At 47.0% G+C, this 144,179-nt stretch overlaps 1 protein-coding gene across 1 annotated transcript; it reads right to left on the reverse strand.

Annotated features, from left to right (window-relative positions):
* Window positions 1-14,105: 14,105 nt before the first annotated feature.
* On the reverse strand, window positions 14,106-99,158 carry PAX2 (paired box 2). The gene is made up of 11 exons (XM_067299973.1): window positions 99,116-99,158; window positions 95,184-95,349; window positions 93,699-93,896; window positions 64,502-64,587; window positions 62,288-62,407; window positions 40,040-40,215; window positions 38,036-38,162; window positions 24,970-25,179; window positions 21,083-21,184; window positions 15,505-15,591; window positions 14,106-14,182 (listed from the first exon to the last, which is right to left on the reverse strand). The coding sequence occupies exons 1-11, from the start codon at window positions 99,156-99,158 to the stop codon at window positions 14,106-14,108; spliced, it is 1,392 nt and encodes a 463-aa protein (XP_067156074.1).
* Between the last annotated feature and the right edge of the window lie 45,021 nt (window positions 99,159-144,179).

Consider the following 144,179-nt stretch of genomic DNA (forward strand, 5'->3'; position numbering starts at 1 on the left):
TCGGTCTCGGTTTGTGAAGGCAAACAGGTCTCAAAGCAAATCAAAATGTTATTGATTTTTCGCTTTCACTGTATCAGCCAAGCAAAAAATACACATGAAGAGGTAAAACACATGAATAAATAAACAGTAACAGGTCAAAACAGGCAATCCATACTCAAAGATAAAAATAGAGAGAGACATGCAGGACAGGATTGGAGGCATCAGTAAAGACTGTGCCTGGTTTCCAGAATCAAAGACTGTTCCTAATTCCCTGTAGTGTTGTTTCCACCACCTACCCCTCCTTTCAGTGGGCATTTCTCCTGGGGAATCTTGACCCAGAGCATAATTTTCTGGGAAGTCAGAGTAATGACAGAGAAATTGTCTTCAAGGAAGAGAAATGTTTGGCATCACCAGGATTTTTGTGAGAGATGTTGCTTTGTGGCCTTTCCCAAGGAAAGATTTTGCTGTTTATAGTTTATTTTGTGGTAACTCCCAGGGGCTTCAGGTGTGGGCCATGAGCTCACTATACTACCTGCTGTACAAACACAAAATAATAAGAGAAGTCCTGCTACACACAGTAACAATAGCCTAAATCTAATAAGACTGATCAACTGATAGAAACAGAAGGGGGAGCACAATTAAGTAGCTGGAGCAGAGGGTAAAATTTAAGTGCCTTCTGATTTGTAATAAAACTTAAAAAGATGTTGGATGGTGAATATATATCCTGCGTATCCTAGCTGGTGGAAGAACAGGGGAAGATTTTCCAGGTGAACTTAGAGAAGAGAATTTTCAGAGAAGGGTAAGTTAAAAAATAAATCAATTAATTAAAGCCCAGGTCTGATTAGGCACAGAAAAAAAGATGCGTTTTCAGAGGTCCTTACCAACTGTTGCCACAAAGATTTTTAAAAAGGCTTAGCATCTAATGGCAAAGGTGAAAATGAGTAACAAAAAATTACACAGTTCGGAATACTGGCCAGTTTCTTAATTGTTACTGGCCAATACATTCTCAGAGTAAAATATTGACATGGGAAAAAATCATGAAGGGAAATCTTGTTTCACTCCTGCATGCATCTGCAGTAAGCACAAATGGCTCATGGACTGGTGAAAGAGCTGGACTGTCAGTGATTTTGGAAGTTGTGGCATTTGTTTAGATCCCTGAATACGGGCCACCTTTTAGAGAGGTGCTTTTGGAAATTTTGGCCAAGCTTCTCCCTGTATTAATAGCTTTATGAACATCCTCTCTTCAGACCATCAGTGTGCTGCTTTGAGCTAATTTCTTAGCACTTTCTTTCCACTGTGTAACTTCTTCAAGTCCCTCTTACATTTTGCAATGGTATTTTCTAACTAATTTGCTTAGACTTTCCTCACATTATTAGTATGTATTCCCCTGCCAGAAAATGATGTTGCAGGTAGAAAACCTGTGATGAAGATTCATTATCTTTTCTTTCATTTCCCTTCTCAAGAATCTGGCAGACCTTTCAAAGTACATCAGTGAGATGGGTCGGAAGAGCCACCTCTTGTCATCTCCTGGAACGTGATCGCTTCCCAGCATCCTTCCACTGAGGCTGAATGGTGGTGGACCCCTTTCCTTTTCTTCAGATCTGCATAAAGGGGCAGGCTGATCTAGTGGTCAGAGTGCTGGAATGGTGACTGGAGATGTCTGTGTCATCCCTTTTCTGTCAATGATCGGACGAGCACTGCTGAATGAGTCACTTTCTCTGTGTTGTCTAATTAAAAGCAGGCTGGTCAGGACAGGAAGGATTTCTTGCTTTGCACAGTACGGGGATCCTTCGTCTCAGTGACTCCAGGTGATACTATAATATGGTTTGTAATCACAATACACAGGGACTGTGTGTGGCTTTCCATGACTGTAGCCTGTGGCTCTACTACTTTGTGTGCTTATTCAGTATCCCTTGGGCTGCCTGCTATAAGCTGTGACTTTATTAAGAGTCTTTTCAAGACCCCAAACAGTGATGTACAGATTGTATTTTGACCTTACACTCGTAGCCCAGCAAACGTGTCTGTGAATGCTAACTAGCCTAATCTGGTCGATGTTTTACCAGATTCATCTCTCACATGAAAATCAGTACTTTGTATGCCCAGTCCAGCAGGCCTCAAACAGTCAGTAAGCAAGAACTGCTTTTCTCCACCTGAAAGAATAACAATGTTCGCATAAATGTCGTAAAGAAGTTTTTTGCTGTTTATTTTTAAGATGCAGCTCTTTGTCTTGTGCTTTTGAGCCTGTAACTGAAACTGATCTGTGGAACCACAAGAACTCAAAAGTGTTTTAGGAAGACTGAGATTTTCATGTTGTGTCATACATCTAGTAATTGGGGCGAAACCCCAAAACTTCCATGAGACTTGTGAGGCAACTATGAGAATTAGCAACATGCTACATTCTGGTTTTGAGAGGCTTGGCTGACTACTGCACTGCCAAGACAATTACATTGATACCTGCAAGCAGTATAAGTGACTTACATGATGGGGGAGCTGTTCTGAGCAAAATGAAGTAGAAGGAGAAAATAGAGGTGCATGAGATGAGGCTTGTGATGGGGTGCTTAAAGGCAACATAAATCTATTGTCAAACAGCAGCTCTGTGGAAGAACAAGTTTCTTGGATGGTTCACTGGCAACTTTATAAAAACATGCAAATGATTATACTTTGAAAAATGAAGTTAAATTCTTTTCTTGAATGCCAAGGTGTACAAAATAGAAGTGTAGTGGTCACTTTCACTGTGGACGGCAGAAACGGACAGTAAACATGTGGCAGCCTTGTTTGGTGCAGGCAGCGGAGTTCAGGCTTTTCCCGTCAAATGTGGGCAGGTTGAGATGCCTCTGAAGTCTGTTCTCTGTGGGGATCGTTCTCACCGTACCATCACCTCTGAAGCTCTCGAGTGCCTTGGTGTGAGCTGTTGGGATTTACTGCCATTTTCATCCCTTTCTTGCACCTTTGTAAAAAATGCATCCCTTGACATGCAAGGTCTTTTTCAATCACTCTGCCCCAATCTATGATCCCGTTACTTCTGAACAGAGAGGTAGAAATACCCTCTCTGCTTTTCCTCTTTAGCAGTAACCAGACAGGCAGGGTGCACACCGCAGCTCTGGGAATGGGTTATGTCCCCTCCTTCCTCTGGGGTGTCGGGGCTTAGTCCACAGTGGGGTAGTGTGTCACATTTAATGCTCTTGTTATGTCCTTTTAGCCACCAGAAAATCTGCACAGTTTAAGAAATCACAGCCTTCACTTAATATGTAAAAACCAGGTCCAGAACAAAAGGTGATGCCAATTCCTTGCCTTTCACCAGAGCCATGAGGAAAGAGCCAAGCTGCAGATTTTATTGAAACTGAAGAGGGTAAACTCCCCCTTCCTTTTTTCCCATCCCAGCCCCAACCCAGCCCCCAGTAAGGATTCATCGCTCCATGAATGGAGTCCCTCTGAGCACGGTGCTGAGCCAGAGGAGTGACAGGTGCCTCCTGATATGCCTAAATGAGAAGAACCAATCGGAGGAGCCTGCCCAGCTTTTGTTGTCATCTGGCTTTGCCCATGAAAGATGAGTTTGATTGACAGATGCATCAAGGTTCACAGTTTATTGGTTTTTGCAAAAGAGCCAGATCTGCCAATTTAGACAGGGGAGTGACACAAAACTTTCCATCTAAATGGACTAATTTTACCACAGGGAATTCCCAGGCAGAGAGCGCCAAGGCAGGCGCAGTCCTGTTTTATTTTTTAACAAGGACTGAATGACAAATATAAACGACAGTTCTAGGCTGACGGAACATCAGCATTTGACACTTCACAGGGGAGCGGTGAAATAAACAATAGGCAGCAAAATTGAATTAGAATCAGATGAGAGTCAGCTAGAGAGAGGGGAGGGCCTGATTCTCTACCAAATCATTTAGAAAAGAGCAAACTGAATACTAAGTAGGTACAACATGCTCCCATCCTGATTTATTAACAATTTTAACCTACTAGTAGACCACACTGGCATGATGTAAATGATTCACTGGACAAAGGTGTGCGGTAGAGGAGACCAAGACACAGGGAGTGGAAGCGTATGAGGGGTTTCTGTTCATGGGGTTGTGAACTAGTTGTGATAATCTTAACCCATGTTCCTTACAGACCCTACAAAATTAAGGAGGAAAAAGTATGACAAGTTCATTTAATTTCTCTCCTATTCCCTCCAGCACATTACATGTAGAGTTCTGTCTAGTCTTCCTGTATTCTGGCATTTGTTAACTTTGGGGTACCCAGCTTTGCAGCCTTAGCTGGATTCTTTTGCTACCATTTTTTATATAGAACTCCTTCAATTCCAAGAATGCAATCCATGGCTTTTAAGAGGAATGGTTCTGTGCACAGACAGTCAGTCTGGGACTTCTTGGTGTGGACCATTTCTGCTTTAAATAAAAGGTTGTCTCAGCTGATAGTGTAGCAAGCTATTATCCTATTTCTACAAAGCTTTAATAGGGGGATAGGTTATAGAAAGTGCCTTGGTGTGTTAGACAGGCACACTGGTGTTAGCTAGTCATTGCTTGGTAGAAATCTGGATTCCTGGATTTGAAGCGTATCTAGAAAAAGTGATTTTCAGTCTTTTTCAATTAGCAAATAGTAAGAACAAAAAAATAAGTAGATGAATAGCTGCCCACGTAGTGAATTTAGACCCATAAGCTCTCTTCCCTTAGTTATGTTAAAAGCAGTTTTCTTAAAAATAGACTAGAGATCTTCAAAATGTAAGTTAAAAAGTATTGGTCTTGGTGCTAGAGGGAGGGGCTTGCGAATAAGGGGCTTTGGGGTGATTTGCTTGTTAATGATGATTTGACTTTCATATATGAGTCCCCAAAGTACATATGTGGGAGCCACCCTGTTAGCTAGGTGCTATGACTAAGCACTTGGCAGAGTGAGCATGAGCCAAAGGCAGGTCTGTGGTTAAAGGTGCTTTCTGATGGAGATTTCCACAGAGGAAAAAGATCTCTTTCTTCTGTACGCAGAGGTTCTGGATCTGTGTGAAATTTCACACTGTTTAGTCCTGCACCCTTTGGGTTTTCTGGGTAGATTTTGTTTGTCTTCTTTTCATAAATGTTCAGCAGGGTGTGTGTGAAATTGGTCTCAGGCTGAAAGTCATTATGTTTGCAATATTTCATTGCCAGTGAGCCTTTTTAAAACAGCGCAATTCATCTCCTTTTGAGTGGGCAGAGAGGCCAAACCAGAGTAGTTCTGATGCAAAGAATAGGTTTTGAAAAGAGACAATTTAGAAGTGAAGCCTTTTTTGTTATGTTTTTCATAACTGAAAATTTATCCTTCAGCAAAGACTGGCATGTAGTTCTCTTTGAAACCAAGGCTATGCGCTTCATTGAGTTAAGACGGCCCCTTAAAGGTCTTCTTCCTGGGACTGAATTCATCAGCAGTGACAGTTTAAGCTGGTCAGCATTTACTTACAAAGTATGGCACCTGGAAGTTAAGCTGCCCATAGTAAAGTTCTTTACTGAAGCCTGGTTGCTATCAGAGTAGTAGAAGGGGACTGTGGAAAGCATCAGAAAACAGTAGGGTTAAGAATGGAAGGATGGAGAAATCCTCTATATGTGCGTGGGGAGGCTAATAGTGTCTGAACAAGGACTATGGGGGACAGGAAAGGAAAACAGCATGTCACGGAACATGGAAGGGTTTAGATAGGAGAGGATAGTAGGCAGAGAATGAATAAAAGGGGGATTAGGGAAAATCCACGTCTTCTGTAGGAAGGGGAATGCAGAGGGAGAACCTGTCTGGGCCATAAGACTTGGTAAGGCAGGAAAGGGCAGAAGAAGTGATGAGGAGGCCGGAGCTGCAGAAAGCGGCCAGGGTTGCCAGCAGGGGAGGACCTGCTCTGGGGGTAAGGAGAAGTGGAAGAAAGAGTCTTCTCTGAGCAGCTGGTATAGACAGAATTTGCACATTTCAGGTAGAGTTTTGAACCTGAAGCGATCAAACACTTTGGATCGGCAGCTTCCACCAAAACTTCCCACTGCAGAAGGCAGGAGAAAAATGAGTCTTTGCTGACAAGCTCTGGTATCAAATCAGCTCTCGTCAGCCTCACCAGCACTTACAGGGCCATTCCAGGTCTTGGGACATTTGAGCTTCTTCCTAAAGCCCTAAACCACAGGGTCCCTCTGATGAGATGAGAAGCTCACTTTTCACTAAAAGAAGAAGCAAATTTCTGACTCTGGGAGCGGAAGAGACATGACTGATAATGTGACTATGGTCATCTTGAAAACAGCAAAATTAGAAGTCAAATAAAAGTTGTTTTGTTTTTATTTTGTATACATATATATGTATAGAAGTATACATATATACAAAATGGTATCTGGTGTTATACAGATTACATGATTTCTAGTCTTGTGATTTTTCTGTGTGCTTCATTCATGATTTTCAAGTACTTGGGGCTGGCAGCACAGGCTCTAACAAACTTCCTTTGCTTCCTTGCAGACAGCTCTTGAATCATGGTAAATTAACTGTCCTGAGAATGTTCCCAGCTTCTTTTCTAAAGCAGTCAAGAATTTGTTATGTACAGGCTGTTTACTATGCTTATCTTCATTAACTGCTAGTTGTTCAGTGAGCTGATCCTTCCCTTAATATTTTAAAGCATTTTACTTTGCATACAATCATCAGTGTGTAAATTTACTAGACAGTGATTTTCATGATCACTTTAAACATTGGTGCTGTGTTTGCTGTCCTTCTGTCTTTGGCATTTCCCCAGGTCTTTACAATTTTTCAGAATTGATTGTGTGTGGTCTAGTAAATTCATCTGCTAGCTTGCTTAATGCCTTCAGATGTGTATCATCTGGATAGATTGGCTGGCACTGTGCATGCTTAAGTGTTCCAAGTGTTTCCTTGCCTATACCTTATTAGACAATTTATTTGTTTTTAAATTAGGTTGTCATCATCTCAGAATATTCAAACTTTTCTTTATTTTTCTTGTCAGAGTAATTATAAAGAGGATTTCTCTTAGTGTTGCGTAATCTCTTACAACATCCTTTTCCTCATTTGGAGACAGACTGCAGTGCTCATTTTAGTTTTATCACAAGCATTTTCACACTGAGAACTCCCATTGATTATGGCAGGATTATTAGAGGAACATAATAGTAGACAGAATGGTAGAAATTGCTCTTTCACACAAATATTTCTGTTTCCAAGATATATAGGTTCTTGGAAGTTGCAAAAGTTTTGCTATAGTTCAACTACCAGTTATGGAGACTTATGCAGGAACCTCAGCGTGCAGTTTTCTGGGCTGCGTTGCGTGGGCTATCGAATAAGATGATTAGCCTAAATTCTAGCTCTTTCTTCTAATATTATTTTATCAGAATGAATTTTGAAGATTCATTTTATTTTCTTTTGTTTCATCTGTTTGTTGATTCTTGATCTTTCACCAGAGGTGAAAACCTCTGGTAGTGAACGTATGTTAGTAATTTCCTTTAATTCCAGTCAAATTAACATCCAGGATCTCATGTAGTAGTCCAATGGTTGATTCTTATCACCTAAACTTTGGTGGAGAAAGGTAATTCTGATGCATAAAAGATTTCAGAATTTTGAAATCTAGTTTTGCTCTGATTTGTAGTACAGGTCTATCACTACATCAAAGTCTGGGCCTGTCTGTCTGGCAGCCTGCGGACCCTGGAAACCCAGGGTCTCTGACTTGAAGAGAGTTGCCAGGCAGTTTTACTGCAACATTGTGAAAATTGAATTGGTTTTACAGACTGTTTAGATTTCAACAAATTGACTTTCAGTTATGGAAAATGCCCTGTTGGAGGATTTTCAGCCAATTCTATTAATACTGGAAAGGAAAATATAAACTGAAACAAAAGGAACAGTTTTAACTGACTGATGAGAGAAAGCTTCATGAAAGCATTTGATTTCATGGAAGCGTTTCTGTGCAGACTTTCTTTAGGATACATACATACCAGCAGAAAATCTGGCCCACTGACTTTCGTGAGCTCTTGTGAAAACATTTTAAAATGACTAAAAATTGCAGAAGCAAAATGGATTTAGCCTAGCCTGACTCTGTGCTACATTTTTACTCAGCCTTTATGACATTAAACTGCTTCTGACTTCCTGGAGAATTAATGCTTGACTGAGGAAAAATTGAGTGAAACCTCTGGATTTGGTATGTTTATAGCATACCTTAATATCATGTCTAGCTCTTTGTTAGGCAGACGATGAATAGTTTGGAGAACGGGTTATTAATGACTTTGCATTTGGTTTTGCCCCCCAGCTGACCAAGACAGATAGAGATTAAGAGAGCGCAAGCTACAATAAAACATCAGGCTAATGGGATTCCTCTCATGAAACGAAAAATGGGGTAGCAGAGAAGTGGGGGTAAGATATGAGCTGTCAGTCATCCTCCCTCCTACTGAGACTTCACACAGCTCCCGGAGTGCTTTGATGGAGAATCAGGACTGATTCTGGAAGGTTAAAATCCTTTTAGAGGCATGCTGAGCACAGGTGTTACTAATCCTCAAGTGGGGTTATAAGGAAACAGGGGTAGAGTTGGAAAGGGACTCTGGGTTACTCCACATCTTTTTAATACTGTGGCTACCCAACAGCATTTTGATTTTCTGAACTACTTGGGGACACCAGATGTATTATGGATCATTGGGAGTCAATTGAGCAAGATCGATAGAGGAGGGAGTCCTGCTGGCAATAAACAGGAGCAGAGTGGTGGGTGGTGGAGGCTCAGAGACTGGATTGTGCTGTAAGGTGTTGCAGGCATGTGCAGTGCCTTCCATCATGCGGTGTGGCGGTTATTAGCAATCATAGTGTTTATTGTTTACATGGTGCCCGAAGGGTGCTAGATGCAACGAGTATAACTTCCTGGAGACCTCAAGGGGAATCTACTGGAGAAAGAAAAGTGGAGAGAGAGAGAGAAAGAGAGAAAGGGAAAGAGAAACAAGCCAGAAGCCACAAAAGTGACATACAAAAAAAAAAATTGTTTTTATTTCTCATGTGCACAAAAAGAAAAAAGAAGAGTCAAACAGAACTGAAGCGATGAGGAAAAGCCAAGAGTGGCTGCAGCAGCCCCAAATGGGTATGACCCTGCACCTGGCAATGGCCCCCCTCCCCAGTCTCAGGTCTAGCTTAGCCTAGTGAGCATTGGCAGAGCTGCTTATGGTTGGATTTGTTTTCAGTTCTGGTGTTGTTGTTGTCTGGTCCCTCCTTCCTGGCTTGCAAGTTTGCCGCCATCCTGGACCCAGCCAAGGAGCACAGTGTGGTATTTGTGGGGTCCTTTGGAAGTCCTCATTCTGTCACTCCCAAAGGGGGCAGCTATGATTCTGATTTCTTTTCGCAAGGGGCTGCTTTTTCTTAGGGAAAAAAAGAGGTGTGGTTTTTTTTCAACAGTACGGTAAACCAAAATTCCTTTGGGAAAATGTTTATATGCATATATGATTATACATTCAAGAGGAGAAATAGGTGCAGGTTTTTTATGTTTTCTTTTTCTGTTGTTTGTTCAACATCCTCACATTCATAATGTGATTAGTTCTGAAGTCTTGTTCTGAATTTGAATCATCACTATTGATGGGTCAGAAAGCATGCAGACTTGGCCCTGTTTCAACACAGCAGGGCTCATTGCGCTATCCCCCCCCAAACATTTACAGGTCACAAAGGTGTCTACTGTAATGGATCCACCCCAGGCTCCCCTCCCACCCTCTTGCCCCACATTCCTTTGGGCCAAAAGGACATGGGAGTGTCGGAGAATAGGCCTCCAAAGTGCCGCCCAATTTTAAATACCAGGTCCCCGTTCCTTCCAGCAAAGTGTATCTTTTGAGAACTCACAAGATTCCTCCCACTCCAAGAAAAACTGTGACAGAAGATGATATAGTCGCACAACATTTCTGCTAAGTCCATTAGATAAAACAAGCATAGCAGCAGAGCTAAGAGTGAAAAGAAAAGAAAGAAGCGAAGGGAGAGCTCAGGAAGAAAAATAAAGAAATGAAGAGTGATTTATGAGAAAAAGGAAAGGAGAGGGAAATGTAGTAAAAACATTCATTATTATTCATAATAATACTTAACACTCTAATAGAATTTTCTTTCCAGGATCTCAAAGCACTGAGCCAGTGCTAATTAATGCAGCTCCGCAATACTCCTATGAGCTAGGGTGTATTGCTATCCCCATTTTACAGAAGATTGGAACTGAGGCATGGGGAAGAAATCGGACTTGAAAAAGGTTCTCTGGAGCCAGGAGGAGAATTGGGGAGTTCTGTCTCCCAGATACTTGCTCTGATATCTGGATTCTCTGGATAGAAAAGTGCACTGGGAATACACAGAAATAGTGGGAACAATTAAATGAAAGAGAGAGATAGAAATGGAATGGAAAGAGGATGTGAGAAAGAAATGGGAGAAAAGGAAAAGACAGCAGAATGGCGGAGAGAGATGTGAGTGACAGACTTCACTGGATTTTGCATAGTGATTTTTTCCTCCAATCTTTTTTGTTTTCATTTTTTTGTGTAAAATTCTTTTAAGAAATATGAAAGAAAAATCCATCTGTAATAAAGCAACTGTTGGCCTTTTGGGGAAGGAGTCCTTCCAAGGTTTGGCTGTTCCCTCAGGTTCTGGATTTGTGCTGTGCTTTATTGAATACATTGTTTTGTTTTCAGTGAGCACAACGAGACTCGCACAGTACAGACAGCGTGTTCCTTATCTACAAGATGAGACGAGGCTGTTTTAATAACTACCATGATGAAGATGGAGATGAACTTATATACAAGAGGAATTGCCTTCACATTACACACATTATCTTCCTACAAAGCAGCAATTGTTTTTGCAAATAACATAATATTAAATAATTGGTAGAATTTTTGCGTTTCCTGCATAGTCCAGTCTAATGGAATCTATATGAATATTGATGGTTTTCTTCTGCATAATATCACCACATAAATCCCCGTGTCAGCTACTAGACTTTAGCTATAATACTGCTTTACAATGCATCCACCGACTGTAAATCAAAACAACCAACACAAGAAACTCTTTGGCAAATGTAATTCAGTACATTCGCATGGGGGTCTACAGATGGTGGTGGAAGAGGATTAGACTGCCCAGTCCTTTGCATAATTCTGCTTTCCTTTTATTTTTCCTGATCAAACTGCTTGCTATACTTATTAACTTTCCAGACCAATCCAATGCCTGGTGGAAGTCCCCATTTATCAGTGGAGTTACACCAACAATGTATTTGGCCATCCAAGGGCCAAATCAAGCCAGCCATGAGTGAGCCAACCAAATTCTGCTTTCACACCCTGTCTTGTGTCTCAAGTTTAGCAAAACACCATTCTAAAAATAAGCATTTCTCAACTACTAGCTTCTCTGGAGTGGCTTCCTGGACTGCAGGTTGCCTAGTGTGAGGTGTGTCAGTCTGCTGCTCTCTAGCCTCTTCAGGAGGTTCTGGCTGCCAGTACCCTGATTTACTGCCTCTGCCCTTGACCATGTGCTGCGTGAAACTGGGTTGTGCACAAGTAGAGCAAAGGCTGTACTGAGAGACTGAACGGGGGACTATTAACAGGGTCCAGCATCCATCTGGTGTCTATGGAGGAAAACAGAAGGGGTAAAAGTAAATTTTTAGAAATTACTCAGCATTTGCTTCTCATACAGAACAGAAGGAGATAACGGGCCAAATTCTGGTCTCAGTGACAGTGTAACAACTCTGCTATCCACAGCAGGTTATGCACAAGTAAGAGGTGCATAGTAACACTTAAAAGATCAGGAGTAACCTCTTTGATTTTGTTCTGTACAGGAACAGATTTTAGCTCTATATCTTCTATGTAAACACTCCCTGCCCCATACACTTATCATTTGGGCATCCCATTAAGAAGACACAGACCTATAATCAGCTAGAGCCATGCAAAGGCTAAAAGTGTTAGGTGAAGGGGGCCTTTGGGATCAACACAGCTGTTTACTGATGATGGATTTCATACACACAAGTTAAACTTGGAGACAGAATACTGAGTCCACAACCACATCTCCTCAGAGGCTGGGAACTTTGGGTTTTATACATAATGTTGGCTGTACAGATTGCTCCACTGTTCACTTTTATGCCCTTGGGGGTTTGATTCTCAATCCTGTCTTGGTTCATGGGCAGTAGCCCACTAGTTTTATATGATACCTCTCTAAAACAACAAAGATCTACTTTGGCAGACTTGATGCCCTGGGGATAGGCTATAGCTGCCTTCATGTTTTCTTTGAGTACGTTTTAGGAAGTGTCAGTGCAAGAAACAGTTTATGAGTTTGCTGACAATACAGGGGTAATAAGCATTTCTGTTGACAGTTAGCCTTTTGCAGAACAGTGTTTGCCAGTCACTTGAGAACCAACAAGAGCAGATAATCCCTAGAGAATCATCAGGTGAGCATTTGGGATAAGGGGTAAATATTAGGGTGCACAGTATAGGGTTGAAGATGAAAAGATGAGCCTGTATGCAGGGAATAGCTGGTAGGATGCAGGCATATGGTTTTGAATGTAAGCCTATAAATTATTAGGTGTAGAAGGAGACAGACTGGGAATAAAGGAGGCCCATACAGCAAGGCTGTAGTGGTTGGGAAATTAGGTGTTGGGCACAGATAATGAGGATATTGCCATCAGGCTATAGGAGTCTGGAGAACGGGTGTAGGGCATATCTAAAATCGTGAAAGTCAGGATGTAGGTGAACTGAAGCAGACATGGGTACAGGGATTAAGGTAAAGGGCCAGGAACCTAAGGGCTAGGGAACCAAGCAATAATCCCAGCCAATCCTGAATTTGTCCATCTCAGTCTTAGCTGTCCAGAGGGCAATCAAATGGGCCCACATGAAGCCCCACACTTTCCTTTCCACCACAAAGCGCAGTTAGAGCGCAGCTGGGCTTGTTTTCTTTGTTTGCCAACCAGTGACATGGAAAATGTTTGTTGACTCAGAGTGCTTTTTTGTCGACTGATGTGTTTGGTAACTTTGTCAAATGTGACTTGTCCACACTGTTCCCCAGAGACAGGATTTGGGAAAGGGGGAGGAGGAGGAGGCAATGGGGGCGGAGCTGGCATCCAATCCTCTCCAATACCACCATCCCATTGTAGTGCAAAACAGAAAGGAAACAAAACCCGAGAGTGAGAGAGGAGCATCAAACGTCAGAGGAACTTGTCTGCCATTCAGGTGGCAGGGAGGGATGGGACTTGGAGTTTTATTTTTGTAGGTTTTTTTAATTATTATTTTGTTTTTTTGTTGTTTTTGTTTGCTTGGGTTTTTTAGAAAATTGGGGATTTGTTCTTTTTTTTTTTCCTTTTTACAGACCTTCATGACAAAGCATAAAAACACAGTTATATTTATATATCTATTTATATATTTCTTCATTTCGTCGGCCGGTTTGTAAATGTTGCTCCATCCTCCTGTCTGAGCTGATTGTGTGTCACAGAAATTGTGGGTGTATGTGTGAGTTTCACCCCAACTCTGGCCTGCAAAGTCACCACACGTGGGGTGCAGCCAACCATGGAGGAAGCCAAGATGAAGAGTGGGGATGAGGTGCACAGAGAACCCCTCTTGGGGTGCAGATAATTACTTGGTCCTTTTCTTCATTGCCAGATGGGTCAGGTCTCTGTACTGCCTTCTCCACTCTAGCCAGGCTGTTCCCTCTGTCCCGGAAACAGTGTAATCATCAAGGATCTTACATTTTGAAGAGTCCACCATAGAAGAACATTTCTTTGGGGAACAGTGTTTTATGCGTGCCTTTCTCCCCTGCTTCCCCCTGCCCTTACCACTCCCAGAAGAATGGGGTCCTGTAAGGCAAAGGCTGCCAGCTGCATTGCTTCCCAGTTCCCCTTAAGTCTTGGAAATCGAGGAGACTTTGAATGGCTGGACTTTGCCGAGGTGCTTTGAAGGGTTCCTGCAGCAAGCAGCTCGGCCTCAGGCTCTTCCCCGTGTTGGTGAGAGCAGGCGGGGTGGAGTGCGGGGTGGAGCGCAGGGGAAGCGGGTTTCTCAGTCTCAAGGTGTGAGCGCTTGCTCCGGCGCCTTCGTGGCGAAGAGGAAGGAGCTGGACTGTGGGGAGGAACGGAGAAGTTCTCTTCACCCTTCCCAGGGATGGAGGGAGTTGATCAGACAGGTACAATATGGAGGCCTAAGCTGTCGCCCTGCAGTTTCATGTGGTTTCCATGGTAACTAGTGGCGGTCATAGGCAGCGGCAGCAGTGGGAGGTGCGGAGCCCCGGGATGTGGCACTATAATAATAAGGGGAACCTGAAAGTTAACACAGGAGAAGAATGGACTGGTTGAAAGGACAAACAGTAAAAAAAATAAAAAATAAAAAAAATAAAACAATCAAACGAAGAAAAGAAACAAAGGAGAACTAAAAACAAAGGAAAAGGAAAGGAAGGAAGAAAAGGAAAGGAATCAAAAGAAATAACTGGCAGACTCGGCTCTTGTTGGGAGTAGTGAAAGGCTACCAATTGAAACCACCTGAGGACCATATTTCAGTGAAGAGAGACTACCGGGGCCTCTGGGTCTGAAGCCCCTCTAGGGGAAGGGGATCATTTTGCTCCTTGAGACCATCAGTGAAGAGCTGAGAGGGAAGCATGTGAGCATTGCAGCAGAAGTATCTCACACCTGATCTGCGGTCACAAGGAAGCTGCCAGAGGGCTGGATGTTCTGAGTATATGTGATTGAGTACTGTGAGTCAGTTTTAAAAACAGGAGGGGAGAAATGAAACAAAATTCCATTGTTTCATTGCTTGGGATTTTGGTCACATTTGGCATGAAAGCTCTCTGGATGGTTATTGAATGTGTGTTAAATAGTGATTGATTATAAAGGTCATATTTACTGAGTTTTAACAACACTGGAATAAAATGTGCATCTATTATCCAGTTGTTAAACCTAAGTAAATATGTAGTTCATAATCACAGCCGATTTATTTTACATATAATAAATCTCCTCCTGTTCCCTTGCAAAGAAGTGTGTTAGAAGACAGAGTCTTAAGGGTTTTTTTTTCCTCCCTCTGAAAAAAACTGAGTTTTTCTAGACATATTAGGGTCACTGGAGCTGAATATTGCTGCAAGAAAACTCCACCAGCCATTTATAAACATAGTGATGCAGCCTGTCTCCCATACTGGACATTGTTCCTGCTGGTCCTATGAGAAGAACTTTTATGAGATTTCCAGATCCCCAGGTATTGACTCTCGGTTTAGATTGGGAGAGTAGTGAAACCTCACCTGGATTTTTGAACAGACCTTGAATGAATGCTGATTGCAGCCTGTGAGAGGAGCAGAACCTGAACTGAACTGATCTAGTCTGGAATAGGCTGTGGATGCAGCCAGGGAGAAGACAGTACTGAACTGGAATTCTGAACCATCTGATGAAAGAGGAGCTAGCTTCAGAATAGGTACAAAATGCATGTCAGATATAAACCCATCTAGGCACAGGACTGGAGAGTGAGGAAAAAGGTCTTTCATATGGCCAAATACTTGAAGGCCCCTTTCAAAAACAAACAAACAAAGAAAAGAAAACAAAGAGACAAACAGAAGGAGCGCGAAGCTGGGGGTGTGCTGTGGGAAAGAGGTACTCACTTAGTAATGCCGGGTTGCTGAATCGCCAGGCCTCGTTGTAAGTTGTGTACTGAGGGTGGCTGTACGGGTTCCCTGAGAACTCGCTCCCTGGAAGAAAGCAAGCAACGTGTGAAGTACAGGTAAGAATGAAGATCTACGTCTGCTACTCCATCAAGTGAATCTTCATGTTGAATCTGTGTGCCATCAGGAAAACTGTTATATATGGCTTCCTTGCCCAGCTGGGATTTTGCCCTTCAGGGCGGTGTTTGTTCAGTGCAATGTTACTTGCCTAAACAATTAAAAATCATAAGACTGACCTTTTCAAAATCAAGAAATTAGTTCAAAATAATGAAATTCAATAATACAAATAAACAAGCTGGTTTATTTTTCTTTGCCTTCTGATTTCTGATCTTCTGGTTGCATTAGGATTGCATTTGCATGTTTTTTCTACAGTTAGCCATCAGCTTTCTTCTTAATAAAACCTAAATCTAATCTAAAACCTAATCTAAGAAAGGCTCTCCGGTAATGTCAAGACAGCAGGCATGGGAGCTTTAAGGGGCAGACCTCCCAATAAGCTCATCAGAACTGGCAGTCCTGTTGATGGTGATTTGTATTGGTAAATTCTGTTTTTAGGTGCTGCAGATTATGAAGTATTTATGGAGAAGAATATGGTTCAAGTTCATTATTGGAAATATTCTCAGAGTATGGTAGTGTTAAATATGAAACAAAATGGAAAACGCATGAATCTTTCTGTCTTACTCTGTACAATGATTTCAGAAAAGTGATTCATATATGATGGGACCAACATTTATGTTTAGTCAATGAGTTGCAGAGAAAACACATTGTATTCCAGTTCCAGAAGAGAGTTTGCTAATGAGTCAGTACTTTAGGTGCTGCCTTGAATCTGAAAGGCAAGCTGGGCTACAGCTCCCCTTTTCACATTGGTAAAATAGGCTCAAACCAAAATGGTTATGAACTTTGTGATATAATAACACTCTGAAACAATATCTGAATGTTTTAGAGTCTTCTTAAATACTCATTTTTATTGTTTGTAAGGATCTGGGTCTCCTTGTTTTCTAGATGACTGTGCAAGGCTAAGGGAATTACATTTAGTAACTGAGGTATAGTGTGGCATTCAAAATAAATGACCACAACAAACTCTACAATCTTAAAAATCTATGATTCTGTTACGTAAGGACATGCTATTGTCTAATCACAACCTCAATTTAAAGCAGTACAGACAGGCTGGGAACAGTTAGTGCCATCTGAAAGGCATTATCATGCACTCCAAAGACGATGAAAGAACAGAGTGACTACTAGCTTCTGGTCTGCTCTGGGTGGGGAGTTCCTGCTACGACAAAAGTGTTTGGAAAGCGCCTAGGGTTACTGCTAGATAACCTGGAATGGGAAAGGAAGGCAGTGCAGTATACACTGAATGCCTGTGATACAATTACCAAAGAAATGTCAATTAATTATACTGTAATCGCTGCAAATCTTCCCTCACAGGAGAGTTAAAGCCAAAACCACAGATTCTCAGATGGGGGAAGTGATGTCTATTGAAGTCAATGGATTTGCACTGATTTATACTTGAGGAGGATCTGTCCAGACAGGTCTTTTAAAGACATTCAGAATAATAACCTAAGTAGTCACTATGAAAAGGTGTATGTATCAATAGCAATCATCATCCAACAGTCTTTTAGTCAGAGTAGTTTTTATTTTCAGCATAAAAATTCTTATTGTGTGACAGACACAATACTGCTAAATACTTGCTAAATACTGCTTTAGTGATAATGACTCAACATGTTTACATATCTAAAATCTAAAATCCTGCACTGAAAATCCTGACAGCTAGCTGGGAAAGAGAAGGTGAAATCTGCTAATGTGATCAGGTTGCTGTGGGAGATGATAGAAGGGCAAGAAGCAATGCATAGCCCTGGTTTAGCTCCACTCAAGTGACTTATCTGTGGGATATACTGGGGTAAATTTGGCCCCAAAGGAAGGACAAAACAATCCAGATGTGAATTCTTGCTTTGAATTGCCTCATAAAAAGATCACTTCTCTGCATCAAGAGAAGAAGTTCTGATATTTCAAGACTTCTTTCTAACCCTCTCCTGAGTTGTCAACTGTTTATAGTGATCCTGAACCATGGGTTAAGTAGAGGAGAAAGAGCCCCAGCTATGGAGAGCCAGGGAGGAGGGAGGGCAGCCACTGGAAACAGTGTTTATTGACGAGGAGTGAAAGCATGCATGCAGCAGGATAATGAGCTTTTGAGCTCAACTGTGACCAAGAGGAACTGAGCTATCGCCTTCCCCGATCACTAATGAAACAAGTGTAATTTCCTCATCAACATTGGATTCTGTTTAACGACTCCCTGCCGTTGCCATCACCAGCCCTCTGCAGGCTCTACGCTGCTCTGTGTGAACTGCAGTTCCTTTCTGAGGATGCTCACTTCACTAAACAGTTTGCAGAAACTTGATGGCCTTTCTGGGAAAGAGGAAGAAGTGAGTCAGGGATCAAAGGTGCTCTGTTACCTATGTAGGGAGCATTTCACAAATGCACAAATTAAGTGTAGCACAATACCTGATTCATCCTTCTTTGACTGACTAATTCATGCTTTTTCAAGAGTGCACTCAGGGACTTACTGGCTTTCATCCATGTCTACAGCCTGTGACCTGAAGCTACAGGCAAGTGCAAATGAGGAATACATATCTTACCACATCATCTGCATGAATCTCAGAGATATTTGCATGCATGACTGACCATGTTGCATGGATGCCGTGCTTGGCGACAAGCTCTTCTCTAGACTATACAAGTAGAAGTCTAGTGAAAGGTTGTCACAGACAGAATAGAGAAGCTTTGGTTAGCACTGGTCAAACAATCCTCTCAGAAACAGCTTTCTACTGGAAAATGCTGCCTCATCAAAATGGAAATGTTTTGCATGAGCCTGTCATTTTCAATGGAGTTTTAGAAAGAAAAGTTTTGAAATGATTGCAAATTGATACAAAGTATTATGTTTCAACTTTCTTGTTTTGTTTCATTTTGCCTTTCTCATCTCATTTAATTTCCTTTCAACTCTTTTATTATTTTAATATTTCTTGACATCTAGAACATGTTGTCATTATTGAAATGTTTCATCCTGATGCTTGCAAATTGAACTATTTCAAGATTCTGACTCCTCATCCCAATGCAAGATGAAAACAAATGTCAAAAAATCAGAGTTTTGCATGGGTTGGAAATTCTATTTTCTGACCAGTTCTATTTTTAGATCAGAACCTTTATTTAGAGAAGTTAGAGCCTCTTCCTCATATTCACTCACGTCTGGACAATGAAGTTTGTTTGCATGTCTGTATGTTCATTAAAGATACTCCCTGACTGGTCATCTTGCTGTCTTCTTGTTTCTAATATACTTAAAGCACTGGCCCTTGATCTTTCTTGGCCCAGGGACATGTAACAAACCATTAGCAACATCATATTTTGTTTTCCCTTTTCAGCCTGGACTCTTAACAGAGGTGGCAAGCAAGCACAGAGGATCTTATGAGGCCTATATTCTATGCAATCCATGCTCTGGGAACCTCTACTAACAGCAGTTCTTGGTATCTGTATTTAAATCTTGACACGTTTAGTCTTCTAATACAAAAACTATGAGGCATGAAGTGAGCCTAGCAGGTGGCAGGATCAGAAAAGATGAAGGGAGGTAGTTTTTACACAATATATGGTTAAGCTGCAGAACTCCTTGCCAGGTTGCTAGAGATGTTAAAAGCTTGTAGGGGTTCAAGAAAGACTGTTCCAGTTTGTGGAGGCGAATCTATCAAGGGTGATTAATATTAAATAGAAAGATATAAACTCTACCTTAGGAAGTTTCTGAGCTGCAACTTATTGGAGGCTGGGAGACCTTCTGAGGAAGTACCACTATGTGCTTTTCCGACTCTTATATCCTTCCCTGGGCATTTGCTTTTGGCCCCTGACAGAGAGTGGTAGCTAGAGAGACCTGCAACGTGACCCATTAAAGCCAGTCTTGTGTTCCTTCCCAGGAAGCCTCTTTATTGTTGTCTTAAGTAACATTACAGGGCTGCCAGGCTGGGTCTGACCAGTGGAATATGACTGAAACAGCCAGTACTTGATGCTTTGCAGAAAGATGCAACAAGTACTGCAGGATGCCCAAGTAGGCCACAGGAAAAACTTTCTCTAATTGAATGTTACTGAGCCCCCAAAGTTCAGTGAACTGGTCAATTATACCAAGGCACCAAAGTGGCAGTTGGGGAGGGGTATGATCCACTATATTTTCCTGATCTGGAGGTTGATCACATCACCTTCACAACAGATTTTGTTGCATATTTTAGGACTATAAGCAGTAGGTAGTTTGTTAACTCTAGAATGAGGTACGTATCAGTACCTCGTGGTATGAAAGCAGTGATTTGTCAGTTAAAGATATTAAGATTCTGACCTGCAAACATACCCTATCCATGATAATTTCACTGATTAGCTGTACTCTCTGTAGTGTATGTTTGTTTAGCTGTTCCAAGATTTGGACAGGGGTTAAGTTAGGGTTTTGACTCATGAGCCCAAACAAATCCTAGCAGGGTGATGTAAGAGCTTTCTGCTCTGAGCTTTCTGCTGTTTCACGTCACAGCTGTTGTCTGGGGCCATCCCTCCCATAGCAGAGGTTGCAGAATGGACAGTGTACCTGCTCCTTAACCATCACAACTCACAGCCCAGGGTGTTAACATAAGCAGAAATCAGTGGCAGTTGCAGTTCTGAGTTCTGAGCTACCATGGCTGAGAAATGAAAACCCTGCCTATTCATCTATCCACTGGGGCTAGCTTCCATCAGAGGGATAGGGAATACAGCCTGCGGCAGTGACCTCTTCAGTTGTCCCAGGGTAAATGGGCCTTTGCTCTCCCTGAACAATGGGCAGTGTAAGTGCATTTGCCAGGAGAAGGTATTTCTCCAAAAGCATTGGGTAGCAAAAAAATAGTTTGCTTTCAAATGTAGGATTAGGTAGGTAGTTTCTTGGGTTGTAGGCATTATCTTATTAAGAAGGTAGGAGCAAACTGGATGTGGGTAAGTAGTTGGTTGTTGAAAGGGAGCATCTAGTTTCTCCTGAAATACTGCTAATCACTGCTGAGTTCTTAGCCAGTTTAGGCTGTGGACAGTAGGTCTGCAAAAACTGCAGATATTAAATTACCATTGATGTTTTGCAGTTAGATGTCCTGGCTTTAGATAGAAGGTAAGTTGTTACCCTAAGTTAGTGGATAGCTGAATATCCTGAGCCATGAGCAGTACATAATAATCTGCATGGGTCATTGGAAGATAATTACAGTAGTTAATGAATAGTAAGGTTAATTAATTACCAATTAATTACCATAGGTTATAGATAGCTAGTTGCCCATAGCAGCAGTGAATCAGTTACTGAGGGGAAAGAGATATGTTACAGAATGAATTGTTAGTTACCTGGGTTATAGGCACCTGACATTTTCTTTCTGAAGAGGACAGGCCTTAATAGTAGGAAAGCCATAGCTATAACTGTGAAAGCTCTTACAGTAACAGTATACTGTTCAAACACCTGTGCACCATTACTGAAGTCTGGAGGCTGACTTACCAGGTACCATTCCTGCAAGAGTTGAGGTTGGGTAGCTGCCTTGTCCAGTTGGGGGCACGTGGGGAGGGTAGCCAGGCAGGGTGGTGCTTGCCATATCACGACCTGGAAAGGGAAAGAATCAGGATAGATGATCAAAAGTGATAAGATCATTCAATATTGATTTGATACCACCTTTTGTCCCACCATTGAGTGACTAGCAGCTTGATAGGCAAGTGCTGTGTGACATTCTCATGTATCTGCTGACCTTCCACTGAAAATTTTTGAGGGAAGACTGTGACACTTTTGATCTCAAACTGTAAAGATGGATGTTAAAACTTGTCTTTTTGAGGCTCAAAAGAATTGGTTGTGTTTCATTGTAGATATTTGAGCCTGTTAGAAATTTGGATCTATTTTAACTAAATCAAAATGGCCCCAAGCTGCACAGAGAATGGCAGCATATTCGTTGCCAGAGTAGTTGAGGTCCTACATGCAGTGGATACAGTTCCAAAACCATGGTGACGTTTCAGCTCATGATCAATGTGTAAAGCACTGCAAAGTGACTCAGGAGTTTTCTGTGCCCGTCTCTGTTCCCATCTCTGCCATTTACCTGCTGATGATTTTAGGCAAGTCACTTCACTGCTGTGTGCTTCTTTTTATGCTGCAAACTCTTTGGGGCAAGGACACACTCTTATTACTTTTGCACAGTGCCTAGCACAAGAGAGATCCAATACTGGTTGGAGTCCTTCCAGTTGCTGGTGTAATACACATAATAATAGGGTTGAGGGACTTAATTTGATTCCCACTGCATTTTTATCACAGATACAAGTTTTTGTTGATAATCCCCAAAGTCTTGGTATCTTTTCTCCACCAAAGGAATAGAGGGGTGTGGACTGGGTGGATGACTGCAGTTTATTTTTCATCTCTTAGGAAGTGCAGCTGGAGGCTTCTTGGTTGATGCCAGAGGCATTTCCTCATTTGGATTGGTTAGTCTGAAAATGGGCCAGCCAGAAGGGCATTTTGCTGTTAGTGCTTATTGCATTTAAATGAACTAAAATCATCTCAGAAGCTGCTGGGAGTTTCAAGCCAAAACCAAAAAAAAAAAAAAAAAAAAGGCTAAATAAATTAAGATAATCTTTCCCCCACAGCTGCTGGGAGATTTACAGCTCAACCTCCAACGCTGCCTACTGAGATCTCAGCCTGTTCCAATCATCCAAAGCCTTTCACATTCTCTAGGTGAGCTGTAGCTCACCAAGAAGTTTGTGCCATTTCTTGTTTCTCTGTTGAATTTTCTCTATTCTGTCTGTTCTAACGGGGAGGGGACTGGAGTCTGATTCTTCTTTAGAAAGGACAGTTTAAGTAAGGCCCATTAACACTACTGGAGCCACTGGAACTGTGCTGAGGTATGTGAATGAAAGAAGAATAAGAATTGTTTTAGCTCTACTAACAGTAGAACGATAATTGATAAAGTAGGCCCTGGAACAAGCATGAAACTTGGCAGAGGAATTAGGAATAAATAAAAGTTGCACAACAGAGCAAAAACTGAATCAACATGGAGAATTAATCCTAACTCCCAAAAGAGGGGGTTTCTCTAGGATGGGGTGGGCTAAGCCAGTGTCATTGCTTTCATACATTTTGACTAAAGATTGCTGAAGTGATTTGCTCAATAAAAAAGAAAAACAAGTTCTTTTTTTGTCCCTGAAGAGGTTCCTGAACCATGGCAGACATTCCTAACTCACCTCACCTTAGATAATGTGCACTGAACTACTAGACAGCGACTGAGCCATTTTCTAGCCACTCCCTGGTATTGATAGAATAAGTATACAATGCCCCAGGGAATTATATTCTACACTCTTCTATTCTTTTATCACCATCATTGCTTTAGTGATTTGTAGTTGTGTATTAAGCAGTATGACTAACACTTACTAGATGTGGTTCTTTTTTTTCCACGTTCTTTTGAGGGAAGAAAGTTTCATGTTTAAAAAACTTGTCCCCTTGGTTTCCTAGATTGACTAGTCTGAGACATAACAGTAGGTGATGAGTGAGAAAACAGTGTCACTGAAAAGTTAGAGAGAACATTATGTAGCAGCAGGCAAAATTAATTCATTCTGACACTTCCATTCAAGTGGGAACACATACACACACGCTCTCCTACTTGATTTAGGCACGTACGCCCCTATGTTTTTATTGAGACATGAGCGCGCAGAGGCTGATACTCGAAACTCAGTATGGATATTTCTTTGGGAAGTGGTCATCTGTCAAATCCAAAATCATGAAAAAGAAAATAACAAACCAGTAGAGTATCAGCAACACGAAAAAGAGTCCCACAGAGAGACTCTTAAAATGCTGCTACGCACAACCAGCCCCCTTCCATTATGTCCTCTCTCTGTCAATAGGTAAACAGGATTATTAAATTCTGGTACTCCAGGATTATGATAAAACTAGCATCTGTCCTGTTGATAACATGCTTCCAACTCCAGCCACTCTACCTTCTCCAAGAGCCTTTTGAGTGATAAACATAGTGCCTTTATCACTGTTCTTTGTGCTTTTGAACACTTTCTCCTGTGTCTAATTCTCCAAAAATGTACTAAGGCAACTGCATCTCCTGAAACACAGTGTCTTCTAGGTTAGAGGATGGTCCTATGTATCTGCATCCCTGTAGTACTGTATTGTTGGAGAAACTCTGTCAGGGAATCCTTGGCTTGGAAAATGCCAATGCCCAGAGCTTAGGGGTTCTTACTGGCTGTGCCAAGATTTGGACCAAGACAGTGTTATGAGCACAAAAGTCTTCTCTGCTGTTTGCTTGCTGCTTTCCTACAGGGAGGAGGTTTAGAAATGCAAGTCTCACCCGACAAGACAAAGGGAGAATGTTAGGTCAAAAGAGAAAAATAATGTAGGAACATGGAGGAGACAGAGGTAAGATTTGTTTCTTGTGCATCAGGAACTGTAATCTGCACTCTGAACAACTTGTCTGTTGAAAAAGCCCAAACGATGTTCTTTGACAATGGGGTAACAGCAGCCTCGGTGGTCGCCAAGTCTGGGTCTCTGAACACTAAGATGTTTCTCAGTATTTCATCCAAGCCACCCCTCAGCTTCTGCAACATGATGCTTCAGTCATCTTCCACAAGAGTTTCCCCTAGCACCTACCTTAAATTTCTTCCTCTCTGCCCCCTACTCCCCCCTGCTGCTGTCATCTTCTGCAAGCTACTTTCTTCACTTCTATTCTTTATTTGAAGGCCACCTGCCTTAGTCGTGTTCCTTTGGCTATAAAACTTTACGGTCTCTGACCTACCCTTCCTGGTCGTGGAACTCAGACATGATGCCTTGCTTCTTGGCTGCTCTGTCTGCTCTGCGAAGGCACCCGCTCACCCTCCCAAACTAGCTGACACAAGCACTGCTCACAGTGTAGCTGTGGCAATGCTCACTGACTGCTTATGTATTTATCCAACTTCTTAGTAGTTTTTACAATCCATGCTGAACTACCCTGCTGACAGTCCTAGAGCTGGCTAGGTTATTCAAGCTGCAATCATCTACCATAGACTAACACACAGTACTCTGGCTATGCATATAGTACATAGGGCATTATGAATCCTCTTTAGGTAACACAGGATTTTGCTATATAAATGGTTCCATACTGAGCCCCAAACCCATCCAATGGGGACACCAGCTACTTCTATGTAGTTACAGCTTCTTTTCCCATTTTATTCTACAAAAATGAAGGACAGGCATGAAATCTTTTTGTGACTCTCCATGGAGCTGAGAACACATGCTGCGTACACAGAATTGGAAAAACGTTGCTGTGATTCACACTTGCACTCAAAGAGCTTGCAGCATTTTCTGGTCTCCCCATCCGACGAAACTGAACCCCTTCCTGCAGCATCCCCACTGAGTTTGTGGCCAAGGCCGGTTACCTGCTATCAGAGGCTGGCTGCTGGACTGCCCAAAGTGGGCACCATGATGAAGGAAGGCACTGTAGCAAGGCGTGGACGCATCGTCTGAAAGGGTCATGTGGAAGGGCTGAAGGTCAGCCTGCCCAGAGCCGGCCGGCGTGGTGGGGGTGAAAGGGGTGAGAGAGGCTCCATGAGGCTCTTGCTTTATACTGAGGGGAGAGGAGAGGTTTTCTGTGGTAGGGTAAGGGATGGACACAGACAGACAAAGGGAACAGGGGGAGGAAGAGGAGGGTGGGGAAGGGAGGAGAGGAAGAACAAAATGGGTAAATGAAAATGGAGTGGTTAAAATCTACAGGGAAATTAATTTAAAAATGGAAATAAAACTAAAAAGGTTAGGGGTAGATCAGAGGAGCCAGTGCTGAGACAACAGCAGTAAACACACCCGGGGGCTAGGCTCAAACTGCAGTGATGCCTCTGCAGGGGCAGCAGGGTGTAAGAATGGAGTGCAGTGGCGGATGGGAGGAATGGGATGCAGGAACGGAGAAGTGAGGGAGGAAGCATGCAAGAGGGGAAGGACAGGAAGAAGCATAGGGTTGAGGAAAGGAGAAGAATGCTCTGAAGCTTCTGTGCTCCCTTTCCTGCTCCCTTCTCTTGCTGGCCTGGCGGGTATGGAGATGTGACACTGACACAGTTTGGCCCAGGAAATTCACCACTTTGTTTCTTCAAACCCAAGGTAACCATCCCTAGGAGAGCAGCATGGTTATGAGCATCTGTTAAATAGGATGCTCAGTGTAATGGCCAAAGCCTGCAAAGCCAAGTTCCATAAACGCTTTGACGAAAAAGGTGCAGGTTAAAATGAAAAACGGGACTGTGCCATTCATAGGTGGATAGATAGGTCAATCAATTGATCTTGTTTACACTGGCACAGTTAGGAGCTTTGATCATAAAAGCACTCAATACTGACTTTGGTAGTTCCTAAAGTACAGGGTTGCCAGACAGATACCTTGATGGAGAGATAGAAGGGGGAGGGATGTGAGGGACTTTACAGAAGGTCTTATTTTAATTGTTGTTTTCACTGGGCCTCCATTTCTGATGTGAAAATTTGCATAGGCACAGTAGATACAGCTTTTAAACTGCTCCTAGCTTGGCTCCCACTTAAGAGGTGTGGGAATTGTAGAACTCAGTGACCTAAAGCATGGATACACCAGCGCACCCACTGTTGTTGGGTCAGCAGTAATAGAGTCCTGTATTTGAACACCTGAAAGAGAAGTATGGATGATGTGATCAGATCCTATCCAAATCATCTAGCAAACCATCCACCCTCAGGTAAACAAAGTAAAGCCAATAAATGAAATCCATTTGTCTGCGATGATGGCAAGTGTTACCAATGGCATATGAGATAAGTTAGCTTTGGTGGTTTTGATTTATAAAGAGAAATATAAATGTGACATATAATTAGGTCGTAGATCTGGCTTCATTAACGTAGAACTGGCTTAATTAAGTCTGGGCACATTATTGTAAGGCGCAGTGTTCACCTAGACAATAAAGGGCTGGGCAGTTTCTGCCTGCAGATGCTGTTTGTCTTGAGGCATTTGTCTCTTAAAGGTTTGCTACCTGGCAAAAATGATAGTTTGCCATCTGTGTTCTCCTCCAAGTTTCTCTAACCTGGATGACCAGCAAAGGTCTCTGATCACTGAGACTCCTTTTCAGCAAAAATGTGTGTTTATCGTTCAGACCATTGGGAAAGATCAGTTCTGGCCAATAGATTACAGTTCCTCTTCCGTGAGGTTACTTATGTGAAGCCTGTAGTGTGCTAAGTAAGGACTGACATTTCTTCTCCTATTTTGCTATAGGAAGCTCTGTTTAGCAAGGACCTTTTGTGGGGGATATGGTGAATAGAAGCTGGAGTGTACAGTTCATTAGAGTCATCAGAGTAAGCAGCACACTAGCATCCAGATTCTACTTTACACTACTGTATACTATCCTGCAATCCTACAAGTGACTCTTTACATCTCATTGCCCAGTCTCTGTAGATGGAAAACCCCCAAAGCTCTTTTTCTCCTGGCTCCTCTGCCATCAGGTGGTAAGGGGTGCACAGATTTACCTTCAGGACATACAGGCAGTCACCAACTGTTTGGCAGTACTGAAACTTTTATCCAAACAGTGTAAATTCTAAATAATGCAGATACTTTGGATTAATGGTTTTACAGATCTATCTGCAGACAGAGGGCCAAAAGCTTCCATGTTTTTCAGGGCTAAAGGTGGAATGATATTATTCAAGGAAGCCATTTGACAGTCATACCTAAGCAAAGTGGGGAGACTTTGGTCCTGGGTATTTTCCAGGTTCCTTTTTCAGACCTGCCTACTACACAAGAGAGGAGTCCTAGGGCAGGTGTGGGGAGCCCCTGGGGAAGAAAGGGCAGAGAAGAAGATGGACTCAGGAAACGTGGGTGGGCAGAAGCAAGAGGTGCTATGGGCAGAGGTTAATCCTGTTTGCACAGCCCCCAGGCACATTCGGTTTCCTAGTCCCTCCCCTGCTTTATTTCTCTTTTAAAGCATGGAATTTTCAGCTATAATCCTTTCTAAACCGCAGCATTTTTCAGGCGCTCTGTGTAAGTGAAACCATAATCTCTGGTAAAACAGACTGCTTAAGCTGCTGTAGCATTAGGCCAATCTGATCCAGCCCCTGGATTTCCTCTCTGCCCAGCCACCACAGAGAGGATTGCAGCCTGAAAGACTGTCTAAAGCCCTTGCGATGGGAAGAACAGTGCCAGGCCTTGCCTTGCAAAGCTGAGAAGGGTTAAGGGACCAGAAGCTATTTGTCCCAGCCTTCTGAGGCTGTTAAAGCCCCTGTCAGACTCACAGCAGAGATGAGCCCAGCCCTTTCTTGAACACATCAAGGCTTATGAAGAAAAATTCCTCACACCTTCCAGAGGCAGCAGCACTTACTCAGTGCAGGGGGGATAAAGAAGTCAACAGTAACATAGCAAAGAGACAGGGATACAATAATGCTAAACACTGCACTCTCTAAGAATAGCGGAGAGGGGGAGAGGATAAGGTCAGAGAGCAAATGATTGCACAACCAAAATTCAGACTCTGATGTGTCTGTTTATTTATCTATCAGTCTGTCTATCAGTCTGCACTCTGCAACTGCATAGGCATAACTTATACCCCTTGCATCTTCACTGGTGGATGGCATTTACACGCTTTTACTCCTGTGTTATCTAGCTCTCCACTGACTAAAAGCACCTGAATTCTGTCTCCAATACAACTCCTGCCACTTCTGTGCTGGAATAATTGCCCCAGCAGTGAATTATAGCTCCAAAGTGTGCCAGTGTAGATGGGATCAATTGATTGATCTCTCTATCCACCTATGAATGGCGCAGGCCCATTTTTCATTTTAACCACTTCAAACTTTGGCTGCACCTTTTTTGTTTTCACTTCTCATTTTCTCCATTCTCTAATTCTTTTGTATTTGTGATGAAGGACAGCAAGAGGAGTCCCATACTTGCCCCTTTCTATCCCAGGTCCTGCTAGTGCCATCAAGTCAGCAAGCTATGGAGCATTGCCATGCTGGCGCATCTCAGTGGGAGGGGTGTCCCTCAGTAAGACAGCATTAGGGAAGCCCGGAGGTATCGATCAATGTCTATTGGCATGGAAATTGCCCCGTAATTGAGTCAGGAATGGAATGAGTTTGCAACCCCCTTCCAAAGAAGCAGAAAGCTCTTCCAAACCCAAGCTGCTTTCTTCTAAATGACACATGGTATCCTTGGTTATAAGCAACCCAAAATATCAGCCAATGTCATGGTGGGGGAAATTTGGAAGAATCAGCAGGGTGGGATAAAGCTGCAAATGTAGCAGAGGACTAAATATTTTCTGCACCTTCAGCTCCTCTCTTTCTGACTGTACTTGCTGAATTATGGCTGTTTTTCTTCTTTTCTAACTCTCTCCTCTGTTATTGTGGCGGAGAGCTAGAACTGGTGATCTCTGGCCTAAATTCCCCCCGCAAATGAAGGGATTTTGGCCAGACAGGGTGAGAGGAAGATTCACAGCTTTGGGTTCCTACAGAGACTCATCTCAGCTTTTATCGCGCTCTCTGCTGCTGTTGGGAAGGGAAGCAGGGGGGTTCGCAGGACTAGATAAGCTGCTTGTTTTTCGTCGCTGGTTTCCTGGAGGACAAGCTAGTTGCATTCACTGCTCCTTTTCAGTAAACAAACAATGTCAAGATGGCACATCCCTGCTTAAGGGTTGGCTTGTGCACAGCCACCTAATGCAACACTGCTTACAATTTTGACAACAGCTAGTGTCCTTCACCTTTTCCTGGGGTCTTTATAAAATACTTATATGATCTCAATGCCTCATAGTCTTTAGAGCACATATGCTTACAGCATCCCTGTAGGGATCGCTGTTTTATCTATAAGGAACTGAGAACAGAGAAGATAAGGGATGTACCCAAGTTCATGCAGGAAGTCTGTGTCAAAGCTGAATTTTATCCTAGGCGTCTTGAATTCTATGCTTATCCCCTAGCCACTGGAACATCTTTTTCTCTATTTATATTCTTCCCATGCTAATAATCTCATTCTTAGAAAGATTTCATTATGGAAAACAGAGTGGGACTGAGTCCTCAGCAATCATAAACTGATAGATTTACACTACAGCCAGCGGAGCCATCTCACTTTCTGCCATGTGAGAATTGTGCCTTAGAAATTCCAGAAGTCACGCAGAAGACCAGAGTGGCCTGACACATCATATCTTTCACTTTTCCTCTCTGTCATGTGAGAAGAACCAGTTTTTCTTTCTTTTTTTAATTTCCTAGCTTTTCTTCTGCCAGAACATTATGCAAGTTGCACTCAAGATATAAATCATCCTGAGGAGTTTTTTTTTTTAATACTCTGCATTAGTAACAGTCCTTTGATAGAGCAACTGAAAAGTATGTAAAGACTGATCTACTTCTGTTTATACCTTTCTTGCCTTCTCCTTGCATTTTCTGCTGACTTGAGAAGGAGCCCTGAATGTTCAGGTTTATTTTCTGTTTTGCACAGATCCATGTTCTTAGCTCAACACTGAACTTGTGGATTGTTGAAATACATGTTTAAAGAAACAGCCTCAAGTTGCTTTCCCCCTGGACATCAAAGTTGTTGGGACCTCATAGATATTTATGTCAAGTTCTGAAAACCATTCACCACATTATTTATAAAACTGAATCTTATAAATCTAGATTTTGTATAATCTAATTAACTGCTTCTCTCCAAGTAAACTGACCTGCTAAGTCTGTATGTTACTTTAGAGTAAAACTGAGGTTTTATATTCCTCATTCCCAGTAAGACATGGGGCTTCCAGTAGATCTGTGATCTGAACTTACTTTTTAAAGCCAGGTGAATATTCTTAATATTCCTAATGCAAGTGATTGTTAATCACTTGAGAACTCCACTGAAAGTCAACTTTACGTGGCTCTGAGCACATTTATTTGCAGATGGAGCTGATGAAGGAAAATATGCTTTAAAATGGGGGGGGAGGGGGACAAAATGATGTGCCAGTATATTTGGCAAACAGACAAGTTCAGTGGATTTCATTCTGCTGTCCCCTTTCTTGAGTCCCAGCCCCTGAGGGTGCTGCATTTACAGATGACTCCCTGCCTTAAAGTGAAGCATGAGATTAAATTCCTTGGTGGATTCGACTTGAATGTTACCACTTAAAGAAGATGCCTTTGAAATATATATTGGGAAATGGAATTAGAACAGAACACCTGCCAGTTCCACACAGTCCGCATTACTGATCTCTCCAAGGTTTTCGTCACAAAGATACTCCACTGAGCGTAAGACAGGGCAAACCCTCCTGGGTAGTGCACAACAATGCTACACCAACAGAGAAGGGCCAAAGATTGCCATAAGCTCTCCATTTCTCTGAAAGACAGTAGTGGGCAATGTCAATTGTACAAGCATCTGACCTGCTTAAATCCAATACAGTTGATGGAGATCAAAAGTTATTAACATCTGCTGACAGGTGTTGCTTAACTCAGCTGTAAAGCACAGTCTTTGCTGTCAGTGCATAAATACTACATCACAGATATTTTCATCATAGCCATCTTATTGGATCCTTCATTCAGCCTCGAAAGAAAAGCTAAAATCTGATTGTTAGGAAGACCACCTAATTCTAGTCACTAAAAAAAGTCCCTTTTGGCAGTGTAGAGTGTGGCAGCCTGCAATGCTGCCCCCTTGCTGAGGGAAATATGGCTGGGAATGTCAATTCGCTGCTATTGCCATGAGCCAGTTCACTTAAATGCTAATTTAAGGAAGGCATGAATTCTTTCAGAAATGGATTTCATCCGTTTCTGGGTTCCTTGCTGCAATATACCTTTCAAGCCTACGAACGTTCTTCTTCGCATCATAAAATTATTGTTAATGAATCTTCCTTTGGAAGCATGGAAATAGTTTGCGTGAGTCCTTCCTTCTCCCTGCTATTTCTGTCGGTTCCAGGGATCATTCGTCTGACCGTTTATCACCCCCGGCCATTTGTTCTTGGGGAAGAGTAGTAACGCCTTTTGCCTTTCCAGCTTCCCTGGCAAGATAAGAAGATATTATCTCTCCTTGGGGATGGGAAGCTCTTGATGAAATTTAGAGGTCCTGTGGAAATCTACTTTTGCTGTTCTTAAGTAGCAGAGAGCTTACAGCCCCTTTGCAAAAGTGAGCACTTATTTCAGACCAGAATTTGGAACTTTGAGTGCAGCTCTTCAGCCTTTTATTTGGAGCAGTTCTATGCACTTAATCTGACATATTTCAACATTGCTGACTGACTCCACAAAAGTTATCTCCTTCCTTCTGATGAGGCAGGATCCTAACAGACTTGTAGCAGCCGTGTGACTGTTTATCATATTCCACAGCCAGGGCATTTGGGCATCCAGAGACATGTGCAACAGGCTGCCTGATGGCTGACGTTTCCAGCCATGATGACTGTAGCAGACTGCTGCTTTGTATCTGCCTGTAGGACTTGCCATCACTAAAGCCAGTTCTTGGCTCCTCGCAGTTTGTTAAAGAAGTATTCTTAAGTCAGCTCACTCAAGCCCTGACCAGAATTTTTCACTGGTGTCAGAGGCTAAAGTAGACTGGAGCAAGAGAGGAAATTTTCACCAGTCTGAACAAGGAAAAGGGGAAGGAACTGCTCCCCCTCTCAGCGTAATGATATAAATACAACTGATTCTAATGGTCAGTTTTAATCATGATTTAAAACAGCAGGTTGGATGAAGCATCTTGTTTTACATTTGCACTGTGTAGATGTTTTCTAAAAGGTTGATTTTTATGGGCGGTAACAATGACATATTTTGACAAATACAACATTTACACTAAACATGGTATTTCTTTTTTTGCTAAGCAGATGAATTACATCTGTGCACATTTATTTAAGCAATTATATTGTTTAACATAATTTGTCTTTACATATTATTGGGGGAAAATGGTGAATGATGAGTCCGTATTATTGTTTTATTAGATTATTAACTTTTTACTTGTGATTTGTGTCAAGTTATATATGGATGGAAATTAAAATTCAATTAAAAACAGCAATTGTAATTTATTCATACTAATTAAATAAAATGACCACAAGTACCCTGACTTCCTGAATATACTGGAATCAAAAAAGCAAGCTTCTCCAAAAAGGATGTGCATTAAAAACAACTTATTAAATGAAGGAAAGGATATAAAGGATATATATATATATATATACACACAAAAGTAGGAAATTGAACTGATTTTAGAACCTGATTTTAGAACTAATAGATCTCATCCTTTCACACCAAGCTTAATTCACTCACTGACAGAGGAAAACAAATGTTCCTGCTTTTTCAAATCCTAGTTTGCTTCTTAGTTTTGAATGACCTAGTTATTGAACTAAACAAAATTCTTTTCAGTTCACTCACTAAGCTGAAACGAAGGAAATATTATCTTTTCACCTTGCAGGAGGCTGAAGTTTTCAAAAGGTTGTTTCATTTCAACAAACTTTTGATCCAGGTGTCCAGCCAGTGATTTTTCCATGCTTAGCATCACAGCTTTCTTTAAAACTTCAACAGAAATCGGATGCTGTTTAAATATTACTTTTATATAATTTAAGGGTCTTTCAGACATAGCAAATATTGGCCTTAATATCAGTAATTATGATTTAATTTTGCATAAGTTCATTTTGAAAAGGAAAATATTAGCTCAATTTTAAAAAATGTTTTAAACTGAAAAAAATCTGACCCTATGCCAGAGAGACAAGGTCTGGAGGAAACTGAGATCTGTGAAGTTCATACTTTTTTGGTGCCTTTGTTTGACACATCATGAACTGGCTGTCAGGATTTCTCACTCTGGATGATATTTGTTCCTGTAGGGAAGAATTGTTTTCTCAGACAAAAGGAAACATTTTCTATAAAGAACCTGGTAGCTGGTTGGTGGGTGGTGATGACTTAAAGAGTTGCCTGCTCCTGTTAACTAACCGGAGCACTGAAGAACTTAGAAACCTAAAAGAAAGAAAGGGCACGTATACTGCCATTTCAGTCAGTGTTGGAAGTTGGGAAAATGCTTGTTTGCTCCTTTTTCCTTGAGCTTGTTTTTTTTTTTTTTTAGATCTTTGTAGATCTTATTGTTTGTGGTGGGCTGGCAAACAAGGTCTATTTAGTTAAAACTGCTGGGATTGAATTTTTCTTTACCTTTCCTATAGTCTTAAGGACCATCAAGTAGGTAAATCCTCCTCTATAATAGTCTGTTAATAAGCAAGCCATATATGAAAGCCTATTGTGTTCTATTTCCCATTGTGCTGCCTTTCTGTTGGATAGCTGCCGGGCTGGCTATTTGAGTTGGAGGGGACTCCATCCCCAAACTATTAATATAAGTCCCCAGAACTCAAAACTTGGTTTGAAGCCACCTCACTTCTCTCACACATGCCTGTTCCAAAAGATGTGACTTCTACTGGCAGTTAAAGAGGGATCTTAGCTTTTGTTCTGGAAGGATTCAAGGTTTCTGTAAGCATCCTTGTGTTTTTAAAGTACTGCTGTTGCTAGTGCCAAAAACTTGAGGGCCTGCTCCACTCACCTTTGGGGTGTCAGCTATTGAGTACTTTCCGAAATCAAAGACCTATTGAAAATACTGAATAAAAAAAAGCTGTTGAGGTTTTCTGGATTTAATTTGCTGTTATACTCATCTGCCTGATCTGTTTGCCTTCAATAGAAGTGATGGAAGTAGAACATCTCTGAACAACCGGCTTCTTGTCTTGATGTTCAGCTATACATGCTTGCCTTATCCTGGCATGTTCAAGCTTGGTCTTTGCTTCTGAAAATCCTTATTGGTATCCAAAGATACTATCCAAGACTGTCAGGGATCTATGTCAAGCTAGATATCATGGGCATGCGACATCCAGGCAGGATGGAGCTGGCCCATTGCCCTGTGTGTGAAGGAAAGGATGAGGCGGTGTTGTCAGGCAGCTCTTACGAGTGTTCTCTCTCTGGTGCTTCACAAGAAAGTTGCAGGCAAACTTTTACATTTTCTGTTCTATGTGAAAGACAGCGGGAGCAAGTTTCCTAGCCCAGTGCCCTGCTAGCCTCTAAGTGTCAGCTCAGTTGTGGAAATGCCTTGCAGATGCTTAATGGGGATAAATAAGGGTGACCTGTCTGCTCCATGGTAAACAAATGTGGTGAGACATTGCTTCAGGAGATGAATGTAGTAAATGGATCATCTAAGATCCATTAGAAAGAGTAATTATCTGAAAGACAGTGTTTGATATTGGCAGTACCAGGCAAGGCTGTGCTGTATGTAACTGTGGTGCTAGAGAGTGTCATTGAATAGATGGTCAGGGAAGATGGCTCCCTGTTTGGCTGCCATAATGTCATCTCCAAAATGCCTCTTTGCTCTTGTCCCAGGACACTCTGTAGAGCCAGGTGATATCTCAAACAAATCTACCCATGCAGGGTACAAAGTCTGTGTATAGTTACTTCAGGATGTAAGATTTAGTTTCAGTTTACAAAAAAGTCTTCCCAACTCAGACTTCCCAGACAGAAAAAGATATCACTAGCTCTTCCCAAAACAAAGCCTTGGGATTCTTGTCCTTTATGAAGACTTTAGAGTCTTGCTGGCCTGCGACTAGCTGGATGCCTCAGCAAGCTTTCTCAGGTCACACAGTTCTGAGAAAACACCCCTCCAAAAGTGATCAAAACATCAACAATAGGTAATTATCTAAAATCTTGGCATGTAATGAGGTATTTAGGTATAGATGATGCAGAATTCCCTTCATCTATCTCTGAATTTCATAAAATTGAAGAGCTAGAAATGTTGCACTATTAGCATCATCCCATTTCAGACAGAGGTCACGTGACTTACCCAATGCTATGGTATGAAGCCTGAAACCCTAATTCCTTTAAAGTCAACAGCAGCTCCAGTCAGTGGACATGTGGCCCAGGACTAGAACCCAGGCTTTCTAAGATACTAGAAGGTACTAGCCTATGCACTGGGTCAGGCTGAGTACTTAAAACCAGCAATTCAATACTGACTCTTACTCCAATATCCCATCTTGGGAGAGGGAGCTGCATGGTACCACAGTACACTACATGCCCCCAGCCTCTTCCTTAGTTTCTGTCCAGTGGGACATCAGGAGGCAGCACTGAGCTCCTCACCGCTCTGGTCATTCCTGAAAACACTGCCCAGCCCCATAGCAAAAACATCATGAATCATTCATTTTTAATAGATTATGCAAATAAAGGACATCAGATCAATGAAGATCAATAACTGCGACCATTTAATTGCCAGCAAAACCATTTTAAGAATGAGCATTATCTGCAGTCCTTTCTTGGGTAATGGCACCATTAATCCAAACATTGGATCCTGGCCTAAGTGTAGAGGAAAAATCCTCCAGCCCTCTTCCCCTGATGCCTTTCAGGGTGTTGAGGTTTTTTTCCCTTTTCATTTCCAGTTTCTGAGTTTCCCCATCATTACCACCAATGAACAGCTCCTATCACTAATAGTTCTGCTTTTGTTACTCTGCGCTGATTGAAATGTTGCATACAGATTGAGATGTTAGTGCTAAGTTGCCACCTGGGAATGTCAAGCTGGGTCTGAAATGAACTTTTCTCACTCTTGGATCCAGATGGATCAGATGGGGATGTTCCCAAGCTGAGCTGGGAGTAATCCAGGGACTGGGATGGGGATGGTACAGGGTGGGGGAGACATGGAGAGGATTTTCTGCCTCCGACCACAGCCTCTTCTGTAAGACCGAATCTGTCTTCTCCTGTACCCTTGAGTAGTCATGTCCAAAACTTGTGCAGTATCTCCAGCCTTTGGGAATTCATCTCTGATGTTAACAGGCTGCAATGTACCATCTTCTCTTAGGCAGGACAAAACAGAATGATCTTAATGGTCCCTTTGAATTTAAACTCTAACTTTAGGCACCCCACCTTTAGATCCAGCTAAGGGAACCTGCCTTCTGTGAAGGAAAAACAGTACTGCTGTTCTGCTGACTTTGCCCTCCTTGGACAGGGAAGTATTTCCTGTAAGAGATGTAGGTCTGCTAAATGGTAGATGGATGCCAGCTGGATTTTGTCTTGCATATGAGAATATGCAGAAAAGTGACACAATTTTGCCACAGGTGACCCATTTTTCTGGTGGGCTAAGAAGCTGTCTGGCTACAAGGATCTGGGGTCAAGCTTGATAACAGTGAAAAACATGAAGAGTCTGGGGATATTACACCTTCTAGGCACTCTCTAAACATACAGTTTACCTCCTCATGGTTCTCCATGACATTCTGCAGATCCCGCACTGGATCTCCTTTGTATTTGGGGTAGCTGTTACTAATCCCACCTGGTCCCAAAGTTTCTGGTAGCTAAATGTTGCATGCAGCAAAATCCCTTTGCTCAGTGTTTGCTGAACAAGCAACAACTGCCTGCATCTTAGCAACCAGCTGCTTTGACCCCAGGGGCTACTGGCTGGGTTTTTTTCAATAAAAAGTAGAGATACGAACTTCAGTGGTCTTGATTCTGTGCCGTCAGAGGCCAGCTTTGTGGCCAAGAAGCAGCAGCTCCTTCCTTTGCTAACAAGATACACCTCTTTGTCATGAGTTATTTCTCAGCTTATACTGTGAGGTTTCTAGAGTGGGCTACAGCAACAGTAGGGTAAAGGGGTTATACCAAACTGGGGCAAATCACTTGAGCCTTGCCAGCTGCTTTAGCTACCTAGAAGGAGTTCTCAAATCTGTGGTAGCTGTGTGAGCAGGAAGCAGTAGTGACTAAAACAAGCCTTAGAAGAAGGGGCTGTGGCACCTGAATATCTCCTTATGGCTCTAGATATGCACAGACCAGGCAATCTCATACCAGTGTCAGGATGGCTTGCCCTGTGACCCCAGGGAAATCCTGTGCCATTCAGGTCATGCAAGTGCCACCAGCAGAGAGGAAGTTTCAATGGAGCAGCTGCTGCAGAAATTGCCTCTGACTTCTGCGCATCCTGGTTCCTCTGCTGTCAGGCACTTGGTCTCATTTCCTACTCTGGCTTCCCAGTCACACCTGAGTTTAATGTACCCACAGTAAGGGAAGGAGGGAGGCCGTGAACAAATTTCTTTTGCCAGCTGCTATTAGAGACTCATGGGCTTAAGGAAGAGGGAGTTTAGCAGTCACAGTTCAGCAAACTTCAGTATTTAACTTGCAAATGCCCCTTACAAATTCCAAGGGTGAATAAAACTGAAATTATTATTTCTCCTCTAGAACTCCAAGTGTGGATCATGGCTAAGCCATGAACCTCGTGTTCTCAGACACAAAGGAAGAAATCACAGTGTACATTCGGACACACCTGTCCTCTACCGACATCCATCCCTAAGCCACATCTGGGCACACAAATTCCTGGTTCATGCCTGGGTTTACCTGTCTTTGAGTGATACCCTGGCACCTCTAGGTGTACCCAAAACTGCCAGCACTCTGAATTTCAAGCTTCTCTTGATCCCTTACTTCCTTCACAGTCTTTCTGTCTCTTTCCATGTTTGCCACAGAGGGATATCTTGCATTAGCAGAAAAAGCAGAAGCTAATGGTGATGAGGGAAATAAATAAAAAGCTTGGTTCTGCTGTTTGGTCAGGCGGCTTACCGGTCACCACAGGGTATGTCTGGGGTCCTGACACGTTGGTCCCCAGGTCTGGGTTAGCAGAGGTGGATAGACTTGATTTGACTTCATCGAGACCAGGGGTCAGAGCTGGGAGGGAGTACTCATTACCCTGGGGAAGAGAGGAGAAAGACAGCTTGCTATTGATGCGCTGAGAGAAAGGGAACAGTGTACAGATGGGGGGGAGGAAGAGGAGAGATGCAAACCCCTGCACAGATGGAAGAGGAGGAGGAGGAGGAAATGGAGAAGATAAAGTGGTGAGAGGGTTGGGGTGGGGAGATTCCTAGGATGAGCTATTCCACCCTCCTGCATGTTGCTGTGCAGGGAAAGAGGGGTGAGACCAAGCACGGGACCTGGCCTGTTGTTGGCAGTATGACTGAGTCTTCATTCAGTGCTGTGAGAAAGGGGCTGTCTGCATGCACAAGCTCAGGGGAGAAGAAAGGGGAAATCCACGTTCCCCCCATTCTGGCTGAGCAGAGGGAGGAAATATTTGCCCTGGGCACAAGGACAGTTGGGGCAGAAGACCACAATGACGTGTTTGGGGCACTTGGGCTGTAGGCAGTCACCGCTGGTGCGTTGTAGCCAGGCTCTCAGCTTTGCGGAGTCGTCTCCCTCCTGCTGAGTGGTCTCCCTCCCCTCCCTGCTACCTCTGTCCTAGCTCTTTAAAAACAAACAAAGAAGCCTCATCCCCCGCCTCTGTCACTCTGTGCATTGGGGTATGAAATTGGGGAGGGGGGAGCCACATGGCTAACAGAAGGGTGGGAGGGGGAGAGCCATTGAATCTGAAAGGGTGTCCTGTCCGAAAGGCTCTGATAATTGCCTTTTTATTGTGGCAGCCTCCGGACCAGACGCGGGAGCTGGAGAAACCGGGAAGGCTACAAAACAGCAGGAAAAGTTGCTCTGATTAATATTACGTTAAATTAAAACTGATTTTCTGCTCTTTCTGCTCTGTTTTTTTCCATGCACTTCCCCAACCCCCTCCCCACATCTCCCCCTCCTCCAGCAGGCTCCCCACACACTGCCCCCTCCCCGCCCCTGTCCCTGCTTGGCTAGGACTGCCTAGTCATTTCCAATTCCTTCTCGTATTGATCTTCCTGTAGAAATCAGTTTTGTAATTAGCTGCAAATTAGGCCTTCTACTGGGGGTGAGCCTGCCCCCTGATTTATCACCAGAGTAATTCGCTGTGATCGGAGAGAAATTAAAATGAACTCAATTAGGCTTCGGATTTGCTTTATGGGCCCTGCTCAGAGTTTCAGGGGGAAAAATGACTGTGCTGGTGCTTAATAGTCTAATGAAAGTAAATAAAGGTTATTCATTGTAATAAACCCAGGGACTCTGGGATGAAGGGAGTCCACAGCCAGCCTCTCCTTCTCTTCCTTTGTTGGTTTATGACTTGGGGCGGTTTAAAAAGACTTTTGATTTTCATTTTATTAAGACAAACAGCTTTTGGGATAAAAGGCCGGGGAAGTGGGGGAGTAAAGGGAAGGGGGGCAGAGCTGCAGAAGTGCAGAAAACTAGGTTGAAGACCAGAGTCAGGTCTCAGCTTTGGGCCACAAGGGAAAATACTCGAAAGTCCTTTAAAGCCAGGCCCTGTGACTCCCTGGTCACTGGTGTGGCCTGCAAGTGCACGAGTTTCCCAGCAGTGGTGTGTGCCGGTGAACATGCATGGTAGTGTTTGTGCGAGTATGTCCACAGAAGGAACATGCACATGTACTTGTAGGTGTCTGTGCAGAGAGAAAAGCTGACCTGGGAATTTAGGAAGAGCACAGCGTACATGGCAAGTCATGAGGATAGACCGAGCTTCTGTATATACATGCATCAATGCAGTTACAATTAGAAAGTGCTGTAAAATGTGAATGCAATATAGGTATAACAGCAGGTCAGCGCAAGAACAAGGGATGAAGAGAGGAGGAGTGATTCCAGTGAGGGAATCTCCCTGCCATCACCCTGTGGGCTCCTGTGGGTCTGCATTGCCAGGCTGGCCCTCACCTGCTCAGATTTGATGTGCTCTGATGTTTGAAAGACGTCAGGGTAAGAAGGACGCTCAAAAACTCGATCTAAAGCTTCCAGCTGCTGCTGGGTAAAAGTGTCGGCACGAAGGTGCTTCCGCAAACTGTCCACGCTGCTCTGGGAATCTCCGTTGGGAACCGAGCCCTCGGATACATCTGCAGGGCACAGACAGAGAAAACGGAGTTAGCACCACCCTGGCTCAGAACAGCAACTGATGGGGGGCAAGAACAGAGCAGTCACGAAAGGAGCCCTCCACCTCTGCCCAGGGAGCTGTGCCCCTCCTGCAGGAAGGGGAGTCTGGGGAGACCTGAGGGAAGCCCCTTTCTGTCGGCTCTGGCAGCTGGCCTGCTGGAGATGCTCCCACTGGCTCTGGGGGACTCTTCTGCCCAGCATGATTGAGGCTGTGGAGAATGGTGCTCAGCTCAGAGATGAGTTTCGGTTCCACTGATTTTCAGGGTTAAAAATTGCCACATCTCCATTGCTGAGCATAAAATGGGAGCGAAGCACAGCAATTAGCATCGGTAGAAGGCTACTAGAGAGGTAGCTCACAGAATAACTAGAGTGCTGAGGATGGACCTGTACTGGAGAGGGCTGAAGAAGCCTGAAATGGAGAAAGTGCTCTGATACAGCTTGGGAGGGAGTCAGTCCTGTTTTAGCTTCCCAGTCACAGTGGAAGTTATATCTCCATTACAATTTCCTTCCCACCCGATCATGTCCTGTCATATCCCAGATGAATCTTTCTCCCCCTTGGATATCATGGGCGATCCTGTTTCTGACTCTGTTTCACCACAGACAAGTCTCTTTGGAGCCCTCTGTCCTATCCAACATATGTTGGTTTCTATTAGGATCTCTGTCTCATTCCACTACTTGTAGCTGTTAATTTATCCCAACCCATATCTCTCTGTTTTAAACCTCCCGCCAAAATGAGGTGAATCATTGTCTGTGACTATCCCCCTTCCTATCCAAAGTGAATTAGTGTATCACAAATCCTAGTCCTACTCAGTGGGAATCAGCCTCCCTTGTAATCCTTTGTTTTAACTAGGAAAAAAACCTTTTCTGGTGTAAGCATCATCAGAAGCGCATCTCTGTCCGTGCAGCAACCCTTTGACACAATCTGATCTCACTGCAGTGTGTCTCCTGTCACGTTCCAGGTGTCTCTATCTCTGTTATGCCACCCCGTGTCTGATGTGGTAAGTCCGTCTCTGTTAGAGCCCACTCATCCCCTTTGAGGTGAGGTGAATCCATTATAAATATCTTGCCCCATCCAAAGTGAATCTTCCTATGTGATAAACCATCTTTTCACCCATCTGTTTTTTTTTCCTGTTATCCCCCAACTCAAATGAGGTGCATTTATCTCTGTTATAACCTCTTTTTATCTGAAGTGAGTGAGTCTCCTGCTATTAGCATCTGTCACGTCCAAGGTCAGTCTGTCTGTTATAACCTCCTGTCCCAGCTGAAGTGAATCTTCCTTTGTCATAATCCCTCATCTCATCTGAGGCAAGTCTGCTCATTATAATCTTCTCCAACTGTGCTGAGTATCTTTCCACTGTCACCCCTCAGTCTAACTTTGGTGAGACCAGTTATAATACTCTCATGCATGCCGATGCATCTCCATGCCCTCCATGCTGAATCTCTACCTACTATTGTCATCAGACAAAGGTCTGACTGTCTTACAACCCTGTCTAACCTAAGATCAGGTTTTCCCTCTTACACTACAGTTGCCTTCCTGCTTTTTCACTATTATTCCTCAGACTTCAGCCTCTCCCAGCAGCTTCCTGTCTGTGAAGCTCAGAAACTTGCTGTCTGGCAAGGAGGTACCTGCATTGCCCTCTTCCCTCCTCCACATGACTGAGAGCGTGCCCACAGCAGGACGCTGCTCCCGTGAGACCATAGTGGCAGTCACTGTGGAAAGGCCAGAACCATGCCACTCAGCCACATTAGCTTTATAGCTCATGGATGGTGCCATGCCGGCTGTTTTTCTGGCACACTTAATGTCCAACTGGTGGCCCAGAGTAATAACTGAGCCTGCTGCCTCCTGGCTATGAGCTATATCCGTTTATAGGTGATTATACGATATGATATAATCAATAGTACATTATATACAGTAACGTAGTACAGTACCACTCACAAGACCATAGAAAATATTACATATTGATTTGTCCCAGCCAGCAGCCTTCCCTCGAGCAGCCCCTTCTCTTCCTCTCCCTTTCTCTTGCTCTTTCTTTTCCACCCCTAGCCAGAGTGGGGCTGTTTGCAGGCCCTGATCCTGGGCAGTTTTGCTCTCTCCAGGCTTATTCTCACAGGGGCAAATTCTGAAGTTCCTGAAGGCTGGAGCTCACGACAGATTTGACTAAGAAAAAATAAAGCAAGAACTTGGCTTGCTGGACTGCACACTGTGTTAGTTAGTGGAGACTCAGTGTTTTAGATAGACGGGGCTGTTACTCCAGGGGGTGGCTTTCAGAAGGACTAAAGTAGCTTGAGTCGCATGCTCCTAATTCCAGTAGTCACTTCTCTCTGGTCCCTGCCAGCTTTCTGCAGGGAACTGCTGGGTCCAGGCTCAGAAAAAAAAAAAAAGTGTATTTGTATTGAAGCTTGTCTTGATTTGTCTGCATCTTGTGAGGCTGTTTGCCTTTGAGGATTTTTTTCCACACGTGTCAGTCAGTGTGCATGAATGTGCACGCCGTTTTGTTAATATGCATCGGTATTTTTGCAATCAATCACTATTCTGGTATGCTTTAGATTCTGCATCACCATATATGCCTGAGCAGCCATTTGACTGAGGTGGCTGTTTTAGATTATATTTGCTCTTCAAGGATAGCAGCCCTACAGTGTGCACAGTGCTCAGTTTAAGTGGTTGGGTGTTCAAGTAAAAGGTAAAACTTCCATTGATTGTCATTAAAACAGATTTTACCCTTTGTAGGTTGTCCTGATTGTTTGTACAGGTTTGTGCACACGTGTATTTACAATTCCTATGTGCCTGTAGAGCCCTGAGCACACGTGTCTCCTATGTGTGCATGGCCCATGCCTTTGTGTGGAGGAGCTGAAACCACAGCTTCCCCAAGTCGCTGTAGGAGTCTCTTTTCCTTCATTTATTCAGGGGCCCTTCAGATCTTGACAAATCTGTCACTCTAAATTTGCGAGAGATTATGGTGCTCTCTCCCTAGCACGGAGAGAGGTGATATATGATATCTGCTGCCCCTATTGATTGCCTGATCTGGTGGCAGAGGGCTGGCGAAATGAACTTGAAATGAACATCATGCCTCAACTCATTGTGCGTATAATACACTACTTAATCCCACATTTTTCAGCCACTATGGAATTCAATTGATCAATCATGTCCCTCTGATAGTACTGTTTTAGGGGTTATTGCTGCTCTGCTCACTGACCTTTTTATTTATTTATTTATTTATTTATTTGTGTGAGAGTGTGTGTGTCTGTGCCTGTGTGTGTCTGTGCCTGTGTGTATTTGCCAAACTCAGGACCAGCTGATAAGAAAGGTCCTTGTATAACCGGTGGGAAATGAAAGAAAAGGATGATGGGAGGAGAAAGGGAAGCAGCAGGGTTAGATAAGGAAGCAAAATGATCAAAGCAAGAGAATAGGCAAGGACAGGTGGAAAACCTGTGAGGAGAAAGGAAGTGTTTAGCTCAGACAGGAGTTCTGGGTATGTGAGGGCATACTCTCTCACAGCCTGTGAAGGCCAGTCTTGACCTCCACCTTTAAAATCTACAGACAAAATTTTGACAGAGGACTGTAGGCTATCTAGAGGTGGACCTTGTCTAAACGTCTTGTAGTAGGATTGGACTTAATAATGGCCGGGCACAGCAATACCAAACTTCACACAGCTATAATATGAGTTGTGCATATGGCAGGTTACTGATGAAGCAGAGAAAATGAGAAGCAGAGATGATCCTGAAAGATAGAGATTTATAGATCTTGTGTTGCTAGCACTTAAGAGATTCACAGTCATGGATCAGTATATTTTCTTCAAAACCAAAGGAATGTAAATCCCCTGTATTTGTTTTCTGATGTCAGAACCTATAGAGGGTGTTTTTTTCATTTTTTTTCCCCTGAAACTATTAAGGGACAGAAACTTGTGTATGCTTTTAGATCAAAGTTGCAGTTCTTATCTAAGCATATGACTCTGTGAGCTGGTGTTTCAGGGAAAACCTCAAATGTTGTAATACACAATACACAAATAAAGTATGGAAGCTGGCAATTGTGTGGTTAGGAGCAAAGGTGGCAATAAAGAACAGCGAGGACATTGAGGAAGAGATGGCGTCTGTCAAAGGGCTCCGGGTGAGGGTGAAGGGAGGACTCGCAGGGAAGATCTGGGTTGGGAAGGGATAGCAGATCCTGTGAGGAGTAGCACTGTGGTGGTCAGCAGTAGGTTCAATTGATGAAGGACACTGCTAGGAGTAAAAGCTTCACAGAGGGGGGTTTGCAGAGAAAGAAACTCTTGGAAGGGGTGTTACTGAGGTGAAGCAAGGCTTCAGCTGCAGGATGAATTGGGGAATGCCACACAGGTAACTGCACTAGCTTTATCATTAGGAAGTATCATCACTTTTCCCAGTTCCCTTTCTAGAGGCACAGAAATCTCTGGGACTGACACAGGAGCACCTCTCTGTTAAATCAGGAGGAGCTTAACAAACAGCTTGAGAGGCGAACCATGGCCTCGGTCACTGTGTTCCTCACAAGAGCACACAGTTGCTGTCAGTGTGGTCAGGACTGCCTTGCGCATGTAACAGGAAACATCTTGCCTCCCCAGGGGCTGCTGAGAGAACATACAGAGCCAACATTTGGCAGAAGCCTTCGATACAAGGCACAGAAAGGCACTACAGGTGTCATAGAAATATCCTGACAGGTAACAAGGAAATGCTTTGCCAGAGGACACAGAAACAACTGTAGCTGCATCTGACATAGGGAGTATGCCCATTAAATAGCTCCAAAATAAAGAGACGTTCCCAGGTCTGGACACTACAAAGACACCATTGTGTACGAGTAACACAAAACACTGTAACAAATAATACAGTCACATCCCTAGCTACAGGTGACACAGAAAGCACCCTTGCTCAGGGTAGGACCGACTTGTCTCAACAAGTAATTTAAAAGCGCTCTTAATATTGCTGACATAGGAGCACCTTTGTGGCACAGAAATGCTTAGGAAGGTCATGAGACCACCTGTACAGCTGACACAGAAGCAAGCAGACGCTGTTCTCTCTTTGGGGCAGGGACTATTACTGCCCCAGTGACATGTCTGTCCGGTGCCTTGTGGGCCCTGATCTCAGTGGAGGCTTGTAGCACTACCAGTAAAAATCACAGTCATAATAAAAGCGAATGTGACTGGCATGAGAACTCCCAGCCAGGTGACACAGCAGAACCCATCTAATTGTCAAAGCCTCCGAGGGAAATGCATCTGTCTAACGGAGCAATACTGAGCCGGCTGCTGAAATACCTTCCCAGCGCTCCAGCAAGGCGGCTCTCCTCTCCTGCAGCCTGGCTTTGTCAGTGTCCCGCAGTTCCCCTCAGAGGTGCTTAACCCAAAGCAGCCCTGTCCCGCTCTCTGGTATCCACCTCACCGCTGCGAGTGCTCCCCCTTCCCGAGTCGTCCTTTGTGTTAATACTGCTCTTTCCCTTTATCTGATTTCCCTTCTCTTTTTTCCCTGTCTGATGTGTTCCCGTGTCCCAGCGCAGCCTGGCCTGTCAGGCATCGCTCCTGGACATCCCCCGGGGGCCTTTCACGGCACTGCCAGTTGTTGCAGTTTCAAACTCAATTGTTCTCCTCGGTGCTGAGGCAAATGGAGTCATTAATTACCTTCTATCGGCTGGGCCGAGTTCAGAACGCGATCAATAGCCAGCGCTTGTCATTCGCCGCGCGGCCCTCGCGCTGCACGCAGCGCCGGGCCAGGAAGGAGCCCAGCCACGTCAGATCTGCGCTTCAAAGCCGGATACCAAGCGTTCTGCTGGGAATAGCAAACCCACCGCATCTGGGGCTCAGCTAGGCCCTGACCAGGGGGGTCCAGGGGCAAAGACCTTGTCTGAGGGAGTAGATCACCCCATTTTCACATTGTCTGAAGTGTGTGATACTGGTGTCCTGGTCTAGACAAACTGATTAAGTTTCACTATTCTGAGGTTTCTAGAGGGTCTCACTTGCATCCTCAGTGATTAAACTAATATTGAACCCCCCACGGTAAGGACCAGGGCAGAGAGTGGCAGCCTAATCTGGTCATCTTTTCACCTGTGTAACATTTTTACCCTACTCCATAGGATTTGGAAAAGGAAGACTGTAAAATTTGGTTTACATTCCTTCCAGAAGGGTTTTTTCTATCTTTTGGGCAGTGTGAAAGGAGGCATCTTCTCTAGACAGGCCAGTTCTGTGTTTCAGCCCTTAGCAGTGCTGCAAGAATTGTCATGGCTTTGATTGCAGTGACTGAACTGGTGGGGAAAAAGGTGAACCTCAAATTCAGGTGGAAGAGAATCCCAAGTGAATGCAGGGCAGTGATAGCAGAGCATGGAAGGTGCTGGCAAGATCCAGCAATGTGTGGAGTAAGAATAAAATCAGGGATGTACACTGGGATAGTGAAAGAAGATGTGGTAAGAGTGCAGGTTATGTACAGTATCCTTCAGAAATAGGGATAGTGGAAGATGAGTGTTGGAGGAATAACACCTCAAGGAAGTACCTCAGCATTCATGAACTCTGCATTTGTTTAGATTCTTGTGTGCATTTGCATTAAATGAATCCACAAGCCTGAATCTGAGTTTGCAAACTGATGGTACTGTGCTGGTCTGTGTGTCTCTGTGTAATTTAAGTGTGTGGGCAACACATAAACTGTGTGCATTTGTTATTTGCATGTTCAGGTTCAGAGAAGAAGGCTCAGAGACGAAGGGGTTGTATGTTTGGAACGAGGGTATAGCTCAGCTGAGGAGTTGCTGGGCCAGGGAGGCTGCCCATGCCCGGAGCTGTGCATGCCTAACCAAGGAAGAGAGAGATGTGCGCCAGTTGTCCTCATGTGCGCCAGCTGGGGGGCTGCAGTGCTTTTAACACGGGCTGAATATGACAGAGTACATCAGATGGAGCTGAGATGGGCAGTGTAGCTTTAATGCAGGGTTTACATGAGCAAAATGGCAATGCTCAATGAGAATGTAAATGAAATGAAATGTGTGTGCAAATGTGTAATGAAGTGTGTACTCAGATCTGTCTTGGATTATCATGGGAGCATGCAACTGTGCACTTAAGGAAGTGGGTGTGTGTATGCGTATGAAAATCATATGTATTTACTACTGCATGTAAGTGTATGATAGCAAATTTGGCCCAGAGTATCTGGGAAACTAAATCTGTACAGACTAAGTCTGTAGTTTTGTGTGTTAGATTGTATAATGAGCACATCCAGCCTTACTGAATACACCAATAAAGGCCTTTCTAGATGTTAGCCTGCAAACAGCTGCCTCAGATGCGTGCACATCATGTACTGCAGCATTTGGAGGGATGCACTGGGGCACGTTGGCCTAAGCAGTCCAAGCTGGTGGTTTCTGTGCAAGCAGTCACTACAGCTCTGTGACCTTTGGGTATGCTGGAGGTGAGTGGACATACTCTGCTCTCAGTTAGGTTGTTGTAAATCCACAGCAATTCCCTTACCTCAGAGGAGTCACTGGGGATTTATACCATTGTAACAAAGGACGGAGTGTGGGTCCAATATCTCTTACTAACACTATTAGGCTTGACTGTTAGCCAGATAGAACTGCAGCTGCCTCCAGGAGCCAGTACGCTTGCTTTGTTTATGTTGGTGGAGTGCAAGCAACACTATCACACATGGGCCAGATCCCCAGCTTAGTGTAAATCTATAATTCTCTTTCCTTCAGTGGAGTTGCACTGATTTACACAACCTGAAAGTTACCCAAGGGTTATCCTGATTTACACTGTTTTGGTGCCCACAGCATTGCCTTTAGCACAGAGCCTTCAGGGAGAAGTGCTGCCTCAGTAAAGCAGGGCACCAGGGGCTGTGCTGTTCCCTCTGACAGAGCAGGAGACCTTCTTAGCATGGTTGGCATATGCTGGCTGACTTAGCTGCCTCCCCTCATCTTCCTAAGCCCAATTGTTGGGGAGCCAGTTCTTGGCAGGATCCCCCTTGGTGAGCACATAGAAAAGGGTGGCTTTTGTTAGCTCCAAAGGACAGAAGCAAGGCAAAAAATTACATCGCATGCAGCCCTAACTATGCTTGTTTAGAGAAACTGCTTGCATTTATGAAGTCTTTGGTGCGGAAAGCAGGGTTGCAAATGACTGCATCAGAGCGACAGTAAAGGCCATTAATTTCCTGTTATGTTTTCCTGTGTTGGGGGCTTTATTAATTTAATTTTACACTGTCGAACAACAGCGAGCGCTGACACCGCCACACTTGGAGGCTTTTTTTTTCCCAAGCAGTGCTTTGCCTGACATGCAAATCAACACTGCTATCAGACCGCTAGAGACAAGGGAGGGAGCAGGGAGCCGGGGCTGTCCCCGTTCAGCCCCATCTCCTGTTTTCTGGGAGACCCTGAGATGGCACCTGAGAGGAAACAAGCTCTAGAGCTCAGCAGATCTGGATCAAGCCACAGGCCCCTCTAATGCACAGTCTAGAAAACATGAACGGCTCTTTCTTTAGCCTGCTTGGTTCCATTGGCTTGGTCCCCCACTAAAATACCTCTTGATACCTCTTTTCCCTCCGTTTCCCTTGCTCTAGAGTCTCCCTTCCACTTCATTGTAGTTTCCCCTCATACACACTTTTACCTTAACCTCACAAGTTAAAGGTGGCTGGGCCTCCCCCGAGCCAGGTGCTAGTGAATCATGTTATGGGAAGCTCTTGTGAGTCAGCACTGAACCAAGGCTCAAGCAGAGTGTTTTTAGAGCCACCATTTTTTGATGTGCCATAAAACAAAGGCTCCAATCACTCAGAGTCATTACAATTCCCATGGCATTTTTTGCAAGAGTACAGACATTAACCTGGCTGTCCTGAACAAAATCCAGCCTGAGTGATTACCCACAGCATATCTTAATTCTCCTGTGGTTTCATTTGGACATGGCACAGCAAAATTGCTGTGTTGTTGCTGTGCATTGGTCAACATCTGCCATGATCCACCCCAGAGTCAGCCACATTTCCGTAGTAAATGAGATCTTCAGAACAGGAAGGTTAATAAACAGTGTATCATGTAGATGGGTGACTGCAAAATGCCATGCATGAAACAGCTGCAGGCTTGCAATATGCTGCAATTAGCTTGGACTGTTACCATGTAAACTTTTTCTGAATTCTGATTCCTATAATAACTGTATATTGTTAGTAAAGTAATTTGGAATCTTTCTGCATGAACTCATACAATGTCCCTTACTGATATATGAAAGATCCTATACTGATACAACCTATCTATGCTGTATGTCTGAGATACGTTTGGAACTGTAAGAGGCCGGCCCCAAACATCATCAGCAGCAATCAGTTCACAAACGGCAGAGAGCTGGGCAGTGAAGAGCCATAAGTATCTTTGAGGCTTAGCTAGTTACTTTTTATTCACTGGGATTTAACTAGGTTCTCCCAAACTCTAGGATAGTTCTGATCTGCTTACAAAGTCAATTCTTGTGTTCAAGGCCTACCTCCTCCCACACTAGATGTCAAAAGCCAAAGTCAAAAACAACAACTGCTTTGGAAAACCAGTCACGGAAATGCATCTGCCCTTTAAAACAGCCTTACAGCCTTTTCCAAAGCATTGATGAGAATGCTAGAAGGCCCCCAAGACTTGAGGTACAACGGTATCCACCTCAATAAGGTTTAATCAAATGCCCCTAAGCCTGTCCCAATACAGACCCCCTAGCCTAGAAGCAGAAGAGCACCTCTGAGCTCTCGGCAAAGGCAGGGCCAGTGAGAAAGCACTCCTGACCTACTCCACATCCAAACGGAGACAGTGTTACCCATGACCCGGCTCCTGTTCAGCCCCTCTGCTCCTGTATGTTTCCTGTGGTTGCTGGCCTGTGTGGGAAGAGGACTTGGTGCCTAGTGCCTGATGGGGTGTAAGCAGAAAGGATGTCTGGATGGATGAAGAAAAAGCAAAGGAGAAATGTGGACCTAGGCCTTATTCTTAGGCCCTTTGACAAAATTCTGACTTTGTAAAGGGCTATAAAATAGGCATGAATTGCATTTAACACCTATTTAAAGTGCCCTTTATGTTATCTGACTGGTGCATGGGAAAATCACCTTCAAAGAATTATGGACAGAGAAAAACAGAAGACAAACCTGCATCTGTAACCGCTTCTGTTGGGCTGTCCTCCATGTGCATGGTCTTAAAGCCTAGTCTAGCCTCTTCAGGCAAACACAAAATGCTGTTTGTTTCAGGCCTTGCTTGGCAGCCACAGAAGAACTGGAGGAAATCCAGCATTCCCTGAGAGGGTCTTGAAATGTTCACAAACTGCATTTTTCTTTAATGCAAGTTCTTGTGGCAAAATTAATCACACTATTTTTTCCCTCTCTCTCCCCTCCACTCCAGTCACCTCCTTGCCCCTTATCTATCTAGCCAGGGTTCTCACGGGCTAATCAGTAGGTGAGATCTTGTTGCTTCCTCCTGAGATCCAGTGAAACAAGGCTAGAGGATCTGATACTATCACTTAAGGAAGCAAAGAGCTCCTGCTTTTCTTTCAAGTAACTGCAGTCCCCATTTTGGGAGGAGGAGGGGTTTCTCTCTAGCCCTGACTGAGAACAAGGTGCTCCGTGTTTTCGTTTAGTGCAAGAAGACATGCCCCTATAGGGATGATTTCCATCTATGAGCAGCAAGTGATGCTTAACGTTACATTGATGTAGACTCAGGAGTGCAGAGATGGCCAAATTAGTTGCTAATCTGTGCACTGGGGATTGACTGTTGGGCCCCATAGCTGCTGGGATGTGATCAGAAAGAGAGAGAGAAAGAGAGAAAAGGGGAGAGAGCATGAGCCATCCTCAGCCGATGCCTCTGTAAAGGTTGGGATTCCTGAGGCCGCTGTTGTCTAGTGCTGTCAAGGTCAGCAGGTTCGGGTTCACTGAACGGTCAGGATGGTTTGAATTACTGGCACTGCCTGCCGATTCCTCCGCTGATTGTGATCCGTCTTCCAGCGCCTGCTGTGGGATGCTGCTCCCCGGCCATGTGCTGCTCACGGTGTGGGGCACAGGGGATGTCAGAGAGGCAGATGCTCTTGTTAACAGGATAGGTTTTTAGAAAGATTTAAAGAGCCAAGGCAATGCCAAAGAAAGGCACATACTCCATGCACTGAGCACATGGAGACCAGGCTTCCGGAAACAGCAGTCCTGTCCCATTTTCCTTTTACCTGGAGAGCCTCCTTGCCCTGTCCCAAGTTTCTGCCTTTAATGACAGGTAGGAGAGTGGCTTGAACAGGGCCTATCAAATCCTTATGGGATGAAAAAATTGTTGGCAAAGATTTCTGTCCAATGTTATGTAAATCAAATGCTTAGTGAGCAATGACTGACATGCAAGCCTTTATGCGAACCACACTGCTAGGACACCTCCTCCTCCAACACAAACAGGTGTGTGACCAGGAGAATAAAGGGCAGGGGGAACCCGGCAGATTCCTACAAGGTTGTCTGCAAAGAGCAGCAGAAGGTCCTTAGAAAGTTGCCTGCCAGTGCGTACCCTAGTAAGCAGGCTTGGAGCCACTGAAAGGAACTGTGATACCAGAGCAGGGGGGAGAAGTCATGTCCGTATGGGTGTCAGTGTGCACAGGCACATGCCTGTGGTGCTGTCAGGGTGTGACTGGGTGCCTACATGTGTGTGTCTGTGCATAAATTGTATATGTGCTGTACAAGCATTCATAGCAGAAATAAGCATGTGAGAAAGAGTGTGGCAGGTGCACATGGGTGAGAGCGACAAAATGGAATCAGAAAGGGACTGGAGATTGTGTGCAACTTTCCAATGTTTGTCTTTTACAAGAATGTCATAGGCATCTTTCACTGGCTCTCAGTGGGACTGCACTAAGAAGAAATCTGTCCCTCTCAGTTCAGCAACTGGGGTGCTTATTTTTACTTCTTATTCTGAGGTTTGTTGTGTATCTCTATGAGTCAGTATTCACTTCTGGATGCATCCAGCCCCAACTGCACCTATGTATATGTAGCTTTGGTACTCACACCTCTGTATCTATCTGCCAGACACATTTCTGCACTAGTACACTTGGAGGAAAATCAGGGTAACACTGAGAATGGAGCTGCAAGGGGCTGCCCGTAACTTGTGCCAATACACGAAGCCTCTTGCCCAGCACTGTCAGTGCTCATCAAGACATAGAAGAGATCAGGGTTAACTTCCATACAGTCTCCTCTGGAAAAGGGAAGCTGCCACCTCCCCTAAGCTCAGTGCGGATCTCCTGAGCTGGTTCTCTCTGTGGCCTGGTTCCCTATGCATTAGCAAGTACATGGTGCCTGCCATCACCTCTGCTCTTGACGCCTCTCCCAGTCCCCTCTTCCACTGCAGAGCAATGGGCTCTGGCAGGAAGGGTCAGGGACAGTGCCCAGTATCTTGCTGGTTTACATTAATGAGATACACACAGTGTAATCCAGCAATGGAGTCAGCTCTACAAAAGGAGGTAATAGCAGGCTGCCTTGAACAGAGCAGCTCAGGTAATTGGTTTATCTATCTAGAAGCAGTAGTAGCAATCTCTGCACAGACAGAGTAGCAGTAAAGTCTCTTCCTTAAGGCTATTTCCTTTGTCTTTTCAATTGCTTGCACATCCATGTGAGATAGAGAGAGAGAGAGAGAGAGAAAGAGAGAGAGAGCTAGAGAGAGAGAGGGAGAAATGTTAATTTGTGAATTAATGGCTTTTCTCAGCGGAATTGTAAATTCAAATGTCACCTCACAGGGTGACACTATGCTGGGCTGCTGAAGAAGCAATGATAAGATCCCCCCCATCCCCATGCCGACATACACCCGTGCCCCTCCCCTCCCTGAAAGATAGCTGCGGAGTGGAACATGCTACTTTTAATTTGCAATAACACCACAGCGGAGGGATGCAAGAATGGCTGCTTTCCAACCCTCCCTTCCACAACAACGGGGGCCACATCTTTACCTCTCCACCTCTACCTCCTTCCACCCCTCCCATTTTAAGCTGAGTCCAAGACAACATATTATCACAACTCCCCCCACCCCAAACTAATCAAAGGATGAGCTAAGGGAGGGCTCTTTAGAACGGATGCCTCTGCAACCCTCTCCTCTCCTGCAATAATCAGGTGAATTAATGACCCTGAAGTTAAAGTGAGCGCTGATACTCAGACGTTGTGCAGCGTAGGGGAGAAAGCCTTCATTGTTTTCGAGCAGGAGGCGGGCAGCAGCAAGGGAGATTCATGGATGGAGATTGAATATGCAATTTTCTTTCACCTTGCCAAGAGCTACCCCTGGGCTGTGCCTGGCCTAAATTTTTTTTTCCTCTTGCCATCTCTGCCTTATCCGGCCCTCCCACCTCCCTTCCATTCTTTCCAGAAAATTACCTTCAAAATTGATTTCCACTTTTACAAACAAATATAATGGGAACATGAGGGGGGAAAAAAAATCTTGGGCTGTGATGAATTAGGGCTGTCAGGTGCTTCCAAGTCTCCTTTGTTTTTGTTTTACTGCCTGTTAGGTTCTTTGTTTTTCCAGCAGCTGGGAATAGTGCCCCTGCCCACGCACTCCCTATGGTCCATGGCCACCATCGCGGAATGTGTCCATCACCTGATGTCATCACTGTGTTAGCCCTGCTCTCCATCACTGTGATGCGAGCAGCCACTGCTACCAGACTGCCCAGTCCTTGACACCAGGATGCAACTGATCTCCTCATGGAGATACAACATGTCCCATACTGCCAGCTAACCGGCTCCTACAGCCTCCATACATGCCCACTGAGCTGCCTCAGCTCTTTTTTGCTTTGCTCCTCCTGTTTTCCTTTGCCGTGTTAAGCTGATTCTTGCTGGAGATTCCCCTGCCCTTATTGTTCTGGTAGATCAGACTGGGTCATCAGCAAGTGTCATCATCACCTTGATCCCTGTTGTGCCTCAATGCCATGTCTCCTTGATTCCATTGCTGTATTGCCCTTATGCCTCAGTGCCATGTCACTTGACACCTGTAACAATGTCAACCCTATCTCCTACTGTAGTGGCACCCTGATTGCCATTATAGCAGTCCTGCCTCCCATTGCCATGCCACCAACAACCCTCTAAGACCTTCTAAGACCACCTCCCTCACACGCTGCCAGCTCACTCTGATCCCTTTTGCAGTGTTATTCTGTCATCCACCATGCATTAACCTGGGATCCTCATGGACCTGGCACCGTGCTCCCTCTGACTCCTGTAGTCTTTCTGTCTGGGAGAAAATATAACAGCCACCTCCTTGAGTGCAGGCAGACCCAGGGTACACCTCAGGTAGAGTGGACAAGGTCCAGAGAGAGACAAGCAGCAGCCAGGCTAGGGAGCAGCCCCTGCCCCGGCGGACACCTGGCGATGCCAGCAGAGATGCTGGGAGGAGCTGTAGCTGCCTGACTCCTGCTGACACATATGCTGCAAGAGCCCCTCCCAGAACTGAGTCACTGTCAAAAACGTGGAAGTAGATCTAACCACAGACTAAATACCCACAGATGAACAGTCAAACACACATTCATGACGCTCACACAGATAAACAAGAGCTGTACACAGAAGTAGGACTCACAAAATGTAGCAAATAACATTTAAAGACAGAAATGCAAAGGAGGACAAAAGGAAGTACGAATGCAAGTGCATGTCAATTAAATGTAATTTCTGAATAAGCAAATAATTTACAAAAATGCACATACACTAAAACATACCTCTAAATGAAAACCTGGAACTCAGCAGAATTTCCTTAAATTCACATATACAAAATTAAATCATGTACACAAATACAAACTATTTACATAAATAAACAACCTTCACACAGACAAGAACAACCAAAATATATGTAGAGAACATACACACAGATACATAACACCAACACAAATACACATCTGTACAAACTATATACAGAAGTGCACAGCACTACCAGACTACTTATCCATGGATATCTAGCAACCACAAAGATACAGTGATACCCCAAGTATGTAACAACACATACACACAGACTATACATACAAATATACAACATTCACGTATATGCTCAAAATGTGAATACAAATACCTGGTATTCATGGAAATACATAGCACTAATACTGAGCCATATACGCCCAGACGTCCATACAATCCACAATATGCATATTCCCACCAGGCAATGCTATACATAGATTAACATACATATTTTCCAGGTCTGTGAGGGCATGCACAAAAATACGGGTCCAACCTGCCACTCACCCCAGTACACAAACATAGATAACCAGAAACCAGTAATCCTAATGCACAGAAATACAACAAACAAACGCACGTGCATTCCTGAAAAACAAATACACAAGCAGGGACACACGCAAATACAGCTGAAGCCAGACCAGATTGTCTTCAGATAGTACCAAACCATGCCAAACTAAGCAGCAACTTAAGCTTTGGAAGCAGAGCATTCTGTTCGAACTGCTTTCTGCGATGCAAGCGTTTAACTCTCCCTTACCTGAAGTCATCCTGAGCAATGCACACCCCTAGTCTCCCAGGACTGCATGCGCATACACACGCTGTCTTTCTTGCTTACAGCCAGACCTCCAGATCTGTGGTACAACAACCCACATTTCTGACAGTGCTGTGCTGCTTATGCATTGTCATCTCCTTTCTCCGGTCTCCCCCTCCTCTCTTTTCCCACAAATACTCTCCCTTTTCTGGTTGTCCTCCTGCAGTTTACTTAGAGAAGTGCTGTATGAGTGGCAGGCACCTTCCTTATGTTCTCCTAGGAGTCTCACCAGCAAAAGACCCTCAGGAGGGAGAGGTGAGTGGCTGCTGAGGATAAACTGCCTCTTAGTCTATATCTTCGTCTAGAATGGGCAGCTGTTACCTACGCTCGGATATACAGACACAACGATCCTGGAGGTTCCCCATAACCTCTGCTGTTTGCAGTGATACATCATCGCTGCAAACTGATAGCCACCAGAGACTCAGCCATACTGTGTGAAACATCACAGTCCCAGAGAAAGTAGGACGAAGACAAAAACAGTGTGAAACACTCCAGAAACCGCTCTCTCCCTGTGCACAGCCATAAGCTGCTGGGTGCACACCCCACAACTATATGTGATGATTGGAACATAGGGTTAGCACCCGAGGCAATGTAACTACATGTGTCTCCAGTGCCATTAAGACTATTGCTGACCTGCAATAAAGCAATCATATAGAATAATGCAAACACATCTGCTGTGGTGACAAGAAATCACAGCATGAAACAATGCAGACGCACTGCAGACAGGAATACTGTAGTGTCTCCTGCAGGGACCCAAATACTCTCTGTTGTCTTCAACAATACAACACCATGGGGAGAACACAAATTTACCTATTGCACCCTGAGACAGACAGACATCAGATGCCATGATATAATCAGATGAAATGACTCACTCATACTCTTTGCAACTGTATACAGACAGCACAAGAAAACAAATGTATTTCCCTACCGTGTAGTTAAGAGCTAGACCTCTCTGCACTAGTACAACGACACCACTGGTAAAGCATAATCATACTGCAGGTGACAATATAAGCACGTTTTCTCTCCTGAAATGACCCCAGTATGTGGAGGAACAATCTAATCACACTTCCTGAAAACACACATCGCTCAACACAGCACTGCAGTAACATAGGCTTATTGCCTTCACTATCACAACCAGATGACAATCTGTTGTCAGTAAACAAATTACATCAACTGCAGTAACAACTGTATGAACTGCAGTGACAGCACAGTACAGCCTGCAATGGGGTACCAACAATTCCCACATTGAAACAACCTTAACGCAGTCATACCATCAGAAACAATGCACAGCTACCGCTTTGAAGAGTGCAGTGGCATTGAGTGTAACGGGGCAACAGAGCAAGCAGTGATACAGTTAATCCCATCATTAGTGTCACAGACCCATAACCCATAGCGATACAGTTAGAGCAACATGAAAACCAAAGTCATGCTGCCGCAAAGGCATATTGACACCACTGACAATGACAAAAATCACCTGAAATGTCACAACTGCATCTCCCAAATGATATAATCATTGCCATTTTGAACAACACAAATGGCGTGAGACTTGCAGTGGCACACTCAACTGCTGTATATCTGCTCAACAACTCAAGCCTCCATGAACACATTAGAACATTAGACCTCTTTCCTCCCTGCACTAATTTCCACTGAAATGACTGAGTTCAAAATTGTGGGCCTTTTCTTCAAGACACTGTGTATCCTGGGGCAATATCTAAAAGACCAACTTTCCAGGACTAGGACTATTGCAGATCTCCCTACCTCACACTCCACCGAAGGAGGCATTTCTACCTTCCCAATAGGAAAACAGAGATCGTGGCCAGGTAGTGAGTACACAAGCTGAACTCTGTCAAGACCCTGCCTTGCAGTCACAGTCTTCCTGTTTGGAGTGAGGAAAGAACAAACCACCAGTAACAGAAGTTATGCTTCTCAGTACAGGATGCTGTTGTGGTGAGAGTCAGAAAACGATGATTGCAGCACCAACACCCCCCCCACACACACACACACCTACAATGACACTGCCCATCCTGCAGCCGTGCAACTGGGCAAATGCTCCAACTGCTAGTACGCTGTGCCCTGTTCAGAACAGCTCAGTGCCATGGACTGCAGCTGTGCAGCCCCCATTCTGAGCAGAGCAGTGAATCACCTGCATCAATACAGCTAACACACTTTGGAAAACACCATCAGGCCCACAGAAATGGTGGTGACCCCTTATTGTCCCCTTGCACTGACACAGCCCTGCATCACTCCAATGTAAATCACCCTAATCATCAAAATGACAGGTGAAGAAAGAAAAGGAGGAACTTCTGCTTTCTCAGGTTGCTCCCCCATCTCCACCGTGGATTCCTTTACTGCAAACAGCCTGGGTATTATTGCCACTTACAGTAACAATCACTCCGTCCCCTCCTCTCCCACAAACCTACTGCCGATATTAGCACTGATCATACTAACAAGCCTGTGGGTTTTATTACTACTGATACTAATAATACTGGACACATTACGTCTGCTCCCACCAATAACAGGCTGCAGATATGATCCCTGCTAATGCCGATAATACTAGGGGATATTATCTCTGCCATTGTCAGCACTGCAGATATTATTGCCAGTAATGCTGTCAAATGCTATAGATATTGTCAGGAACCAAGATTAATAATGCTGAGATTGCTACAGCACTAGTCTCACTGGAACAAGAATCCCAAATGAAAATTTGGGTCTATAAAGGAAGTCTGTTTGTGGCCTGCTATTGAGAGAAAAAGTTATCTTTAATAAGGGTGGTTTTGTAAAGATCGCAAAGGTTTCACCCAGCTGGAGATGCCATGGTATGTAGGAAACAGTTTGAAACATTTATCTTACATATTTATCTATCTGTTAATCTGTTCATCCATCCATCCATTCATCCTTCCCTCACTCATCTTTTTCCTGCTATACAGTGCCAAGACCACAGTATCTGAGTGCTACTCATTTTATGTTAGTGCCTCTGGGTCACCCCATTCTCCTGCTTTTAGCTATCAAAGAGGGGGTCATGGAACAACAGGCATCTTTGCCTGTTATTTTCCCCCTCATCCTTCTGGACTTCTCATTGGTGCTCCACAGTCTGAGAACTACCTTACTCAGCTTGACCTGCCATCACAGGATAGTACAACATTACGGTTGCTGAGAGCCAGGATTCCTATTCCCAACTGCAGCTTGATACAGATGCCCTCAGTGGCCTTAGGAAAATCATTACTCCCTGCAGTGCCTCTTCTACCCCTGGAAGATGGGGAGGGAGTGTGTAAGTGGTGGGTAAGGTCAGAGGGAGATTGCAGCAACACTGGCTATGCCCACAGATTGCAAGGAATGGTACACAGAGCTAGACAAGCAGTGGTGAACTTTTTAAGCCAAATTATTCAAAAAATTATGGGAGCCCAGCTCTCTGCTATGTCTAATCTGGCACTGAAGTCAGAGGTTTGCAACCACTGGGCAAAAACTGAAACAAAAGAAATATATGTCCTTAACAAGGCAAACCTGGACCATCCTTCCTAGGGACCCACCTGAGAAAGACGTATGTAACTGGAGGAAAACCTCTGTGATCTGACTGTTCCTTATTTTGTCTAGCAGGCACTCAGACCTGCTTCCCTGCTTGCTCTCTCTCAACACCATAGTCTTCCCAGGCCACCCTTTCAGTTGCAAGCAACACATTCAGTAGGTCAGGATTCCCCTTCTCCTCTCTAGCTCCCTGTGAGGGACACACCTGGCTGTCAGCGTCCGTCGCTGAGCCCACCTCATGCATCCGTCTGGCTCCTTCTGTCCAACTCGGGAGTTCTGCTACATCATCTTGACACATAATTATCTCCCTTCTTCTTAATCATCTGTGCTACTGTCTAATGTAGGCACCAGCTGCAGCAGGGAGGACCTGGGGGAGGGGGCGTGCTCAGACAGAGGCTCCTCTGTCTTTCTCCCACCCTGTTCCCCCATCACAGAGGGTGCTAAAAAGATTTTCGTAATCAGGGGTTCAGGAGCAGCTTGCTACTTCCTCCCTCTCTGCTGAACAGCATTCCTCACAGCATCATCCTTGCAGCAGGGCTGGTCCAATGGAGCAGAAAGAAGGAGAGAGCAGTGCTCCTTCCTCTCCTCTGGTGAAGGGAGAGCCGCCCCCAAAACGCTGGGAAAGCAGATTTCTTTTGGGAGCCCATAAAGGAGAGCTTTCCTATGCAAGAATAAGCCCTGCAGTTACATAACTGCAGCAAAACAGTGCTCAGCAGCTCTGGGAAGTACTGAGAAGTTGTTTACATCCAGTGTGAGTATGAAAGAATTACCTGCACTGGGTTTCTTGCCTTAGCTGCTTATTCCCCCACCTCACCTAGGAGTAATCAGAGCCCTCAGAGCTACAGGGAGATTGCCCAGCAAAAAGTGCAGGTCATGGGCTGTGCAAATCCTCCCCTTGGACCCGTTTGGCCTTGGGACCAAACGCTGCAAAGTGATGATGTCTTTCAACATTTCTTAAAGTAAGCAGAGGTATAGATAACTCAGCTCTTGGATGGGGAGTTTCAGCAGCTGGCAGGAGGTCCCTTGCGAGCTATCTCTGGGACAGGAATGGGACATCCCCTTGGGGCAGATATCTGGGATGACAGGATGAAGGCTGTTCTCTAAGGCAATCAAAAGCCCTTGCAGCTGCAGCGTACAACTGCCACCTGAAAGTCTGAGAGCCAAAGGCAAGCAACACCTTCAGAACTGTCTGGTATCTCTTTGATTTCTAGTGGGGTATGTGGGCTCTTGGCCAACAGCAGGGATTTGCAGAGAATTTCTTTTCCTTCATAAATCAAAGCTGGGATGAATCAGGACAGACAACAGGAGTTGTTCTTAATGTCAGTATGTCATTGTGAAGTGTCACAGTCTTAGATGTCTGTTTGATTGTTTCTCTGTTTAATTGTATTGCTCCAAACAGCTCAGATTCTGGGACTAGAAATGATTGAGTGGCTGCATCTAAACTGGGCTGATCTTTCCCAATATTTGGAAAGAATAGCCACTAAAGCCAGATTGAGCTACTTCATTTTCAAATGAGATACCAAGGCACCATGTTGAGAGCTGGTGATCACAAAGCTGGAATGCGTGCAAACTTGTTCACAAAAACCCCAAATACTGCCAAGAGGTTTGCACAACTATTAGAGAAACTTGTCATTCTGATTGAAATGTCACTGTTTCCTGTATATATAATGATGAGAGGTACTGGAGGGGTCTGTAATGTTTGCCGACTCCTATTCATGACATTCTCTGACTTTGAGGCATTTGTTCAGCCCTTCCATTGCTATACTTTTCTCTTACTTGGGCCCTACTGCCATCTAGCTGGGAAATGGATCTTCCTCTGGGGCCTGATCCAATTTCCAAAGACTTCAGCAAAAATCTTCCCATTTGCTTTAATGGGAGCTGAATTGGATCCTTGCTTACAGCCTCTGGTTTTACTTTGTATTAGGAAGAAAGGGGCCACAACAATTGCCTTTTTCTTGAGATTACTGAGTTTATTTGGATCCAAAACTTACAGATGTGACCCTCACAAGAAAAAACATGGAGAAAATGACTGGCATAACCCCAAAGTGCAGCATCTCTACTGGGGGGGCTTTTTTTCCTCACCATGTATCATGGAGAACCCTGGCGTTATGCCACAGCCTCAAGCTTACAGCACACAGCACAGTGAGTCACCTTTACTGCTAGTAGGTCCCCCCATGCAACAGGCAACAGTGGAAAGCAACATAATAAAGGCAAGGCAGAACCGAACAAACTGATCAGGTACTACTCTTAGGAAAGTTCACCTCCTGGTCCTCAATTTTTTAATGTATCCAAATAAAAGAGCAAGATTTAAATCAAAAAAGATTTACAAAGCCACCATAACAGCACCAAGACCTTACCCACCTCTCCTGACCTTGTCCATCTGGACCTGGGGCTCCAGCTTTTGGCTCATTTCAAGATTCACTGTGCCCTGAGTCCTGCCCAGCAGGTAGGAAAGAGAAGGAGATACCTTAATCCTAATTTCTCAGGGCACTAGGGAAGGCCTAGATAACACCTTAGGGCCACAGAGCTCAAAGACCTCCTGTTCTGCTTTCAGATTGTTACAAGCATGGCAGTTCTGCTGTGGTAGATGCTACCCACTGAAAACTGGGCCCTTCTGATCACATCAACTAATGTAGCTCATGGCATATCATAGGGGAGAAACTTGTTTGCAAGGGGAGTGAAGAATCCTCCCACATTGCTGGTGCTTCTCCGAGATGGCATTTTGTTAGAAAGTGAGTGAATCAGGAAAACCTTGTTTGCCTGCGGTTCAAAGTCCAGGCACCTGCTGGCACCTGGGGAGTTCAGCTCCAGCCGTTTCCAGCAGTGAATGAACTTGGGATCGGCTCCAGCAATGGAGACGGCTCTCTGCCTGCTGAGCAGATGTCTGGAGAGCGCAGCCTGTCACGCAAAGGCCTCGGAAGAAGAACGTTCCAAGCCAGCAGGGCAGTGGCGGGGAACTGGTCTCTGTTGCTAAAACTGATCTAGCCCCTGGAGCAGCTGCAAACCTTGGCCTGAAATTGGAGCCTGTACATGGGGACAAAGAATATAAAAGGGAGGATGAACTTCTCCCCTCCCCCTACCTTCATCACGTTTCCTCTTCTCGCCATTCGACCGAGGAATCCCCAGGATCCCGTTAATGGAGTAAGAGCCCACTGGATCATTGGAGGCACTGGAGACGGGAGGGGATGCTGTGCTGGGCACTGGACAAAACGAAAAGGAAAAAGGGCCATGAGGAGAGCAGCACAGCACTCAGGGAGCCCCCAGCTGAAAGCTACACATGCCACCAGTCTCACAGGAAAGCCTGGGCGCTAAACAGAATCCCAGTCCCTCACAGTGAAGGACTCATACTAATACTCCTGTACCACTAAATTCCAGCTTTGCCAGTCTGTTCCTATACTGTTGCTCCACAGCCTTCCAGTTCAGGGCCAATAACAATAAGCAAGTGTATTCCATCAAGAACTTATACCTTGTCATTATGTCCCAGTTCAGAGCAGGCTTCCCAGTGCATGCCAGTAGAATTGAGTGCAATGTCTGCATAGGCCACATTCTCTAGTGACTTTCTAATCTATCCATATTTTGACAAGAGCTTAATACAGATCATTTCCTCCCAGCATTTATCCACCAGGAATGCACATATTCTGTCTTAGCCAGACCAGCCTCTTACATGTCCACCCAGTACACTCAATGAAAATTCACCTCCTCTTAGCATAGTTTAGAAGCGTTTCAGTGTTTAGGCCAAAAAATTCAGTTCCCTATTAGAACAAATCATGAGTTAATGATACGTACTCCAACCCAGATTAATGACAATCTAGTGTCTCCCTTTTGCACTGACCAGTGTAGACAAGCAAACTCCTCCTGCCACTCAGGGCTGGCCAGGTTTTCTCATGAGTTCCAGTGTATCAGAAATGACAGTTCATCCAGATTAGAAATAATCACTTCATGATAACCAGGGTTTTAGAGTATAGAACAAGTGGAATTATGCATCCAGCAGGCAAGCCTATTATATCCCAGTGTGCCCCAGTAATTAGGAGCATACCCCAGTTCTTTCATAGCTTATCCATACCCATCATTCAAGCCATAAAAAATTGAACTAAAGCAATTAATACCTTCAATTCAAGCTTTCCAGGATGGAGCAGAACCTGCCAACACTGTCCAATGTTGACCCACACTTCCTGATACACCCCAGAGCAATGGGAAGCTCCAGTAGCAGCACTCACAGTCACTATTTCAGCTCAGCCAGTGCATTCCCTAGACACTGCAGTGCTTCTCCAAGAAGGAATAATATCTGCCAACTCCATCTGGTGTGGTCAGTGCTTCCCAGTCCCGTGAGCAAGTCCAGTTAAAAAGAGCATCCAGAAATGCTGTTCCATAACAGCCCATTAATTCCATTATGTCCCTGAACACAGTTCACGTACAGGGTTATATCTGGCAGCTCTGTCCATATAAACCAGCACTTTCCAGTAAATCTCTGTGCTGCAGCTGATTGCCAGTAACCAACAGTATCTAAGACAGTGTCTTAGGCCACAGCTGGCCACTGTATTTCACAGTATCCCAGAATACAACATGTTTCTTCCTGCTCTGAATTGTTACTGGTAAGAGCATGTTAACAACAGCAGGCATATACAGCATACAGACCACAGAGACATCAGTGAAAGATATCACACATCTAGCACAGTGCCTTTAAACACAACAGACTAGTAGACATTTAGATGTTTGGAAGCTTTATTACAGTCTCCATCTTCTGCTCACCTCAATAAAGCCATCTCCCCTAGCAGCAAATGCATTTTCTCAGTGAAAAACGCCTATGGGATACCTGACTGCAGGACTAGAACAATGAAGAACTTAGTTGCAAGGTATCAGGAATATCTCACTCTAATCTGTGTATTAAAGAAATGGACCAGTTCCAGCAAAGGAAAAGAAGAGAAACAGGGAAAGAGAAGGGAAAGGCAAGTTGGACTAAGAAGGAGACAAAAAGTGAAGACTAGAGCTTAGATAGGATAGTGGTAAATGCTTCTCTCTAGGGAGGAAAAGGAGTGAAAGTAAAATGGATGTAGAGGCAGAATCACTTTGGGCAAGCTCCTACCTTGAGCCAGTTTCTCTGCCATGATACCCCTCTCTGCAATGTGATTAAGGCAATGGAGAACAGAAACTTTGATTTCTGTTGAGCTTTCTTTCCCCCCGCCCCCTTCTCCCTTTTGCTCTGCCCTAGCATCTGCTTGTCAGATTTTGTTCCCTCAGCTGAGCTTCATCCTAATTTCCACTTGTCCTGTCACCCGTCATGCCAGCCTTCTTACCGATAGTATGTCCTGGTGCAGTCACACCTGTCCCGCTCCCGTCTGGTGTTGGGTGGAAGGGTTGCTGAACTTTGGTTCTGATAATCCTGGAAAAGAGCAAAATGTGTTCAGAATTCAGCTCCTCATACAACTTCTCTGTGCCTTTGTATACCAGCAATCCCAGTTATCAGAACCTGAAAGCCCGAGCTGATGTTTGGGTGCAGCAATTGGTGGGGTAGAGTGACTTCTTTTGACTCCCTATGGTCATGATTCTACTGCTTTAATGGTCATAGGACTTTAGAGTCAGTTCCAGAAAGATTGTCCTTGCTGGCTCTGTCCTCCCCAAACCTGGATATTCACTACATAGCTATGGCGCTCAATGAACAAGCTGGGATCCAGTCTCTCCTATGTGTTAGCAACTACATTATCATTTATGATCTGATTGCAGGATGCTCACTTCCAGCTTGGTCATCAGCCAGTCTTTGCAGCTAGTAGAGCCACTGCTAGATTTGCAAACAGTGCAGATTTCATTGTGTTGTGTGCCTAGAAAATACTTTTCTGGCTTTGAACTGAATGATTTGAACTTACAGAAGGCTCTACAAAAGCCCTTGTCCTTCCTAAACAAGTAGTTGGGAGCAGAAGGCATCAGTGGGAAGTGGTGATGGGATATAGATCACCAGGAAAAAAGAAGCTGCAGCGAAGAGATACCTTTGGTGTTTATCAGGTGGTAAATGAATGTAGCATGGGAACCCAAAAAAGATGCCTCAGTGAATGCCACAGAGCTCATAATGCAGCTCAGATTGAAAATAAACTGAGCTGTAATTGTCAGTGCTCCAGTTCTTGTTACATGAAATCTTTCACCTCTAGGTCACTGGTTCAAATCCAGCTGAGGTCAATGATAAAAGAAAATCACTAGCACCTAATACTTGACTGGGGGGGGGGGGCTGTCTACTGGCAGATGCTGGGTATTTGTGGCTTAGGAACTACTCTTTCACCAAGGAACTTCACAAATAAGCCATGAAGTGCAGAGGCCATGGAGACAAAATTCCCTTCTGAGATTAAAACGAGTCTCTCCAATTAGGGTGAAGGTGCGTATGCTCTTTGCGCTCAGTTTCTGGAATTGTCAGCCCTGCATTATGAGAGTTTTAAACTCTCCCCAAATATCTCTCCAAAAAGTGAAAGCAAATAACTCTGGCATTCTCCCTGCCCACCCAAGGGCTTCTTGTAGAAGGCTGTACTCCCTGAAAAACACATTCTAAAGAATAAGTTGGCAAAACTTCAAAGAGCAGATGTGTGTCTAGTGGGCCATATGTCATGGATAAAGCAGCATTAGAGATAGACAGAGACTTTGAGAGGACTTTTTTGAAAAAGCATGACTTCTGAGAGAGAGAGGTTTTTAGGAAAGAGAAGCATATTTCAAAGCTTATCACTTCAGCATGTTAGTAAATTCAGTTATATACACGATGAAACCTGGACGGTAATTGGAGTGGCAGAGAACATGCCTGGGACTTAGCTGGAGACAGGTAATGTCAAGGTTCATAGCTTGGGATGGAGATTCAGATCCTCATTACACATAGTTCAGTGGTACCAGGAATCCTAATTTATAGCTGCTGAGGACCTAGGTAGAAGGTCTCAGAGGCCCTGGGGCTAAGAGGCTGGATTCTGAGGCCATGCTGATTTTCACTAGCCGAGGAGCTGATCTAAGAAGTCTATGCCAGGGCAAATAATACAACTTTTTTCTTCCTTTTTTTTTTTTCTCTCTCACATTCTCCCTAAAGCCCCCTGAAGTGCCACTCTGGTTGTGTGAGTTTATTGATTCCCCCCAGCCCAGAGAAACAGAAAGAGGGGATGGGGTGCAGGCAAAGGGATGGAAATAGAAAGCTATAAATTATTTGTGACAGGAAAGCAATAGTGCCAGAGTGCTGAGCACAAGTCCCGTGTCACTATTAGATTCCTTTTAGCCTGATGACACTGTAAAAGAGGTTAAGTGTCTGATGGAATCGTACACCTTGGGGGCAGGGGCAGTCCAGGAGCAGAACAAGCCACAGAGAGCGGGTATATCAATTCTCCAGGCCAATAATATTCCCCTCATTGATCGCAACACAAAGTTCAAAAATCTCATTATAGCCAGGCAGACCTGGAACTTTTTAAAAATCAATAGAGTGATATAATGTATGTATACTTTGTATAAATGTATCTATCCATCCATCCATCCATCCATCCATCCAAAATCTGCCTGAGGGGGTCTGAGTTAACCTACACATTTTACTATGTTATGTTCTATTGTACTGTAGCATAGTGAATGGGTTAGATTTCCCCTGCAGCCTTAGATGACATATTATAAAATGTCCTATTAGCACTGAGATGACATCAGACAGTTCCAGTCATACTGAGAGGTGACATCAGACAGTTCAGCTTCTGCTGAGGGGATCCATAAGATGAGCCTAATTATACGGAGATGGCCAATCAAACTGTGCTGAATCATGCTGCATGCAAACTTCCAAGTTTTGAAAAGCTATTTAGAATAGAAACAGCCTGTGGAACAATGGTGGTGTAAAAGTCCTGTCCATAATGCTTCAGAAACTGAGGCAGGGGATGAAGAGGAAAGTTCAGTTTTCTTCCCCCTTGAGTTTGTGGTCTCTCAGCTGAGAATGCCAGTTAGTGCCAGCTGTGACTGTGTTTACTGAGATGTGTCCATTAGGAACTGGAATGAGACTCACCAGCTCATTTCACCAAGTAGCCGTCAGCTGGTAATGATTTTCGGTCACCACCAACCAGGGCCAGATTTCAACTAGTGACCCAGAGGTGAAAGGCTCTGCTGAAAAACATTTCCCTCTTAGGAATGAAACTAGTTTTGTGTCATGAGAAAGTGTCTGGAAACAGTGAGCAAAGGGGAGCATTTCTGTTTCTGCGACCACTAATGACTTGGATCAAATAGTTCTTGGCACTGAATGACTGAATCTAATGAAGTCTCAGCATTGAAGGTATTTCCTATGGTTGAAAGAAGAGGCAGATCATGAAGAGGCTTTCCCCATCAGAGCTCCTTTGCCTTACAGCCATGGCTGAACTCTGGTATCGCAAGGAAAGAGAGTTCTCAGGACGCTAACCTGGAGTACAGCATACGGCAGTGCACCGCCCTGGGGTCAGTTTCTCTAGGGATGGTGATGAATGGCAGTGTCACTAGGAATTGGTGCTGGCACTTTAAGAGGCTTCAAAGGAGCCTGCTGTACACAGGACCACCTGATGAAACGGCAGATGAAAGATGAACAAAGCTGACCTGATCCTGTAGCAACACATGCAGCATAATAATGCAGTCTTTAAACTTCGGGATTGCTGAAAGCTTCTGACCCTTACCAGAGGCCTAAAAACACACTCAGCCAGCTCTGCTGCCCCAAACCTAGGATTTCTGGATTACTGCTATCTAAGAGGGAGCAAAACCTTGATCACCTCTTGCTGCTCTCGATGGCTTGTGCCTACCTCTAGACTCTGGAGAAAGACATACCTATTACAGAACACTTCCTCAATCCTTCTCAAAAGAGGAGGGGGCACAAATCCTGGCGTGCCAGTCAGCAGTGCTGATTTCTTTAAGTAAATGCAGATTTTTCAAAAATCTTTCTTTTCTCAAAAAGAAATTGTCACTTTGAACTAAAGTCATCCCTGCTCTAATTCCATCACAGTCAGTGATTCCAATAACAGCATTTGTGTTTAATTAGGGGCATAAACTCATACTTACTGTAAATTCCCATTTTTCATTTTCCAGTGGGAGATTTTTGTATAAAATTGTCTACTTTGTGTTCAAAGAATATACACAGATTTAATACATAACCTTCTGAAGTTTCAGCAGCAGGACATTTAGAGATCTTTGACTGTAGTAAAGCAACTGAACTTCATTTTGAAATCTGAATTTAATATGTAATATTATGTTAAGTAATGGCATATTATATCATTACAGGACATATCATCACACCTGAATTATACATCCACTCCTGGAATTCGTGAGTTACCACAGTTGGCTTGTAGTAACACTTTCTAGAGTTAATACTTCAGACAGCTTCAACTGAAGCCAGCTGCCTGTTTCAGATGCTTCTCACTTTATTAAATATTCAGCATTAGGTCAGGAATTTCCAGTGATTGATTTCTGTTTTGTTATTTTGGAAGTTTTAATGCAATTCCTTTTTGCTGATTCTGAATACAGATGGACAGATAAAAATCATCTCTCCTGATATGACAATTGTAACCAGCTCTAATCAAATTTGATCAAGGATGTAGAAAAAAATCTTAAAGATAAAACTAGCTGAGACATAGTCCTTACTGAGAAGCAGAACTTGCCTTTCTTTGTTTGTAAACAAGCAAGTGAAAAATCACTTCTAAATCTGCCCAGGAATTATTTGCTGAAAGAATGACAGACTGTAAGAAATGTCCCCCTGCTTCTGTGACACTACTATCTAGACCCACTTCTAGCCTGATGCACTCTGTGGTTTCTCCTCTTCTACTATTGCTGGAAGAATCTGTAGACAATATTTCAAAGAAAAAAATCTTAGAAAGCTAGATGGATACCCTCTCGCTGTGTAGAAAGAAGCTGTCAGATGACAGCTATTCGGAGGAAGCTTTCCTTTGGTAATTTTACTTCACCGCTACAGAGTTCTTTACTGAGGCTGATGAGATGGAGAAGAGGTAGGTCTGAACCATCTGGGGCTCCAAGTTTAGCAATTCTTTTAATCCTGGAAGAACTGAGTGAAGTTGCACCAAGAAAAGGAATGTCCTGCTGCCCCAAGAAAACACCTTGACAGACTTCAAAAAGCATCAGCATCCTCACTTTGATCATAAACTTTTGCAATGGATTATTTTTCAGAGTGGAGGGATACAGTCCACAGAGCACCAAACTCCTTTTAATTCTTTTGAAGTATTCATATTTTAAATGCTCCATATTAGAAGTGCATTACAAGACCCCGGGGTGTGCATTACTGGGCAATTAAAACAGTTCTTGGACAGCTAACGTTGCTAAGCTTCAGCCTCGTTCTCTGCAGTGCATCCAAGGGAGGCTGCGATGGCCAAGGAACATACACCCTGCTGTGCCTATCTGCTTAATTAGCACATGACTGAACCATGGGCTGTGCACACAGAGTATAGCAAGAACCATCCTGGAGAGGACCTGATGCAGGGCTAAATGACACAGCAATTCCTTCTCTGCATCAGTTCCCTTCCTACAAAGAGGCTGGTGACCATCCCAGTGTTGCTGGCATCAAAGTGCATCCGAGGAAGAGGGAGAACATGGAAGAACATGGAAGAGCCAGCTTTGGGCTCCTTGGTGACAGCTGCCATGGAGCCAACAATATTGCACCTGCAGGTTGGTGCTGTGCAGGCATAAAGAGCTCTGAACATGGCTTTGGTTCAAATAGGAGAGAGTCTTTTGTTTCTGCACAAGGGTCTAGGCTCAGCTGAAGTCACAGCTGAGCAAAAGAAAGGGAAGAAAGTCTTGTTTGCACAAAGTTCAAAATAGAAAGCAAGCTTCATAGCATGGTGAGGAAACATGACCAAGGGATTTGGGGGGTGAAGGAAAGGAAATAAAAGTCTGATAGAGCCTAATCTGACTTAAGGAAAGAGCTTTGGTTCCTTGCTCTGCCATGGACCTCTCATCAAGACTTTTGGACAAACTGGTATTTCTCTCTGTGCTCTGTTTCCTGCCTGAAGAGTGAAGATAGGAGCATTGCCTTGCCACCTGGGGCACAGTGAGGACAACTGGAAGGAGGAGTGAAGGGCTTAGACTCCGTAATAACAGGGGCCAAGTAAGTGCTCCAGCGAACTGTAGCACAGTATTGGCTTCATTCCCCTGCTTGAAGCAGAAGTGGCATGTACCCTGCTGACAGTGGCTGTATGTGAAAGGAAGGGAGGTAGGTGAGAGCACAGGAGCTGTATTTCAGCTACACTGACTTCAGTGGTCAACTGCACATTTAAATTTGCATCAGCAGATGTAGTTGGAAGGATCAGAGCTGCAGTTGCCCCCCAAAAGCCATAACATAATTTCCATTAGGATGTGCCGGGGATAGTAGCTTCTCCTACTGCTCTCAAAATCTACTGCGACACTTGCAACCCTCAGAACAACAGCTGACATTGGCAGGAGCAGCCGACTCAGCTTCTTGCTAGCTGGCCTGAGGCTCTGGCACTCCCTGCCAAGACAGCAGAATGCCTCCAAAGCTTGCCACATTCAGGGGCCACGAGCAATATTCACACATTCAGACTCTCTCTTGTCATGAAAATTGTATTTCCTTCTCCCTACCTTTTGGAAGAGGAGAGAGAAGAAGGGTGATTGTATACTATCTTAGTAAACACAGATTTGATAGCTTGATTAGGCAGACAGACAGACAGACAGACAGATAAATAGAAGGTCCTAAGAGGTGTCTGGACAGGTATTATCTATTTCTCTGAAGCTTCCAAATAGATGAGAGATGGAAATGGAGATGCCTTGCATATCTCAAAACACAATCGCTGTCCTCCTTGAGGATGTCTGGCTCCTCATCTATTGTTAATCCTTGAAGCTCTATTGACTTCACTGGTGCTACACTGACATAATGCCTGAAAAGGTGGGGAAAAAGGGCCACTTCGTTCCAGGTTAGCCTGCTCTCATCAGACCACAAGAGAAAGTCCAATCCTGTCCTTTTCTCTTGCTGCAAAGAACATTTCTTGGCTGCACTTTGAGGAGAGGTAGAATTCACAGCAACAGTTTTACTATCTGAAGGGCTTAGAGAGGAGCTAGGATTTTTTTGTTGTTTTAAATCAGTGACCCGTGATGACACCATACAGTTTTATTTCATTTAATTTGAGCAGAGCATTAATGTTCAGCTTCTAGCAGATCCCTGCCCATTCCAGTTCTGCTGTGTTACACACTACAAGTCCAGAAGTAAGGAAGAGGGGTGGAAGGAAAGCAGGGCAAGGTGAAAGCTGCCTGCCTTCCTGGGGGGGAGGTTTGTGCCAGGCAGGGGGATATTGGCCTGCCAACTCATCCTGGTGAGCAGCAACTCACACAGCTTCATGCCACTGGTGCTCCTGGCGCTGATGGTGTTCAGCCCTATGGGTGTAGGCTACCTAGTCTGACCTCCCAGAATAAATTGCAGCATTAGGCTTTGAGAAACATTCTCCCGTTTATCCAAGTGGATCTGTGTTAGCCCTTTGCACAAGGGCACAAAATCCTCCTGGGAAACTGAAGGCATGCTTAGATAGTTGCTGTGTTCTGCAAAGCTGTGGCTACACAGCCATCGAGACCCAGGCCGACTAGCTTAAAGCCAGCTAGAGTATGTCTACATGAGCTACAGTCAAGCAGTGACTGCACTGTAGAAATGTCCTGAGTGTTTCTACTTTTATTACGCTGAGTTCACATTTGGAGGGCTTTCTTTGCAGTCAGGAAAGCCAGAAATTCATTAAAATCTAAACATCTAGAAGATGTCATGCAATTTACAAAATATGGGAAGCAAACTGGATCCAGGTGTAGATGCTTGTCATCCCAGGTTTAAGGAAAATTAAGGAAAGCTCCAAGAACAAAATGGGTTCTGCTGATCTTGGACTTACTTAGAAACATGGGCCTCGGAGGAGCCACCTGGGTCATGGTGTCCAAATAAATTCTAGTATCATAGGCAACCGGGGAGCAGATATTCGACTCGGAGCACCCATGAGAATATCCATTCCAGCAGCTACAGACCTATCAGTCCCCCTCAACAAACTCATGATCTCTATGACAAAAGACGAAAAGCTTAAAGAACTACAATAAGCCGCAGGAAGAGAGCAGGAGAGAGTGAAGGCATTGCCAGTGGCTACATCCCTTTCACTAGCAAGAGGTTTGTTCAATGAAAACGTTCAGATATCTTTGAGATCTTAGGAATTAATCATTTTCTGAGAGTACATCTACTCAGCGCTGCAGTTCAAAGCAACAACTTCTGTACCTCCAGACTGGCCTGCTCGGGTCCTGTTAGCAGCGCTGCCGCGGCAGCATGGAGCTGGCGCTGGGTACAGCTCTATGAGCTGCCAGCACGCCAGTGACCGCCGCGCAGCCTGGGCTGCGACTGGCAGAACAGGGCCTGTGCCAGCAGGTGAGTTAAGAAGACTTACAGAAACACATGGGCTTGCCAAGGTTAAATATCTTAATCTGGAGCATGGGAACTTTTAATTGAAAGCTTTGCTTTGAGCCCGTTTTCAGTTATTAAAATTCAGGAGCCTGTGCTGAATTCCTTGTGGACATTCATTTTGATTAACAGAAGACATGTGTGCACTAGGAAGAGTCTTGAACTGGGAGGAAACAGATAAATGCAGCTAATATTCTCAGCTCTCTTGCAAGTCTCTTCATACTTGGTATTTTATGTAAAACCTCAGATCTTAAAGATAAGCAATTATGTGCAAATCTCAGCTTTCATTTAAAACCAAGGTATTTCTGGCTCTCACAACTGCAAAGAACAGGTGGGAAGTGGGCCCTGGCTGTCTCCCAAAGGCCCAGAACCAGAGGCAAAGAGAAAGAAACCCAAATACATTCTTATTTACAGTCTTGTGAATTTTATGCTGGTCTCTCACTTTTGGAGAGTATTCACTCAGAATTTTTTAAATGTGGGGCTTGGCAGCCTTGTATATTAGGAGTGTATTATCTCTATATGCTGTAGAGTTCTCCGTTTCAGTATTCACTTGAGTCTGTTGGGGAGTGATCCCATTTATGTGGGTGTTACCTTACTTTTATCAGAATCAGTGAAAAATTTATAATGGAAAATGATGTTTGACCAAACTCAAAAGAGTACTGGGAATGTGTCAGTTTAGATCTAATGTTATTTTTACATTGGGTTTTAAAGAAGCAAACAAAATTGTGAGAAGAGTTTCGGCCCTGTCAGAATGGAAAAAAAATATATTTTTTTCCTTTTAAAATTACCTTTTTCGGTGTATTTGAGGCTATGTTAAAAAATAAATTTCTAATCATACTTTTTGATTTTATTAAAACAGAAGATTCCAACTATACTGAAATGTAGTTGTAGAAATTTTCCTGAAGTTCTGATTCAAAATAAAAACCACATTGAAAGGTTGAAAGTTTCTGGAGAAAACCTGAATCTCTCCCCTCCTGTTCTAGTCCTTTACTGCTTTTTATTATTTATTCCTTGCTTTATTATGTTGCCTAAAGCAGCCAGCCACAGGCTAGTGCTCCAGGATGCTGGATGCTACGTAGACTTCCAATATACAGTTGTTGCTCATCTCAAAATAACGTAGTCTAGTTTTCATATTAATAGAACAGAGTCATCTTTCTATAACCAGAGGACAAATCTGGAGCCAGTCTGCATGACTCCATGTAAGTCGCAAACAGGTCTGAAGTTTCAAGAGTATGAGCTATCTGTTGGTTTAGGTGTCTGTGTTGTGTTTGTGGGCTAACAACACTAGCATTTGTCCCTTAGCGTGTTTTAATTTATCATATGATGTTGTGCGGACATGTTTGTCTTTGCCTATAGAGCTGTATTTATGACTGTGACTATATGCAGTTAGACATTTGGGTCACATATTATATTCAGACCCCATGAAGAACTAATAGATGTTTTAATAAACATTTATTCAACCATTACAGTTTTTAACAGAGTTTAATAGGCAGATAGGCTGTTCAGATCTGTGGCTTATAACCGTCAACAGCTAGCTATATTGATGTTTTTGTACAGCACCCAGCACAGTTATTACAGATAATAAGTCATAATCGTCCAGAACTCATCCACAGCAAGGCTATAATATCCATTATGTAATATCTAACGTATTAATACTGATACACGATTTACGTGGAACCTCGCTATATTATAAGGCTCATACTTCTGTAGGTTTTTGCCTAGTTGTATAAATTTGCGAGTGCGGGTCTGTTTTGTTTTTAAATGGCGTATCTGGCATCCATTTAATAAACTGCAGAAGCATGCGTTTTTCGTGGGCCTTGGACAACTTGGCTATTATTTATTTCCCCTTGTGTTACAACTGGCATGGCTGGCAGAGAGCGCACTGGACTTTGGAGTGCTGCTGTTCTCGCCCCTGTGTAAATACTGTCCCTGTCCATAGGAGTTAGCAGTCTCGGGGTCTACCTACATATGGCTATGCAAAATAACTAATTTGAATTAACTGAAAGTGTGAAATTAAAATGGTCTAGTTAAACTACATTACACCTCTGACTCCCTTGTTTAAAATTAAGACAGCTTTAATTTAGTTTAGCTTAATTCACTTTGGAAATGAAGTAAACTAAATTGAATTTAGGACGCTCCAATTTTGAATGAGCATCCAAACAGCATTTTAATGGTTTTAACCAATCCACTTTCAAAGTTAAGTCAGATTAATTTTCTTGCTTGCCTCTGTGTAAACAAGCCCGTGGCCCGTTCTGTGTCACTGAAGCCATCTCGGCCGGGACTCCTTCGGCAGCTGCCGCCTGGCGCGCGCCGGCGCCCGGGAGCAGCGGCGCTGGAGGGACCCCCGAGGCGGGCGCTTGCGGCCCCCGCCTGCCCCTGCAGGCAGCCCCCCCCCCCCCCCGAGCGGCAGGGGAGGCAGTGGCCAGCGGCCGCTCCGGGCTGCTTTGCCAGCGTCTGGCGCTAGCGGGGCACATGGAGAAGAGGTACAAAAAGCGATTAACCGTCGGCAGGCCGGAGCTATAGTTTTTAATTGTTTGAATGTTACTATTTAGGCTTTTGCAGTACTGTATTGTGCCTAGTTCTGGGAAATTACAAGGTATCTTTTCTGAAAATCATGATATTCTAGAGAACTTCGAGTGTTTTTATCCAGTTCCATTATTTCAAAGCAGTCTGAACTAGGTATTTGTTCACCTAATGGATCAGCATACCTCCAGCTGTAAATTAACATTTATTTCATTGTTTGAGTCAACTTAGCATAGGGACAAGGTCTGATGCAATAAGGATTGGTAGGTGTAGGAGTACAGAGGGACAGAGGCAATGGTATTTAGAAAACTATACTACTTTTACATTTTTTCTTGAATATTTTGTAGTCTAAGAAGACAGAGGGTACGTAAGGTGGCCTGAAGATTTTATCTTGCCATTTTTTAAAGGGCAGTTGCAAAATCAACCATGAACAAAGCAGTTGGAGAAGTAACCCAGAAGCATATTTTTTCATGCACAAATGTTAATATTTTAAAGAATAATTACGGAAATTTCAAAATTTTCATTACCTTGCTTAAATTCAAAACCGCTCCAGGTATTTGGTCAAAGCATATTTTAGTAGGAAAATGTTGTCAAACATTATTTTTATCGGAATGCAAAGAAGCCCTTGAAAAACTGCATTTTGGAAAATCTCAACTCAGATAAAGCACCTGCCCTAAATCTTTGCTAAAAAGTCAACCAGAGAAGCAAACAAACCCCCAAACAAAGCAAAAACCACTTCCATCTCTCAAGCCATTAAGTACTTCTTGATTACATGGTTCGGTTATATTTTTGTGCACTTGTTTTTTATGGAGTTAGTGCTAATGAATCAATGTTGTTTGACAGATACTACAGTCTCAGATCTTTGGCTGGTGTAAATTAGCTTAGCTTCATTGAAACAGTTACCGGTATAATATGATAAGGAGACAGTCCTATATATAAATGTGCTTGCACAGAATGTATTTGTGTGTATCTGGATATCTGTCTCTATGCAGCTGGCTAAAAAGATACCACTACAAGTAAAATATAGGCTTTTAGCAACACATCAGTTTGCATGACTTTTTCTGTATGCTGGTGTGGATAAACATCTGTATAAGGATAAACTGATGTATCAGTGCGTGCGTATGCTTGTGCATTTGTGCGCACATTCATCTGCATGTATGTCAGTTGGCAGGTATGTTCCTACTTCTGCGTGTGATCTGGCTGCAGCACTCTCTGAATAGCAATGAGCTCAGTAAAAGCATGTATATACTTGTATCTGCATGTGCGTCTATCTGCATATGGATGTGCTTGCGTGATGCCTGTGGATGTGTTAATTTTTGTGTGCCTGTATGGAGTACGTGTGTGTGTCCCTTCTCGGAGATGGATGTCTTCTCGCTGGGACTGGGTGTGCTTTCACTCCCTGGAAAGGCAGCATCCAGCAGCAGCAGGAGCACTGCCTGGGCATCAGGAGAGCTGGCTCCTCGTCCCCGCCGCTCTGCTCAGGGGCTCTGTGACTCTGAGCAGGCTGTTTTAACTCACTCTGTGCCTCAGTTTCCCCTCCTATCTTTTCTCTGCAAAGGCTGTGGACAAAGATTGTCTTTTACTACACGGGTATGTGTAACGCCGCATATGATGGGGTCCTGGTCCTGACAGGATCCTCTGGTGTTACACCAGTGCCTTTCAGTAGCATTCACCCCTGCGTGTGCGTGCCTTGTGTGTGAGGGTTTGGGTGTGCATCTGTGCACTTTGGGGCTGGCTGTTCCTACTTTTGTGGAAGAGTTTATCTATCTCCCCCATGTATGTACGGTGCAGAGGGAGGTGGAAGGGAAGGAGTTATTAAATGCCAAGCGGATATGCAATAAATCCCATTGATTTTACAAACTCCAACTTGTCTTCAATCTCTTTCCATTCTTTATCCTGGGGGCATTGCAACAAAACCCTATTTTAAATACCTTTTCTTCCCCTTCCCCCACTCCCCCTCCTCCCACTCCCCAAAAAAGTGTCAATATTTTATTTGGATTTTTAACTTCGCTCCATAACAGTTGTTTGACCTCCTGACTTGTGCGAGTCACATAAATTCTGGGACTTTATTCAGGAGCCATGTTCCTGCTATTGAATAAGCAATTTGGGAGGGTGAATTAATGACTTGTGCTGTTGCTGGAAAGTCCCTGAAGAAATATTAAAATTGCTTGCAGACTGAATCAATACTCACTGAACACCCAGCATGAGGACCTAGGCTTTTTAATGGCTACAAACAGCCGACTTGGTCGAGGAAGGGGAATTCCTGTGCACACACCATGCGCACACGCACATACACAGCAGCCTTCCCACATCCTCTCTGTCGTTTTCCATAATAGCCAATTCTTAGACACAAAACCTGGTTATAGCTCATGCCTCCGGTGCCCAGAAAAGGGCTCGTGAGATGGCTCCCCTCTCCCACTACCCATAAGAGCATGCAGGATTTGCAAAAGCTGGCCATTTGGGCCTTGCGTTAAGTGCTTGGGTTAGCAGGCTCTGGCAGAGCCTCGGAGACACAAGGAAGGTTTCTTGTGTTTGTGGTCCTGTGCACGTTTTATGTGGGCACACTGTTCCTGTGTGATGGGGAAGGACGCTGGTGCTATGATATATCTGTGCGTGCTAGCAGGGTTTGGGAGGAGGGTTTGCTGTTGTGCTGAGGCATGGCTGTGAGATGATGCTGTTGCTTTGGGTATTCAATAGCCTTTGCATCCTTTCATAGTGTGGGCATGTTGCATTTATATTATTCAGTTGCTTTTGCTTTGTTATATCGGTCTGTGTTATGGTGAGTCCTGAATGCCACGTACCCCTGCTTGCGTTAGTAGTGACTGCATTGGGCTTTTGGTTATTGAGCAAATGCGTCACTTCACTGTATGGGTTTATTTCAGTGGCTGTGGGTGCAATCCTGCATGGTCCTGAGTGCCCTCAGGGTCTCCTAGCCTCACCAGGACGTGAATGTGCTCTGGCTTCGGGCTGTTACTGTTTATTGCTCCCCAGACCGACAACGGCCAGATTTTGCACGCACACAAAGTTTTGCTCTCGGGGCCCTTTGCCAGCGGTGGGTTTTGTTGTTGGAGTTTTCAAGTCCCCTTTGAGAAGGCAGCGCACAAGTTTTGCCATTGTGCTTTTGAATGGCTGTTTTGTATGCGCTTGTTGGGCAGCTCTTATTGTGTGTTAACACCGGGGTGGGTGTGCTTTGTATGACCGCATGTCCGTCCCATTGATTGCAGCAGGATTATTTGGTAATTGTGTGTCTCCGTGATTGAGTTAGTGTGCATTTCAGGGCTCCTGTGTATTGAATAATGATGTCAGGGATTGGGTTGTTTGACTGGGTAATGGCCTCTTTTCAGTGTTGTGAGTGAATGTGTCCTTCTCGTGTTTCCCTGTGTCGGCTGGGGCGGGATCATTTACACTAGGTGATTCCTTAAGATGCTCACATGCAGTACGCAGAATATCCCTTTGGTTCCCAAGCGCTCCCTTCCCGTGGGACGTGCCGAGCTACCTCGCTGGTGCGTGTACAGCACGCCTAGCGCTGCTGGTCTGCCTGGCTCACCGCCACGGGCTCCAGGGAATGGTCCAGCTGTGTGTATGTGTCCCATGTATGTCTAAGGCTATGTGGATATGTTTAAATGCGTGTACTTACTGGCACCCTTCTGGTCTAGATAAGACTTGTCAGTTATGTTTTCGAGCAAGTCTCCAAGTCCTGAGTTTCTGGAAGCAAGACTACACTGTGCAGTTCCAAATAGATTTGCCTGGATCTGTGGAGATCTATGAATGACTACATAAGTCTACAGTGAAGTGCGTATTCGCCTTTGCAAGGGTCTTCTTGTGTGACTTTCTATATGAACACATAGAAGGGCACCTGTGTGCATTAGCAGATGTGTGTGGTGTGTGGGTGGCTGCCTGCAGATGTTCAAGTGTCTGAATTGACCAGGGTCTTCCATATATGTAGGAATGAATGGGATTCTGTGTCAGCAGTGTTTACTTGTAAATATATGTGCTAAGATATTTTAAATGTGCAATGAATCTCTGGGTTTCTGAATCATGTGCATATTGTGTAGTAATGCCCTGTGACAGTGCAACCACGTTTGGTCACTTGAAAAATAAACAAGGGAGCTCCGTTATTTTTCTGCTGATGATTATGTGTCACTGCTGCACGGATTTATTTGCTGTGTGCAGGCAATGTGGCACTAGGACCATTCTGTGCTTTGTGAGGCGTCAGGATTTGGCCCAGCAACAGTCACATCCAGACAAAGACATGGCTGGGACTACAAAAGATGAAGATGACTTCCCAAGAGAGCTCTCAGGTGTATCCTGTCACCAAAATATCCCTTCAGGGGAAGGCTTGTGACCTCTCCCAGTCAGGTGATCTCTACTGCTGGGGTTTAGCAAGCCAATGAGTTTAGCTAATATTTCTCAGTGAGGTTGCTAACAGGTAACTCCTTTCCTCCTCTTTGCATTAGCTCAGGCCGCGTTACTGCCTCTGCCTTCTCCTTTGGGCTCTCCCACTCTTCCCCCTTCCTCCTCCGTTCTCCTGCCTGCATTTGACCTTGAACAGGTGACACCGTGCTTAGCCCACCCACTGCTTTACCGGTTCCCTGCTCCTCACGCATCTCGGGTAAGGGGGAGAGGAAAAGCGAGTGAGTGAGCAAGTGAGAGAGAGAGAGAAAGAGAAAGACCTGTTTGGAAATAATTGGAGGCTGTTAAACAGAGGAGCCCAGCATATCACTCCGGTAATGGAAATAAATTCCATTGTATTTGCATTTTAATTTTCCACATAAACAAAGGCCCGGAGTGTGCTGGCTTTGCCAGAATCACCGGCCAGAATTTAATTAGAAATGAAAAGTTTATAGGGTCCTCTTTAATGCGATTAATGCACAGTTAACATTTATCACATACATATGCTGGAATCGCCTTTTTTAAGCAACCACCGGCCATGAAATGAATTTCTTTTCAACTTTTTTAGCGTGTGTGAGGAAGGCTGTCTCTGGTGAGGCGGTCCAGTGAGCACACTCCTGACAGCTTGGTAAACTGCAGCCCACAGAGGCTTAGCAGCCCCCTTCCTCACGGAGGAAAGTTCAAGGTGGCTTAGAGGGAAGCATGGTCTAGTGGTTAAAGCCTGAGGTTGGGAGTCAGGGGATCTGGGTTGTATTCCCAACTCTGCCACATGCTCGCTGCATGACTGACTTGCTCTCAGTGTCTGTTTCTCTGGGTGTTAAAAAAGAAATCAGCTGGAAGAAGATATCTCAGCTGCAGACCCCTGTGTGTCTCAGGCTCTCCAGAAAGTAGCCCAGCCTTGCAGTATGGGAGCTGGATTGGATCCTGCACTGTGCTGACCTCTCGGCTTGTCTCCCAGGGCACGAGCTTCCCTGCGTGGGCTGCCGTGGCGGGAGAGCGCCCTGCACAGCGCTGCCCGCCTGCGCGGGACCCGCCTGGGGCTCCTGCAGGGACGTCTCTGCACAGCCGCTAAGAGGCCCGCATACCGCTGCCGTCCGCACTGCTGCCCAGCCCTTCTGCCCTGGCTGCCTGCACGTGCCAGGCAGAGCCGATCCTGCGGCAGGGATGCGTACGGATCTCGCACTGCCTGTGCGACACACGTCTTCCTGCCAAGGGGCGTCAGGTGAGAAGGAAACAAACTCGTGCCGTGTGTCATGGGAGGGAGCCCTGGCAGGCTCGCCTGCCGTGAAGGACCTGTAGTGTCTGCTGAGGCAGCTCAGATGTTTCTTAAGTGGATCCTCCCATGCTGCTTTAGTCCAAAGACCTGCTAGGAATGGCTTGAGAGATACTGGAATCATGAAGCCTGAACCGCAGATCCTAACATAAACCTGATGAAGACCAGCTGCTGGTCCTGCCTGGTGGTACTACTCCTCCCTCACCTGGAGGGGCTCAGCCCCCATGAGTGCTTAGAAAAAGCTTTAAGCTTGTCTGCTGGTGAGCACTGGGAAAGGAAGTCTAAGTCTAGACAAATTATCAATATCTTTCCCTTGCAGAACAAGACACTGAGATAAAAGATCAAAGGTGAACACCTCCCTTGTGAGCCTATGCCCACCTGCCACATCCAGGTGGGGATCAAGCTTGTCACATTCCTACCTCCTCTTGGCTCCCGGAGGCTACCACACTGCCCTGTCTCCTTCCTTTCCGTTACCACCACCAGCACCCCCGTTGTATGTCCGTTTTTCCCCCTCTCCTGCTCTGACTGCCCAGACAGATGAGGACCTAGAGCCACCTCCCGGCTTCCATTCTTCCTTTTCTGGCATGCAGACAAGCCGAGCAAATATACCAGGCCCATGGGTACACAGTGTTAGCATGTTAGGAACACAGCAGGGGAAGGAGGAACATGAAACCTCTATTGATCCCTTGAGGAATGATGTCCCTTCCTTATCTTATCAGATTCTCTTCACTCTTCAATTATGGTCTGTTGAAATTGGCCTCTTAACCTAAACAAGATAACCAGGGTAATGAGGAGAAGAGTGCGAGGGGAGGGGAGGGGAGAGGAGGAGAGAGTCCAGGGCATTAAACTATGGATACTATTAGAAATATCTCCTCTAGCATAACCCCTTTCACCCTCACTGTCCCCAGGTACCACCTTCCTGCAGCCCTGGATCCTCTATAAGATATACTAGCACACATCCACAACCTTCCAAATACATGATACCGTATACACACGTTCCCTCAGACATGCTGGGTACCCCCGAACAGGCACATGTCCCCGCATGCATACATGGCATCTGTGTGCATACGTGTACCCACTCCACCATGTGCCTTCCATGTTCACACATCCCAGCACACGCCACTCTGCCATATGCACACTCACAGGCAGGTTTGTGTTACTAATGCTGCCCGTCTCACAAGATGCATTTTCCTCAGTATATTGGTGATGTGGCTTCCACATGACCTTGTTCAGAGGTCTACACAAAAGGACTACAGACAAACACACAGGTCATTGCTAGGCACCCGCATACGCATCTGTGCACAGCCACGAATAGTAAGTGCATCACACTATTGCCCTGCCAACAGGAAACGCAGCTGCTCCGCAGTCGTGCAGAATCATATACAGAGCTTCACAAAACTAGACAGGCTTCCAAAAATGTGTACTACCATGCCTTTGCTCTCCCCTGTAACTCCCAGTATGTAACTGCGGAGTTACAATGATTATTCTTGGCCCTTACACAGACCAGTGATACATACATTCAGATGCTTGCTATAAGTCTATACTCCCAGCTGGAGTTGCCCTAGTGACATGCCCACACTCCTCCTTGTACACATGTCATGGGCTATAGGGCAAGTCTAACCCAAATATCCATTACAGAGCAGATTGTCTGACGGAACAATAGGGACTCGGCGCTCTCTCCGCACAAATGCATGCAGGTTTCCGGGCTCAAATTACTTCACTGTGCACAGAATGATCCAGGAGCACATTCAAATGATGCAGAAGGTGCTTTCATTTTGGAAAGGTGGTGCTCTAGGCAGCACAAAGGCTTCGCTTACAAGGCCGGCACCCTCTGCATGCATTCTTCTAAAGATTGTATTCCCCACGATCACTTTACCCCTTGCCTTTTGCTGTGCCAGGGTCATTTCCCTGCATAGACATCCACCTGAGATGGGCCACGCTCCCTTCCGTTGCATGTGTCCCTGTGCCACCAGCTCTGCCAGTTTTGCCTGCTGGGCACCAAGCACCATCTGTCTTAAAGGGGCAGTCACCCATAACCATGTAATTTTCTTTAAATACCACTGCAAGTCACAAAAATTTATATAATCCACAAAAGGGGTTAGGATCACAGAAATCACATTCTTATACATTTACACATGTGCTCTTATGTGCAAACACACGAACACAGGCGTGCAATTCCTCCCTGCTCTCCAGCCTGTATACCTTACCAGAATTCATGCACAGCGAGATTCACTTATTCTGTGCCTATCCTTTCCATCTCCACATGCGCAGACCCCTGACACAGGCACACACGTAGCCTGAAATTGTTAAAGCCGCGTAAGGGAGCTGGAGGTCAATATTGGCTGTTCCCTCTCGGTGCCTTGTTTGGCGTGGTGGCCAGACTGCTCCGTGTAAAACCGCAGCAGGTCTGTTTCTGACAACATGCAAGTCAGATCTTCCTTCGCCTTTCACTCCATCGTCGTTATCCCTTGCCCTTTCCTCCCATCCACCCCACCCAGCTCTGCTCTCCGCCCGCTCTGGAAGGTCTCCCTCTGTTAGAGACAGCGTCACAAGCACATAGACTCTCTAAAACTTTAAATTTGCTGTTTGTACAGTATGGAGAGGGAATTTGTGGCATTACTCATTTTCCACTCTGCCTCTGCTTACGCAGCCTTGGTCCCTTTGTATCCCACAAACACACTTCCCCTTCGCACTTACAGTATGCAAACGTGGATCCCTTTTCCTCAAAAATATTATTTCTTCCTTTCCTCTTTCCTTCTGGATTTCTAACTTCCCCGTTAATTTTATATATAAAAGTGTATGTATTTTTATGTATGTATAATCTATGTATAGATGTATATATACATTTTCAAGCTTGAAAGCCTAAGTTTAAACAACCAAGAATGGTTTTCTGAGCCTAATTTTAGGCAAATATTAACAGCAGACACTATTACATAGCTACATTATGCTGCAATTTTCTGTTTTAAAGGCTGACTGAACAAAAAATGTTCTTAAAAGAATTTTTAGAAAAGTATGACTATGTTGAAAGGCAAAAGCCCCTTTAAGAAGTGCCCAAATATTAGTGCCCAGAGACTCCATCACAGTTTAAAGAGACAGTTTGAAAATGGGCAGCGGGGTTTTGAGATCTCCCTCATATTTTAGCCCAGCCTGAAGAAACAGATCTATTAAAGAAAATGAGGTCTAGCTCTGGGAATCAAAGGGCTGGGATATTAACCCTCCCTAACTAAAGCAGTTGGTACTGTTTTTATTGCCAGAGCCATTTAACTACCCTTAAAGTAGAGGTGCTGCAGAGCATCCAGTTGGCAGATACGCAAGAGTTTCACTTGTGCCTTTGTTGTCTTGTCGCATTCGTGCTTTTCCTGTTATGAATTACGAGCAGAGATCAATTTACCTTGCAAAATATGGATACCTCTCCTCTCAACTGAAATACGATGATGGGCGTTTTGACCGGAGCCCATCACTATTCTTGATGCGATTTGCCTTCCAACCAGGAACGGAAGTTTAGGCCTGTGCCCTGAAGTCTGCGAGAGGGAAGGGTGCTCCCCTCGGAGGAGGAGAGGAACTGTTCAAAGTGGAACCAAAGGAATAAAAATTAAATTGGCTCCCAGCAGAGAAGAACTAATAGAGGCAAACTCCAGCATTTCTCTGTGCGAGTGTGTGCGTGCATGCATGTGTGCCTGTGTTTGCGGGATGCTAAAAGCACTGGCAATGACATGCCAGGCAAATTTTAGAGACACTACAGGAATGGCAGAACTAGGGGATGAGAGCAGCAAGAAATGTCCTACTTCTGTTTTTCATCCAGGCAGAGCCAAGCCACCAGCATCCACTTTCACATTTTAACAGTGAGGTTTGGGTAAATGTTTCATGCATAGCGTTTTCTAGGAAGCATATCTGTGAACTCACAGTCCGTTAGCTCAGGCTTTTGGCACATCACTCTTCCCCCTCTCTGTCAAAACTAGTACACACATAAATCCCAAGGCAGGCAGAGGACAAAGGAATATCCTTCCCTGGCCACACGGAGCTCCCGCATATGCTTCCTTCAGCTCACAGGCACTTTGTGCCACCGCATACGTGCCTGCCAGGAGACACATTCTCCCTGCCATATACCAATATACTCATATGTAATATCCAGCCAACAGGCACATTTCCCCAAAGGTGCACATCTGCATTGTGCTCACAGACCCCATATAAATGACCTGTAAAAACACGCAGTATAACTCTATCCTTTTTCCTTCCCCGTACCAACCTCCAGGCACACTGACCTTTCAAATGTGTTGACTATCTATGCAAAGGTACCCTCTACGCTCCTCCTACCCCATCACTCCTCCTCACATATCTATAGGGACAGACATACTCTGTCCGCCACCTCAAACACATCATGCGTACGCCCTGTCGTTCTTCGCACCCCAACCACAGCTAGTTCTCTCCTATGGCTCCAGTGTTGAACTATTGTGTTGTCCCTTTCCCAGCAACAAGGGGTCTAGTTACAGGGTTATTGACTGGTTTTCATGCAGACAGATGGATCTGCCTTTGGTCTCCCCACGAAAATCCACCTCTGTATGGGCTGATTGTCACGGCTCTAGGGATAGGATTTCACCAGGAGACCACCCTCCATGCAAACATCCTTCACCCAGGCCATGGATGGTAATAAATGGAGTCAGGCTGAGCCATAATAAAAGCAATTGAGTGGGTTACCTGTGCAGACGTGAGATTTATACCTCCTCATATTTGATGTGATTGTTTTATTGAGTTCTCAGTGCAGTTAGGATGCTGTTTATTTATTTATTTATTTGCCTACTTATCGGGGGAGAGGGAGAGGCTGTCGCAGTCTAGCTAGTGTTCACCCTCGATCTTGTCAGATATAAGCCTGAAGAAAAGAGCTCTCCAGTTTCGCTCTGCCCTTTGCTAGACTCAGCTTTGGTGGATGAGCCCTGGCCAAATCTCTCATTCCTTATGACAGACAAAGATGTGTGTTTAATCCCTAAAACTGTGAGGACTGTCTGAATTACAAGCCTAGCAGAAGTTAAGGGATGGCATAGAGAAAGACACATGTGCATACGTTGATTTTCTAAAAGAATCTCCTGAAAGAAATTCCTATTTATGCGGTGCCTGTTTTGGACAATGGGCCGTGATCTATGCACAGAGCCTCTTTATGCTATTGCAATAGAAACAGCAAGCACCGGCATTGCTTCTGACTCTGTCAGCACGTGTGAGCGTTCCGAAATATTAGCAGGTGCAAATTGATTGGAAATGAATATTTGTAAGTGCACTCTGAGGAGTTTGGAAACCAAGTGATTAGATTTGTGATTTTCAGCTGGGTAGATAGCCATATAAGTGCTACAAAATCAGCTCGCAGTTACTGGCACTAGAGAAAATTGGAGGCTAACGCTGAATATCATACTGTCTAGTGTTTCATCATGAGCCTAACAGTGTTTGTTGTTGCTTTTCCAGCTCCTCTAGCCAAGGGATAGCATGAGAATTTCAGTTCTCATTTAATAAAGTATGTTTCCAGTGCTTTGGGGTATTTGGGGATCTCCCTGAAGACGCAAAGGACTGTGCTGTTAGGATGTTTTTAAAGTCATTTAATGGGAGTCAGATATCCAAATCCCTTTAAAAACTTAAGGTAGAAAAACGAAAACAAGTAAAAACAAGTCCACTTTGTATTACAAGTACTCATGATTTTTATGCCAGTCTCATGATTTGGGGCTCTGTCTCAGCATTTTTTTAACTGTTGAGACTGGTGAATCTCTCCATGTATGTGCAGACTACAATAGATTAATTGGGATTACAGTGAAAAACTTCTCATTGTCATTAGCTCTCAGTTTAAAGAATGATTGTTTGGGTGCAAAACTCAAACCTTTCTGACTGCTTTTAAACATCATCAGAGTCATCTACACATGGATGGGATTTCCTGAAGCCCTGTTTAGCTGCACTGTCAGGCCAATGACAAATGCTTTTGAAAGTCTCTTTCTTTCCATTTAACAAGAGCTTCCCTAAAAGTGGGATCCCTAAATATTGCAGATTATAAGTAGTGAGCCTAAACTCCATTTGAATGTCGACATGCCTTCGTTAAAGTCCATGTCAGGTTAAACTAAGTGAAGATCTGGCTGTGTTCAACTGTTTTGAAGTATTATCTTTTTATTCAAGTAATACAGAAATGGTTTGCTCGAATGGGCTTTAGGATCAGAGACAGTCTTTTTGATATATTTGATATATGGTTAAAAACATGGCTTTGTTTTGTATACGTTGTGGCATCATACCACAGAGGGTCCAGCTGGTCTACTAGAGCGCTTTCTATCTCTTTAGCCAATGCAGGAATATTTCCTATTGTATGTTTGCTTGTGTTATTAATCCCATCTAGTTATATATATTCCAAAAAATTAGGAATTCCTATGGGATGCAATTCCACAACTTAATGGAGCTCCCTACGAGGAGATTCCTTCTGCTACTATTTAAGTGTTTGCTTTCTTACTTCCTTGCCTTCATTCCTGGCTATACTGCTTTGTTTCAACCTGAATAATTCCTTTGCTGTTGGAGGGACTGTGCCCTTCAGATCACTGTATTGTTCTCACCACCTCGTCACTGCTTGGCCAAGCCACTTAGATTTTCTCCTTTTTCCTCCCAAAGTCAAATGAGTTTTTTCACATAATAGTGATTCTGGTGAATGAGGTTTAGCTCTGTAAGACTCATTCACACAGCGCTGAAATGCAGCTACCTTTGTGCAGAATGCAGCAATCACTTACTAGATGTAAAAGCTTGAAAATGTGTAACTTCCAACAAAAATCAAGCTTTTGCACATCTATACAAAAAGGAACGACTGGCATTTTTAGATGATAAAGAGACTGATGTGGTACCAAACTTCTAGGTTCACAGAACAGGAAGCTCAGAACTTCCCAGTCACAACAATACTGCATCTGTTGAGCTAATATCTGCATCACAGGGAAGTTAGAAAAAATGTGACTGGTTTATTTTAGCTATCTCCATACAACCTTCCAGTGGCCAGATATGAGGAATAAGACAAAGAGGAAATGCTGTGAGCATTCATTTACTCTTTCAGCTGCAGTAACATTGTCCGTAACCTCTGCTTTATGAGCCTGTCCTTTATTTGCAATGATGAAAAGATGATAATACCAGGTTTGTGTCTGATGGAAAAGAATCTGAGTTTAAAGGAGTATATTCCTTGTAATGAAGCCCTGTGTGACCCAGCTGCATTCTTTGCTCAGCTGAAAGCAGCTGGCAATAGAAGTCTTTTACCTTGAGAGTGCTCCCTGGTGCAGGAAATTCAGTGGAAACCTTGGACTCAGCATCGGCTAAATGGGAGGATCCCTGCTAGGATCCCGAGTCGCTTCTGTGTGCACCAAAAAGCGCCAGATTATGAGACGCGGTAGGGTATGCTGGGTGCTGTCGGACAAGCCTTCCTCACTCTTGTCTCCACCAACCCACTGTCAGTCAGAGGCTAAGCCAGGCTACGGGGCCAGTCTGCTCCTTGCCTTCTCCGTTGAGAAAACCGACAGTGTGCCTGCTAAATCCTGATGGTGATGACAGGTTTGTGCAACACAGACGCTTGCTCGTTATGAACTGTGCAATTCGCCCAGCTTTCACTGCAGACCACGCAGTTGTCACTATTTTTGGTCACTATGAACAAGCCGCCGTTAGAGCTGCCCTACGCTCTTCAAGCTTCTCCCTAGAATCAGTACGTATCCTCCAAGAACTCCAGATTTTACGTACTGTTTGGGAAAGGTGGGCAGAGATTCACCAGTGCCATTGCCTGGGGTGTCCTTTGGGGAAACTCTCAAGCTAGGCTAGCAGAGAATGACTCAGAAAGCTGTTTGCCTAACGTTGGTTTCTTCCGCATATGACCCAGACCATGCCCTAACATGCCTGCCTTGTTCCAAACTCGACTGTTTGTCTTGAGACGTTACGTTTACTTCAGCCGAGATTCTGTTCAACCGTATCTCCCTTGCGTGGGCTAAAGCCTTAGCTGATGTAAAACAGCATCGTTCCAGTATTGAGCTTTTTATCGTTATATGTTGAGCTCTTTATTGAAGGATTACACTGATTTTTAAAAGATAGCTAAATACCATTACTTTCATTTTGCAGATGTTAAAACTACCGCACAAGGAATCCTTCTGATAGACCAAGATGAGCCAGAACGTTAATGGCAGAATTGGTAAGAGAAACCTGATTTCCTAATATGCCATTCTTTGCTCTAACTGAGATACAAGCCTGCCCATGGCCACTGAAATGGTCACAGGCTCAATATTTCATTGTACAGTAAGCATATTTCCTTGGCTATTATAACCTGAATCAATGTGTGTCTATTCCATACATATTTATAGAAAGCACATAATTAATGGAGGGTTTAACTAGGAATCATTAGCCAATTGTTATATAATGTAACAGAAAACATATCCCCAAACCAAGCACATAACACAAGAAATTAGTGTATACTCGTTACCTAAGAGATGATTGAAAATACATCTGACAGTTTGACTGAGATGATATGCCCACTACACTCCATTCTCTGCCGTGGGATAGTGGATCTGCTCTCAGGAACCCACAGTCCAGGGTGTACCCAGAAGGCTGACTGTACTATAGTGTAACTCCATAATCCCTTGACTTCTGCATTCCTTGGACAAGAACTAACGGAGAGTCCCGAGTACGGAACCCAGGAGAGCTGGAATAGAGGGACAGCTTGTCTGAGAGTGGGTTGTTCTGCTCTGCCTTTGTGGAACCGTATGGAATTTGTGTATTTAAGAGAGACAGCAAATAATGCTGAAACTGCAATAGCTATTGCATCTCTAGCTGCACAACCATGCATGTATGTCCAGTATGTGCCTACTCCTGTTCCTACTAAAGCACATGGTCTAATTCAAAACATTTTGCTCAAACTGGTTATTATCCCATGAAACCTGTGTTCTTAGGCTAACTGTACGTGCTGCAAACAAAGCAAAAATTCTCAGTAACATCTGCTGCCAAGCTCGTTCTTGGGAGGCCACCGCAAGGCTTACAGCAATGCATAAATGCATCCAGCTGAAGTGTTCCAACCTGGAGTGACCAAAGATTACTTGTCTGTAGTTATATGATAGATGGAAAAGTTCTCTTAGGACGCACCATGCTCCAGAGATTTGGAGTAAGCACTAATTGCTTACCAAAGAATTAAGAGCTTCTGTCACTCAGCTGTTTCTCAATTACATGTGCTGCGTATGTGTGTGTGTATTTACATATATACTTGTGTGTATATGTATATAGACGTGTGTGGGTGCATACATGTACACAATAGGTTTATAATGTATAGTGCCTACTGTATGAAACGGGGACTGGAAGGCTCCCGTAGTAGAGAACTGCTTTGTCTTGATTCTGTCAGTTTTTATGTGCTTTACCTAGCAACTAATACACTATCTTGATTTTTTGCCATCGTTAAAGCAAGACCACCTCATAGCAGAAGAAAATTTTTTTTGCTGAATCTCGAGGGGGTAGTTAAGACTATTTTTTTTGCTGTAGTTTGTATGTACCTTGTATTTGCATGAATTTGGGATGACGGAGTTTCTGACAAGTCTCAATACCATCTAAATTACATTTTGTCCCAAATGCATCCTGATATCCTCAGTGCATTGCTGACAGATCAGTGCAATGTAGGCACATATTCTTCATGTACCACAGAAAATATTTAATGAAAATGTGGTTTAAAAGATGTTTTAGGGAGGCTTTAAAAGTGGAATTGGAATTGTGTTGTTTTGTAGTCTTGTACCCTAAAGCCTTTGTTAATGTTAGACTAAGCCCCAGAAAGAAAGAAAATAAAATGTAATTAATACATTTTCAGAACTTCTTAAAATAACCAAAAGTAGTTTTTTCCATATACATGGAGATCTCCATTTTGAAGTCCAATATTCACAGTCTTTCTAGGGACATAAATAACTTTTCCTTTTTCTACAATGACCTCGTTCATAGTCTCAAGATATTAAACCCCTCACAGGAGCAGTTCTAACAGTTCTGGATATTGGGCCAAGGCAGTTTTGCTGTGGAAATTCCACATTTTGAGAAAGTACAAAGACAGCTATTTCTAGCAGATTGGTTTTAAAAATTGGTGTCTGTCTGAAGCTGCTCAGAGTCAGTGTTAGATTAAGTCCAATTTATGATCATGCAGTAGGTAAGGGGAACACGAATGTGCTGTTACAAATGATTTACCCAATTCTGTGTGTTTACTCTGGCGATGGGAGACAGCAAAATGTATATTTGAATTGTGAACTTAGCCCTCTCTTTGTGTTTTGTAAGCTGGTTACTGATTCCACTGGATTGGTGAAGCTCGCGTTACTGTCCGTGGCAGCAGGATCGGGCCCTTATATACTCGCTCATTCCTATTCTGCTGGAATTTTTTCACAGCCCACTGTCCTGCTCTCGCCTAGCACAAACTTGCAGATTTTATGACCTGTGATATTATGGGCTCATTTCGTCACAAATATGGGCTTTGGGGAGCCCCATGCAAAGGTGAGCACTGCGAAGCTGAGTCTGAATTTTTAGAAGGAATGGGGAAAGCCTTAATCACATGAAGCCAAAGTGCTCCTGTGCCTTGGTGACTACACACGCAAATGCCATCACAGTATCTATCAAATGTGGTGGGTCACAGCCGAACCTCTTTAATGTAATAACACTTAGCAGTTACAAAGCGCTTGTCCTTTTCAAAGCATTTTATAAATGCAAGCTAACTGACACCTGTTCCCTCCTCCCTCGAGAAAGATCAGTCTTTGTTTCCAGGATGGGGAAACTGAGGTACAACCCCCCCGAACCCTGCCGCAAACTGGTAGCAAAGGCAAGAGCAAAATCTGGCTCTCGGCCTTCTGCCCTGGTCATTGCAACCCTGATGCGAGGCATCGGGTTCGGAAAGCATAAGGCTGTGACTTCAGTGACATTTGGACGCTAACATACTTGGAGCTAGAAGTATGTGTGTGTCAGGCCCATGTTTCCGTGTTTCTCAGAAAACGGTATTCTGTTCCTGCAAAGAGCCCACAGCCGTTCCTCTGGACTTCTGTGCCCCTGGCTTGATTCCTCGCAGGGAGAGCTGGCTGTCCTTCCGCAGCTGCCTTTGTGAGGTGTCTGAATGTCAAACTGTTATTATTTCAATACCTGACTGAGAGAGTAAGAGAGACCTGGAGGTTTTTTAGGAGGGTGTATAATTAGCCGATCAGTATTATGTTACCCTGTTCATAACTTAATAACCATTTTAATACAGATGGCACACACAGGGATAATTTCCTAGGGTAGCCTAGCAGTATATTACAGAGACAGTGTGTCTGAGGGAATCTTCCTTAGCCAAGGTACATTCCACTAGCTAATTCTACCTGCTGTTTTCAAGATGATTTGGGATAATTCCATATCATTTGCAAAATATTAAAACCCATTTATATAGGATGCCAGATTTAGAAATACACAGCCTGAGTTATTAGACATATTTTGATAAATCTGCTATGAAAAGCGCAAGACAAAAAATACCACTGTGTTTTCTCTGCCATTTATTTTTGTTTCCCTTGCTATAAATACACCAGGTTTTAAAAAATCTGGCTAAACTTGCTATATATCAAAAGGGCCAACATACTGACTTGTGCATTTTTTATCTATGTATGCACTACGGAAGTCTGCATGTATGTTTGCATATACCCTATATACATTTATTTGAATGGGGAGCTCTATATTTGGGACTGTGTGCAAAATCTCATGTATTCTTACTCTGTTAGGGAGGCATCTCATGTATTCTTAATCTATTCTGTGCCGATTGATGCTGTTTGCAAATGTCACATGTGTTAGTATGGTCCTAGAGGTTGTATTTCTGTGGTCATAGTCAACATATCTGTAAAGATGTTACACCAGAACAGCGTGATTACTTTACTGGGTGCGTAGCAGTGTGCCTGCGTGTTGCCAAAGTGCGAAGGTCTGATGCATGTTGCGTTTGAATGTCCGTGTGAACAGTCTGAGCGTGCTGCAGTGTGTTAATACTTGATTATATGTATCACAGCCCTTTTTTCCCTGCATCGATCATTTTGTATCTGTCATATGGTTATTTTTGCCACCTCAAACCCGAGACCAAATCTGAGTCCCTCCACCAACAAGAGTCTTACCCTAGCAGCTGGGGACAGAGGCGGAGGGGAAATTGTTAGTGCCGAATCGATCGTGCCGCTTTGCAGCCTCCTGCAAGGGCAGGGCTCTCTCTGCCCGGCCCTGGAGCGCCCAGCGCCCGCCGGGGCAGCGCTCCGCGGCTCGGGCAGCACCGTCCCGGCCGTGGGCCGCTCCCGCGGGCTGCGCGGGCTGCGGAGCGCCGCGGCGGGCTGCGCCTGCGGGCGGCTCGGAGGTGCGAGCTCGGCTTGGCAGCACGTACGGCAGCTTTTAGTCTTAGAGCCTTAATACCCTGGCCAGGCTGGCGTTCGCTTACACCCCGGGAGGCTGTCGGAGGGTCGGGGAAAACCGGCTCCGCCGCGCGTCGCCTTGCAAGCCCCAAAAGCTCCCAGAGTCTGCGACACCGCCGGGCTGCTCAGCGGGTCGCTCATCTGCCCTCGCAGCAGCGCTTCCCCGCGCCGCGCCGCGCCGCCCCGTCCGAGGCCGGCGGGCTGCAGCCCCGCGACGTGCGGGAGCGAGGCCGGGGCAGCCCCGCTGCGCGGCGGGGAGGCGGCCGGGCCTGGGCCTCGGCCTGGGCCTGGCCTCGGGGGGCGGCGCGGCCGGGGCGCCTCGCCGGGCCGGGGCCGGGGCCGGGGCCGGGGCCGGGGCCGGGGCGGGATGCTGGCGGGCCCGGTGGGGCGGGGGGCTGGAGCAGGCTGGGTCTAACCCGTCGGAGGAAGGACTGCGCTGTCCCCGCTGTTGGGGGAGGTTTTATGGGGCCGTAAAGAGGCGATCGGGCCGCGGGCAGGGGCTGCAGGGTTGCTCTTACCTGTTTATGGAGGAGACGCTGGGGACCGTGTCGTTGTCGCAGATGCCCTCGGCCAGTAGCCTGTCCCGGATCTCCCAGGCGAACATGGTCGGGTTTTGTCTCTTGTACTCGGCGATTTTATCCACTACTTTGGGGGTCGCCACTTTGGGTTTGGAGCCGCCGATCACGCCGGGCTTGATGCTCCCCGTCTCGTAGTACCTGCCCCGCCGGAGCACAAAGGACCGCGGTTACCTGCCGTGCCCGGCCCGCCCTGGCGCGCCGCCTCCCCTGCGCCGAGCCCCGGAGCGCGGCCCCGGAGCGCCCCGCTCGCCGCCCCGCGCCCGCCTCGGCTTCGGGCCGCCGGTGCGCGGCGTCGGGCCGCGGCGGCGCGGCTCCGCGGGGCGCTGCGCCCGCCTGGGGCTGGGGAGCCGCTTCGCCTCGCCGCGGCTTTCTGCCTCTCTTTTGTTTCGTTTGCTCGTTTGTGATTTCTTTTCGTTTGGCTGGTTTTGAGGAGCGAGGAGCGCCGGGCTATTTGCTGCCCCCCGCGTTTCACGCACACACACGCTCGTTTCAGGCCCGGGGATCGGGGAACAAAACAGAAACCTCCGCCGGGGCGGCCGGGCGGCCGCGGGTGGGCGGGCAGGGGCGCGGGAGCGGCTCGGCCCCGGCCCCGGCCCCGGCCCCGGCCCCGGCCCCGGCTCGCCCCGCGGGTTTCTGCCCCGCGGGCGCGCTCGCTCGCCGCCGCCGGGGTGCGCGCAGGGCGCGGGGGCTGCGGGCTGCGATTTCTTCCCTCTCGCGTCCCTGCGGAGCGGGGTGTCGTTTGGGGTAGCAGCATCCCGTCTCCGTGCTGGCCATTAGCTGTGCTCCCGGCGGCAGCTCTGACACGTCCTTTGCAAAGGGCACGGTGCTGTGCACGCACACCGGCGCGCAGCCACACGCAGGGGCAGTCTGTTTCCCTGATGCCTGCTGACACGGCTGCCCATGCGAGCGGCCGGGCTCCGGCACCCAGGTCCCTCCTCGGTCTGCCCCCGGGGATGTTTCACACCATATTTGGTGGCGTTCGGCTACCACGAATATTTCTTTATTTGCCCTGTTGTTTATTTATTTACTCGTGTATTTTCTAAGGCCGCTCACGGATTGTTGTGAGTTGTTTTTTCTTTTTTTTTTTTGGTCGTTTTTCTTTCGTTCCCCCCCCCCCCGTCCCCCCGTGCCTTCCCTTTCCCGCCCTCCCGCCCACCCCTCGCAAATTGTTTGTCTTCCCCGGAGTTTCCAAACGGTGCCGGGGGGAGGGAGCTCTGCCAGCCGCGGGGGAGCAGCTCTTCCGCGGCGGGCGGAGGGGGCTCCCGCGGCGCCGCGGTGCGGGGCCGCTCGGGGAGGTGGCGGGCAGAGCCCGGCGCCGCGGGAAGGGCCGGAGGTCGCACCGGCGCGGGGAAGGGTCGCCCCGCCGCCGTCCCAGGGGAGGGGAGGGGAGGGGAGGGGAGGGGAGGGAGCTGCCTCTCTCCTTACCTGCCCAGGATCTTGCTGACACAACCGTGGCTGACCCGCAGCTGCCTGGAGATGTCGCAGGGTCGCACCCCCTGGTGCGCCAGCTCCACTATCCTTTGTCTCACCACATCAGGTAGGGGCCTGCCGTTCACAAACACCCCCCCGAGCTGGTTCACACCCCCGTGCCCTGCTGGGGAAAGAGAAATAAAAAAAACACAACAACCCACGCACACCAGAAACAGACCGTTAGTCGTGGATTCTTCGCCACTCGTACTGCAAAATCTCCAGTGACTAGCGATGGATGGAGGTGATGGCTGGGGGTCGAGAGGGGGAAACAAGAGGCGGGGGAGAGAGAGAAAAAGAGAGAAAGGAAAAGAAAAAAAGAAAAAGAGAGAAAGAAAGAAAGAGCGAGAGAAAGAAAATAAAAAGAAATAAAGAATGAGAAAGAGAAACAGAGAAAAGGGAGAAAGAAAGAAGGAAAGGAAGAAGAGGAAGAAAGGAAAAACAGAAAGGAAGAGGGAAAAGGCGCGAGAGAAAGAAAGGAGGTAGAGACAGAAGAGTGAATTTTCCCGAGTCAGAGCCTAGCTGGGATTTCCCCCGCGGCCCGCCGCCTCCCTCCCGGGGCCGGCGAGCACGGTGCCCCGCGGCGGCCGCCCGGGACGCGGCGCGGCGCGGCGGCTCCCGGAGCCGTTGCGGCGGGGCGAGGCCGGGGACGGTGCGCGGTGCGCGGTGCGCGGTGCCGGCTCCGCCGCCCCTTCCCGCAGCCGGGCGGCGAGGCGCTGGCCGAGTGCGGCGCGGCTGCCTGGCGGCCCCGGCCGTGCCCTGCTGCCGCCGGCCGCCGGCTTCCTGCTCTTGCGCCTTTTCTCACTCGTTTGGTTTTCTTTCCGCGATTTTCTGTCAGACCGTGGGTTACGGCCACCCGCGAACCCCGCCCTCCCTCGTCCCGCAGCCTATCCCCCGCACAACTCCTCGTCTCCGTTTATTTTCGGATGTGAGTTGAAAGGATTTAGGGAGAGAGAAAGAGAAGGAGGAAGAAATGGAGAAAGAGAAAGGGGGGGGAGAAAGAAATAAAGAAAATATTTTGTGTCCCGCGGTCGGTGTTCGTTTACAGACAGACCCTCTCTCTCATCAGCTTTCGATCTTTAAGGGAAAAATCCTCTAGTAAAAAAAATCTAACAGACTCTCACCGTTCCTCCCCCCCCCCCCCCAATCCAATTCGGGGAGAATTTGAAATGCGCTGTTTTCCCCTATTTCCCCCCCTTTCTGAACAAAACCCCGCTCTCTCTCCTGTAGGACTGCTAGATCGCTTTTCCCGAATCATCTTTCTCCATTTGGAGAAATAACTTGGGGAAAAAATAACTATGCACCTGCTAAGTGTTGGCAGGAGGAATCGAGTGTCGGGAATAAAGGGAAATATCTCCTTTGGGGACTCGGCTAAGGCTAGGCTCTGTGCGAACCGCTTGCACCTGAGGGTGGTCTGCGTTAGAAACAGGCGCAATTCGCGCTGGTCTGGGCGCGTGGGGAGATGCACATTTCCAGGCGGGTACAGCTTCGCCTGCGCCGATACCTGGGTGTCTCTATCTCCGGAATATCCGGCTGATATAGCTGTGGAGTGCACACTGCATTAAAGCTTTCCTTTCACACAACCCTAACCTTCTGCTTCTTCCTTGCAAAGAGATCTTAGTTCGTTTTTGCAGTTTGCTGAAAAATGATCTGTTTGTATTTTCGCTGAGGTTTTTTTCTCCCCTGCTTCTGACACTGACTTATTGGCTCTGAACTTAGTGGAAACTCTCATTGCCCTGCGATCGATCCAAGTCCTTTCGCACAAATAGAGTTTTTTCCATCTCCCCCACCCCTTCACTAGCACCTCAACATACCCCCTCCCAGCCGCCTTGGCCAGGGAGCCGGGGGGGTCCCACTCCCTTCCCCTTGGCCCGATGAGCTGATGTTATTTGTTGCATTCTTTTGCTACACTTTGGTAAAACATATTTAGGGTTTCAGGGGGAAGGGGGAATGTTTATCTTTCTCCACTAAAACCTGCGGGTATATGTTACTGTGTGTTTTCTTCATTTGTTTAGAGCCCCTTCTGCACATGTTGCCTCTAAAGTTACAAGACAGCAATTTCTTCGGCAACTCCATGATAAATAATTCAAAGCACCTTTGATAACTCGCATTACAAAGTATTAAAAGGCAACAGATGCAAAAAAGATTAAAAATTAATAATTCAAATTATTGCACCCAGGGTATTTTCCTCTGGAGTTTATTTTGCTCTGCACCATGCTTTTCGAAGGTTATTTCTATACGAGCAGGACGATATTTACGCATATTTATCTGTCCAAATGCCGGTGTATGTATATACATATACACACCCAATTATACCGTTTTCGAACAGATTATATTTTGCTGTCTGTTTGTGTGTGTATCAGGAGTCCGCGCCCATATGTATTATAATTGCTTACTAATACCTAGGTAAGTAGATCTAGAAAGACATTTTAGGGACCAGATCAAATGTTGATTTAAAAAAACAAATCGGGAGCAAAAAAATTGTTCGCGAATGTCATTGGAGTTTTTAAACATCAGTGGCTCTGTTGTGAAATGTCTGTCGGCTGCCTGCATTTTCCAAATCATACTGAAGGCTGAATTACTGCTATCATTTCTGAAAGAATGTCGCGCCGGTGAAAACTAAAAATAATGTCTAATGCACGGAGTATTTTCTGTTAAAGGTGTTCGAAAATTAAATCCTTAAATTCTAAGCAATATGTCCAGGAAATCATTAATTTTGAAAAAGGAAGACAGTTACCTACATCCACATTTTGGATTCTGATGTTTTATATTTCTGCGCCTTCCTTCGCCTCACAAAATCGTGATTTTATAGACTTCAAACATTTTAATTTTATGTCTTTTCAGTTTGTTTTTATGCAGCGGGCAGGGCGTGTCCTCAAAAGTTTCGGTGTCAAAAGTTACAAATTGCTCTTAATTATTCATTTCCTGAGTCAATAGGGTCTCAATCTCGGATTTATATTTGTATTTTTCTCTAATTTAAAGCTGGGAATTATTTTTTCTCCGTGCGGTGGAATTAAAATCCCTGAAAAAGTCCTTATTACAGTCCCTGGAATCTTTTTGCTTTCCTTCGTCCCCCTCCGATAGAAATGTTCTTGTAACTGGAAGTATATCACGAATCCACTTTCCTGTATGCTAAGAATGCATTTAAAATGCACATCGGGGGTCTGGTAGATAAAGCAGGAAGGATCGTGACTTCTTGGGAACCTCCGAAAATGCCAGATTTCCCAGCTATACAATTGTCCTATTTTTCCTGCAGTGCAACCTTTAACCAAAGCAAAGCAAAGCAAGACAAAACAGCCGCTGACCAACCCGCCATTAATTTGAAATTGACGTCTCCCCCCTGTGCAATTGAAAACCAAAATCAAAGCACATCGCATCAAATCGCGGGGAAAATTGTGATTTTACATGCACGCACAATTGGTGGCAAGCCCTCGCCCTGCGGGGCCGCGCCGACGCGGGGATGGAAACAGAAACGGTCGGAAACCGGCTGTGACCCACGAGTCGGAGGGAACTCGTGTTGTCCGAGCTGCGGTTTGGGAAGTGCCTTCGAGGAGCGAGGTGATTTTTGTGCGTTTTCCTCCGCGCACGGCCGGCGCAGCCCCGCGTCCCGCCGCCGCCGCCGCCGGGGCCCGTCCCCGCCGCCGCCGCCGCCGCCGCCGCCGCGGAGCCCCTTCCGCGGCGCTGCCCGGGACCCCTCCGCCGGCCGCGCTGGCGCTGCCTGTGCTGCCCTTTGAGCGCCTCTCTAACCCCGGTTTTGGCGCGGTGGGGAGAGACTAGCGGTGAAAGGATGGACCTGAAGGATGATCAGGTGAGGAAGAATGGTTGGGAAGGAGGAATGGAGGGATGAGAAAGACAGAGAGCAGCGGAAGGAGCCGGGCTCCAGTACTCACGGTGCATTGCTGAGAAGGGGTCTGCCTTGCAGTGCATATCCATGGGGAGGCAAAGGAAGGGGAAGAAATCGGCTGAAGCCGCCGTGTCGCCTCTAAAACTCAACTTCAAGACTTAGGGGAGAAAAAAATAACAAAAAACAAACCAAAACAAAAAAAAAACAAAACAAAAAACCGCACGGGAGAGGAGAGGAGGGGAGCGGCGGGGTGCACTGGCCCCCCTGCCCGGAAGAGCGGGGAGCGAAGTACTTTCCGGGGCGGGCGGGCAGCGCCGGCGCGGGGCCGGGCGGCGGGGCCGGCGGAGTCAGCAGAGTCCGTGGGAGCGGGGGGCTGGCGGCGCCGGGGGGCAGGCGGCTGTCATGGCTGGGGGGGCTCAGAGCATCCCCGGCGGCGGGGAGGGGGTGCCGGAGCAAGGTGCGGCGGGCGGCGCGGCGCGGCGCGGGAGGACGCGGCTCTCCCTCCTCCTCCTCCTCCTCCTCTCCAAGTGCGGGGCTAGTTCATTTAAGTTCACGGCGGAGTAGCAATCCCCGGGAAAGGCGTGCGCGGCGGCGGGCGCGCCCCCTCCTCGCGGCCGGGCCGAGGATCCGGCGCCCGGCGGACTTTGGCCCGCGGTGGGAAGTGCTTGCGCGGAGCCGGCCGGAGACTGGAGCCCGCTCTCCCGGTGTGTGTCTCTCTAAAAGCCGCAGCGGCCTCGCCCCCGCCCGCGCCGAGACGGATGACTTGTCAGACAAAGGCAATAGATTCCGACACTCTCTGATTCGCCAGCGCCGAGCCCAGCGCGGCGAGGAGGCCGTGCCGGTGTCACTCCGGCGCGGGGGGGCGGCTCCGCGCCCGGCGGCGGCGGCGGCGGCGGCGGGCGGCGGAGGGGGCGCGCTCGGCTCCGCTCGGCTCCGCTCGGCTCCGCGCCGCGCCGCAGAGGACGGGCTGATGAATATTCAGGCGGACGGGGCCTGCGCCGCGCCCGCACAAGCACACTTTATTTTCCCCGCTTTGTTTTTACTTGCGGTTCTGCATCTTTAAACTCCCTTATTTAACACGCGCGCGCGCGCGCTCACACACACACACGCACACGCACACGCAGAGCTGGGTAGTTTCTTCTCCCTTCCCTCATTCTTCTCTTTTTTACTGAAGACTTTACGCGGGCTGAAACGAGGGAGGGGAGATTTGATACACCTCAGGGCTTTCTTGGTGTGAAACTTAGTGGGAGAAAGGAAAGAAAAGTAAAAAGGAAAGAAGGAGAAAATAGAAGAGAAAAGAGAAAGAAAAGAAAGAAAAGAAAGAAAGAAAGGAAGAGAAAGAAAGAAAGAAAAAGAAAGAAAGGAAAAAAAGCGATGGAAAAAAAGAGAAGAGACCTTCTTGCACCTTTTTGAACCAATAGACTGGGACCATTTCAGTGATCGCAAAGTTTCCCTCTCTCACGTTTGTGAAAATAAAAGCAAATTCGGCCTACCGCTTTCCCCGTCTCTGCCCTTTTTTTAACGCTAGAGTAGGATTTAGGAACTGTTTCACAAGCTGGTTTACAACTGAAAAAGACGTGGCTTTGACCTAGCAAGGCGACACAAAGCAGGAGAGAAACGCCTTCCTAGGGCAATAACCAGAAGTAAAAAGGCAAGGTGGAAGTTGCTGTGAGCTCAGTCTTGTTTCTCAAACTGAGAGTTTATCATCACCTGAAATACGTTTTCTTCTTCTCCTCTTTTCCTCCTTCATTCTTCCCCACCCCTCTGCTTATCTGTCACGAAACAGCCCCTTTGTTTTCTAACTGGTTAAGTAAAGAATCTCCGAGAGATCTTTATGAAATATTTTCCACTGTCTCATAAATCATTTTGGCACTTCAGCTGATGTTTTATCTCTCTCTCCCCTCACCCCCGTCTCTCTTTCTCTTGTGTGCAAAAAGGATGATTTGAAAAAAAAAATTTTGACACGGCCGGTGGTTAAATGTAAAGTAAGACAGCACTCATCCTCCCAGGGTCTGTGCTGCAAAGAGACACAGCGAACGCAATTGAAATGCAAGTACCCAGCCGCTAACAGCAAGCCCCATCCAGGGCGCAGTTTTCACAGGATTGGGGGCTATCTGCTGTCTGAGCAGAAACAGGAGTCGCCAGCGTTGCTGCCGCTCGGGGGACCGCTGCCCCCGCCCCTGAGAAGGCGTTTTCCTGCCCCTGTGCAGAGGGCAGTGCCAGCGCGCAGCTCGCCAGGCGCGAAGTTCGCGAGCAGCCGGAGCGCTCCGGGTCTGGGGCGCCGGCGGACCGCTGCCGCCAGCCCTGCGGGGCAGCACTGCCCCCGCTCCTGCCCCGGCCCCCGCTCCTGCCCCGGCCCCGGCTCCTGCTGCTGCCCCGGCCCCGGCGCCGGTCGCTCGAGGCGCCGCCCGCCCCCGCCGCCCCCGCCGCTCCCGGCCTGCCCCCAGTGGCGAGGCGGAGCGGGGCTGCCCGGCGCGGGGCCGGGGCCGGGGCCGGGCGCAGGTGCGGGCCCGGGAGCAGCGCCGCGCCGCGCCGCGGCCTGTAGATGGCGCCCGCGGGTCGGCCTGGCGCCGCGCAGCGCTCCGGCGCGGGCACCGGCGGGCGGCGGGCGGCGGGCGGCGGGCGGCGGGCTCGGCCCGGCGGCCCGGGGATCCCGGCCCGGCGGCGCACGCACCTGCCGGCGGCGGGGGCGGCGAGGGCGCCGGCTGTTGTGGCGCGCACACACACACACGCACACACACACACACAGAGTCGCAGACCCGTTTGCTATTAACTTTTTCTCCCCCTCCAACAACTCCTGTTTGCGTCGGGACTGGAAATGCGCTAATTGTCGCTGCAGTTAACCCCTGCGGCCCGCCGAGCTGCTCGGGCACTGTCTGCAGCTAAATGCGGCCCTTTCTTTCTCTCCTCCTCCGAGCAATCCAGGTCGCTTCTCCTCGTCCAGCGGTTGCCCCCTCCCTTCTTCCCTTCCGCCCCAGCCAGCCCAGATCGCCCCGAGCCCTCCGGGCCAGGCAGCGCTGAGAGCCGCGCTCAGGCGCACAGTCAAACCCGCACACAGGGGCCGGTGGTGAGCGTGGGAGCCTCAAACAGCCTCATTAGGAAGAGAAACATCCTCCAGTGTTATGTCTACCTTTCCTAACTGCCCCCAGCCCTAGGGCTTCTGTTTTCAGGGGACTTCCTCGTCGTCTCCCTCCCCCGTGCAGTCATTAGCACTTGGGAGAGTTCATTTTGTCTCTGACGGAGATGCTCTGGGCCTTTGTAACTGTTGGTTTTACGTTAAGGAGATAACAGCTTTGGGCTGGGCCGGGGCGGGAGGGCGGCGGATCTGAAATTTCTTCCCGAGAATATATTTTGCCCTCGTTTCTTCCTTTCCCATTGCTCTCTCCCCTTCTCAGTGATGAGAAGGGCACAAGATGATAAGAGGGGGCATGAGGATGATAAGACACTCGACAAGAAATACACGCCGTGAGCGCTCCGGAAAACGAAGCTAGAGTCCGACGGCGGAGAGCGAGGCAGGGGAAGCGAGGCAGAGTCCCGAGTTCGGTAAACCAAGACCGTTTTCTCACGAAGGGAAAGGAAGGAAAGGAAAGGGAAGGAAAGGAGAAAGAAAATAAAAGAGAAGAAAATAAAAGAAAAAGGAAAAAAAAAGAAATGAGAAGACAAGAGAAGAAAAGAAAATTGGAAAAGAAGGCTTGCCCCTTCCCCCACCGCACATACCAAAATATCACCTGGTGCCCTCTTCCCACACCAGACTTCCTGGAAGAATTGCTTTGTCAACATTCAAATCCACCAAACAATTTCTGTCTGTCCAGATTAAAAACACCAGCTCGTCCCCTCGGCCCTGGCAGAGCCGTGTGGCCCTTCCGGACCAGGGCAAGGCCAAAAGCAGGGTCCTGTCCCGGCTCCCACTGCTCTACACGGAGTTCCCCAACCCTGTTCCCATCCCATTAAGTTTGGGCGCCTTTTCTCCCTTCCGATTTTAAATGAACCTGTCTGTCCCTTTTTCTTTCTTACTTTCTCTCCTTTCTATATCTTTCTTTCTTTCTTTCTTTCTCTCCTTTCTATATCTTTCTCTTTCTTTCCTTCCTTCTTTCTTTCCTCTCTCTCTTTCTTTCTCTCTCTCTCTCTCAAAGAGGATCTGAGGATCTCCCCCTTCTTCTCTAACCCAGCCCCCCCCCAACCTAGAAACATTTACACTTCAAAAGAGGCGCCCGCCTCTCTGCGGAAATTTCAAGAAAAATAAACTTTTGGGGGGAGTTACGGCGATAGCGATCTTTGGATCTGCTTCATTAGCCGGCTTTCTCCAGCTGATCAAGCCAAAATCTTCTCTATTGATCCTATTTTCCCCTCCTCCCCCAGCACGCACATAACCACGAGGGCCTTGTCAGCTGCCCTCCGAAGTCTTTTTAATTCTCCCGTGCTGCGTTGGCTTCTCAAACTTGCCTTGCTTGTATTATCCCTCGGAAGCGGGTTAAACAAACGTTATTCTCGGCAATTGCCTCCCCTCCTCTTCTTCCACCCGGGGGAAGGGAGAGCAGTTTGGTCTGAAAGCGAAGACCGGGGAACAATAGGAATCGGGCAGGGTGGGAAATTCGTTGGAAAATTCAGGCCTTTAGCAAAACTGTTTTGACTGCGATCGTTGTCTCGGAGGCAGAAGTTGCACCCACGTTGTCTCTCAGTTTTCTATAGATTGTGTTTGCCGCTGATTACAACTGGGACCTAGTTAAGCGCAATCTATTGCTGTAGGGTCGGCATGCTGGCGAGGGGAGCGGGGGGCAGAAGTTTTGTATTTATACCACCTCGAAATGCTGCTAACTCATCAGCTCAGCAAATCGCTTTTCTTATTTCGCCTTGCCAAGTCTGCGAGCGCTTTCAGCCCAAGTATTGGTAGTTTGGGGGCGGTAGCTCTGTCCCCAGTACTCCCCAGCACTGTATTTACGAATTTACATCATAAATCTACCCTGACCGTCTCTATATATTTTTCTGGCCTGTGACAATTAATTTAACCTCGCGTGAGGAAATAAGGGGCAAAATCCCTGACTGTGAAAGGAAGAGAAAAGCTAGGGCTGTGAGCTTTTATGGGAATGAAACACTATGTGTGTGTGTGTGTGGGGGGGGTCTTCGAGGAAGGGGCCGCTTTGATAAAATCTGCCCCGATGACTTTTGGAGTGTTTTGTCATGAGGACAGTGATTTCTGGCCTGAGGAGACACCTCGCTGCCTCTGCCCAGCTTGCGCTCGCAGGAGAGGAGGGCTCGGACTAGGGCTCACCCCCTAAGTGTTGGGTTGGGGGGGTCAGATCGTCCGGGTGCCCGGCAGCCGGGCGGGGGTGTGGGAGCGGATCAAAGGCTGTCTGGAGAGCTTTCCCCGGGCAGGGCAGGGCGACGAGAGGCAGACAGGGCCTACCCCCCCTCCCCCCCGCTCTGTCCGGGAGGCTCGAGACGAGATTGCACTTGGTGGCCGAGTTTAACAAATAAATACAAAGTTTAGTTTTAAATGAACAATTAAAAAGGAGGAAGAGAGAGGGAAAAGAATAAAGGCCCCCCATCCTTCCCCTCCCCCTGTCTCTGAGCCCCTCTCTCTCTCCCTCTAAGCACCTCTGGTCACGTTGGAGGATGAGTTTTTGGAGAGCTTCTGGTACAATATGGAGCACCACGGGCTGCAATTTCACACTCCACAGCACATTCCCCCTAAAGCTACTTTCTTTTTTTCCCGTCTAAGACCCCCTCATGTCTCCCCCTCTCTCTTTCTCTCGCTCCTTTGTGAGCCATGGGTGGGTTGCGTGTCGGGGCCGCGGTGGCCGCGGGGAGGCCAGCGGGCTGGCAGCGGGCAGAGCGGGCTGGGTGCGTGTGTGCGCCGGGGGGCCGCGCTCCCCCCGCCCTGCCTGCTGCTGGCTTTTCCCTTCTCTGCATTTGTTTGCCCTGAATGGTAATAGCCCACGTGTGCTGCTCTTTATTCAGTCACCGACACTTTAACCTCTCCTCTTTACAAGAGAGCGTTTGCCACAAAAACGAGACAAGCCGGAGACCTTTTACAGCCTCATTGAGGGGGGAAAAAAAAGAAAGAAAGAAAGAGAGGGAGAAAAAAAAAAGCCAACAATGTGAAGAGACACTTCTGCAACAAAGCCGCCTCTTAGCGCACCGGGCCCGCGGAGCTGGGGCGAGTCTCCAAGCCTCCCGGGCCACAGACATATGGGGACGGGGACAGGCTCAGTGCGAGCCCGCCTGCGCCTGCCCCCTCCCGCCCCGAGCAGGTAGGCAGGGAGCGGGCACACGGCTGCGGCGCTCGGCTCGGGCCGTGCCCTGCCCCTGCCCCTGCCCCTGCCCCTGCCCCTGCCCCTGCCCCTGCCCCTGCCCCTGTCCCGGCCCCGGCCCCGGCCCCGGTCCCGGCCCCGGTCCCGGCGGGGCAGCGACGCCGGGCCGGCTCCGGGGGCAGCTCCGCAGGCCGGCGCGGCGGCCGCGCCCGCTCGCCCCGCAGCACCCGCATTTCTCTGCCTTTGTGGGACCCCGGGACCGCGGCCCCTCCGCTCCTCGGCCTGCTCGTTACTTTGCCCCCGGAGCGGCGGGGTGGGGGGTATTTCCAGGCTGCTTCTCTGGGCCCAGATATGACCCCCCCTGCCCCTCTTGTGATGGGAGGCTGTGGCACTGGCAAGGCCCAGCTGCCTCTTCCCTTTGCCTTGCGCTGACGCTGGGGGAGAGCTGGGAGCCCCCCTCTGCCGCCTCCTCCCCCCACGCTTTTTGTCCTCCTCTAATTTCTCCATAAAACTCCCGATGAGTGAATTAGACGCTTATTAAAGTCTCCTTTTAATCAGCAGTAATGGGAGACCCTCCCTCCCTCCCTCTCTCTGCCCGTCCAAGGTTAGTTTGCCTCCGGGCCATTTGCAAATGTTAGGATTTACAGTTATCACACGCAAAAACATTTATATAACCCCTAACTATAATACACCCATAAAAACGGGGAGGGAGCGAAAACTGCTGCGGATCAGCGAAAAACCCTATCGCTTGCCCATTAAAGTCCCCGGAAAGGGTAATTCCAGCAGTCAGAGGGGCCAAAGTGTGGTAATGACTGCCTGGGATTCACATTTCCAAAAATGATCGCACAAAGAGACCTGCCGGGGAGAGGGGCGGCCGCTGCGCTGTGCTCCGCAGGGCCGGCGGGGGAAGTTGGGAGCAGACTTCTTCACACATGCATTAGAAAGTAACATAGTCCCCGTGACTTTCTTCTACTATTTCTCTCTATAGATGCTTCTTTTTCTTTTTCTTTCTTTCTTTCTTTCTTTCCTTCCTTCCTTCCTTCCTTCTTTCCTTCCTTCCTTCTTTCCTTCCTTCTTCCTTCTTCCTTCTTTCTGTCTTCTTTCTCCTTCCTTCCTTCCGTTTCTGTTTCTCTCTCGCGCTTTCTTTCTTTCTCTCTACCCATGTTCCTCTTTCTCCCTCTTTCTTCCTTTCTGTCTCCCCTTCCCTTCTTTCTTTCTTTCCCGTCAAAGCTGAGCCCGGACAAGTTCTGTACATACACGAATCCACCTCCCCAGAGAAAGTTACACTGCACGCATTTCTGACAGCGCTTCCCAAGCCCTATTCTGAGTCCTGCCTCTGTCCCCCGCTTCCCTTCGCAACGGGCGGCTCTCCTGTCCGAGGGGATCTGCCGGGAGCTGGTTTGGGGAAGAAAGGCTCATTTTCGCCACTAAACAAAGACTGGAAATGCACCAACAAAGGACTTGGCGGCGGCCCCCGCCCGCCCCGCCCCGGTGCGGGAGGCGCAGGTGAGGGCTGGGGCTGCCGTGGCCAGCGCGGGGCTCCTGCTTCCGCGAGGTGCTGGAGCTGGCGGGGCTGCATGCGGGGCTTGGGCAGGGTTTAAGGAGAAACTGGTCGTAAGTTTGTGGGGAAACTTTCTCTCCCCCCCCCGCCCCCTCCCTTTTTCCCCTTCTGGAAGAGCCAGGGAAGGAGGCGGAAGCAGCGATTTCGGCTCTCCCTCGGTCTCTCTCTTTTCCACGGAGGGACTCGCTCCTACCCTTCCTTTGACTGGGAGCAGCGAGAGCCCAAGTTCGGCGCCTAATTAAAAGAGTGGCAGGAAGAGTCATTCCTCTTTAACACCAGCTGTTAATGGCCTCGGAGTTCAGTGAATCTGAGGAAGAGGATTTAGCGAGAGAGACAGAGACAGAAAGGGAAACAGAGGGGGCTGAAGGAACGGGGGGAGTCTCCGAGCGCGGGGGAGGAAGAGAAAGAAAGATTGAAGGAGGGAGAGAAGGGGAAAGATTTAACTTAAAAAGCGGAGCGGGAAGGTGGGGGGCGGGCGGAGGGCTGAGTGCGAGCAGGCACCAGCGCTGCCTCGGCCGCGCGCGCTCGGCGGGGGACGGAGCGGGGAGCGAGACGTGGGGGCGAGGGAGGAGCGCGGCCGCCGGCTGCAGGAGCTCGGGCGAGCCGCGGAGCGCCGGTGCCGCGCCGGCTTCCCCTGCCCGCTCTGCTCTGCCTCTGCCACCCTCGTCCCTTCCCTCCTTCCTCTCCTCTTCGAGGTTTGCAAACAAAACGTCACCAATCAATACGAGCCCTGGCTCCGTGGGTGCGTGTGTGTGTGCGTGTGTGTGAGCGCGTTTGTTGATCCTGACCTGCTGGACTTCAAAAATCTGCCGCTTCCGACTCCCTCCCAGCCTGTAAGTTCAGAATTACAACCTTCTACATCTATGCAAACTTTTATTTGTAGGAGAATTCCTTTCTCTAGGAGAAAGAGAAATTGTCACCATGTGATCAGCTAATTTCTGACACGCGGGGTTTTACCCCTCCCCCAGCGTGGGGAAAAATATCTCCCGTGGATCTCTTTTAACTATGCACAATCCATAACTTTGGCAATGTATATACAGTGTTATTTCTGCAAGGCAGTTTTCCAGGGTTAGGGGAAGTGGTTGCATTCTGCTAAATGGATCCTTTGTGGTGAGTGCAGATTTATGCCCAGTTTTGATTTATAATTAAATTAGCTTCTAATTTGCAATATGTGTGTCTGTGTTTAAAATGTATCTAATCTGTGAAACTGAGGACGGGGGCACTTTAAATGAAAATCTACCTTTCGCCTCAAGGGTTTCTTTATGAAGGGATAGCCGGGAGGGCAGCATTCAGCAGGAAAGCGGGGCTGTAATTTCCATTAGGAGATGTCAATCAATCCTTCTTTTCAATACATCAATTAATAAATCCGATTGGTGCTGCGGGCTGCTCCCCCAGGGCACTCTTGATGGGTGGATGGGGAAGTGTGAGGGGAAGGCAAACTTGAGAAGGGAAGCCTCTTCAGGCAGGACCCCGCTCCCTCTTGCCTCCTCCTGCAGCCCGGGCTCTCGGGGCCGGCTCGGACCCCAGCGGAGGTGACGCCGAGCCGGGCCCGAGCGCGGGCGGCGCGGCCCCGCAGGGGGAGAGCAGAAGCGGAGCCCGCACCAGCGGCTCCTTCGGGGCTCGGCGTCTTGCAGCGCTAAACTAGCCCGGCCTGGGGAGGTACAGCCGATGCTCCCCACGCACGCCCGGAGACACGGCGTCGTGGTGCGGTGGTGTGGGTGTGCACACGCCGCTGCCACAGGGCCTGGGACCCCCCGTCTTAGTTGATTTATATTTAGGCTTCACTTGTTTAAACGACCCCCGCCTCCCCCCTCACTTGGTCCCACCCCACGCAGCTCCAGCCCGGGCGATAAACATCATCATTTTGTTCGGTTATTTTCAAACTGAACTGCAGCACCTAGGTTTCATTTTTCACAATTAAAAAAGGGCCGGGATGCTAGGAAACTCCTCCAGTCTGACAGTTCAGCCTAGCCCCGTTGCTCTCTCTGCTGTTACAGTGTTCTCCACGTATACATATGAACGGGGAAATGGGTGGAAAAGAATATTTCTTTATTACTGCTATTTCGAAACGGGCAGATGTAGGAATTCGATGGTCGCTCTCTAATTTAGCAATGACATCAATTCTCCTTTCTTTTTAAGTGGTGCTGATAGTTCCAAACAATACCAGTGCTGTGAGTATTTGGGTAGCTGTAGGAAGCCAAAGGAAATCACGGCACAGTGATGCCAAGTGCCCGAGTGGTGAAGGCTGGCCGAGCTGGGACAGGCGCAGGTATGTGGAGGGGGCTGGGGCGGGCCAGGGGCGCCGGGGGCCTCTCGGCGCGTCTCCCCCCTTCGAGCTTCATATACCCAGCAAACCTCGACACATCAAACTAATTCAATAGATCACCTCTTCCTGGCACCGCACATACAGGGTTCTAGAGAAATCCTGCTAAAGAAACGGATGACTTTTCTTAAACCCCGACTGATATGAAAAAGATCCTTAAAGAGAGAGCATCCTCAAACTACTCCGTAGTCATCATCATCATGATAAAGCCTGTCGGGTTGATTTAAAAATAGCACGATAGAGAACATGCCTGTCACTGAACGCTATCTCCTCAGCTTTTCCTTTTTTTCCCCCACCCTAAGCATACGTTTTTTATCCTCAGGTTTTGCGTTTTTTTGTTGTCGGTTTGAGTTGCTCGGCACAAACGTCTTTGCGTGTCTCTAATGTGCAGGGAAACGCTGTGTAAAGACAGGGCTGACAGTGGGAGCACTGGAAGTCTGATTTTGCAGGTTGAACTTTGGGAAGAAAAGAAGTAAAAAGAAGAGAGAGAGATTGAGAGAGAGTCTCCCAGGCAGCTTGATCCCATTAGCTCCGTCCTTGGGTTGCATATTTATACGGTCTAGGAGGTGAACAGATGGACTATCAATTTAATTCCATCTTCAACACCATCAGAGATTGATTTTCTACTCGCTTTTAATTTTGCCATAATTAATTAGATCATTACAACTGTTTTCTATTGATCTCCCTATTTAAACCTCAGATGCAAAGGGACTTCAGCAGATCCCTTAAAAACACAGAAGGGAAAAGGAACAGAGGGGGTTGCAAACTTTCTGAAGGTTTTTTCTGTTTCGACTTAGAAGATTTTCAGTGGAGAAGAACGAAAAAAGCCGCTATGGCCTTTTCTTTTATATGGCCTTTTTTCGTTGACTGTATATTTTTCCTTTACATTTTGGTGAATCTTTGTGATATTTATATATAACATGCAACATAGATAATATATTTAATTGGTCCAATTATGAAAAATATGATCGCATGTGTGTATGTGTGTATATATGCATATATGCACAAATACAATGTGTTTAATACAAACATTCATTGACGTGGTGCGCATATATTTATATATGGGGATTTTATCGATAGGAACCAGATTTGGTTCTCTAAAGGGTGGGGGATTTTATTTGCCTGCTGCATGTGTCTCTCTGTTTAGTGTACCTGAATCACTCCCTAGATGGGGGATGTTTCACCCTGCGACGCGACCAAAACCGATAAAAGAAAACAAGAGCTGTAAACCCCAGCTGCAAACATAAGCCGGAGCCTTTCTTTCCAAGCCTCCCCTTTTAGCAAACGGTTAGCAACCAGGACAGTAGGACGGCTCTGTGCTGACAGTCGACGACGTTTGCATTTTAAACCTCCATTTAGGTTTCTGTCTTCCTTTTTTTATAGTTCTTAAATTAAAAGCTCCGTTTCTATATGTAATTTGGAAGAAACAAACCGCGTAATTGTGCCCTTACCGCGAGCGGGAGCGCAGAGGAAAAGCTTTCCCCTCCGAAAGGGGCTGTTTGAAGCTTTGTTTGCAAATCATAGCACTGAAGCCGGGGGGGATCAGCCCCCACCAGCGGGCAGGAGAGGTTTCGGGGGCGGTGGGGGCGCAGAGAGCGTCGCGCCCCCCGGGCCGCCCCCGCGGGGCCGGGGCTGCCCCCAGCCCGGCTCGCCGCCCGCCGCAGCCCCGCCGCCCAGCGCGGCGGGCCCGGCCCGGCCCGGTGCGGTGCGGCCCGGCCCGGTGCGGCCCGGCCCGGTGCGGCCCGGCGCGGCCCGGTGCGGCCCGCAGAGTCGCCGCCGCGCCCGGCAGCCCCGCGCCGCCCCGCGCTGGCGGAGAGCCCCGCGCCGCGGGAGCGCAGCTCGCAAGCAAAACCGCCCCGGCAGCAAAGTTTCACGCGGTGGGGAGGGAGCTTGTGGGGGGAGAGTTTAGGCGATACCTTGAGCTTTCTCCAGGCGGGAGAAAACTCCGGGCCGCGGCAAGTTGCCAAAATCGGAGTGCGAAACAGTCTGGGGGCTGCGAGCGGGTCGCGCGGGGCTGGCGCGGCGCGGGCGGGCTGCGAGGCGAGGCAGAGGCTGCGGCAGAGGCTGCGGCCGGGCAGGGCAGGGCAGGGCCGGCAGCAGCCCGGCCCCGGCGCCCCGGCAGGCTCCGCTGTGGGGGCTGGCGAGCTCGCGCGATAAACTAGGGGGGAAACCAGCCCTGTGACGGGGCTGCAGCGGGCGCCCTTCAGGAGAGCGGCAGTTAGCAGGTGAGATGGCAGTGTTAGAGGAGAATCTGGTTAGGCGAGGAGCGTGTGGGTGGAAGAAAGCAGAGGCAGGCTGCCTCCTGCCAAAGGAGGGAGTTGGGGGTGACGGTCTCATCCCTCCCTGCTGAATATTCAGCGCCCCCCCCTCCCCTTACCTGCTCTCCCTGAGCTTTGAGCCATGGCTCCTCTGCCTAATGGCCCGTCTCCCCGGGACGGCTGCAAACCAGTAGATCCGCCGCGGCCTTTTCTTCGCTTCTCTCCTCCCCGCTTGGGTGTCTTGCTTTCCCCCGCTGACTTTCGAGATCTAGGCGCAACCACCCAAAACTAAACGGTTTAGATAACAACACACACACACACACACGCACACACACCAGAGCACCACCACCACCAAAAAAAAAAAAAAAGCCAGCCACAGAGAAAGAAACGCCGCTCTACTGAGCCGGGACAGGCTAAAAGGAGGGGAAAATAAATAACAATCAAAGCAAATGCAGCGCTGCTGCTTATAAAAGTGGAGAGGGACTCACCTGCTCCAATGTACAGGGCTGTGCAGCCGGGAAGGGAAGGGGGCTGGGTGGGGGACGTGGGGGGGGCAGCGCCTGGACTTTGAATCTGATCCCCCTCTGCCCCCCTCCTGCAAACTGGCTACCTGTAGGGAAGTCTTGTTGCAACAGCAGATTAATTTGTTGTCTTATTACCATAAAAATGTGCTTGGAGAGGGGCTGGCAGGGAGAGGGGGACACGAGCTGAGGCAGGACGGAGGAGGACTTCCCCGCGGCTGGCAGCGGCCACAGGCGGGGGGCTCCAGCCCGCGGGGCCGCGGCCGTGCGCGCCGGCGGCTGCGCGGGGGCGGGGGGTCCCGGCGGCAGCGCAGCCCCCCGGCGGCCCGGCCCCGGCCCCGGCCCCGGCCCCGGCCCCGGCCCGGGGGGTCCCGGCGGCCCCAGCTGGGGAGGCCGGGCCGGGACTCCGCCGTCCGCTCTGGGTGCAGTGACGGCAGCTCCGCGCAGGCTGCCCCAGGAGCGCTCGGCTTTGTGTTTCTGAGAGATTGTCTGTTTGTCCATCCGTCCATCCGTGTATCCGTCCACTCCTCCTCGCTCCCACCGCCGCATTTTGGTAAAAGCTTCGCGATTGAAAATAAATAAGTAAATAAAGCAAAGCTACAAAGAAAAGAAGAAAAATTCCCAGTGCTAAAGACATCACTGAGCGAATATTTTTCTTTTTCTCTTTCTACCCCCCCTCTTCCATCTCCCCATTGATTGAAAGTCTCTCTCAGCTCCAACAAGGAGTCCTAGGAAAAATGAACCATTCTGCTATCGATTCTTCATTAAAATTACATTTCTGCATTTGCTAAATTGGTTTTAAAAAGCTTCCCCTGTTATTATTGTCTTGTCAAAGCCGGCGGTGCTGGGCAAACAGTATTTAAAAGCTTGGGACCTCTCCAAGATGAGGCTGTCGGGGGTTTTGTGTGTGTATGTGTTTCTTTTTCTAAAGTGTTTAGGAAAATGTTAACAAAGCAGACTGGCAAAAAGCATGCCACAGACAAGTGGATCATTGTAAAAATAAAAAAACGTGGAGGGAGCGCTTTCCTTCATAACACTTAAGAAACATCGATTGTCGCTTCAAGCAAAGAAAAAAGTTTCATTTTAAATATTAAAGTGGGACGCAAGAAAGTCAATAATGGCAGCAATGAGTATTTTTCTAAGACGTCTTCTCCAAACCGGCTTTAAAATAGGCACCAGATTTGTCTAGCGCATTTCCTCACCTCGCTGCCGACTGAGCCCTGCCCGCAGCCGCACACTCGTACTGCTCTAAAACGTGCTTCCGCGGGGAGATGTTTAAATAAGTCCAGCTAACCCTCACACACACACACACACCATATTCCTCCAAACCTAGCCCCAACAAACCCCACGGAATCCCCCTCCTCCCTCCCCAAACTGGTGTGGGAAAAACCCAAGAGGGACTCTGGGAGATTTACTTTGAATTCTGCAAATCTCTCTCGAAAGAGCAGGGAAGCAGAAATGTCTTCCTGATGTGTTTATCCCCTAATCAGTTCATTAGTTATAAACAACATGACATTAGAAGTTAGGAGGCAGTTGATATTAATTTTTATTTAACTAGTTGATGTTTAATCCGTCACGCCAGGCTGCTTAGAGAGAGCTGCCTGACACAAACCAGTTAGAACTTCATACACAGCGATGATTGTCCGGGCACCGGGACAAACAGACGGAAGAGGGGGGAGAAAGTGAGTGGTAGGGGCAGGGGGAATGGGGGGGCAGGGAAAAGGGGCAAGAGGGAGAGCGGCAAACCCGTGCAAGAGAGCAAAGCAGTAAAGGAAGCTGGAAAATACCCCCCCCCCCCCGCGAGGAATAAAGAGAGGGAAAAAGAAAGACATGAAGCAGCAGAGAGGGAGGGGAAAAAAGAGGGGAAAGGACCATAAGGAATACCGCAAGGCAGCTGAGCCGAGCGGACCGGGCGGAGAAGGGGGCCGCGGCGGCAGCGCTGCGGGGCGGGGGCCCGCGGGGCCGCGGGGCGCCACTCGGGAGAGCGGACTTCGCCGCCGGGCAGTTCCTGATCGTCATGAAATTAGGCGCCGCTTAATTAGCCCGGGCCGGCCGGGGATTGCAGCAACACATGTGGGCGCCGGGATGCACGGGCATCGGGCTTCTCCCGGCTTTCCGGGTGTAACAGCTCCTTTCGGCGTCCAACTGCGACCCTTAACCACAGAGCAAAAGTGCTACTGCAAATCGAAGGAGTAAATGATTAAGGATGGGAGACTCGTGGGTACATTCACAGCCACACACCTCTTCCCACCTTAAAGCCGCACTGAAATATCTAGAGTCTAGAATTACAGACTCACCTGCTATAATCTCTATTTCCCCCCTTATAGCAAACTGGCAGTCTACAAATGAATGTAGGGTACATGTTTCTCTGTAGACCGAGCGAATATGTATATACGTGAGTCTCTACTTTTTACCCACCGACCCTGGCAGACCCTCTCGGTGCAGAGATGCGGCGGGCATGTGGGGCCACCCGCCCGGGTGCACTTCGTGGTACCCTGCCTTTTCTCCCTGCGTGACCAATGTGTGTTATCCCAACAAGTCCATCTTCTGTGGCCGTGACTGTAGACACTTAAGTCTGTCGTGTTACTGCTCTTATGCCCTTTCCTTGTGTCTTTTCATTCAGCACTCTTTGGAATGTATTAATATTATCCATTATTATAATTATGTTTGAATATATTCCACGATTAAAATATTTCTTGGCGAACCAGGAAAACCCTCGATAATAGCTTCGTGCATTTCTTTCCCCGGACGCCTGTTCCCCCGTGCGGCTCTAGCCGTATGACTGTGACTACAGGGAAAGTGTTCCTGCCTACGACCCATATTTTAATATCAATTTCCATATTAATCAATCACCCCATCTATCTGCTGGATAAAGGAAATAGTTCACATTCCGAAGAAAATTGCCTGCTTTCCTGCAGTTAATAGTTAACTCCGGAATAGAAAGTTCCCAGGGAAATGCGGAGGCAGAACGAGAGCGGTTCTCCGTGCACCCAGCAAGCACTGGCCACTAATTCCCTTTAGCTGAGATAGTTCAGTTCATAAAAGCCCTCCTGGAGAAACCTACTCCTCCGCTCCGGACTCAAGTCCCCGGCTGCCTATTCTTTTTAGGAAAGAGATCTGGACTGAGAGTTTTAAGGAATAAACTCATGATGGGGGTGTAGGGAGGAGGGGGACAGGCTCTTCTTTCCCTATAGATCGAGACAGAAACTAACTGCAACAGGTAATAGGGAAGACACCAGCAACGGCAGGGAGGAGAGGGGGGCATATTAGCGTCGAAGGAAAATGCACACTTTTCGGCTGTTTGTTTCGAGAGAATCGGCAGGAAGTTGGTGCCTTTCCCTTTGTCTGGCGTCTTCTCTGCCTCCCTCCAGGGCAGGGTGCGCTATGGAAGGCAGAGAGGATGGGAGCGAGGGGAGCGGGCTGCGGTGCCTGGGGGGCACCGAGAGGCACCGCGGGGCCGGCCGAGCCTCGAGCGGCGCCCGGCTGCGGCGCCCGAGGCTGCTGCTGGCGCTGCCGGCGGCGAGCGGTGCCCAGGGCAGAGGCGGCCTGGTGCCCTGGCGGCTCGGGGCGGCTTCGGAGGGGCAGGCGAGCTCATGGCGCCGTGCTGCGGGGCTGCCGCCGTGCCGGCCTGGCCAGTGGCTGCCTTTCGGTGGTGGCGGTGGTGTTATGGGGGCGACAGGAAAAGGGCAGAGAGCACGGCGGGGAACGGGGCTCCCTCCGGTTCGGGACTGTCCGGTAGAGGCTGTGGGACGAGTGGAGACAGTTTGGGTCATCAAAGTTGGAGATGCTGCCGGCACGGGGAGACGCCGCCCTTCGCGGTGGCTGGGTTGCGCTCATGGCGGAGAAGCGGAGTGGCAAGGGGCTTGCAAGAAGCCCAGGGTGGAGAAAAGATGGCTGGAGAGGCGGTGGGCCGAGGCCGCCTTGGCCGGGGCGGCGCGGGCGGGGCCGGCGGGGCGGCCGCAGCGCCCCGGCCCCGCGGCGCGGGTGTGAAGCCGGCCGGCGCGGGCCGCGGGGCCGCACGTGGCGGGGAGGCCGCCGGGGCGGCGCGGGCGCGGGCGCGGGCGCGGGCGCGGGCGCGGGCGCCGGGCCCGGCCTGCTGCGGGAGGCGGCCGCGGGGGCGGCCCCGCGCTGAGGCCGCTGACCTGCGAGGCGGCCGCGGCTGCGGGCGGGCCCGGCGGCGCCGCCGGCGGGGCCGGGAGCTGGCCCGGAGGTGGGCGGAGGGGGCTCCACCCCCGCTGGCCTGGGGATCGCAGTGCCCCCCGGGTGGGCGGCGGCACGGCGTGGCAGGCAGAGCTGGCTCCAGCCCCGAGGTGGGCACCTCTGGCAATGTTTTGCAGCGCCGGGAAATGATTAACCCAAAGGTCTGAGCCATTTGCAAGGCAAACGCTTGCCCTGGCCGCGGAGAAAAATGAGAGCAGCTTCCCACGCTTCCTCCCACGGGGTCCCACGCCGCTGTGTGAACTCCCCGCCGGCCCTGCCTCCGGGCACGGCCCCACCGCTGGGGGCCCGGCTCTCCCGAGCCGGGGCTGCCCCCGCCCGCCCGCCCGCCCGCCCGTCCGCTCGCCGCCGCGGCGGGGAGAGCGGGCCGCAGCGCGGCGGCCGCGCTGCCGGACGAGCGCTGCCGCGGGGGCCGGCGTGGGGCGGCCCGCGGCCCGGGCGCGGCTCCCGCGGGGCCGGCGCGCAGCGCGCAGCGGGCGGCCGCGGGGCCGCGCGTCTCGCCAGAGGGGGCAGTGCAGATCGGCCGGAGCCGCGGCCGCGGCCGCTCGCCCCCCGCCGCGCCTGCAGCGCCGCGCCGCCGCCTCGCCCTCCGCCCGAGCCGGGACCGGGGCTGCTGCTCTAACCCGAGCCGGGGCGGGGGGCTGCTTCAGCCCCGCAGGGGAAGGCCATTTTTAACTCTGCTGTGGTGAGACTCAGATTCAAAGCGCTTCCCCAAATGTTTCCACCGACCTGTCCCGTCGCCCCTTTCCGGAGGCGGCGGCGGGCGGAGCGGGCGAAGTTGCTCGGGGATCCGGGCTACTGCAGCCCCTGTGCGGTGCCGGCTCGGGAGCGGGCGGCCGGCAGCGCTCTCCCGGGATTTGGGGAGACATCGGTGTAGTTCTCTTTTCCTTCTCCAGGGAGTTCAACATAAGTTTCTAGCTCGAGGCCGGGGAACGCAGCAGCCGGGTGGCCTGCGATTGCCCTACGCTTAGGGACAGCCTGGGGTAGAAGGGGCTGGGGACCTGCCCTGAGGGCTTGGGGGATTTGGGGAGTCGCCCTGCGGAGCAGGGGGGAATGAGGGAGTCGGACACACAGACTGGGACCCCGATCGCCGTTGCCATAACTAAAGAAAAGGAAGGGAAAACTGAAAGATTACATCAAAAGAAAGAGAGGTTGGAGAGAGAGCGCGCACATTGCATTAACGTGCAGAAGGGGAAAATAAAAGGATGGAAGTAAGTGAGAAGATGAAAATCAGGATGGATGGATAGAGAGACAGACATTGATTTTTACTAATATTAGAGAAAAGGGACTGAATAAAAGAAGGGGATATTTAATTTGAAGATGAAAAGAGAATGGATGGATGGATGGATGGATAAATAGAATAGTGATAGAATTATAATGCGAAAAAAAAGAAAAATAGGAGAAGAGGAAAACAAAATGAAAGAGAAGCTGTATTGGTTCTGGACAGAGAGAAGTGAGTGAGCGGGCCAGAGGGAGAGAGAGAAGAAGAGAGAAAAAAGAAAAGAGAAGAAAAGAGAAAAGAGAAAGGAAAGGAAAGGGAAAGGAAAGGGAAAGAAAGGGAAAAGCGAAAAGGCGTTTTTAAGAGCCGTCAAACAGTTGGTAGGCATCAGAATTAGAACGGAAAAGCAGAAACATTTATGGCAGTCCGCGCCCAGGCGATTTCCCCATTGGCGTTTTATGGAGCTCCTAAATCTCCGCCTAACGCTGTTTTGAACTGCAAGAATTATTTCCCGCACCCTTTTCTTTGCAGGTTCATTTAGACTTTCCACCGCGGCGCGCCCGCGGCTCCCGCGCACGCCGCCGGGCGCAGGTGCCTGCTGCCGGGCCGCGGCGGCGCCGCTCGCCCCTGCGCCCCTGCGCCCCTGCGCCCCTGCGCCCGCGGCGCCGCCGTGGCCGCCGCCGTGGCGGCCGCCCGGGGCTCGGCGGCTCCGCTCCGCCCGCGCGGGCCCGCGCGCCGCCGTGGGGGAGCGGCGGGAGCCCTCCGCGGCCCCGCGCCCCGGGGCTCCGGCTGCTGCCGCCCGCGGCCGCAGCGGGCGCCCTCGGAGGGCCGCGGCAGCAGCAACAGTTCCCTGGCGCGCCGGGAGGGGAAGGCCGCTCCTTCCCGCGGGGCGCCGGGGGTGGGCAGCGGGGAGACGCGGCCCGGCGGCGGAGCGGGAGGCTGCCGGGGAGGCTGCACGTCCGGCCCGCCTGGTGGGAGCTCTCCCCCGGCCGGGGGGCACACGGCCACGCGAACAACAAAAGAAGGACCTGGAGGTGCGGAGAGCTGGGGAAGCGAAGTGGCTCTCCCTTCCCAGCCAGCCTGTCCTTACACGCCGCCTCCACCTCGGTGGAAAACTCCAAACCTCGGTGGAAAACTCCAGTACCCCATGCATCAATAATAATCATAGCAACAACAATAACAATAATGGCAACAATGATAACGTATTTCCGAATATTAAAACCTAAGAAATAAATGTCCTCATACACCCGCTGCCTCCTGGATCCCTTGATCTCTAGCCCTTGCTGAGTTTTCAGAGGGTTTGGGGGCTGGAGGAGGGTTGGGAGAGGAATGTTGATGGGAAGAATAAAAGCCGGGGAAGATGTAACTCGTGTGCCTTTCACCTTAGCCCAGGATCACAACCATTGTCCTTGTGACAAGAATCTCTGTTATGGTCTGGGAACTACAGAGAAAAGGAAAGTTTGCAGGTCTGTCTCCTAACTCTGCTGCGGCCAGCTCCCCTCCTCCCCCCAGCCCGCCCGCCACCCCTTGCTAGCCCCCAATCTTTGAACCAGTTGATATAAAAGTGTGTGTGGGGAGGGATAAAAGTTGCAATCCCTCATGGGGGGAGAAGGCTGCAGGGGCAAAAGCAAGTTAATTTCCAGCCGATTTCTCATTACTCTTCTTAACGCCTATAAGGGAGAGAAAATTAGGCACACAGCACACGTTTTGGCCACTTCATAAAAAATGCAGATTTGAGAGATGATGTGAAATGTGCCCTGGAGTCAATGATTAAAGATAGCTGACTACATTTTTTTTTTCCTATTTGGGGTTGAAATGAGAAATGCCCCTGAGCTCTCTAGGTCCAGGAAGAGTCCTTTAATAACTGATAAATTGGCCCAGGAACTCCATCTCCCCCCCGCCCTACCCTCCTCACCATCACCCCCCCGGGCATTAGGGGACAAATACACCCCGCTGCTCCTCGCCGGCCCCTCCACAGGCATCGCACTCGGCGGCATTTCCCGAGCGGTGCCCGGGGGTGCGGGGGCGCTGCTGGCAGCCACCCTGCGGGAACCGGGCGAGGAGGGCTGCAGCCGCTCCTGCCTTGTCCCCTCACGGCAGAAGCTCTCCCTTCCACGATCTCTTTGGCGTGTCAGCTTTGCCTCCGAGCTAACCAAGGGACGAAGCTCCTGATTCCACAGAACTAAAGAGCTGCATTTAAAAGTAATTCAGGAAGGAGGTTGCCAGCCTGGAAATAGATTTGTTTTTTGTTTTGAAAGCGGAGAAAGTTGCAAAGGGCTGATCGTAATGGGCATCTCTGACAGCTGCAATCTGTTCGCTGAGTGCCGGGAGTTTTCTCTTTTGGCAAGTTTCATAATAAAGTTTTGTAACCGGCGAGTCCCACGTGAAGGAGGGACACCCGCCCCCGCCACGGCCACTCGCAAGCGGACAAAGAGGCTTTCCGCAAGCCCTGCGAGGGGGACGTTTAAAGACACAATGAAAGACAACCGACACGAAGAGCCCAAGTCTGTCACTTTTCCCTCGCTGGCATCGAGGGGGCAAAAAGCCTCGGCTGCTGCCTTCCAGGGCTGGCTTCATCAAGGAGAGCCGCCGTAATAAATGTTGAGGGAGGGGCGAAGACGAAGAGTCACCTCAGAAAAAAAGCGGCTCAATTTCTCACTTTCTCAAATGCAGCCTTCCCTTCGGCCCCCACCACAAACTTGAGAAGAAGAAAAAATAGAAAGGGAAGGAAAGAAAAGAAGAAGGAAAATAAAATCAAAGCTTTCCAGCCCGCTGGAAGAAGAAATGTGTATTTCTTTTCTCTAAACACTCCTAATTTTTCAACCCAATTGAAAATAATAAAATGTATAAAGAAAGCAGGGATGCAGTTTTCCAGAGCTCAGCTGCTGAATAACTCCTCATCAACTGCACCGATTTCTTTGATTAATCCCGAGGTCTAAAGCAGAAGCGGTTCCAATATGATACCTTACACGCCAAGCTGCTTCTGCTTCCCTACTTTGTTAGAATCGTTTATGTGCAATTTTTTAACAATAATTTCAACTCCTTTCCCCCTTAATAAATCCATTTTTGAAGCGGTACCTGCTTTCTAATTGCCCTGAATAAATGTCTTTTCCCTATCTCCAGCTTTCTAAATCCCTCAGCACCCTGGTGGGAAGGAGGTCGTAGGCAGCAGACAGGGGGACCAGACCACCTCAGCTTCTGGTAATTTCCTCCTGCTCTGTAGTCAGGAACTTGTAATTTCGTGTGCAAAACCACGCAGACCGACGTGCACCCTCTTAATGGGATTTAATGTAACTATACACGATTCTTTATACAACTATGTATCTAACGAGTTCTCTTACTGCTGGGTGTATTGCCAGTTCTCTGATTCCCTGCATAACTATAAGTATATATGTTATATTCACAAGTACACGTGCATACACGAAATAACTGCGTCTGTGGAGAGGAATACGTGGAAGTATATAGGAAATGTATATTATAAAACCAAATCTCTATATCAAAATGAATAGATTTTAATTTATATATATATTATTGCCTATAACCATTTCTTTTGGAGACAGCTAGGGAACATTTAATATGTGGAGAGATGCACCTGTACAGAGGTTTGAAAGTGAATGCCCCTGCGTGGTTGTATAGTCTATGTTTATGCACATCTGTCATGTGTATATCTCCTTCTTTCTCCTTTTGTGTACGTATAAAATATTAGCATGATGTTTTAGAAAAGCTGTAAGCTCTGCACAGTTCTTCACCCTTTTGCCAGATGATGCTGTTGTTTATAAAATCACACTTCTCTGCTAGGCAGCCTGCACCCTCCGCACTCATCTGCGTTACCGAGTCATTTATCCAGCTTCCTTCGCTCCCCGAGTCGCCCGGCTTGGAGTGAGCCGGGGCACCAGATTCCGGCCTCGCCGGCGCCGGGGCCGGGGCCAGACTGCTCCTCGCGGGGCGGCAGAGAAGCGGCGGCGGCGGCGGCGGAGGACGCGCGACCCGGCGGCGGCAGCGGCGGCAGCGGCGGCAGCGGCGGCAGCGGCGGCGGCGGCAGCAACGCGGGGCCGCTTCCCGCCCGCCGCTCCCGGGGCTGCGGCCGCGCCGCCGCCGCGAGTGCGGGGCTGGGGCTCGGCCGGGTCCCGCGGGGGGCTGGAGCGGCCCCGGCGTGCCTGCGCCCCGCTGCCTGGTGTCCTCCCGCTCCCCGCGTGTGCGCGTGTGTGAGTGTGCGAGAGATTTTCCTGGGCTGGCTTTGGGCTGCTTCGCAGGAGGCGCTAATTAGAGTGTAACTGCCAGGTCACTGATTTCATGTTACCAGAGTTGTTGTTGTTGTTGTTGTTGGTTTTGACATGAAATATCAGCCCGGATCAGAGGCAGTAGGAGCTGGGCAGAGGATGGTCTCCTATGAGATCCTCCAAGCCCACAAAACCCAATTAACCTAATACTCACACACTGCTGGCTTGGGAGTTTCAACCTGCAGACCCGGGGATCTGTCTATTTTCCCTTTGTTGCTTTGTTGTAAGTCTCCTTCTGAAGCCGAGATCTGAATGCAGGGAGCATTATCAATGACTTTTAAATAATAACAAAGGGAGAAAATAAAAATAATTAGCCCCGCCTCTTCTAGTTTCAATTACTCTAATTAAAAACCCGAAAGGCAATTCCTAGGCAATATCTAATAATAGAATTAGCAATCGGATCCATCATTTCACACGGGGATTTACTTGCAGGGGTACTCTGCGAGCTCTATTAATAATAATAAAAAATCCTACTAACCCTCTTTTTAAAATTAATAACTCTGTAATTATAATAATTTTATGTGCCTTTTTATAAGAAGAGGTTAATGTTGCCACAGTCTGGGGATGGGAAGGATGAAGTGAAGCGAAATACTGCTGCTTAAACTGACACCTTCCTATTTTATTAGGAGACATTATTATTATCAGACATCTGCAGGTAGAGAATTAAAATTAAAATCGCTTTCAACAATTCAATACACTTTTTATCAGCCATCTATCTGAAAATCATGAACATTCATCATCGGAGGCATTCTCCCTGAAAACAAGAACCCATTCAAATTTTATACAAATTATCATATTTATCATAGTCTGAAACTCTGGAGTAACATCTCCACAAACTGTCTGCTAACTCCCCAGGGAACTGAATTCCACTCCATAGTAGCTCAGAGCAATTCTCTCTCTCCCTCTCCCTCTCTCCTGGCCCTTTCACACTCTCTGCTTCCTGCGACTCAACAGCCCTGAGAAGAGAGAGAGCGAGAGCGCAAAGAGAGAGTGAGAAAGATGCAGCGACAAACAACATTAAAATAACAGACAACAAAGCGAAATGAGATCTCCACCCATCGCAAGAGAAATAAGTTTTGCCTGGTGCAGCAAGACTTTAGAGCCAACCAACTCTCTGTGCCGATTTTGGAAGAATGGCATCGATTTATCTTTAAGGTTGATGTGTTTGTATGAGAATATTATTATTAGTGGAAGCGATAATAATAATATTATCAGATTCCCCTCCATATTTTTTGAAAACGCTCCCAGTGTTTTGCCTTGCAGAATTCCGCCGGAGCAGCGAAATATATTGGCTGTTATTTATATGGGCACTTGGTGTTAGTGACAAATGAAACGAATCGATGCTTCCTGTTTGCGGTTTTGGATTAGACAAATCACTTCCCACGCGTTGCTAATGGCAAAAAGTTCATCAGCGCTGAATCGGGGGCGGGCGCCGCGGCGTCCCCGCGCGTTTGGTGCCCGTTTGCCAGACCCCGCTTCCCACACGGGGGGAACCAGCCGCAGCGGGGCTTCGGGGCGCCCCCTCGGCCCCGGCTCCCCGCGCCCCCCGCGCCCCCCGCCGCCCCCCGCCGCCCCCCGCCGCCCCCAGCCCCCCCGCCGCCGCCGCCGCCCCCCCGGCCCCCCGGCCGCCCCGGCCCCCCGGCCCGGCCCCGCGCACCCCTCGGCCCCGCGGAGAAAAGTAGTTCCAATACAATGTTTGTTAACTAGGTTATCTAGGCTGTAGAAGATTTTAATGTTGAATTTTATAGCTTTACCACGCTCTACCGTCCTTGTGAATATTGTAATATTGCATTTTTTACAAGTTACTCTTCTGTTAATGTTCCAGCTAGTAACTTTTATAATCCTCCTCAATGAAATTTTTTTGTATTCTTCCGCACCGTTAACCTCAATGGCGGCACCTCAGCCCCTGGCAGGAGGCAAAGATGAAATGAATTCCTCTTTAATCAGAAATAATAATAATAAAAACACACACAAGGCTCCCTCTGCCTTTTATTTCTGCTTCCCTTTTCAGGGAGGGGGCGATGCCTCAGGAGCCTCCAGCCCCCTGCCTGATGCCGCGCTCCTGGGGTGTGCTCCTGGCAGGGCCAGAGGTGGGTCACGGATGGGGGGGCACAGCCTGTGCTGCCCTGGTCCCTCCATTGGGGACAGGGGGACACGGCCCGCACAGCCCTGGTCCCTCCGTTGGGGACAGGGGGACACGGCCTGCTCTGCTCTGGCCCCTCTGGGCCCCCACCCTGTGCTGCTGCTTACTGTTGGCAGCCTGGAAACTGGCGGTGCTGCAGGCGTAAGCTGGCAGCCTTCTTGGAGTTGCCCACGACAGGAAAGTTCAGCACTTAGTTTCCTGCTCCTGTAATTCTTTCTGTGGATTGATTGAGGTGCTCCAGAGAGCAGCATCCTTAGAGCAAGTCCTGCTGGCTGCAGTCAGCTGGGCTCCGCTCGCTCTCTGGTTTCTGTTGACCTCAGCTGGGCTGGCGGTGCCTAGCTGTTCGTTGGCCTGGGTGGTCTGGGATGGGTCGAGAAGAGGTACGTATGCAGGGGATGAGCTCATACAGACTTTGAATGAAAGATATCCCTTTAGATGTGAATAAGACGAGAAATCACCCGCACACAACCCCCCCCCCCAACCTCTAGATGCCCTTACAAATGAATTAGACTTGCAAGCACAAATGATCAACACCCAGCAGCAAAAAGAATCATACGGCAATAATGAACCAAGTGCCCTTTAGCCCAGGGAGTGTATTTTGAACGTGGATTGGATGTTGTTATTTCCCTTGGTCGTTGTTAGCATTTAAGAACTTTGTTCTGAGGCTCAGCCTGACTCTTGCGAGAATGAAATATTGGAGGGCTTTGTATATTCATTGCAGGGCATGGGTGAGGGCTTGCCTTTTAACCCGATCTAGCAGCTATCTCCTAGAAGGTGCCTGGACAGTTCTTGGGATATTGTCACAGATCTTATCCTGACAGCAGTTCCTCTCAGAGCCCCAGCTCCTGGAGTCAAGTGATTACATGCAAATCTCAACGATCATGTATTAAAAAAAAAAGTGTATTTTTAGCCTAATATAGTTGCAAAGAAAAGCTTAATTCAGACCTCAGCAATCAAATGAAAAGGATATAAAGTTTATTGTTGTTTTGCAAACATTTCCAAGTGTAACCGATTCATGATTGTTCCAATGTTTGGGGATGGCAATGTACTCCTGTATATTTTGTTAATCATAACAGCTTTCTTCTTTAAAAACACAAAACAAGCTTTCTGGTCATTTCAAAGTATAAAGATCATTTTCCTCTCTTAGAATTCTACAACCAGGTAACCACATGAATTCATATGGTCCGTGGTTAAAGAATAACCTGAAAGCAAAACACACACACCAAGCAACTTATTTTGTATTTTTTCAGTTATACTATTTAGAACAAGTATAATAACTTCACTGGTGTGGTTTATTTTATATTTTTTTAAGGTGAAGAGGTCCAATAGGTGCAAGTTCCTCTTAAAAAAGTGAAATGATACAGGGAGTATATTATTTTAATGGAAGCATTATTAGTTAATTAATTAATAGTCTGGTATTGACTTGTAAGGCAAACATAGTATAAGATGGTCCTTGCTCTAAAATTTTCTTTTAGGAAAGAATTATTATTTCTCAAAGCACCTATCTTAGAACCTCATAGGATGCTTTTCAGAAAGCGCTTTTCAGAGTTAAGAGTACAAAGCAGATAAAGGTGATAATAGTATTTCCATGTTACTTATGAGGAGCAAAGGCAAAAGTAGCTGAAAGACACAAAGGAAAACAGTGACAGAGCTGGGAACTGCATTATTGCTAATTTAGTGAAGGCCTGTTAAACAAAATATCTAAGCTGTCCCCTCAGACCTGGGCAAAATGAGGAGCACAATTGCTGTTCTTGCCCAGAGAGCAGCAGGGTGCATCAAGCTTTCTGAATCCTCTGACGCTTTTGCACAAATCCACCCAGGCTCTTTTTCAGCTCATTGCAGAAGTGCCCAGGCAGCCTCTGGGTGCTCCTTTCAAGATACCTCTGAAGTGGCATGGGCTATGCAACACTCCCTTCTCAACAGGGGTTGGACATTATGCTGGTAACGTTGTTTTGGAGCAAATCTACCTTCTCTTGAGATGCTCTCAGGGCCCTGAGTGCACCAGTAGGCCTTAATTGCCCTGACTAGCCACACCTGGGGCCTCTACCCACCCTCCCCCACCCCCTCTACCTATGTGGCCCAGGGACCCAGGAACTCCATTTAAGATCAGGCCAGGGCACTGCTAGGGCTGTTTTGTAGATGTGCCTCTTTCCAGCCCTGCCTCTGGCTGACTCTGCCTTCTGAATGGACCTCAGACTTATGTTGCAGGTAGCTTGTTTCCTAGATAGCCTCTTGGGTGTGTGTTGTAGTTTGTCTTCAGTCTTTTGTTTGGCCATGACTCTTGTATGGACTCTGGACCTGCACTGTAGCCTTTTCTCCTGTTCTGCCTCTGGCCCTGTCTCCTTTTCCTCCTGACTGGACCCCCCTAGATGGACCATGAACCTGGTTTGTCCCTTGCTTTGCTTGGAACTGTCAATGGACCCTGTTGGCAGCACCTGGTTCTGCCTGCTGCCTTCAGCCCCTGCGGGACCGTGCCCCATCAGTGAGGGCACTGCCTGTGCTGGAATTGCCCCTAGCTCCTGGGTTGCCTTCACTTAGGGAGCAGCTAGCCCTTATTGCTCCCTGACAGAGGCTACTCCTTGTACCACAGAACGGTTGCAGAGCTTTGTACTTTCTGTTAAGGTTTACATCCGTTCTTGAGAGGTGATGATGCAAAAAGAAGGCCTGAAGTGTTATGGAGTGTTTCTGTTGAAGAATTACTTTGGATTCTTGTTGCTGTTTATTCTGACCTTTCACACCTTGGCTGAAGTCAAGAGGTCAAAGGATTAAGAAAGGCCCTTACTCCCCGGTGTTTGCTCGCCATCGGAGTTCAATAAATATTCACAAGGTAGAAGTTTAATGTTTTGTGAGGTGATGGTGGGGGACATCTGTCCTTCTTAACATCAACTTGGTGTGAAATCATCACTTCAAAACTATTTTCTAGGACCTATGGAGTCTTCCAGATGAGGCAAAACCTGATGAATAGATTAAGATCAATTGCTTTCACCTTCTTCCCTTGTCAGCTAGTATACTTTTTTTTTGGGGGGGGGGAGGTCAAAACCTTTCCATCTGTATTTATTCCTTATAAAAGCCTTAAACTCATTTCTATTCCCTCCTAAGTGCTAAGGAATTAGTCAAAATATATACCATTGAGCTCACTCTTCATACGTACACACACATGCAGAGGAAGTAATAGGAACCATTACTGGAACAGTAACCTCCACAATGATGCTATTGGCATGTGCTAAAAGTTAACCTGAATTTCTTCATTTATCAGCTGAGCTACAGCAGAGTTTTTCCACTCCATTATTTTCTTCTTCCCCCAATCCCACTGCTTCTGTTCTGAAAACAATTGTACTAGGTTTGAAGCTAGCCTATGACTACTGAAGCTATTCTGAAGCAGATCTACCAAAGTGTGTCCCTTTTAAGTGCCAGCCATTTTGGCTGGCATGTAGTATCCCATGTAGTATCTCACACTTGTTAGGGACAGGAAAAGGAAAAGCTGTAACTCTAAAACAAATAAGTTCATAGGTGTTGATTCTTCCTTTACTAACACATCTCTGACTCCTGAAGAACTTTTATTTTCCAAAAAGTTATGGAAAGACTCTCAGAAAGTCCAGAGCTGATTGCACTGGTGAAGTAAATGTGTCTTAGAACATTGTATTGTGTGGACCTACCTGATCTGGCTTTAAATTTGGTAGCTTGGGTATTATTTCTAGTCCACAAGCACAAAGTCCAGCTTGGACTAATTAAATACCTATTTAACCCCTCAGGAGGGTTTCACAGCTGATGCTGAGCTTCACACCATTATGGCAACACTGCTGCGATTTGCAAAGCTAGCACAAGTCTGCCCTGCACCATGGCTCCTCTGAGGAGGCTGGTGAGAACTGGATGTCCATGGGTAGGTCTAAAGAGGAAAGCTGGGAAGCCAACATCACAGAGCTGTGGGGCTGGGAAGCCTAGTGCTGTGTGTGGAAGAGGAGAATGTGCAGACAGACATTGCTCACCTAGGTGAAACAGGCCCTGCCTCTGTAAGTGGCTCTCATGCTGCATGGAGCACTGGGGAAAAACAGAGGATTCAGATGTTAGCTATGATTCCTTTAAAGTAAGGACCATGCTGTACAGCTCCTAGCACAGTGGGTTGCTGATCCATAGCCTGGGACCTGATATTGCTGCAGTACAGCTGGCAATGGTGGCAAAAGAGCTGATTATATGCTGGGCACAGGGAGTAGGGCAATACTTCTGCCTTTTTTTTTTTTTTTTTTTTTTTAGAGACTGGTTTGTGAGGAGGAAAGCACTTTTAGAAAGATGCAAATTAACATTAAGACTTTTTGCTGTTTAATGTGGTAACAAAAATCTGCAGTTTAAGACTACTCCATGTTCCTGCCTCAATAATGGACTGTGAAGAGACAAGGGTTTGATATTTAGCAAAGAGAACAATTCTTCCTCTTACAGGATTGTCAGCACCTCATCTCATAAGGCTGCTTTGTACACAAACGTGACCTAACAATATTTGTGTCTCTGTAGGTTTGCAGGGTATTTGCACTCTTTTGCAAGTATGTCTAGATATGCATGTTATATGCACATGTCCTGTAATGTATATACTTATATGCATATATTTGCTTACCTACATACATGTCAGTCTCCATGTCTTAGCATGTCCTAAGTGTGTGTGCGATTTGCATATGGTATCTGTGGTGAGAGAAATGTGTGAATGCTTGGGAATGAATGTGTGTATGAGTGGGAATGCATCCCTTTAAAGGCAGCTTTGAACATACATGCAGAGATGCACTTTTGTACTTCCCCCATATGTACAATCAAGCCAATATCAAGGTATGTATATGTGACAATACAGGCACATGTGTGCATCCCTGAGGTGGATGTTCTTATGCAGGCAGTCTGGGGATGCTTGACATCTACACATGCATGGGTGTCTGAGTCATGAGTGTGAGTGTGTGGGAATGCCCACATGCATGCATATGTCTATGTAAGATTGAACACATATGTGTGGGTAAGGGAGTGAGTGAGCTGCACATCTCCTCCTTTTGAGTACAAGTATAATACTGCAGTATCAGGAGGACCTTGGCTGACAGCCTGGCATTATCGGACATGTTTACAGAAGAAGGAGCAGAACAGAAAACACGAAAGTTATTCTTGTCTATCAGCTGAAGCGTTATAGAGACATCAACAAGCTCTTGTCTCATGCCAGCTTAATTCCTAGTTAATCAGCAGTCTGCTTGGGCAAAGGAAGGAGCTCGCATCAGGGGCTGATGATGAGCCAAACTTCCCAACACTGATTCGGGAGCCTGCAAGGAGCCCTAAGTACTGCTCTGCCTGCATTTAGCTGCATTGCTACCCTCTGCGCAATGCTCTGGGAGAGCTGAACACTTCATCAACTGTGTCCTGGTGTGAACCACTCCTGCACAGGGAATACAGGTTTGTTCTTTGGCTGTCATTCCCCAGAGGGTCAGCAAAGGTTTAATCTTCACTGTATATGATCAGATGCTTTATCCAGGCAAGTTTTAAATGATTCCAAGGCTTCCATCCCCTCCCTTGGGGCATTTCCACATAACCTGCAAGCTGACCCTTCCTTGCTTCTCTCCCATTACACCCAGTGAGACCTTCCTCTGCAGAAAGCAGGGTCTCTCTGTAGAGACCCTGCTCTGTAGAGATCTCTCTTCCTCCTTCCCCTGTTCATGGACTAAAACTCTTTACTCATGGGACTTGTATATTGCAGCTTAGGGTCAGATCTGTCTTTTAATCTGTCCTTCCCACCTGCTCCCTGTAAAAGCCGCCTTCCTTCTTGTTCTTCTGGCTGGCTTCTCTGATGACAACAGAGTGGTGTGGAAGGGTACCTGCATGCTCTGTGACTGGCATGTATTTATCACAGACCTACAGCCAAACTAATTTAAGTGCTGATTGCACAGATCCTGGCAAGCAGCCTGACAGTCACTTTCTGGGAGTGGCTAGCATGGTGTCCTATTGTACAAATGTGTGGACATTTGTGCAATGAGTAACAGAGTGGCAAAATGTCATCTGCAGATACTTGGGATTCAGATAAACAAGTTACCATGAAGTGAGTTGGGCTTGGGAATGCCTCCTGTTGGCTATTTTGGGCAGTCTCTGTGCACACCCTTCTCCTGTAGCACCCCGTAATCAGCGCAAAATCATCAAGGGAAACTCCCTGCAAAACCAACAAAAAAATTAGGGCTAAGCTACCATGAATTTCCTAGTTATTAGGAAATGCCTAGGGGCATTACGATATAGCTGGTGCTCTGTGTTCATGCCTTGCCCACTTTCATTTTGGGATTATATTGTGATTCCACCATTCATGTAACTCTCAGGATACGAGCTTGCCTTTAGCTTTGCTGGACATATTGATCCCTTATCTTCTTGGATGCTGAGCAGGCTGAGGTCTGTTCAGTACTTGAATGGGAAGGGACCAAGGAATCCTGGGTGCTGTGGCCATAGCTGTGGTGGGACACCTTGTGTGTTAGACTGCAGGTGTAAAACGAATGGAGGAACTTAGCTTGGCCCTGTTGTAACTGTTGAACTGACAGATGACAGAATTTGGTATCATCCACTCTTGTGTTTGATATACTTTGCCCCACATCATTAATAAACCTGTGAATTGGCCTGACACCAAATTCAGCTATTCCCTCCCCCTGTGCTGATCATTACTGTGTTACCTTACCTTTGTTTTACGGGCCATCAGCCAGGTTTCAGTACATGTGACAGTGCTCTGTGCAAGCCCATCTGGTGTTGCTTTCCTATTAGGAGTTTGCCAGGCCCTTTTCTCAAGGCTGCTACAATACTGCTGGCCTCTTCTACCTCTGCCCCCCCACTGATACAGGTTTATTTGTGTTCCAGACCTTTCCCAATTCTCTGTGACTTTCCTCAAATGGATTTTATCATTCTTATTGCTGTGAGCCCTGATAGCCCAGCAGAGGCCAGCATAACCGTGTGCAAGGTGCTGTACAACACTTGACAAACACACAGCACAGGCAGCGTAGAGACATCAGGCAGAAAAGGTTGAGAGGAGAGGAAAAAAAAGGCACTGAGAAGGTAAATGGCTTATATTACTTACCTAGCACCCTCTTATCAGAATTCCTCATTGCCGTTTGCTAGCAGGTTGGGTCTGATGCCCTCCAGTCTCTAGCAGGTGGAGCCCAGTGGAGGTGGTCTTCCCAACAGAGCCAGCCTAGCTGGGTTATTTCCATGGCAGTCGTTTGGGCTTCACTTCCATGCTATGTTATAGTGCCTCTGTCTGCTCTTGCAGTTCATAGTGGGAACTGCTCTGTGGTATCACCAGGCAATGTGTTAAGAGGTGGCTGCATTATCTTGCACGATCTTTTAATGTGCCAGAGGGGAGGGTATAGAGGCACAGTGACCTGCACTGAAATACTCCAGTTACCTCCCAGAATCAAACAATGCTGCATGCCTTCTGGTTAAGTTTGAGGAAAAAGTGACAGTATAGATGAAACCTCAGCAGTGTGACTGGTGTCAAATACTGACTTTCTAAAGTTTATTATTACTATTTTGGTTTCAGCTCTCCCCTGCACCATCTTCCACCCTGCTAAGAGCAGTACCTTTTGTTCTGCAACACTCACTCCCAGTCCTCCTTTTTGCTCTGCATGCCCAACCTCAGCTGCCCCCCTCCATGGCAAAATGCATAGCAAACTTCCTTGGATCTCAGTGCAGTTCATGGAAAAGTCTTTGCCCTGGCTGCATTGGGCCCAATACTGATTCCACCTAACTAGGGATGTCTGATTGGATCTCTTCAGCTAGAGTCCTGCAAATAGTCCAGGCTCCCTCTATGGTCAGTAGAGACAAAGCTGCAGTTGGGGGAGGCTCTTCCAGCCTAACGCTCAAGTTGCACTTTGGAGCAGTTCTTGGGCTTACAGGCTGACTGGGTGCCTGGCTGACTAAGGTGTGCCCATGAATTACCTAGATGAGATGAAGAGCTGGAGAAGACCTGGGGGAGACAGGTCTGCAGGTCAGACAAAGTTGTAGGAGACAGGAAGGACTGAGCAGAGGTACTCAGATCTGTCTCCTAAAATCTCCCTGACTGCCCTGTCAGTTCCAACAGTGGCGTAGATTTGATGGTCACTGCTGAGCAAGTGTATATCCCATCCCATCCCTGTCCTATCTTGCCTGGGGGGGGGGGGGGGCGGTCTCATAGCAGTGACAGGCAGAGAGGAGTGCTGCAGAGTAAAACACATGCTCTGACTGGGGCATCCAGCAGGCTGTGGCTGTAGCCAGGGGAGAAGGAGCTGAGACTGATGTGAAGGGTCGTTGCGCTTCTGCTGCTCTGTCCTCTTGCCAGGGCTTGGCAAATGCTCTGTATGTAGTGACTTGTTTCTCTCTTCTTAAACCTATCACCTTCATTATGAATGAACCAGGGACCTGTTCTTTGCCAAGAGGTGGGTGGAGAAGGCAGGAGGAGAAACTCTTCTTTGGATCAGAGTGGCAGGTAGAAAATGCCCTGGTGTGTCTGCTTTGGTCCTGTCCATCTCCGAGTCAGATTGAAAGGAACCTGTAAACATACTTCAGCTTCTCTGATTGCATCGCAGTCAGTCTGGGCACTGCTCTGGGGCCTTGTTTACAGTTTGGGAAGTGGTCTTTCCAGTTCCCACTCCCTCCTTGCTGCATCTGGATATGTTCCAAGACTCAACTCCCCCCTGTCAGCCCTAACAGTGATTAATAAGGACACACATTTCCTGGCTTTTGCACCCATTTTTCTTAAAGTCCTGCCTGCCAGTGGTGAGGAGCCTAAGATTATAAACCACCGCTGGCATATGAAGGGCCCTGGGGCAAGGAGTCTTGGAAAGGCTGTGATGCAGTTCCAGGCATGGAGAGAGCACAAGGCTGCTTACAGAGACAAATTCTGCTGTCAGCTGTAGATTTCCTGCAGTTGAAGGCAAACACTTGAATTTACAGTTCATTGTTATTCACACTGGATATCTTCTCAGGGGTGACAATTTCAATAGTACCTGTTGTAAGTACTTCTGGCTTTTGCAAAGCATTTCTTTACTGTCTCAAAGATCAAGAAAAGCCAACAAGGGGGCATCCTGGAATATTTTCCATTAGACTTGGAACTTTTTGCCTGTCACCTGGTTTCTCTGAGATGTAACCAGCCTGCTGTGAACCCAAGTGACTAAATGAATGTTCTTTTGCTTGCCTTTCTCAAATGGTCCATTGTCCAGGCAAATCTCCCCTTGTAATCAATGTAGACTTGACCTGAGTACAAAGCTCAGGAGCAGCCTCAGTGTAAAAATCACTGATAGTGACAGGGAAGCTTCTTGAGCTTGTTTCTACAGCTCTCCCTGCCTGCAGTAATGCTCCACTGCCAGTTCCATAACAAAAGCCATGTCTGAAACAGAAGTGTTTTTCTTCTCTACCCCACCTCATGGGGGAGTAAATGCCAGCTGACCATCTTGCCCATTTTAATAGCTTCTTTTTTAATTTTGGTCATTTGGTCACATTTAATATTTAGGCCTAAATCAAATCTAGGGTAGCAACAAGCAAGAATTTTTGGATTCCATTTGTGGATCAGCTCAATGTTGCAAGAAATCAGCTGAATTTACTCTGTATTAGTTCCCTATCTTTAAGATAGCAATAACTGACATGAAGGTGTTGTGAAAAGACCTCCAGAAAAGGATTTGGTGCTCAAATACCAGAACAATGAAATCCATACAAATAATTCAGAGAAAACATGTTGTACTGCTCCCATTAAACACAGCCCTCTCCTGAACAGAGAGGGCCCAGCACTATGAGACTTCTAGACAAACTAGAAGCCTCAGTCCTTATAGTCCCACAACATAACTAGAGTAAGTCTCATTGCAGCCCCAAATATAGTTTGGAGAACCATCTCAGTGATAAAGAAGGATTTATCCTGTGATACTAGATGACACTTTCCATCCTCTAGTGCTGAATAATCAGGCATGAACAATGTTCTTCAGAGTTTAGGTTCCAAGTAATAATATTCACCTAAAACTTGCCTTAATTATAGCTAGAAGAAGCATCTTACTGTGGAAAACAATATAAGCACTTGCCCCAGCTGACATCAGGATTCTTCTAGCACTGATGGTGTGGCAGAAGCAAGCAATAAGCAGGACTTCTCACATTTAAGTTTAACAACCCATAATCCTGATCCTGGGTTTGATCACAGCCTCCTGCCAGCACAAGGTGAAGGGAGGACTCTGGCTGAAATTGTTTTCTAATTCCAAGAACTTTTCAGCAGTAAGCTGGTATCCTTAGTCTTTAGATTCCCAAGCCCCAATGTAGCCTCAGATCTAGCCAAGGTCTTCATCCCTACATTGATGATGCAGTCCTAAATGCTGCCTCGTCAAGATCAGCCCTTTTCCCAACTCTGAAGTCTGCAGAGCAGAGGAATATACAGCACTTCTCCCATCTTTCTTTCTGGAGACTTAAATGCCACCACTAGTTTTCACTTCAGCTTAAAGTCAAAAGATTTGTCCTGCCTGTGAAGGAGAATAAGAGGTACTTGTCTGCATTAATCCAAGGCATTGCTCCAACTGGGCTGTCCTATCTTTAGTGTTCAAAATCCTAACCCAACCTGACCTAATTGTACTCTTAATTATAGCAAGGGCCCCATTGCTCAGTCTGGGAAACCTGAGGCATTAATCCCGGTAGCCACCAACCCTTTTCATCACTCTCAGGGCCCTGCAGCATCTGGTAGCAATCTAGCTTCCTCAGTTTTTAGATCTCCAAGCAGGGTTTGGGAACTAAAGAGTGTAGGATCCTGTCAACCGCTGCATGCTGTAGGGCTCTTGGAGTCAGGAAATGGCTGATGGGTATGAGAGACAATGCTTTAACTTTAATTAAGGACTTTAATTTTCTCTTATGGAAACTTCTTGTTACCACTGCAATTGAAAGAAAAAATAGAAAACAAGCAGCTTCAGGACCTATTTTTAATGGTGTATTCACCAGCTTCTATTTCAATCTGTCACACTGTGAGAGGGTCCAGGGCCCTGGTGTAAGGAGAGGATCCTGGCCCCATCCCATGTGTGGTCTGTGTTCACTCTTGCCTTCCTCCTTCTCACGGCCTGGTAAATAGCACAGGCTTCCAGCTGAGACACCCAAATGCATGGAAGGTGTGGGATGCTGCTCCCAAATGGTTTGATGAAACAGAGCTCCCTGGTATTTCCCCAGGTCCCATGGGGACTCATCTGAAAGGAAACATTTTCATGGACAGTCAGTGCTCAATCTTTGGTGAATTCAACTCCAACTGCCATGGGGCAAACTCACTCTTCAGTGCAGGGAGTCGGCCAAGGAAGAGGGAGGGATCAGTGTTTCTCTCTGGGTGCAGCAGCCTCTATATAAATGAAGGATAGATGGAGAAAAAAAGGATTGAAGGCAAAAAGTGGAGAGGATACCACTTAATAAGCTTTGAAACTGGGGTAGACCATGTTGCTTCCAGTGATGGCTATATCCTGCTTAGAGCTAGACTTCTGTGAAGCTGGTGTAGTGGTGAAGGCAGCCAGAATGCACCAGCTCACAAACAAACAAGCAGAGAGAGGAATAAAGGAAGGCAGGAAGACAGGTGCCCCTTGGGCAAACACTTGTTAAATTGACAAACTTGTAGAAAATGATTAAGGCTCTTGCTGTTCCTGGTGCGGAAGGGCCCTGAGCTGCTGCCTGGAGCTAAGATACAAAGGTAGTTCCTTGGGAGCCTGCAGTGGACAGGGCACAGAGGGAGGTGAAACAATTACAGCCTGTCTCTGCAGTGCCGTCTCTTGTCAACTGTTATTTATGTTTCCCCAAATGTTGCAGTCTTCTTGCAGGGAAAGCAGGCCCTGCCAATCTATGGCAAAATAATTGCAGCCACCTCTCTCTCTCTCTGCCTCTTTTTCTTGCCATGTCTCACTCTCTTCAGGCCAGATTTGCCTTGTATTCCTTCAGTACAGAACAGTGATGTAACCTCCCGCTGCAAATTTGGATCACTCATGGAATGGATGTGATGAGTACTCTCTTTTGCTTTGGGCCCTGCTGTGACCCCTACTGAAAACAACCCTGAGACAAGAGCCCCTTGCCACTACCGCAGCTCTTTCTGGAGTCATTTTGTGCCACGCATCATCTTTTCTCTATAAGCTTGCTGCCAATAAGGCTGTGATTCGGACAGTACAAAAGTTCTTCCTACTCCTTTGCAGCTGAGATGTACTCCAAGGAACGAAGTAACATGACATATGTACTAGGAACTCAGCAGCACTGGACTCACTCAGGGGCTGAGGAGAAAGAAAGGGTGGTTCCAAGCCTCCTTTCCACCCCTCTTTGGGGTGCCCATGTTCCTACACCTGATGCCTGTTCCCACTGCACTTGATTTTTTCCTTGGAGGTAAGCAGAGGATTTGAGCAGCAAAGGATCAAACAAGGGACCTCACACTGGGACAGCTTGTGCTAAAAATCAACCTGAAGCAGCCAGAGCTAGTCCATACCTATGTCTAGAATTTCTTAGTGCAGGGTTAAAGGTGTATTAAGCCTTCCTGGAGATTATCTTCATAAGGGACCTACTGTCTTCCAGCAACCCATGAGGTGTTTGACAGAGGAGCTTGTGCTCTTCACTGTCAGTGGTACCACACAGCCCAGAAAACAAGATAAATGGAAACAGGCAGAAACCTTTGCTATCTCTTCTGGCCTCTCTGAGAGCAGAGATGCCTTTAAGGAAAGCCATCAACACTCGGGCATGGTTTCAAACTTCGGGCTTTCCCTCATCTACTGTTCTGTTTGCCATCCCCCTTCCCTTCATTCAAGATATGCACAGAGCCTGTCAGGAAAGGGTTAAGTGCTGCTTACCCCAGCCAGCTTTGCGTATTTAAAGTGAGTAAAGGTTTAATTACCAAATGATGACAGTGTCATATGGTTTTGGTGATGGCGCGTGGCATTCGATGAATGCAGAAGAGGGGAGGATGTGAGAAAGACACTGAGTGGCAGTGGGGAAGCGAGGAAGCTAAAAATGCCAAAGACAGTAAAACATCTGTAATTTGCAATTCGCTAGTGTTCGCTGATTGCTCATGGATTAAAGATTAAAATCTATTCTCTGGCAGATGGGGGAGAGAGAGAGAGGAAATTCTTACGAGCATGTTTTGCATCTGCATTTCATTCTGCTCCTCTTTACAATAATCACGGATGAGGAAATAAACCCAGATCTGGGCTGGCAGGAGGCGGGGAAACCACACAATATAGGCAGGACTCAGCATGCTTCTCCTGATCGGAAAATGCCAAGCAGAGAGGGGAAGAAACCGACATTAGGATTGCGCTTCTCGGTGCCGGGGATTCTGTTTGGCTGCACTAGGATGAACATTCCCGTGAGGCTTGGAAGTGCCAAGAGCCAGTGCTCTTTCTTCTGGTCACCCCAATTCTGTGCTGGGGGTTTCTTTGATGGGAAGGGGACGTTAGCCATCTGTCCTGTCTCAAGGGATGGCTGAGTCTGGCTACAGTGTCCATGACGTGATGTTAATGCTTGCAGGCAAACAATACAAGTAGAAATAATGTTTGCAAGTATAAATCATTTTTATAACTTTAGCTAATCAGAATCTGTCCCTTTTATGGGCATGATGAGCTCTCTCTCTCTCTCTTTCTTTTTCTCCATCTCTCTTGTTCTGTCTCACACAGGGTTTCTCAAGTGTGCAGGACATTAAAAGAAAAATGGATAATAAAACTGCAAATGCAGGGCCCGCTCCTGAGAGGTGCTGGGTACTCACAACTCTCGTTGGCTTTACTGGAGCCAGCTCTCGGGGGGAAGCCCATGATTTGAAAAGTACAAGGCAACCTTAGGACCCATACATGCTGGCAGTCCTGCAGAGGTTGGAGAGCAGTGAAACAAACTGTGTGATCTCCTGAGTGTGAAGTGACTACCAGCAGACCTATTTGGTCTATGGAAATTCTACTTTTTGGAAGAAATAAGGATCACATCAAATGCTTAGAGTAGAGGAAATGGGCTCAGAGCTCCTGGGCTCTACTCCTGGCCCTAGCACAGTTCTCAGGGCGATTGGGGCCAAGAAAAGCAACTTCTCCATGCTTCAATATAACTCAGTATAGGTGAGGAACTATAACTCATTTCTGCTCCAGCTGAATTCTGCTTTCCGCAGTACTGGTTTAGCTCCACCCAAACTAACGGGTTGTTTGTGTGGGAGTAAAACTTGGCTGAATGTTTATGGAGTCCTTAGAGAGACGACGTTGCAAAAAGGCAAAGTTGCTAAAACCTGTCAGTGAGAACAGTCATTCTACAAACAGCATGCATTGCAGTAACGCTTTCCTACATGAGTGTACTTATACACAAGCTCATTCTCATATGCCCACCTCCATCCTCATGCACAGACAGAGACATCTTCACAGACACCCCCAAATCCCAGTTGTTACACACACATGCAATAAAAATATGCGCTCCTGCCATGCAAATATTACCATGAGTTTGGGTGCATGGAAATGAGCAGGGGAACATGCTGAATGGAACCTAAATTGGGCCAGGCCCAATTTAAATGGATATTTGCTGTGAAATTGGGAAAGTGGTCTAAATGTCCCTGGGGTCACTGGATTTATAGGGTGAGACTGTCCCAGCTATACTTCTTAGACCTGCAAGGCTGAGCAAAAGTATGTTAGCCGAGAATCAGGGCTGTTCACATTTGCTGCCAGGTTTGCAAAGAGGATATTCCTAGCTGGCATTTGCCAAAGAGTTTAAGTGAGCGAGGTGCTTAGTGGCCACCCTGCCTAACTTCCTTTGGCTTGAAGAAACAGAAACATGGGCAGTTAGACTGTGGCTGCATCTGCACTGTTCTGCTGCTGTGCTTGCTCCATCTGGCTTCTGGAGTGTGTCCAGGCCAGAGCAGCCTGTTTGTGTGCAGGGTGAGAGAACCCCTCTTTACCTCCTCACTGTCCTTACTGGAGGGTGTGTAGTACATGCGCTCTGGAGAGCCCTGCTGCTGGGTACACCCTGGCCTACAGCAGCTGGTGCCTGCAACACCTACCACACAACACCTGTCACACAGTGTCCCCACAGAGTTGTGCCCTAATCCAGGACTCCCATGCGTGGCAGACCTCTTCAGCTCCCACTCCCAGGCCAGACACCCATGGCACAATAGGTGCCAGCCAGGGAGGGGTCCTTGGCAGACCCTCATGAGGGCAGGTCTGTGCTCATGGCCATGATTTATGCCAGAGCCTGTTCCTTTCATCCCCCAATAATGAGCAGAGTCCTCCAGTTGCACCTATGCCCACCTTCACAGAAACAGTGGCCTAAGGCACCTATGCTGACATTCCCAGCCAAAAACTGTGCTCAGGGCTGCTAGGTGAGCCTAAATTGTGCCTATGAACAAGTAACATCAGAGCCCAGATCAGCACTGGCCAGTTGCAGTGATAACCTGGGTGCTCAGTGTATTTGGATGGTGCCATTTTTTTTCCTAAGTTGTGTCTGGCTCAATCAACTGTGCCGTTTTGCAAAACTACTTGTGCTAGCCATGGCTAGCCTGCACAACCCCCATCAGGAGTGTTCATGGACCCTGTTATCAGCACCCTGCTCTGCCCACCAAGCACAGACATTGCGGGACTGCACTCTGGCTGGTGAGGGCTTCATGTCCGCCAGAAGTTACCCCATATCAACCCACAGCAACCAGATCACTTCACAGTGAGTGCCTGGATCTTTGCAAAGTGTGAGGACACACACTGATGGGAAGTGAGGTTTCAGTCAGGGCCCTAAGGCCTATTAGTGCAATTAATTGGCCTGACAAGTCTCACCTGGGACCTCCACCCACACACCCTTTGCCCATTGGTCTGGGGTTTTCATTCCTTGTTTAACCTATGTTTAGGTGTATGTGTCTTCAGCCCTGTCTCTTGGAAGGACCTCAATCCTATCTATAGCTCTATCTCATGCTGCTCCCAACTAGACTCCCTGGAAGGACCCTGAGCCTGTTCACCAGCTTGTCTTGCCTGGGAATGTTGATGGATGCTGTTATCAGCACCCTGTTCTGGTTATCCTGTGTAAATACTGTGGAACTGCACTCTGTTTGGTAAGAAGGTTGCCCATGCCCTGACCCTAATTTTTATGGGAGATGGTAGACAAGCTTCCCTCAGGCAATTCCCAGAAGAAATATATCTTACAATCCAGGTCACATGACAGCCCCCATCTTCCTGTGGCAGCCCCTTTCCAGCCCACTCCAAGAACAGCTGTGTGCTTTTTCTTTTCATTTCTCTCAGCCCTAACCCCAGTATTTCTGGGGTGCAATGGACAAAGCGCTGCAGCTGTTGCACAAGAGTAAGATTTTTCCCAGCCTTGGATGCTGCCACGATGCATCATCTGATAGAAATCTTTTGTCTGGGGAAAGGATTGGTAAGTGTTTGGGCGTTGTCTAAATCTTTACAAAAATGAGTTTTATGTTTAGGTTTGATAAATGAGAAGGCCTCTGCTTTCTCTCATCTTGTACGAAGGAATGTGTCAGAGGGAGAAAACAACATGCACAGGAGGAGAGACCGGTTTCTTTGGGGGAAAAAAGGAAACAGCATTTGATTAAAAAGAGTAAAGTGATCTCTTTGAATTGGGTCGCTGCTGTCGGACCATTGGGAAAGCGGTGTCTCTGTTTGCAAGTGATCTGTTTCACCAAGCGAAAAAGATGAGGCTGAGCAGAAGAAAAGCTGAAGAAAGATCAATGGGAGGAGGGGGACAGCATGGCAGATTTAATTAATTACTGCATATTAAAATGTTTGTTTACAGTAACAAACAGCTACAAGAGGTCTGATGTTAATTAATTTACAGCATTTTTCACCAGTCCCTTTGCCGTCGCTAGCAGTCAAGGAAGTAACACTGTGGCAGGTAAGATAATGTCTCCTTGGATTTACAGCAGCCTTTGTGAGGCGAGCTGGGAAGGCAGCAGAACTCTGACTGGCTGCTTAGCCATGGCACGGGATTCAGGGGGTCTTGTCCCAGCCAGAGAAAGACACATAACTTGCCAGCCTGGGGCTCGTGGAATGTGCGTGGTGCCCCTGGCTTAGCTTGGAGGCTGAGCGGTGTAGTGTGGGGTGCTTGGATAGGAAAGCCAGGCCCTGGGAAATGGGGGCTTGATGCCCTCTTGGTTACACTGCAAGGGCAGGCATGCTGTGATGTTGCAGCCTGATGCTAAAAGTCCACTGCTTTTGTGGTTCCTGCAGCTCCAAAGAGATCTGGGCATCTTTCCTCTGGGGTCATGGTGGTCAGGACTGTGTATTGTGATCTTTCCAGGGCTGGTGTGCAGAGGATCACTTTCTCTTCCACATGTGACATAGTATAGGAGTGCCATGTGTCCTACCCCAAAGGTGGATGTGTTCAGTCTGTATGGGCATACAGCAATTCTGTTCCAAGCTGGCATCATTTAGGTATTGATGGGCTGATATTGGGAGGGGGGGGACCTAGAATGGAGTCTGGCACTTGGAAGGAACAGTCTGTAAAAGGATGCAGGGTATTTAGGCCCTGATCCCAAGCCTTTTCCTTTTAACAAATCAAAGTTCAGGCCCCAGGGAAAGCTGCATATGTGCTCCTCCAGCCCTGCATGGCTTCTCTGCTTGCTTGCCTTATGCTCTGACCTCCCATTCTCCAGATGGTTTTGGAGGGCACAGGGCAGGTGGTGTTTTTGTACTGCTGTGCTGAAATTGTGGTACAGTTGGGGCTAGATGCCTTCAAAGTCAATGAGAAGGTCTACATGAGCTGAGCAGATGGGTCAGGTCCTAAGAGCAAGGTGTGAGCCCTGCAGACAGAGGGAAAACCCTGAGGTTATTCATAAAGCTCTGTCTATTGCACTGAAACAGCTGGAGTGCTTAGCAGAGGTCTAAGAAGCTCTTTCACACACTGCATAATGTGCTTATGGATGGGCAGGTAATTAAGCATGGAGAGAGCAAGGCTGAGCTTAAAACCTCTGATCCTGGTTTCACTGGTGTTAACACTAGCAAAGAAGCAGTAGAGGAGGTCTGGATTTCACACCTAGCTGGTTTCTCAGAGCTGATAGAGCTGTGCTCTTCGTTTCTTTTGAGTGAGCCCTTTGTAAATGCAGCTGTCTGCTCCTCTTGGTAGCTCTTTACAATCATGGTGAAGATGGGTCAAATCTTATCCCATTCCTAGCAATGCTGAAGGCCTCCAGGCTGAATCCCCTTCTAGAGGAAATCAGCCTTGTTTCTGGAACTTCACTGAATCTCACTCGTGCCAGCTGTGGGAGACTGAGCCTCTCTCTCCCAGCTGCCTCCAGGGAAAAAATCTTCTCCCACATTTGGAAGGTCCTCATGTAGGTTTCTCTGGGTGGCTGCAGGTGGGCTTTGTCCTTATCTTCCTGTGAACCTTTGCAGTAATCCCATAATTGATCTTTGTAGTGGCTCTGATATTGGCCCTTGTCATTTTAATTGGTAGTTAATACTTGTAATTGGTCCTGACTGTATCCCTCTGACAATTAGCTGTCATCACTGTGCTTCAGTTCCAAGTCCTTGATACTGGGTGTTAAGAGGTCCTAACATTGGCTTGCTTAAACTGCCTTTTGCTGTTTGTAATTTGACCTGCTATAACTTTGGACATGAGCCACTCCACTTCACCCTGATCTTAACCATATCCCTGATCTCAACATTAACACTCAGTTGTTGTAATTCTGCCTTTTACTGACCTCTGCAATCAATCCCTGTAATAGAGGATCATAACAGTAATTGAATGGTAATCGGCAGAAGACAGCACTCTTTCCAGCAGGGAGATATGCTAGAACAGGGAGCCAGAAGGACTGGGTTAACTTTTCTTGTTTGTGAAACATTTGTATTGCCTGGCTGTTGTAAGAGTATGCAAGCAGTCTTAACCGGGTGGGTGCCTCTTTGCATCTCTGTCCTTTGTAGCACTGAATTTCTGCAACCCAAAGAAAGAATACTGAGTTTGTTGGTTTAAGAAATGACAAGGGGTTTCTAGGTGGTAAGTGTGGCAGGGTGAGAGTGAGTTCTTTTGTAAGTACCATGTTGTCTCAGAGATAAGCCTGCAAGGCAGCAAAACCTTTGCTGACGAATGATTTCTCAAACTGTTAACGGGCTGAACGTAGCTGAACATCTGGGGAAGACACCGGAGCAGCTGTTGCTGCTCTTTAACTTTCCTTCTGCTTTTCCTTTAACCAGAAAATTGCTGGCAAGAGGTGACAACTGGAAAAAAACAGTGGTTCTCAGGGCAGATGTATCCCTGCCCTGAATGGGGGAGTTGCACAGCCCTGTGAATGGGATTACACACACCGCAGAGGGATGTGTTTGCACCTGGTACTTCTAGTGAGACGAAGCCCTATAAGAGTCTGGTTGGCACATGCAGCTCTTGGTCCATCTGTAAATTCCTGTCTTCTGACCATTTGCTATTTCCATGGTTAATTCACTCTGCAGAAACAGGAGCAGATAACTTTAGTGACCTCAGATTTCTTATATAGGAATGGTAGGATCTTTTGAAGATGCATTACTGGAATAAAGATCTGAGCATGTTTCTTTTGTGGGGAATACTTATAAATGAGGAACCATCTTGCAGATAGTCCCTCCTTTACAGAACTGTGAACAGAAAGAAGTAAAGGCTAAACACATAACAGCTGGTACTTACTAGTGAAGAATGTCACCAGCATTGGTGGCAAAGCAGAACACAGAAAGCTACTTTATTACGGATGGTTTTAGCATAGTTCTCCTGATGCTGTCAAGTGAACAGAGGATTCAGGAACCCTGGCTTTAGTCCCACCTGCTGTGTGAGCTTGACTGAGCCATGACACCTCTCTGCATCATGTTTCCTATCTCTTCCTCTGTCTTGTCTGTTCATAGTGTGACAGATGTGGCATACAGGACCCTGATCTCAGTTCGGCTCCAAATCCTATTGTAGTATGTTTGTTACAATAGTTCTGTAATGCACCTACTAGGGACAGTGGAGTGATTCCATGCCATTTCTGACACATAGCTGACAAATCAGGTTAGAAGGTGTCTGAATATCTCTAGGTGTGAGCCATATACCCACCATTTTAGTAGGATAATCAAACACTGGAACAGGTTGCCCAGGGAGGCTGTGGAGTCTCCATCCTTGGAGATATTCAAAACCAGACTGGGAACAGCCTTGAGCAACCTGCTCTTGTTGACCCTGCTTGAGCAGGAGGTGTTGGACTAGACAGTCTCCACAGGTCCCTTCCAACCTCATCCATGCTGTACTTCTGTGGGGTGAAAGAGCCACAGAGGTGGAAAGAGATCCTAGAGGTCTTCAGGGCACTGTGGGACATGGCCCTGAGGCTGTCTCCTGAGAACCCACTTGAAATCTTTGATGGAAGCAGCTTGGCAGGGTTGTGCCACTGAGTTGTAGGTGGCTCTGGGACCTGTAGCATGGTCCAGGAAAGCTGCTTC

Source organism: Apteryx mantelli, chromosome 7 (genome assembly GCF_036417845.1).
Source record: "Apteryx mantelli isolate bAptMan1 chromosome 7, bAptMan1.hap1, whole genome shotgun sequence".
NCBI classification, from domain to species: Eukaryota; Metazoa; Chordata; class Aves; order Apterygiformes; family Apterygidae; genus Apteryx; species Apteryx mantelli.

Excerpts from the sequence above, each read along its gene's own strand:
- PAX2 (XM_067299973.1), bottom strand. The coding sequence starts at position 99,158 with ATGGATATGCACTGCAAGGCAGACCCCTTCTCAGCAATGCACC. Across the intron at positions 93,897-95,183 it reads GTCAGCAAGATCCTGGGCAG|GTACTACGAGACGGGGAGCA; the intron begins GTAAGGAGAGAG and ends CCGGCGGGGCAG. Across the intron at positions 64,588-93,698 it reads AGCGTCTCCTCCATAAACAG|GATTATCAGAACCAAAGTTC; the intron begins GTAAGAGCAACC and ends GCTCTTTTCCAG.